Source organism: Poecile atricapillus, chromosome 36 (genome assembly GCF_030490865.1).
Source record: "Poecile atricapillus isolate bPoeAtr1 chromosome 36, bPoeAtr1.hap1, whole genome shotgun sequence".
Taxonomy (NCBI): Eukaryota; Metazoa; Chordata; class Aves; order Passeriformes; family Paridae; genus Poecile; species Poecile atricapillus.
This window is the reverse complement of record NC_081284.1, coordinates 245,370-384,903: the sequence shown is the minus strand read 5'-3', so window position 1 is coordinate 384,903 and position 139,534 is coordinate 245,370. Positions and strand designations below refer to the sequence as shown.

The following is a 139,534-nucleotide window of genomic DNA, read 5'->3' as shown; positions in this document are numbered from 1 at the left end:
GGCTTCCTCAGGGCCCGCCTCTGCTGCCCTGAGCCAGCCCTCAGAGGAAGAGAGGATCGGGTTCCAGCGCTGTTTTCAGCTCTGTTTTACTCACCCTGAGGTGACAGCAGGAGGCTCTTGGTGCCTTGGCCTTGGACATTGTAGATCTCGGCTGCTCTTGCCCCTCTTCTGCTTGCCACCTGAATTTTAGCAGTACAACTGCAATTGCCTCTTGCAATCAGTACTGGCCAGAGTCCTTTTGTGAGTGGGATCTCAGGATTTTTGTTTCAGGCATCATTATCCGTAGGATAAAGAAGCTCCCAAGTCCTTGAGCACTAAGTCGAGGGGAATGAAAGCCACACAGCGGACATTTGCAGTGCTCAAACACAGCCCTGTTGCTGCTGCTGCTGAAATAGAATCAACTGACAGAGGCCATCACACAAATTGCCTCTGCAGTGGCAAATAAAATGAAAAAATACACCAGGAGAAAGGAAAACCAGAACTTGTCGCTTCATTGCTTCTTCTCCTGAGCAGCAGCAGAAAGTGGAGATGCCCAGAGGTATTTCCAGCTGCTGCTGATCCCAGCTGGAGCCCAGCCTGCTGCCCAGTCCCAGTGGGAACCTGAGCCCAGCCCGGGCAGCTCCCGCAGTGTCGGGAGCTCAGCGCACGCGGGGCAGGCCCAGAGCCCCGGGCACGGCCGCCCATTGCGGGGCAGCGGCACAGATGGAATGTCCTGGGGCCCAAACCTCCTGCTCCTCACACACAGCTCCCATCGTCCTCCCCCTCCTCCTCTCCTGGCATGGCACAAATTCCAGCTCCGAGGAGGCTTCCCAAGAGAGGCCTCAGGCTCCTGTTTCAGCCTGAGTGTCCCTGCAGAGGAACAGGGCAGCTTTCAGGCACTTCCACAAGCTCCAGGTTCTCATTGCCTGGGGAATCTCTGATGCAAACAGGCTTGATAAAAAGGACAAAAGCAAAGATAATGAATTGGGAATTATTAGGAAAAAATGAGCCTTCTAAACAGACAAACTTCACCAAGTCATTCCCTGCATTTATCCTTTTCACATTCTTTCTCTCATCTACTGAGAGGTCCAGCTTATCATGATCTGGTGCTTATCAACAAATGATTGTGCTCTTGATTTCTCCCAGTGCAAGAGATGTAGAATCATCTCAACTGAACACACAAACAAACTCCCTCTGTCAGCCCATTTTCATGTTCCAGATCACTTTCAAGATGTCCATGGGGCTATTGGAATGATGAGCTCTCCACTGCTGGCTGCAGGCTCTGGAGATTCTTTCTCCACATTCAACCAGGCTTGTATTCCCTAACAATTCCTGGCAGCTCATCATGTTTCCTTAGGGTAGAAGAGTAACAATGAAAACCGTACCAATGGCACAACTCCCCAGTCCACAAAGAAAAGCAAGAACAAGTTGTCAAGTTCTTCAAATATTTGTCCTGCTTTGCTGCAAGAGTTGTGCTGCACACACAGTGTGGGAAGCCAAGAGAAGCTGCAGCTGGGGGCACATCTTGGGACAGGAGCTGCACGTCGTTCTCCAGGACAGGTTTTTGGAAAGAACAGACAGGACTGTGGAGAAGATTCTGGGAAAACTGAAACAGCTTTTTTAAGAAATGAAAATAAAACCAAAAGAAACGACCAGTATGTTTTTCTCTATTTTTCTCTATTCATTTATATGTTTCCCTTTTCCATCGTGCACTGTTTCTCCATCCCATTCATTCCAAATGGATCTCACCTCTAAGATCTGAGACTTGGCAAGATTTAGACACTGTAAAATACCATGAGCTACACCCAGTTTGCCTTCCCCTGTTCTTCTTGGAAAGCAATGCTGGAGACACAAGTGCAGTGCTTGGGTCAGGTACAAATTCTGCATTCAGGGAATGTGCTCAGACAGTGTTTGATGCTCAGCAGGGACAAGGCACAGCAGCAGCCAAGGGCATTGCTGTGCCCCTGTGCAGGAATCAAGACTCTGGCTCTTGGCTCAACACGGCAAAGTTCCCGTGTTTGGCCAAGCTCAGGGGCTGCCCGGGGAGCGCGGGGCTCGGGGCAGGGCCGAGCGGGCAACGGACAAACGGCCCCGGGGACAAACGGCCCCGGTGCTTCAGTTGCAGCGGCAGCAGCGGCAGCGGCAGCAGCAGCAGCGGCAGCAGCAGCGGCAGCAGCAGCAGCGGCAGCAGCAGCGGCAGCGGCAGCAGAGGCAGCAAGGAAAAAGACAAAGCAGCGAAAGAAGTCACGTTTCCGACCCTCCCTATCTTCTCTTCTCCCTCTCCCGCTGTTCCACCCTCTCTTCTTCGGTCCCTCACCCACTCCCGATCTCCCTTTCTCTGTGTTCCCCTCTTCTCCCAGTTCCCCTCTCCCCTTGCCCGCCCGGGACATGCCCCCAGCCCGCCCCTGGCCCCGGCCCCGGCCCCGGCCGCGGCGCCGGCGCCGGCGCCGGCCCCGGGCGTCCCGCCTCTCTCTCGCCTTAGCCCGGCTCCGGCCGAGCTGGCGCTGGCGCTTCTGGGCGGGCCTCAGTGCCTGGGGCTGGGGCGGTATCACCGCCCTTTGGCTCCGCCTGCTCCGAGCCCTGCCCCGGCCCTGGTCCCGGCCCTTGCCCCGGCTCCTCCCGGGGCCCGCGGAGGACACAGGCGGTGCAGCCGTTGCCGCCGCCTCCGCTGCGGCTTCCCCGGCCCGAGCTCCGCCGCTCGGCAGCGCGGCCGCTGGCCCCGAGCCGCCGCTGTCGCGTTGCAAGGAGCGGACACCTGCGGATGCTCGGCCCGGGGAGGTCGGGGAGCGCTCGGGGGCCGTTCCTGGCCCCGGGCCGAGCGCTGACGGCCGAGTCTCGCCCCCAGGGAATGCGCACAAGGGCCCGAAGGAGCGGTACCGAGTGGGTTCGTTGCTGGGGCGCGGCGGATTCGGCAGCGTCTTCGCAGCCACGAGGCTCTCGGACGGTGCCCCGGTGAGCAGCGGGGCCGGCGGCGGGCAGAGAAGGAGGAGGAGGAGGGGGCGGAGGAGAAGGCGGGGCCGCTGCGGGCGGGCATCGAGCTCAACCTTCTGCTGCCCCTTGCTCGCAGGTGGCCATCAAATGCGTGCCGCTGGAGCGCATCCGGCGCTGGGGCGAGCTGGTGAGTGAGCGGGGCCAGCGGCAGAAGCCGGGGCGTGCCGGGCAGGGATGAGCCGGGGCCCGGCAGGGTGGGAGCCGCCGGGAGCCCTGCGGGGAGAGCGGGCGTGGGGCCAGCGGGGCGTGCAGAGCATCCCGGGCTGGCTGAGGGGTCACAGAGCCCTGGCACGGGCTCAGCCCCACTGACGGCACCGTGCTTCTCCCCCAGCCCGACGGTACACGTGCGCCCCTGGAGATTGTGCTGATGGACAGGGTGTCCTCTGGGTGTGCTGCAGTGATTCAGCTCCTGGAGTGGCTTGAGCTGCCCGACAGCTTCTTGTTGGTGCTGGAGCGTCCGCAGCGGTGCCAGGACCTCTCGCATTTGCTGGCAGAGCGGAGGTTCCTGCAGGAGGAGGAGGCGCGGGGGCTGTTTTGCCAGGTGCTGGAGGCCGTGCAGCATTGCACCAGCTGCGGGGTCCTGCACAGGGACATCAAGCCCGAGAACATCCTGCTGGACCTGGCCATGGGGCAAGTGAAACTCATTGACTTTGGCTGTGGCACCTTCCTCCAAGACACAGCCTACACCCGATTTGCAGGTGAGCCCTTGCAGGGGATGCTCCTGGGCATCTCTTGGTCCAGCGTGGGTGTGGCACCGGGGCTTCCCCCTGTTGCTGCAGGGATGGGATTAATACTTGAGCCAAGTTGATTTGGGTAGGGGTTGTGAGAGGGGCCAGCTCCCAGCCCTGCTGACAGCCTTCAGCACCCACTATGCCCTGGGCTGGGGCTGGGGCAGGCAGCCTGACAAAAACCCCCATGGGGGTAGCAGAGATGGGAGTGTCTGACCCCGTTTGGCGTGCCAGTGAGGAAGGGCTTGAATTCCTCTGCTCCCCACATTTGCCCTGGCTTATTAACAATTTTTTGAAGGCCATGCAGGCAGGGAGGAGAGTGGGTTTTCTCTACCACTGGGTGGATTTTCCATTTGTGGGTCATGGTTGGGCCTCCCCAGTGCTTCTGCTGCCCTCTTCCAGCAGCAGTGGCTTCATTTGCAAGCCCAGGTTTGTACACAAGTGCCAGGTGCTGGTGAGAGGGCAGCAGGTCACCCCATGTGCCTCTGGGGCAGCCCCCACATGCCCAGGGATGCTGGGGTGAGTCTCTGGGAGCAGCAGCATCCCCCTGATGAGCTCTGTCTGTGTTCCACAGGAACCCTGTCCTACAGCCCACCAGAGTGGTTCTACCAGCGGTGCTACCACGGCCAGGCAGCAACCATCTGGTCCCTGGGGCTCCTGCTGTACCAGCTGGTGACAGGGAAGCACCCATTCAGGAAGGGCCAGCAGATCGTCTGGGGGCAGATCTTCTTCCCGCGACGGCTCTCCCAAGGTGGATCCTCATCTCTGGGCACGGGGGGAACACCAGTGTTGGGAGACAGCAGTGGGCTCATGAGCATCCCCCTCTGGCAACTGCTGAGGAGGTGGCACATGTCCTGCTCTCCTGCAAACAGGGAATCCATGGGGAAGTTTAGGCCCAGCTCTGGGCACACCCAGCATGGCCTGGGCACAGGAACGGGGGTCAACTTCTCCAAGTGACCGGTGATTCCTGGTTTCTCTCTTTAGAGTGCCAAGATGTAATTAAGAGATGTTTGTCCATGCAACCCTTGGACAGGCCATCCTTAGAAGATCTCTGCCAAGATCCTTGGATTCAGGGTGTTCATCTGCCCTAGAAGATGCGAGAGATCTATGTGCACAGTTGGATCCAGGGGCCTGGCAGGTAACAACTCCACCCATCTCTTGGCAATCAGTGGCAGAGCAAAGCAGACTGTTTTTGTCCTGCCTGTAGCTCTGAGCAGGGGTCATTAGAAGGGAACACGCAGCTCTTGGGCTGGAGCTGAGCTGGAGACCTGGTGTGGCAAGCACTGGTGGCCACCATCCCCCCTGGTTTTGCTTGTCTGGTTCACTGATGGCTGGGGCCCTGGGCAGAGCACTGACAGCCTGGTCTGGCCCCTAGGGAAGGAGAAGGAGCCCCTGGAGAAGCTGTACCAGGTGGGGCTGCTGCGGGAGGCACCAAAGACAACCGCAAGGATGACAATGTCTTTATCCACGTGGCCAGCTGAAGATGATCAACTTTGATTCTGGCACCTTCTTCAAAGACACACTCCATGCCCAATTTGCAGGTGAGTCCACAGCCAGGGGATGCTCCCAGATCTGGGTATGGCACAGCTTGGCCGGCTCCCCCCTTTGCTGAGGTTGATGCAACCAATTCTTCAGTCGGCTGCCAGTCTGCTTTGTGTCTCTGGGCAGCTGCTGAGGGGCTGGATCTGCCGTGGCTGGCTGCAGGCTGGGCACATGTCCTGCCCTCCTGCTCTGCTCCCAAAGGCAGCAGTGATGGGCAGCTTTGGGCCCAGCTCTGAGCACGGCCAGCATGGCCTGGGCACTGTGGGTGGCTGGGACAAGGGGACAGGAGCCTTGAGCTGACGGGCGGTTTCTGGTTTCTCTCCTTGCAGCCGGGCTCTGCGGATGCTGAGGCTGCTCTGGGCTCTGCCAGGGCTCTGCTGGGCTCAGCCCCAGGCACAGCTGGGCTCGCTCTGCCCTCACATTGCTCTGACAGCTTTGCATCAGACGAGCCCGTTCCCAGCACACCGCCTGAGCTTTCTGCTTTTGCAGGTGAGTGAGACTCTCGTGCAGGCCAAGAGATTGCAGTTAGGGACACACATCCAATTGGCAAGAAGCCAAACTCTCCCCAGTCCCAGCTGAATGCCTGGATCTGCACAGGATGTTTTCTGTGTCCCACTCTTCCTTTCTTTTTTGCTGGAATTGTGCAATTGTACTTTCATCCTCCTTTAGAATGCCACCGCTGTGTTCCTGAGGCAGTGCAGTCTGGAGCTGATGGATGAAGAATTGCCCTTCTGCAGTTCCAAACCAGGGCAAAAAGCTGTAAGTGGGACTTTGCATCTTTAAGAAACCTTGAAGGTTTGAAAGGGAATGTGCAGTTCATTCACAGGGTGAGAAGGAAGGGCATCTGGTAGAGAATTTGGGGTTTGACAGAGTTTACATTCCCAGTGCTGCTTGGAGCTGGCAAGGCGCAAAGCATTTTCGTATTCCTTCACACCAATTTCACCACAATTTAAAATAACAATAATGGAATCAAACCCCAAAAGCTTTTTAAGAATGCTTACTGAGGCCAGTAAGATGCATCATGCCAACAGCACATTTACAAAGTAAATAACTGAGTTTTATGTTTCAAAAGACCAATTACCACTTAATTCAAAGTTATAGAAGATTTTTCACTGCACACTTGGGTTCTGTTTTTATCTTTCATATTTTACAGTAGTTTTTTTTTCTATTTCCTCTCTTCTTTAAAACAGAAAACATGCTGTAAAAAAGGCATGCCCTTTGCTCTGGGTTCCCGTGTGGAGCAGCTCCCTTCCCGCTGGCTGAGCTGCTCAGGCAGAGCCCGGCAACTCCCCGCCCTGCAGGGCTGAGGCTTTTCCCCGTTGCTGGGCACAGACTGATGGAGCAGCAGTGCTGAACACGGGCACACGCAGAGGGACCAGAGCAGCTGCCTTTGTCCACCTGAAGCTCCAAGGCCAAAGTCTGAGCAGGCACGGCTGGAAGAGACTCGCAGGCTCCCTGTTGGTTCTGCTGCCCCACTTGTGCCCGGCCCAGCTCTGTGTGAGGCAGAGGGAGAACAAGGGGCAGCTCCCTCCCAGCCCCAGCCCCGGGACCCCTCCAGCCCCGGGCCTTGGGGCACTGTCAGCACCTGCTGCTCCAGCCACGGCTTCTGCTGGCACTGCCAGCAAGAACCAAACTGGGGCTGGTCCCGAGGGAGCAGCAGCAGTGCCTGGATCTGATCCCTCAGTCTGGGGCAGGGCTGGACAAATGATTGCAGCATCAGCACCAGGACCAGCAGCAACAGCACCAGCAGCACCGGAGCACCAGCACCAGCAGCAGAACCAGCAGAACCAGCAGTACCAGCACCACCACCACCGCCAGCAGCAGCAGCAGCAGCAGAACAGCAGCACCAGCAGCAGAACCACCAGTACCAGCACCACCACCAGCAGCGGCAGCACCAGCTGCATCAGCAGTACCAGCAGCAGCAGCAGCAGCAGCAGCAGCACCACCAGCATCACCACCAGCAGAACCAGCAATACCAGCACCAGCACCACCATTGCCAGCAGCAGCAGCAGTAGCAGCAGAAGCTGCACCAGCACCAGCACCAGCAGCAGAACCAGCAGTACCAGCAGCAGAACCAGCAGTACCAGCACCAGCACCGCCACTGCCAGCAGCAGCAGCAGAGCACCAGCACCAGCAGCAGAATCACCAGTACCAGCACCACCACCAGCAGCGGCAGCACCAGCTGCACCAGCAGCACCAGCAGCAGCAGCACCACCAGCAGAACCAGCAATACCAGCACCAGCACCACCACCGCCAGCAACAGCAGCAGCAGCAGTAGCAGCAGAAGCTGCACCAGCACCAGCAGCAGAACCAGCAGTACCAGCACCAGCACCACCACCAGCAGCACCAGCACTACAACCAGCAGTGGCAGCAGCAGCAGTACCAGCAGCAGCAGCACCAGCAGCACCAGCAGCAGCACCAGCAGCACCAGCACCACTACCAGCAGCACCAGCAGCACCAGCACCACTACCAGCAGCACCAGCACCACCAGCAGTACCAGCAGCAGCTGCATCACCAGCAGAGGCACCACCAGCACCAGCAACACCACCAGCACCAGCAGCACCAACAGCAGCACATGGAGCTGACTTTCAGCACAGCCCCTGACACTCTTCCCTCTCTGTGCAGCGGTGTCACAGCAGCCTGAGGCACCTGAGAGGCCTCAATGCCAGCAGGGACTTGAGATGGCAGCCCTGGACTCCTGCAAGTTGTGCCAAGAAGAGAGCTGGGGACTCCCTCTCCATGTGGAGCTTCCAGATGGAAGAGGCTGCTGTGACCAGGCAGCTCCAAGGGCACAGAAAGGAGGGGCTCGACCCCTTGATCTGTGCCAGTCCCACAGTCCGGGGCAGCAGCCACCGAGCCCCAGGGGAACAGAGAGCACAGCAAGAGGGACAAAACCAGGCAAGGTCAGAGACTGGGAAGAGGCAGAGCTGGGAGCAGGAGCAGCTGCTTCATTGCACTCTTGGAGAAAGCTCTTGTGTGGTTCAAAGCGCTGAAAGATGTGGAGGGCAGAGAGGAGGCCACACCAAACAATGCTCCTTTTTTTACACCTCCCCTCTCCTTGTTCCAGAAGGAATTGGATGAAATGTATTCTTCACTCTGAGTGGTCTCGTTCAGCATGAGCAGCTGAGCACCAGGAGCTGAAGGATCTGACGCCTCAAGCCACAAGAGCTGAGCAAGAGGGGACTTTTGGACCAAAGTAATGCTTCTAACGTGGACCTAGGTGAATGCAGCATATGGAATCCTGGAATTCCAGAATCCATTCTGCTGGAAAAGACTTCTGAGCTCATCCAGTCCAGCCAGTCACCCAGCAGTGTCAAACCCAGCACTAAACCTCGTCCCTGAAGTGCAAAGGTCTGAACAACAGGCCCTGAGTGAGGCCTGAACAACAGGCCCTGAGCCAAAGGTGACCTCTGGATGAACCTTCCAGACAAAGGTTATCTGTGTATTTGCTCATTACTGAACTGTGCATGGTCATTAGCAGTGGGATAGATGTATCCACTCATTAGTGAAGCATGGATTGAGGTTTCTATGTTTAGAAGTCAGACAAGGCCATGAAGTCCAACATCTGGCCTTGTTTGGGGCTGTATGGTCAGAGTCAACTCCCTTGGTTCCTCCTTGAGGCCTGGCCAGGCTTTGACGGGGACCCAAGAGGAGGATGAAACCAGATGTTCCCACACCAGAAGTGCTGTCAGTTTGTGTATTCAGCACTATCAGGGCTGGGCCCTCTCACAGCAGGGTTGGAGGCTCAGCTGTGGCTGGAGGCTCCTGCAGGAATTCCCAGTGTCCAGGAGTGGCTCTCCAGCCCTTGGCTGTGACAGCTTCTCCAGCTGATGTGTGGATGTGGTGATGGCAAAGTCTGAGGGGAACTGGTGCTGGGTCTTTGTTAATCACTGCAGGCAATCTTTGGCACTGATGATTGGGTGCATTGCTGAGCTGCTCCTTTTGTGATCCTTTGCTGCTTGGAGCTGCAGTAAATGACACTGATTCCTTCAGGTGGTGTTTGTGTTTTTGGGGCTGACCCTGCCACTGGTCGAAGTCTGACCAGAGCACAACAAAATGTCACTTTTTAAATGTGAATGTAAGGAATCAGTCCTGTCTGTAATTCTCAGATGGGAAGCCCTTCCCTAGAGTTCGCTGGCTCTGGAGTGGGCTGAGGTCAGAGCACCGTGCGAGCAGTGGGGCAGTCGGTTAAAAGAGGCTGAATTGCCGGATGTCTTAAAATGCATCCAAAAATTGCATATGGAAAAGGGCTTGTGGGTTTGGGAAGACGAGGATGGATTTTGTTAATGGCACATTGGAAACAGCACCAACAGAAGGAACAATTGTTTTTGGAATGCTCCCACATGAAGGTCCAGAAGAAGGTTTTAGTCTTGAGCTCAGGTTTGTTAGTTTAAGCGAAAAAATACTAATAATAGTAATAGTAATAATAAAATACAACATTATAATGTTATAATATAACACAATAATATGTATTTAAAAATATAACTAAAAATCAATAATGTGAAATAATACTGACAATACCAATTTGTTAGCTTTGGCTGCCCACTGTAACATTAAATACCCTACAAAAAAGAACTGGCCAAGACCCAAATGTCAGTGGTAAACTTTGTGAATTGTATACAAGGAATAAATGAGGAAGGGATGAAATTGGCTGTTTTTATAGGGTTTGGTGATACTATGATGTGGAATGCTTTGTCTGTTTCTGTGAAAAACACAGTGATTAAGACTGCTGGGTTTTTCATGTACCAGACTATCCAGGAGCTGCAGGATTGGTTGAATGGGTGAAGGGGCTGTGAAGAAAGAAGTTAAAAAAATGAGGAGATGGGAACTTGTCCTGGTGGAGAACCCATCTCCCAGATGTGCTCCATGCCCTTAACAATGGGCCCACTGGGAAATGGAAACCCCTGGGTGTGCATGGCTGCATCCAATTTGCAAACACAGCCATGGACAGTGAGACTTGGACTGCCTGGGAAATTGTTCTGGGTGTGATGGCCCCTGCCAGGGCCACCCCAGAGGCTGCAGGGCTGGACCTTCATGCACTGGAATTCATTAGGGTAAATCAGAAGCAAATGAGAGTTAACAATACTGAAACAGGAATTCAGATTCCTCCAGGACACTTTGGTTTGGTAACTGCTCACTGGAGCTTGGCCTTTCAAAGTGTTCATGTCATGGGAGGAGGAATTGATGCAGATTATCAAGGAGAAATTGAAGTAATTCTCTTAAAAAGTTACAAACAAGATTGGATTATTCAATCCCATGTCAGGGTGGCACAAATATTGGTATTGCAGTTTAAAAACAATTGAGAAGAAAAGAGATCCACCTCCAATCAGCACTGTTAGTGGAGATAAAAGGTTTGGATGCACCAGTCCTAATAATTGGGCCAGAGTGTGAGTCCAGAGGTCAAATGGCCCTCCTGAGCCAGCTGAAGGAACAGCTCAGGGCAAAGACAACACCTTTTGAATCCTGAAACCTGGGCAGGAACAATGGGGATATGTCCCTGCAGCCAAGTGTTCTCTGCCGGAACAAGTTGATGGGATGGGATATTGTTTTACGGATGCTGCCAGACCAAATCTCCCTGTTTGCCCCAATGGCCCTTTTGGTAAATGCTCAGATCCACGGGGCTCCATGTGAAGGCTGATGTGACACTGAGGGATTTCCACACCAATTCCAGCCAGGAGCCTGGGTGTCCCTCAGGGACTGGGACCTGACTCCTCTCCAGCCAAAGGGAAAAGGACCCCAGCAAGCCTTGTTAGCCACAGACAGCGCTGAAAAGCTGAACAGCAAAGGACCTTGGGGGCATTATTCTGGAATTCAAAAGGTGCCAGCTCCATGGACAACAGAATTATTGTTCCTAACATGAATGAGGTTGAGGAAAAGGAATGAGTAAGCTTGTGATGGTAAAGCACAGAAATCCTTTCACATTGTGGCCTCCAACTAGAACAGGGTTTGGTTTCTCCTGAAGGGAGATCTCAGTGAATCCTGTAAAAGTGGTAATTGCATTCCTGTGTTCCGCAGCACAGTTCTCTCTAAGTGTCCCTGCACTGGCTCCGTTCTGAGTCAGAGCCCATTGACAGAGTTCTGGCCACCCCACAGGGTGGGCCCTCCAAGGGAACCCCATTCCTCCCAACATTGGTTAACACATACCCAGCAATTTGTTACATTGAGTAGTTTGGCTACTTTGATCTTTAAATTTTCAAAATAATTTTGATGGCTAATGCCTTGATAAATCTCTAGAGGTGTTTCTGGTGAACAAAGATTCTGGCTGTCTCTCAAGATACAATTTACGGACATCAGTGGTGCTTTAGTGACAAGGTTACTTATTCTTGATAATCTGCATCAATTCCTCCTCCCATGACATGAACACTTTGCAAGGCCAAGCTCCAGTGAGCAGTTACCAAACCAAAGTGTCCTGGAGGAATCTGAATTCCTGTTTCAGTATTGTTAACTCTCATTTGCTTCTGATTTACCCTAATGAATTCCAGTGCATGAAGGTCCAGCCCTGCAGCCTCTGGGGTGGCCCTGGCAGGGGCCATCACACCCAGAACAATTTCCCAGGCAGTCCAAGTCTCACTGTCCATGGCTGTGTTTGCAAATTGGATGCAGCCATGCACACCCAGGGGTTTCCATTTCCCAGTGGGCCCATTGTTAAGGGCATGGAGCACATCTGGGAGATGGGTTCTCCACCAGGACATGTTCCCATCTCCTCTTTTTTTCAACTGCTCTTTTAACAGCCCCTTCACCCATTCAACCAATCCTGCAGCTCGTGGATAGTCTGGTACATGAAAAACCCAGCAGTCTTAATCACTGTGTTTTTCACAGGAACAGACAAAGCATTCCGCATCATAGTATCACCAAACCCTATAAAAACAGCCAATTTCATCCCTTCCTCATTTATTCCTTGTATACAATTCACAAAGTTTACCACTGACATTTGGGTCTTAGCCAGTTCTTTTTTGTAGGGTATTTAGTGTTACAGTGAGCAGACGAAGCTAACAACTTGGTATTGTCAGCATTATTTCACATTATAAATTTTTAATTATGGATCTTAATATGTATTATTGAGTTATATATTCATTATTATTATTGTTGTTGTTGTTCTTGTTTCCCTTGCACAAATAAACTTGAGCTCAAGACTAAAACCTTCTTCTGTACCTTCATGTGGGAGCATTCCAAAAACAATTGTTCCTTCTGTTGGTGCTGTTTCCAGTGGGCTGTTAACAAAATCCATCCTCATCTTCTCAAACCCACAAGTTCTTTTCCTTTCTCCACATGCAATTTTTGGATGCATTTTAAGATTGAGTTTCTAACATATGGATATGATCTAGTATCAATATCCAACAGAGACAGACAAAGACTCTTTAACTGGTTTAGGGTTAAAAAGTGTATGTTTATTAGCAGCGCTGGGCTGATGTGTCGGGTCACCATTTAATACACATGACCCCAACTAGAGGTGAATACAGGCTTTTTATTTACAGAAGTATTGAATAGAAATACAAATTCACCCATTTTTCACTTCCTATGCTACTTAGGAACAAAGCAATTAAGCATGCATAGGTTGATTCTTGAAATGGGTCACTGGTCTTTTTATGAGAAGGGGTCACAGAGGGGAGGAAGGGATATGGCTCTTCCTCGTTCTGACCTTTCTACCTTTTCCATGCAAAGTGACAAATGGACCCTTGGCTGGGCTCCTAGTTTCATATCTTCAATGAGTTTCTGATGTGCAACTGTCTTCTGTTCTTGAAGTTCTTTACCAGATACTCTGTTTCTCATTAGAAGCCCAGGTGAACAAGCATAAAGTTGACAGACAATTAGTTATTAGCCAATGATTAAGCTCTAATTTAAGCAAAGTTTCTCTATCTACCTTTAATTTTAGCAAGGCCCATCTATTTATTTTAATTAGATTTAGCAAGGCTTCTTTTTAATTAAGGCCTCAGCTTCTCTAAAATCTTAAATTCTTCAAAGTTTGTGTCTGACCACACCCCTCTGCTTTTTGTGTGCTTTGTTGTAAAAAGCCAGAATTTGCTGATTTCAGTCCTGAAGCCAATTCTGCAGCTCCTGCCTTGTGGGGAACCCCCCACCAGTCTGTGGTCTCTTGTGGAGAGCTGGAATTGGCAGGTTCTAATCCTGAGGCCAATTCTGGAGCTGCTGCTGCCTTGTGGGGCTGGTGTTGTCCCTATGCAGGCCTAGATATTTCTCATGCAGCTTTCTCTTTGGAGGCTATAGGAAAACTTTAGGGGAAAGTATTTTTTTATCTTTCCTTGGTTAATTTGTTAGTCACTTCCCTACACCTAAGATGGACTTGATGCAAAAAATAGGGACAGGGAGTAATTGGTTACTAGAAAAAAAAATGTGATTGGCTTTAGGCAGTGGCATTGCTTGCCACTGAACTGGATCATGTTTGAAAGGAAAATGACTGGAACAAAAGGAGGGAAAATAGTACAACAACAATTGACATGGACAGTCCTCCTGCAGGGATATACAGAGTCCCTGGTTTTGTTTGGGCAAGCTTTGCAGTAAATATTAAGTGTGTTTACTCCAGCCTCAGGAGTTAGGTTGTTGCAGGATGTGGATGATTTGCTTTTGTCAGGGGAACAGGAGAATGTGGTTGAAGAGGCTACTGCAAAGCTGCTTAATTTTTTTGCTAAAAGACGACTTAGAGCATCTGAATAGGCCAGTTGGTTGAAAACAAAGAAAAAAGTCAAATCTTGAGCACACATTCTAACTGGAGAGTTATGGTATATTGATTCAGAAGGAATGCAGGGGATTTTACAAGTACCATTACCCCAGACAAAAAAAGAATTACGCCAATTTTAGGATTGGTAAGGTACTGCAGAGTATGGATTGAAGATTTTTCTGTGGTGGCCAGACCTTTATATGACATTTTAAGTGAAGAGAATCCTAATGTCTATACTATATGTGGATGTTAAACAGGGTCATGCTAAAGGAATTTTGGTGCAAGAGCATGGGGGAACACGGAGGCCTGTTGCCTGTTTTTCTAAAATGTTAGAGCCGGTGGCCAGAGGCTGGCCCCATTGTCTGCAGAACTGTGCAGCCACAGCTCTGATGGTGGCTGAGGCCCGAAAGCTGACAAGGGGAAGGAATCTGATTGTTGAAGTTTCACATCAGATTAAAGCTTTGTTGACTGAGAGAGCCTCTAAGTGGATGCCCAGTGCTAGGTTATTCCAGTATGAATTTTGTTTAATGGAGCAAGAGGATGCAGAATTTAAAAGTGGGGGAAAATGGTTTACAAGAGATGGTAAACAGTGGATACCAAAAGCTCTGGCCTTACAGTTGCTAAAACAACTTCATGAAAGAAGTCATTGGGGCTCCCAGGGACTGGGAAGAACCTTCCTCAAAATATATGCTGCAGTGGGTCTTTTTTTACTCTGGCAAAGCGAGCTATTGAGGGTTGTTTGATTTGTGCTAAAACCAATAACAGAGTTACAAAGAAACTTGCCAGGGGAGGGAGGCCTTGGGCTGTATGTCCCTTCCAGAGATGCCAGGTAGATTTTAGTGAAATGCCTCAAGTGGCAAAATTTAAAATTTTCTGCTGATAGTGATAGTAAAAGATTTTAAAATCATAGAAATTCGGGGATATAGAAAGAAAGTTAGGCTTGGCAAACCCTGAGAAAAGTAGGCCCTGGGAAATGTTAGGCCTTGTGCTTGCTAAGACCAGGTGAAACTGCACCTGTGTAATCAGTATGTGATAAATGATACAATTGTTAGATGTGGTTAGATATAATTATTGATTAAGAACATGAGAAACAATGTTAGAGGGTTGAGAGGGGATCACGAAAAATCAATGCTTGAGTAAAAACAATACATACAATAGAACAATATAAGTTTCATAATTAATATGTAAGTTATATAACGATAGAGTATAAAAACATGTTCAGCTCAAAACCAAGGCAGGTCAGATTTGGGTATGTGTACCCCTGACCCCAAGAGCTCTTAATAAAGCACCTTCATATAATCATTCCATGATTAGGTGTGTTCCTGAACGCTAACAATAGTATATCAGTTAACAGGGTGGCCAGAAGCATTTCCATCCCTTTCAGCAACTACAGAGTCAGATATTAAAGTATTTTTGGAACTAATAATTCCAAGATATGAGATTATGGAAGCAATAGACTCAGATAGGGGAACTCATTTTACAGAAAACATTCTCAAAGGAGTCATGACTGTTTTAAGGGTCCAGTGGAACCTCCATACCCCCTGGCACCCCCAGAGTTCAGGCCGGATTGAAAGGATAAATGGAGAAATAAAGAAACACCTTATGAAGCTAGTAATAAAAACTAAGATGCTGTCAGTACGGCTCTTGCCACTGGCTTTAGCAAAAATAAGGGCCAGACCCAGGGAGGATACTCAATTATCTCCCTTTGAATTGATGTTTAGAATTCCTTATCCTTGTAATTCTCAGCCTTGTAGGCAGGTAGAGATAGGTGATATATATTGGAAACTCTTTGTAGCCCGGATACTATCTCTTGTGAAATCTCTTTGAGAAGAAGCTCAGCGAGCACAGACCTTCCCTTTAGACTTTGCTGTTCACAACATCCAGCCAGGAGATTGAATCCTAGTGAAGGAGTAGAAAGAAGCACCACCAGCAGCAAAGTAGCGCAGACCTGTGCAAGTGTTGCTGAGCACAGAAACAGCCATCAAGAGAGCTGAACACGGGCAGACCCATCACACTCGAGTCAAGGTCTCTAAGGCCCCAGAAATTCAGACATCTCAGCTAGAGGAGAAGCTCAGCAGGCTGCCACTGATGCTCCACAAGAGGGGACTGGAGCAGTAGCAAGGACATCAACACTGGGGGAAGCCCCGAGTGCCTCCCACCAACTGGCTGCTGAAATAGTTTGTGTGGGCATCACTTCTCCCAAATCTCCAGTCATTAGAGGCCAATCCTTGCTGTCATTGTTTTCTTCATGTTAGGATCTTTCTGTGCCTTCACTCACCACAGGTAGTGCAGAAGACAACGTGAAAGTAAAAATTAAGTTAGGAAATTAAATGTCACCATTAAAATGTTTGCCTTAATAATCTTACCTTTATATTGTCAGCCAGTTGAAGTTGAAGCCAAAAGTGAAAAAGTAATTTTTAACCTTAAGAGAAGAAGTAGGAAAAACCTTTAACCTTATAAATTGTGAAGTCTGTGGAAGGACAGGGAGATCTGAAAACTGGCCATGGGTGGCCAGCCCAGTCAAAGCTATACAGTGAGTTAGGTCCATAATAAACGAGATTTTGAGATGAAGAAGGAAATCCATGGTGGCTTCATTCTTCTGAAAAAAGCATTCATTGTCTAAATAGAACAAGAAGCATATACGTGGGAAAAAATGTTTGTGACTAGACTGTAGGTTTAGATTGTTAGACCCCCAAGTGCCCTCCTTATAATTGTTTCAGATATCACAGCAAATAGAATCAAACACATGTTAAGCTCACTAATAGTAGCTAAGCAAGGTGTTCCTTCCATAATTACCAAAAAGATTTTGAAGGCTGTGAAGCAGTGGGGAAAGAGAAGGCATTTTGGACACCTTATTTTTAAGCTGCCCTCAAAGCAATTCCACAAACAGGACACACATTTTCCATGACTATCAGTGGAAGTAGTAACACTGAAACGAAACTCGAACTCTTTGTAATAGGCTCTGGTCCAGATCTAACAAAACAGATCTAAAATGTAACTGCAGGTAGAAAGCTCATGAGACAGCTAAGAAATGCAAATGCTATCAGCAGAAAAAGGGAGAGTGTGTGGCAAATTAAATGATAGATAAAAGGTGGTGAAACAAATTTAAAAAGCAATAAGTAAGTTAATTCATGTGCCAGTCCAAACATGGAAAGAACGAGAATAAGATGTGTTTTGGTAGTTACCTAGTAAACTATGGGTTTAACAACTGCTTTTTCTTGTGCTGTAGCAACTCTAATCTTTTTAGCATGCATGATCCCTTGCTTAGTACAACTTATTCAACATGTGATGAAAAGGATGCCGGTAGTAGCCATCCCTACTAATGCAGGAATAGCTACAAAAGGGCAGAAATTGATGTCACTGCAAATAATTGCAAAACTAAAAAAAAACCCCAGGAACAGGAAATTAACTCAATGAGTTAATGACAACTAATGTTTGTAAAGACAATTATTAAAAAAATAAAAAAAGATTGAGAGGAACGAGAGATTTGTCTTTACAGACAAGCTGTGGGTCTGCTGATAGATAAAACTAGCACTGAGATATAAAAGAAAAAATGGGAAAGATTCCAATGATTGATGAATGGAAAAAAGATATTTGCCTATACATACAAACTGTAGGTTTGCTGATAAATGAAACTGGATACGGAAATACAAAAGAAACAATAAGGAAACAGCATAAGTTTCTGAGAATTAAAAATTAAGAGGGAGGCTTATACATTAGAGGTGAATGTTAGGTATCAGGCACTCTGGGAAGTCTGTACCTCTCAAGTACTTCAGCCAGTGGGGAAAGAGAGAGGGACATGCGGCCGGGAAATTAGGATAAAAAGGAGGCTGCGTCCTCCAAAAATTTGAGAGACCCCAGGGGAATGCCCCATGGCCTCTCCCTTTATTCAAATAAAGTGAAAGGACTCTTCTGTCTCTTTTTAGACATCAACCTCTGGTGTTTGTGGATTAATTTTCCTGACACCTTCATGTCCCCGGTGAGCAGGGGATGGCTCTGGGCAGGGTCCCTGGCCAGGAGCGGGCCCCAGAACGCCTCTGCCTTTCAAGGGCAATCTCGTCTCTGCTCTTTCTCCTGCCCACCTTGCTTTGCCTCTGCCCGCTGCTCCTGGGGCTGCTCTTGGCCAGGCAGCCTCAGTGGCAGCCAGCACTGGCTGCAGCCCCAGCGGGCTCCCCAGGACAAGGCCCAGCAATTAAGAGGCCAGTGAAAGCCCTGGGCAGCAGCAGAACTCTCAGCAGAGTGATTTGGGCAACCAAGGACTAGCCACAAGTGCACAGCAGCCTCACTGGGAATGTTTCCTGACTGTGAGCAGCCTTTCAAGAAGCTGTTTGAGGCCGAGATCAGCAAAACACTCACCCTTTTCTCTTCTAGCAATACCAGATTCCAGCATAGCACATCATCAGGAAAAGTGCTCCACCAGCCACAATGGCCATTAACTTAATCAAACACTGTGTTCCCCTGCAGAAAACTCTTCTCATGCTTCTCCAGATATTGTTAGCTTGTCTGGTGGTGCTGGCTGCATCTGTGGGAGCAATGGGCAGTGTGAGCCCGTGCTGTGCTCCACTGCTGAGCTGGCAGCACACTGGATACGGCCAGGATGTTCTCTGTTTCCCCCAGAGCTGGGGCCTGCAGGCACCTTGCCACCCCTTGGCACAGGCTGTGCCACCCAACAGAGCCCAGAAAGCTGAGAGCAGAGCCCAGGGTCAGCGCAGCTGCTTGGGCAGTGGCTCCTTCCAGGGACATGGGCCAAACCCATCCCTGAGCAGCCACTGCCACCCCCGACCCGACCTGCCCTGTGACAGCTCCCCCAGCCCAAGGAGAAAAAAAACTGTCAAAAAGTTCCTTGGTTTATTCCCACTACCTGGAGTGTCTTGTATATAGTAATGGTCTTGAGAATCTGATTCTTTTCAATTTTTTTTGTTTTGGTTTGTTTGTTTTTCTTTGAGACAGATGACACAGTGTTACTGGTTTTAGATTTGGTAGGTTTGTTTTTTCTCTTAGCATGTTTGTTTTCTTATAAATCCACATGTAAACTTATTTGTAGTTAGGTATTTTTGTTTCCCAAGCAGCTATTTGGACAATCTGTTGTTCACTTCTTAGTTAATTTTCCATTTATAAACAATTTTGACTCTGTTTTCATAGAAATACAATGACCTCAGATAGCTGTATTTTTAATTTTGTTGACATTCTCTCTCCCTGCTCCCAGCTTTTACTATGATACTTTTGGAAACATCCCTGAGGAGAGGTAGAGTTATTTGGGAATTGCTTGGCTTAACCTGGGAAATGGATTATTATTTTTGCTGCTCTAAACCTACATTGCTTCAAGCTTCTCAGCCACAGTCCTGATATGTTGCTCACTTCATGGATGCCTGTGTGAATTGAAACAACTTTTGTGAGGCAGCTGAAGAGTTCAGACTTCAGGGATTAAAATTCCTGGGAGGAAGAGGAGGAAGAAAGCATAAAATCCTGTTTCAAAGGTTGTTTTTTCGTTTCTAGTATGCCAGAAGTGTGGTAGGCTACACCTGTCTTCAAATGTCATTGAATTAGAAAAAACCTCTCTCTAGGGCAAATGATGCAACACTTTGCCTCACAATCCATCAGCCTTAATTACAGTGAGAGGTAGATGTTAATTACAATCGGATTAGAGCAAATCAACATTGTGTGAATGGCAAGGAGAATTTGCTTGTCAACAGATGAATATGTCCCACTGAAGAATGAACAAAATCTGCCTTTACTTGGAACAAAGTAGACATGGAGCAATGCAGTATTTGGGTTTTATCCAGTGATAAATGGGGCAAGAGGCTGTAACAACTCACCTGTTTTACAGAACACAAGTACTGATAGAGCCAAGAGTGCACCCACCTTGAAGAGATTTGCAGGACATTCCTTTATTTCTTAACAAGGAATGGGCAGCAAAATGCTGGCATTTATGTGAACTGGAAGCCATGTTCCTCTCCTGTTTCTCCATGAGCACACTGTTCTCTGCAGACTTCACTGTGCAGCCCATCAATCCTCTCTTGGCCAACAGCTAAATGGCATCACTACCAAAACACAGGTGCCAGCATCATCACCCCAGCATTATTCCAGCACTGCTCTGCTGGTGCACAGCAGCACAGAATGGCTTGGCTTGGAAGGGACATTTAAAGGCCATCGAGTCCAATACCCTGCAGAGAGCAGGGACACCTTTGGATCAGGTTGCTCAGAGCATGAGCTTGAATGTCAGCAGGGATGGATGGGCAACCTGTGCCAGGGTTTCAAAACCCACAGTGTAAAAAATGTCTTTCTTATGTCTAGTCTGAATCTCCCATCTTTTACATTGAAAACATTTCCACTCAGTCTTGCCACAACAGGCCCTACTAAAAATTCTGTCCCATCTTTTTTACAAGCCCCCTTAAAGTACTGAAAGGTAGCAATCAGGTCTGTGTGGAGCCTTCTCCCTTCCTGGCTGAACACCCCCAGCTATCCCAGCCTGTCTCCAAAGCAGAGGGGCTCCAGCCCTCAGAGCATTCTGTCCCTTCTCTGGACTAGCTCCAACAGGACCATGTCCTTCCTGGGTTGGGCACCCAGAGGTGGATGCAATACTCCAGGTGGGCTCCCACCAGAGCAGAGGGATGGTGGAATCACCTCCTTCAAGCTGCTGGGCACCTTCCTTTGGAGGCACATGGCTGGCTCATGTCCAGCCTCTCACCTTGCAGCAGTCACAAGTCCTTCTTGGCAGGGCTGCTCTCCATCCCTTCATCCCCCAGCCTGTGGGATCAGCTGGGCTGGGACCGTGTCACAGCCCTTGGACAGAGCTGCTGGGCAGGATGAACTCCCTAGTGAAGAAGGCAGATCCCACTCCCCACACAATTCCACGCTGGCCATGAGGTCACAGCAGGCTCTGAGGTCACAGAGGTCCCAGAGCCCCGTGGTTGCACAGCACCACAAGGACAGATCTGTCAGTCCTTGACCACGACTGTTGCAGCAGCGGTGGCGGCAGCAGCGGTGCTGACATTGGGACAGCGGTGTCAGGACAGTGGTGACAGCAAGAGATGTGGGACTGGCAGAGAGAAAGGCACCATGGCCCTTGCTCTGCACCTCCTCCTCCTGCTCCTCCTGGCAGTGGCCCTGCCTGACAGGGCTGCCCAGGCTGCTCCGTGGCGAGCAGGGCGAGCAGGTTAGCTGGTGGCCTGGCTCCCCTTCCTTGGGACAGTGCTCCCTTCTCCCTGGGAAGTGCTGGGGATGGTTTTCCCCAGGGCTTTAGGGAGGGTTTCCTCTGTGGGAGGGAGAGAGGCCCCAGGGACCATGGGCTGGTCCTGCCACCCCTCCAGGGATGTTGCACAGGGTCTACAAAGAGGATGGAGAATGATCAGAGCCAGCCCAGAGCTCTCCAGGCCCCTCTGCAGCTTCAGCCATGTCCATCGACATCTGGCTCCCATGGCCTTCCCCCAACCCCCTTGCAGTGCCCAGTCCCCTAAGGCAGAAGGGGATCCCAGCCCACCATGGAATGGTTCTGATCTGTGCTCCCTTCCAGATGAAGGTGGTAGGAAGGCTTCTCCAGCAGCTTGGCTTCATGAAGACTTTCAGCCTCTGGAGCCCCATGCAGCTGTGTTCTCACTGTCCCAACAAGGAATAATCATTGACAACCTGGCAGGAACCAGGTGACAGAAGCTGCTGTGGCTGTTGACTTACAGGTGTGTCTGCAGCGAGGACTTTCCCATCTCCTTTGCTGGTTGCTGCACACAAGCCCAGCTCCCATCACAGGGGTGAGTGGTGTGTCCCTGCTGATCCCACAGGCTGAGCCTTGGTTTTGTGGGATCCATTCATCTGAAATGGAAATACTTTGTGTTAAAGTCCTTCTAGAGGGAGGAACAAACCTACAGGAGACAAGATGATGAGTGGTCTGGAGAGACGCCATGGTGGGTCCATGTCCCTCAGCCTTCTCCTGAGACTCAGCAGCTGGGGGCTTTCTCTGCACATCTGGACACGCCATGCCCAGCACAGAGGGAAGGGATCCATGGCAGCCTCTCTGCCCCACTGCTGCTTTCAGGCCTTGCAGGGCTGTTTCCCAGTCTGGCCTGGCTGCAGCTTCTCCCCAGCCTCTGCAGGAAGGCATTTGGCATCAGCTGACAGGGATCCCAAACTGCAGCACGAGCCATGTACACCCTGAGATCCCCTGCAATTTCCCAGTCTTGGCGTAGATCTGGAATGGCAGCTCTTTGGAGGAGGGAAGGCCCTGTCCTGGCTCCAAAGTTTGGATGACTTCCTGAACCTGGAGGGCCTGGCTCTGTCCCCTTGGGCTGGGGGAGCTGTCCCAGCTGAAGGAGGGAGGACAGGAGGGAGGTTCAGATATCTATGGCACTACCTGCTGGAAAAAAATGGTTTTCCATGAGTGGAAAAGAATAACCTCTCACTTCCCCATCCCTTTCTATACAAAGTTATACAGGCAAGTGCATTCAAATATCTGTATCTGCTTTGTCTATCTATCTATCTATCTATCTATCTATCTATCTATCTATCTATCTATCTATCTATCTATCTATCTATTTACCTTACTAATCTATGAAATATGTCTATGAATGAGATTTTGTTTATTTTTAAATTATAATACATCTATTGAGAGCTGGAAAATAATACCATCCATCTTAGATAGAGCAAAGCTTGGGTTCGGGGTAGACATGAACTGTGATTTCTTTCTTGCTAGACATATGCTGGCTTGTTAGATTGACTTTGATCTGAAGTCCTGCAAAGCTGGAAAATGACTGGTGGCCATTGCTGTGATATCCTTAAAAATCCTTTTTTCATTTTAATTTTTTTCTTCTGTGCTGGTTGGTAAATACCTTTCTTCCTTAAACTGTGTGCTGGCAATATTAGAGGTAGAAAATAACATCATACTGCCTCTTTTAGATACTTGATAGTTTTCTTGTGAAATTTTATTGTAGTATCTTCTGTCTAAAACCCACTCAAAACTAAACCAGCAGGTCAGCTACTGAGCACAATTTACTGCACAGCTGCAGCTCATGTTTCCACAGTGGAAGTGACATTTTGTTGTTCTGCATGTGTATCAAACACACAGGAAGGGAGTTTGAGGACAAAGAGGTTTAGCAAGGAGATCCACGCATAGCAAAACTCTTTTTAGTCTAGCAAATGAAGTCTTAGGATGTAAACCCTCATCCATCCTCTGGTTTTACTCCTCCATTTAGCCAAATTCTTGGTCTAAATTCCTGTGTCAGCTGGAAAATATGACAAGGTAGTGGAGATCCTCCTTGGCTTCTTGAGCTGGCCAGCTTGTAACCTCACCTTCTCCCACAAACAGGAACAGACAAACTGGAATTTTGTTATGAAAGAGTACTTTGTGTTTGTTTTCACACAGAAGTAACAGAGATTCACTGGAATATTTGCAAGCCATAAATGATGGATTTATTGTGGTTGCTAGAATCTTTCTGATTTTACAACTTTTCTGCTGCGCAAGAACCAGCACTTGAAGAATTCTTGCCCCACGCACTTCTCTAGTGCTTCTTGCAGAGAAGTGCTTTGGGAATAATCAGGGTGAGTGCCACGTTCACATGTGGTTTATGGAGCCCACAGGACAGGGAATTGTCTTTGCTGTGGGCAATGGCTATTATTCAAACACATGCATCAGGTTTTTTCTACAGTAATCCTTGTGAGAAAGGTAGTTCTTTGCCATAGAGGTTTTTAGTCAATATTTTTTATCTCAAACAGCCAAAGGTTTCCCATCTCACAGGTTTCTGATGCTGATTTTTCCTTTCCAGTGTATTTTTGGCCCTGCCAGGAAAATATATCTACAAACACCAGAGATTTATATCTAAAAAGGAGACAGAAGAGTCCTTTCACTTTATTTAAATAAAGGGAGAGGCCATGGGCCATTCCCCTGGGGTCTCTCAAATTTTTGGAGGATACAGCCTCCTGTTTATCCTGATTTCCTGGATGCATGTCCCTCTCTCTTTCCCCACTGGCTGAGGTACTTGAGAGGTACAGACTTCCCAGAGTGCCTGATACCTAACATTCACCTCTAATGTATAACCCTCCCTCTTAATTTTTAATTCTCATGGAATTTATGGTGTTCCTCCAATGTCTCTCTCATCTTTCAATATCCAATTTCATTTCTCAGCAAACCTACAGTTTGTTTGGAAAGGCAAATACCTTTTTTCCATTCATCAATCAGTGGAATCCATCCCATTGTTTCTTTTATCTCTCAGTGCTAGTTTCATCTATCAGCAGACCCACAGCTTGTTTGTAAAGACTTCCTCCCAGTGCCCTTCCCCACAGCCTGTCTGCACAGAAACACTTCCAGGGCTCTCTGCATTTCCTTTCCCTCACTCTTGGCTCACTCACACACCTCCCAACAACCCACTTGGTGCTTTCAGCTGCCAGGAGTTCAAAGCTTGTCTGTCCTTCAGCAGCTGCTTTAATTCTGCCTTCAGCCAAATCTGGATTTGTGTTCATTGTAGAACTTCCTGTGTGTCTGAAACATTCCTTGCATGGTTCTGCCTTGGGGAAGGGGAAGCTCCTTGGTGGCACCTTGGGCTTGGCACACACTTGAGGAGGGTGTCTGTTTTCCATGGGGAAACTCAGGAGTTTTAGATTGCTAAAATCAAAGAAAGAAAACCTCTCATTGCCTGAGTGCAGCCAGTTGTGTGAGCAAAGCAGGTCCCAGGGGAGTGAGGAGAGACAGGATGGGGCTGGGGAATGTGGAACAAGGTTGTCCACACTGGGTCAGACCTCAAGACACAGCTTCTCTGACCTGGCCAGACCTTCTTAGGAGAGACCCTGGATCAATATCCATCACTGAATGCTACAATCCCCTCTGCTCCAAAGAGAACAGTAAAAAAAAGGACACCTTTTAAAATTGGAACACGTATTTCTTAGAAGCTCTTTGAACTATTTCTCCATAACTATTGTAGGAAACTTTCCTAAGAACTGCACCAGAGCAGAGGGAAATCAAGGCAGAGCCATGGTTTGTTAGGACTTGCTTGATCCTAATGAGCCCCATGGTGCATTTGGAGCTGAGCCCTTGAACCTCAGGGCCTGAGAGGAGATTGCACAAACCTTTCCAGGAGTCCAAATCAGAAGAAAAACCCAAAGTTTCTTGAGCCATTAATGGGTGCCACTGAGGTCCAACCCCAACAGAGGCTCCTCATGGACTCTTTGGAGGACAGAACTGGAGGCCAGGACTGCAGAAAAACCTCTCAGAGAGACTCAGTATGGAAAGGAAAATCCAAAGTAGTTGAAGAAACCCTGAGTATCTCAAAGTCTTCATGATCCCCACTGAGTGTCAATGCAAAGCTCCCAAGGGACTCATTAAAGAAGATAACTGGGGCCATGATTGCACAAACTTCTCAGAAAAAGTTTTCTCAGAAGTGGGAAGGAAAAAGGAAAGTGCCTTAAGAAGCTGAAGTACCTTAAAGCATTAATGAGCCCCACTGAGTGTTGTTACTGACAAAGCCTCTCAAGGGACTAATTACAGCAGATAATTGGAGGCCAGGATTGCACAAACCTCTCAGAGACTCCAAGGCAAAAGCCAAAGTGCTTTGAAAAAGCTGCAGTCCCTGGGAGCATGAAGGAGCCCCCCAGGGCCATTCCTGAGCAAGGCTCCCCAGGGACTCCTTCCAGCAGATCCCTGAGGCCACTGGCATGTGGGCTAGGGGGGATGCTGAGGGCAGGCCAAGGGGGTGACAGTGGCCAGCCTTGCTGGGGCTGTGCCAGGAGACCCCAGGGCCTCATGACAAGGTGTCTTCTCACAGCCCTTGGTGGCACAGAGGCTGCTGTGGCCCAGGGCACCAAGACTTGGCTTCTCTTTGTCCCCACCTGTCATCAGTGCCTCCTGTTCTCTGCCCTGCCTGGAGCCTGGGGACACTTTCTCAGTCACATCCCTCAGTGGGACCCATTAAAGGTAAAAGAAACTTTGGAGTTGGATTCTGACTTGGAGTTCTTGAGAAGTTTCTTCCCCTCCCTCCAAAGGACTGATGTTCAGGGCCTCAGCACAAAGCCCCAAGAGGGTCATTAAAGTCCTGCTGATGTGTCTGTGCTGCTGAGCTGGGCCAGGCTCCCGGCACAGAGGATGATCCTGAAAACTAGGAAAAGCTTCAAAACCACATTTCTCTTGCTGAGCAGCTCTTCTGCCAGCCCAGCAGGGCTGGGGCACTGCCTGCAGCCACCCTGGGCACAGCCCAGAGGCACAGAGAGCTTCAATCAGTCAGGGCTGGGAAGGTGCTGAGAAGTGCCTGGGGCACAATCCCTCCCAGCCCTTGACACAGGAAGCCTCTGGCTGCAGAACAATGCAGCTGCAGCTCCTGGAGCCATCTCCTAAAGCTGGAACATGCCAGTGCCTACAGACTCTGTGAGTACAATTCTGAGTATTTGTGGTGTAGGGGAGGTGAATGCTCATGAAGCTCTGACATGCTGAGGGCTTCTGATCAGTCATAGAATATTTCCAAGACAAGGATTTTGATAAAAATGAGGCCATTTCCTAAGACTTTGTATTCAAATTCCTAATATTGCAGAATGGCAGAGAGGAGGGGGGGATAAATATTAAAGATATGAATTTTGACAAGTTCTTGAGACATCCAAACTGTTACTTTTAGTGATCAGTAGGTTCACAGGAGATAGCTAATGTGCATTGAGCCACTCTGCCCATGGACAGCACCAGCATCACCTTTGCTGGACCCATCAGCCTTAGTCTGAGCTGTCCTTTCTCCAAGCTGCAAACAGAACCTGCCCCCAGCCAGAGCCCTGCAAAGAGGCAGGGTTCTGTCAGGCCAAGGAGAGTGCACAGAGATTTGGGATCTGTGGGTGCTGGCAGGGAGAGATCAGCCACAGGGAAACACCTGCAGGAGGAAAATCTCCAGGAAGCAGAGAGAAGATCAGGGAAGGAGAGAAAACAAAAGCTCAGAAATCCTGCGACAGAGAGAGTTTAGAGATGTCCATAGGAGCCCCTGCAGTGCAGCCCCTCCCTCTGAACAAGCCCCCTCTTTCCTGTCCCCCCAGTCCAGCCTCTGCCCTCAGGGCAGGGCTCCCAGGTTTGAAGCCCCTCCTGTGCAGGCAGAGCTGCAGCAGAGCCGTGGGGCAGCTCTGCAGCCCCGGGCCCAGTTCCCTCTGCAGAGCACAGGGCTGGGAGCAGCTGCCCAGCACTGGGGGCTCTGGTGGGGGGCACAGCTGGCTCAGGGGGACACTGTCCCCAGTGCCTGGCTGTGGGCAATGCTGGCAGTGCAGCCAGGGAAGGAGCTGGATCTCCCTTCATCCAGTGCCATCATAAGGACACTTGGAAGTCTCCCTGAGATTTCAGTCCCAGCTGGGAGCTTCAATGCAGAATGCAAACCTGTCCTAGAGCATGTTTGTGTTATCTGAACAATCCACGAGGAAAGGCAGATGTGTTCTGACACTGAAAATGCTGCTGATGAAATGAGCAATGTGAGTCTCTGGATACAAATGTGGGGCTGGGCTGTGGTGAATCCATCTGTTTTCAGCAGTACCTGGTGATCTTTAAGCAAAACACAGGAATGTGAACATCCCTCATTTGAGAAAAGCCAAAGCCCAGAGAAACTCCCAACAGAATGAAGTGACAGATGATTTCCCCTCAGTCTCCAGTCCTCAGCTTGCCTCAGGGAACTCACTCTGTTCTACCAGTTGGCAGCACAAATGCTGAGGGTTCCTGATATCCAAAAATACCATGAGACACATGGCAGGAGCTTAAAAAGAAAGCTCAAAACTCTCAAACACAAAAGTGTCCTCAGTTACAAAGGAAGTATGGGAAATGCCTCTGATTTCTCCTGTAAAACTTCACTGAATTTTTCCTCATGAACAGGTTCCCATGTGCAGCCACAGCAAATGTCCAACAGCAGCTCCATCAGCCACTTCCTCCTGCTGGCATTGGCAGACACACGGCAGCTGCAGCTCCTGCACTTCTGCCTCTTCCTGGGCATCTCCCTGGCTGCCCTCCTGGGCAACGGCCTCATCATCAGCGCCGTAGCCTGCAGCCACCACCTGCACAGCCCCATGTTCTTCTTCCTGCTCAACCTGGCCCTCACTGACCTGGGCTCCATCTGCACCACTGTGCCCAAAGCCATGCACAATTCCCTCTGGGACACCAGAGACATCTCCTATGCAGGATGTGCTGCACAAGTATTTATTCTTGTCTTTTTCATCTCAGCAGAGTATTCCCTGCTGACCATCATGTGCTATGACCGCTACGTGTCCATCTGCAAACCCCTGCACTACGGGACCCTCCTGGGCAGCAGAGCTTGTGCCCACATGGCAGCAGCTGCCTGGGCCAGTGGCTTTCTCTATTCACTGCTGCACACGGCCAATACATTTTCCCTGCCTCTGTGCCAGGGCAATGCCCTGGGCCAGTTCTTCTGTGAAATCCCACACATCCTCAAGCTCTCCTGCTCAAATTCCTACCTCAGGGAACTTGGGCTCATTGCAGTCAGTGTCTGTTTGCTGCTTGGCTGTTTTGTGTTCATTGTTTTCTCCTATGTGCAGATCTTCAGGGCTGTGCTGAGGATCCCCTCTGAGCAGGGATGGCACAAAGCCTTTTCCACCTGCCTCCCTCACCTGGCCATGGTCTCTCTGTTCATCAGCACAAGCACATTTGCTAACCTGAAGCCCCCCTCCATCTCCTCCCCATCCCTGGATCTGGCACTGTCGGTTCTGTACTCGATGGTGCCTCCAGCCCTGAACCCCCTCATCTACAGCCTGAGGAACCAGGAGCTCAAGGCTGCAGTGTGGAGACTGATGACTAGAGGGTTTATAAAAACATTAAACTGCTGGAAAATTTCTCCAAATAATTTGTAATTAAAGTAATCTTGGATACTTCTTGTTGGTTCGGTTGGGTTTTTTCCTCTGTTCTAGTTTTCTCATACTGTCTGCAAAGAAATGTCATTGTTTCTGCCCTTTCTCATTTTCTTTCTCTCCAGCTTCCATGTGGCCACAGACCGTGCCAATGAGTGGCTGTGCTCGTGGTGGCTTTAAATGAAATAAAGAATCTCCCAGCAAAGTTTTCTCCAGAGATCTCCCTTTTGTTCCCTTCTCTGGAGCTGCAGCAGCAGTGTCTGTGTGCAGAGCTGGGGCAGATCAGTGCTGGCACAGCAGCTGTGCCCAGGAGCAGCAGCACTTGGTGTTGCCAGTGCTGCTCCCGTGTCACTGCCCCACTGCCCTCCTGCCCCTGGTGTTGCTGCAGGGCCTGAGTGCTCTCGGGGCCGGGCACAGCCCTGGGGGTGGCAGTGCCAGGGCTGCAGCAGGGACAGGCCATGGGCACTGCTGGGGCAGCACTGACACCTTAGGGCAGGGCCTGGGGGCTCCAGGCTCCTTGTCCAAGCTCTCTCAGGAACATGCCCAGGCCAAAGCTCAGCACAGAAAACCCCTGTGAGCAGCCCCACGGTGGTTGTGAGCAGGCTGGGGGCAAACAGCATGGCTGGGGCTCTGCAAGGTCCCTGGGGGAGACAGGAAGGAGCAGCAGAGCAGGGGCTGATCCATCCCCACTGCTCTGGACACCCCAGCACAGCGTCCCAGAGAATCCTCATGGAGCTGCCAACAACATCCCCCCTGTGCAGCCCTGGCCTCTCCCCCAGCTCACAGAGGTGCCTCATCCTTGCAGGCACAGACACGGCAGCACTGGCTCAGGAGCCCCTGTTTGCACTGCCCAGAGCAGGCATCAGCACCCCCATGGTGCTGCTGTGGGGAGATGAACTTGAGGGAGCACAAATGCCATCAGCCCCTGGGGCCAGGAAGGGCAGGGCGATGGGAGGGAAACCACTCAGGTTTGTCGTGGCCTCTGAAGTCACACAGAAAGTTTGTACTCATGAGCTGTGAGTTTCCTGCGCCACTGCAGATGTTGTTGCTCAGAGCCAGGGCTGCCTGGCAGCCACCCCCAGACTGCCCTGAGCATTTCCTTTGCTTCACCTTTGCTTTCTTTACTCTTCCTGCTCCAGATTTCTTCCTATTACCCACCTCTGTTCCCTGCCCTGCAAACAGCCCATCCCTGTTTGCCCTTTCCTCTCTGGCTCCACTCCCCATTTCAGTTTCTGAGCTGGCACCATGAGAAGGTCCCTCGGGGAGCAGGATCATCCTACAGGTGCTTCAGGAATTGTCTGCAGGGTCCTGCAGTGCCTCGTGCTGCTCCCTTGCCAGAGGCAGCAGAGGCCAGGGGGGCACATCTGGGCTGCTGTGTCTGGCTGTGGGGCTCCCTGTTCTGGGCAATGAGGAGGAGCTGGAAAGGCTCTGCAGGACTGACAGGATGGGTTTTGGGGCCCGTGTGGAGAAGCTGAGGGACCTGGGCTGCTGGAAGTTGCGAAGAGGAGGCCCAGGGCTCATCCTGCACCTGCTCCAAGGGTGGTTTCAGAGAATTACAGAATCAGCAGTGTTGGAAAAGACCTTGGAGATCATCAAGTCCAACTTGTGCCCTGACACCACCTTCTCTCCCCTGAGCCTCCACTTATCCAGGAGGAACAACTCCAGCTCTTTCAGTCACTCCTCACAGAACAACTGCTCCAGAGCCTTCAGCAGCCTTTCTCTGGACATACTCCAGCCCTTCCATTTCCTTCCTAAATTGGGGGACCCAGAACAGGACACAGTACTTGAGGTGCTGCCCAAACAGTGCCAAGCACAGGGGAAGAATCCCTGCCCTGGTCCTGCTGGCCACACTGTTCCTGATCCATTGGCCTCCTTGGCCACTTGAGCACACTGCTGGCTCATGCCCAGCCTGCTGTCCATCAGTGTCCCAGGTCCCTTTCTGCCTGTCTGCTGTCCAGCCACTCTGTCCCCAGCCTGGAGCGCTGCAGGGGTTGTTGTGGCCAAAGTGCAGGACCCGGCACTTGAACTTGTTAAACCTCACCTTGTTGGGTTTGGCCCCTGGATCCAGCCTGTCCAGGTCCCTGTGCAGAGCCCTCCTACCCTGCAGCACATAAACACTCCCGGCAAACTTGATGTCACCACAGTTCCAGGGGGCCCTAGAGTGTCACAATGGTCTCCATGATTCCATGAGGCCTCCCAGGGTCACAATGTCCCTTTGGTTCCATGGTACCCCTTGGTGTCACAAAGTCCCTTTCATACTTGCCCCCTGCAGTGTCACAATGGCACCTTGGTCTCCCAAGACCCTGCTGTGTCATAGTGAATCCTTGGTTCCATGAGGTCTCACAGTGCAGCAATGCTCTCCTTGGTTCCAAAGTGTCACCATGGCCTCTTGGTCCCAAGGGGCACCACAATATCAAACATGTTTCCTTCATTCCATGAGTCCCTGAAGTGCAACACTTGCCCCTTGGTTCCATGGGGCCCTGCAGTGTCCTTGTGGGCCCATCATGACACTAGGTCTTGCTCTGTCACAATGCTCTGCATGGTTCCACCAGGCCCTGCAGTGTCACAGGGGCCTCCTGGTTCCATGAAGCCTCTGAGTGCCACAAGGAATCTCTTGGTGGTGCAGTGTTACAGTGGAGCCCTGGTTACACAAGATCCTGCAGTGTCACCAGGGACCCTTGGTTCCATGGGGCATTACAATGTCACAGTTGTTCCCTTAGTTCCAGGAGTCCCTGCAATGGAACAATGGCCCCGTGATCCCATTGGGGCCCAGGGTCTCACCAGGGTCTCCTTGGTTCTGCAGTGGCCCCTTGGTTCCACAAGGCCCAGCAGTGTCACAGTGGCCTCTGTGGTTCCACGAGGACTCCGACTGTCACCATGGACTCCTTGTTTCCATGTAGCCCCACGGCATCCCAATGGCTCCTTGGCTCTTTGGTGCCATGTGGGACACAGTGTCACTGTGGTCCTCTGAGTTCCACCAGGCCCCACAGTGTCACAGTGGCCCCTTGCTTCCCCAGGGCCCTGCAGGGTCACAATCATCAGAGAATCAACCAGGCTGGAAAAGGCCTTGGAGACCATCAAGTCCAACCTGTGACCCAACACCACCTTGTCACCCAGACCATGGCACCCAGTGCCACGTCCAGACTTTCCTTAAACACTTCCAGGGACGGTGACTCACCCAGCTCCCTGGGCAGCCCATTCCAATGCCCAATCATCCTTTCTGTGAAGAATATTTCCTCATGTTCCGTCTAAACGTCCCCTGGTGCAGCTTAAGGCTGTGTTCTCTTGTCCTGTGCCTGTTCCCTGGGTAAAGAGCCTGACCCCCACCTGGCTGCACCCTCCTGTCAGGGAGTTGTACAGAGTGATGAGGTCTCCCCTGAGCCTCCTTTTCTCCAGGATAAACAACCCCAGCTCCCTCAGCCACTCCTCAAAAGATGTGTGCTCCAGAACCCCTCAGCAGCCTTGTTGCCCTTCTTTGAAAGCGCTCCAGCCCCTCCATGTCCTTCCTTAATTGGGGGCTCAGAGCGGACACAGCACTCGAGATGAAGCTCAACCAGTGCCAAGCACAGGGGAGGAATCCCCTATCTGGTCCTGCTGGCCACACTGTTCCTGATCCAGGCCAGGAGCCATTGGCCTCCTTGGCCACCTGGGCTCACTGATGGCTCATGCCCAGCCTGCTGTCCATCAGTGCCCCAGGTCCCTTTCTGCCTGCCTGCTGTCCAGCCACTCTGTCCCCAGCCTGGAGCGCTGCAGGGGTTGTTGTGGCCAAAGTGCAGGACCCGGCACTTGAACTTGTTAAACCTCACCTTGTTGGGTTTGGCCCCTGGATCCAGCCTGTCCAGGTCCCTGTGCAGAGCCCTCCTACCCTGCAGCACATCAACACTCCCAGCCAACTTGGTGTCACCACGGTTCCATGGGGCCCTAGAGTGTCACAATGGTCTCCATGATTCCATGAGGCCTCCCATCCATCCATCTTTGGATCATACTGGGAGTGACTGGACTCCTACTGGGAGTATCTGAGAGTGACTGGCAACATACCTTGCACATCATCCCCCATTCTGGGGGTGACTGGGAGCAACAGGGAGCACACTGGGGGAAAATGGCACCATACTGGGACTGACTGGGTTGATCTAGCTAGAGGCAACTGGGACCATCATGGGACTGCTGGCATGTGACAAGGATCATACTGGAGTTTACAGGGCTCATATTGGTGTTGAAAGGCAGCAACTGGGATCTCTGAACAGCACAGGTTCCTTTCCCACTCACTGAAGAAGGAGCTTTGCAGTATCCATGTGTGAGATGACCTTCACCTGAACCAGACGCTGTTAGGAGAAAAAGCTGCCTGTGCTGGAAACTCCCACACAACAAGTCAATGCCAAGAGAGAGCATTTTCCTTTCACAACTTCCGTCCTGGAGCCACAGTCCTTTTGGATCACACAGCAGGCAGGAGAACAGCACAAAATATTAGGCTGTGTCCAGTGTTTGGCAGGACCAGCAAATGGAGGGAGTGCCAGGGTCCACTGCCACAGACTCTCCTCTTGGGGAAGACTCCATGCCAAATGCTGTGCACACCCTGCTGGCTAGAAACAAACCCTTTATTAAGATGTAACTTTTCTCTACAAAATCCTTTTTCTGCTTCTCTGTTTCTGCTCTATCTCTTCTGTATTTTTCTTTTTATTCTTGGATTTCTCAGCCTCCTTTGCACTGAATTCTTTTGGGATCCTCCCTTGTGGGGAGCCCTGCTTATCTCAGTTCTTATGATTCAAAGAAAACTCCCGAGTTTGTTAGAATCTTGTTTCTCGTGTTTATTAACAGGTGATCACAAAACTTAACAGGTCTCTCCAGGCTGGCTACACAAGGTTAATCTTTGCAATCTTGTACATTTCTTTCTTCTGATGGTACAAACAAGGCCTTGTGGCACGCTTCGTGCCTGATGCACAAAATAGCCCTGAAATACTCAGTTCTTCTGTCTTTATACCTATTTTTACCCAATTAACAATTGACACGTATATTATTTTTCTTAATGGCCCAATGACCCATCACCTCTGTGATGCACTGCGGCATTTTCTATCCAATCACTTACTATTATCCAATAACCTCTAGGAGAAGAACGTAAAGAAGAAAGAAGAAGGACAAGAGACAACACCCTAAATCCTCCAGCTCGTCTCCTGTTCTCTAAACTAACTTTTTCACCCAGTGATTTAAAAAAACTTTCTAATCTACACACTTACACTTTTAGATTTTTCTATCCAACTTCAACATTTGTTTTCAAGTATCACCATGAAAACATGCTCATGAATTTCATATTATATGAAATTCAGTGTGTTTCTAGATCTTATAACTAAGTATCAGAGACAAGGGCACACACTCTGTATTCCAGATTCCAACAGACTCTCCTCTTGAGGAACAGAACCCCCCCAGGCTCCATTCCAAATGCTATGCACACCCTGCTGGCTAGAAACAAACCCTTTTTTTAAGAAGCTGTTGGCAGGAGCTCTCCCAAACGAATGGAATCTAAATGGCAATTTTCTTTCAAAATCACCTCCATTCCAAAGGAAGAACAGAAAGCCCACAGCAATCCCAAAGGCACATATGGTGCACCTGGGGAAACCCTCGACTTAGGGGCCGAGTGGGTTACAAAATACCCATAAGAAGCCCCAGAGTCCAGAGTGCAAACTGCAGCAACCACTTGCTGGATCATTTGGCTGTGCTGCACATGTCTGCAGACTGTCTGTCCCCCTGCCAGGACAGAAGGACACCTGTCAGGGGCTGGGCTGGCTGCTGAGAATGCCTCAGGCAGGAGGATCCTCAGGCAATGAGCAGGCACCCAGAGCCGCTCTGACACTGAGGCCTCTGTGCCCCACAGCAACGGAAACACCACAAGGACACAGCAACGTTCCTGTGACATCACAGCAGCAGCTCACCCAAAAACCACCTGGAAGGTTCTCCTGGGTCACCAAGGAGCACAAAGGATCCTCAGAGGGCACAACCTATTGCCCTCCAAAGGATCCAAGAGGAACTCAGAAAATGCAGCAAATGAGGACACCCCACAACCCAGCCTGAACACTGAAAAGGAACAAAGATGCAACCAAAGAAAAGGAAACACAACTTTTGGTCACTGATGCTTCTGACTAAAACCATCAAGACTTGTTCCCTCTGGGATCTTTGTTCTAGTTCTGAAAACAAACAAGGTTCTCTGCTGTAAATGTACAGAAAGCAGGAACTTGAGGGAAAAGAAGGCTGAGAGTGCCAAAGCCTTGTGTGACTTCTTGGACATCCTGTGGCTGAGGGTGTCCAAGGCAATGGACTCACAAGCGGGGTCCCTGCCCTCCCGACTGACAGCTGCCATCTCTCCTTCAGCCCCACACGTGTCTCAACCAACCTCCTGTCAAGGGCCTCCATCCACACATTCCATCACCAGCCAGAGATGCTCATCAACGAGGTCACCCAGCATCCCTGAGGCCACAGCAGGGAGTGCTCCTGGCATCTGGTAGAGCACTGTGGCTTTCCTGGGATCCTTCTGGTGTCTGTGGCTGAGAGGAGTGGGGTGGATGGAACCAGGATGGGTCACAGATCAGCAGCCCCACTGCAAGCAGTGCTTTCTCCTGCTGTGTGGGGACCATGTGGTGACTGATATTGGGACTCCTCTGGCTTTGGCTCCTGCAGAGCACACAGTGGGTCAGACACTGGGCTGAGGGAAGGGGTGCCATGGAAACCCAGCACAGGCATTTCTCTTTGGAGAGGGGTTTCTGCAGGGAGAAAGGAGAAGAAGAGACTTTCCTGTCTCCTGAGATTCCCTCTCCTCCTTCAGCAGCCATACCACAATCCATCAGTATGAGAGTTGGTAGGATCACTTACATGCCAGGCAACACAAGGCACTCAGAACTGAACCCTGCCAGAGCCCAGCCCTGCCTGCCCATTTGGAGGGTGTGGGGGAATGGAATTTCAGTAGGAGCTGACCCACAATGATTCTTTGCCACTTGTGGGTTTCTCACAGCCTTAGAAGGGGTTTGAGATCTCTGTCCCCAACACCTGCTCACCCTTCAAGTGCACACACGTGCCTGGGGGCAATTCAGGTTTCCTGGAGTGGTGGCTGCTTCCCTTTGAAACAGGAGCTGTTGCCTTTTCTGACACGCTTAACTCCCTTCTAACTATTAGAAAGTGGGTGAGTAAAGGAAATGACCCTGGAGGAAGGGGACCACAACCTTGCAAAAGGGTGAAACATATCTGAATTAAAAATGAAATCTCATTTATTTCTTTACTACTAATCTATTACCACAAACAAAAACATGTTTCTGCGCTGAAGCTGCTCCCACACTGGGAAGATTTTTCGGTTGCTTTATTATGTGGAGGATGTCCACAGGCTGTGGAGCAGCCCGGCTCTCTGCCCCTCTGCCCACAGGGGTGCAGCACTCCAAGCTCCCCCAGGAGCCACAAGAGGACTGGGAGAAGGGCAGGCAACCTCAACACAAAAAGCTCTCCTCAGATGCTGCATCTCCTCTGCACTCACGAGTTCTCCCTCCTCCGTGACAGCTCTTGCTCCCCAGTTGCTCCTCGGCGGCCACGAGGAGCTGGACAAGACCCTGTGCAGGCCCCATGGACAGGCTTTAAATACGAACTTCAATTTATCTTCAACTAGTTCATTTGGTAGTAGAATTAACCTTTCCTCAAAAAATAACCCCTGCTTGCCCATTTTTAAAACAGTCACATAGTGTGAATTTGCCATATCTTGTGCATATTATGTTTACCTGAAAAACGTTTTGAAGAGAAAAACACATTTACTATTTATTATGTCTTTCAGTTTTCATAAGGAAATGTGTCTAGCTTTGATTTGTTCTGTTACTGCAGGCTTCAGCCCCATTGCACTCTAATTGAAGATGTGTTTCATGGCATAAAACAGAACAGAGAATGAAGGGTAACAGTTTCAAATTAATCCTCTTTGGATTATTCCTTGTGGTCCTTATAAAAACCCTTTCCAAGGGCTGGGTTTGAAGCTGGAGCATGAAGTACAGTGAGTTTCTCTGGATAATGCTGTAGCCCCATCTCACCAGATGCAGAAATGGGCCAGAATCCGGCATGCTGAGTGTCAATTTGGGGTCCTGGCCTTGCCTCAAAGGAGAGACAGGATGTTCCCTGCAATGTCTGCATGGGGCAGACAGAACAGATGAGCAAGTGTTTGCAGGGCCCCAGGAGGGAATACTGGGGTTCCTGTCAGCAGGATCCTTGTGTAGCTTCAGGCTGGGCTGGGCAGCACTTCCATCTGCAGCTTCCATGTGCTGCTCCAGCAGCTGCTGCTGGGGACCCTGAGGGAAGAGACCACGGGAGGGATGGAAATGCTGCATGGACAGCAGCAGCCAGGGCCAGCAATGAGCTTTGCTTTCCCAGCTGGTGAAATGAGGCTCCTTTAGTGCAAGAGGAGGCAAAGATAAGGTCAAGTTCAACAGTTCAAGGAAAAATGGAGAAAACTGGAAGCCTCTCAAAATGCCACACACACTCATCTGTTAGCTCTTCAGGATCAGTCCTTGTAAAAAGCCTTTCCAGTTTTCCCTTGGATTCCAGGGCCCACAGCTAGGTTTCAGAGTTCAACCGATTTTTATTTTCCAGGCTATTAAACAGAGCTCTGAATTGGGCATCTCTTGTCCTTTCATTCTGCTCTCCTCGCCTTGTAAAAGGTTCTGTGCTCCTGTGAGCCGCATTTTGAGGGGTGGTTGGCAACCATGGAATCCTCTGCAAAAGCACTTGAATGACTTCAGGGCCCGGCTGGAAAGCTCAGCCTGAGGACAAAACTGTTCCAGATGCCTCGGCCCCTGCCCAGCTCCTCACAGCTGAGTCCCTGAACACACAGGGTGGTTTCTAGGGATTTCTTTTCCCCTCCTGTTCACTTGGAGGTGATTTTGGGATCCTTTAGAGAAACATCTGACCAGCCTCTGCCCCCATTTCATTTCTTTCTCTCCAGTTTGGAGTTGGCCTGCTGGGTTTGACATGGAAATTGGGAGTGCCTCCCTGTTCTTCCCTCCAGCTCTTAGTTATAAGTTGTATTAAACACTACAAATGGCCTCATTTATCTGGTGGGGAAGATGTGAGGTGGAGAGAGTTAATGGGATTTGTTTTCATGAACATTCTGATAGTGAAGAAAAATTAGGTTTGTCATTTTGGTGCGGCGTTCAGTGTGGGGATGTGGCGCCTTATTTCTTGTTATTATTATGCCTCAGTATTATTTTTCATTGTTAAGACTTTTAAATCTTAAACATTAATAACAATGGCGGGATGTCACTCACTGGGGAAATTGCCTTGCTTTTCCCACCAGGATTAAACTGTACGCTTGACTCCTAGTTGCCAGTGGATTCTAAAGACAGAAAATCCTGTCAATAGTGGGTTTGGTGTGGTTTGGAGCTGGGGAAGGGTCTCATCCCCTCCCAGAGGTGTCCCAAGCCCGCTCTGCTGCCACGTCTGCACTCACAGCCCCTCACGGCTGCCCTGCCCTGGGGACATGGTGGGACCCCCTCCTGCCAGGGCTGAGGCTCCTCATGGGCCCTCACAGCCCCTCACGGCTCCATGGAACTTCTCATGGCCCTGTAGAACCTCTCATAGCCCCTCACAGCCCTTCATTTCCCCTCACAGCCCCTCACAGCCCCAGGCGCGGGGCTCCTCCCAAAGGCGAAGGGGTCGGGCCCTGCTTGTTCTCCTTTTATTTCCGTCCCTTCACAGCGCCGAGTAAAGAAAGGCTGAATGGAGCCTTTCGCCAGCGTTTCCCTCGGGGTTCATTGCGGGCTGAAGCTCTGTGCTGGCGCTGGCCCGAGCACCACCATCCCTGCAGCCCCCAAGGCCTTTGCTGTCCCCCCGTGTCCATTCCCTGTCCCCGAGTCCCGCCCGGCTCTGGCAGCAGCAGCAGCCGCAGCGCAGCGGGCGCCGGCCCGGCCCGGCCGGGGCTCCCGGCCAGGAGCAGCAGCAGCGCCGGCCCTTCCCACCTGCTCCTGCCTCGGCTTCCCAGCGCTTTTTCCAGGGCAATTCTGGACTACAGCAACAATCCCCCACAAACAGCCCTCAGGCTTCCTCAGGGCCCGCCTCTGCTGCCCTGAGCCAGCCCTCAGAGGAAGAAAGGATCGGGTTCCAGCGCTGTTTTCAGCTCTGTTTTACTCACCCTGAGGTGACAGCAGGAGGCTCTTGGTGCCTTGGCCTTGGACATTGTAGAACCCGTCTGCTCTTGTCCCTCTTCTGCTTGGCACCTGAATTTGAGTTGCAGGCATCATGAGTAGCAGATCTTCAAATGCTCCCAAGGCCCTGAGCACTAAGTCGAGGGGAATGAAAGCCACACAGCTGACATTTGCAGTGCTCAAGCACAGCCCTGTTGTTGCTGCTGCTGAAATAGAATCAACTGACAGAGGCCATCACACAAATTGCCTCTGCAGTGGCAAATAAAATGAAAAAATACACCAGGAGAAAGGAAAACCAGAACTTGTCACTTCATTGCTTCTTCTCCTGAGCAACAGCAGAAAGTGGAGATGCCCAGACGTATTTCCAGCTGCTGCTGATCCCAGCTGGAGCCCAGCCTGCTGCCCAGTCCCAGTGGGAACCTGAGCCCAGCCCGGGCAGCTCCCGCAGTGTCGGGAGCTCAGCGCACGCGGGGCAGGCCCAGAGCCCCGGGCACGGCCGCCCATTGCGGGGCAGCGGCACAGACGGAATGTCCTGCGGCCCAAACCTCCTGCTCCTCACACACAGCTCCCATCGTCCTCCCCCTCCTCCTCTCCTGGCATGGCACAAATTCCAGCTCCGAGGAGGCTTCCCAAGAGAGGCCTCAGGCTCCTGTTTCAGCCTGAGTGTCTCTGCAGAGGAACAGGGCAGCTTTCAGGCACTTCCACAAGCTCCAGGTTCTCATTTCCTGGGGAATCTGCCATGCAAACAGGCTTGCTAAAAAGGACAAAAGCAAAGGGAATGAATTGGGAATTATTAGGAAAAAATAACCTTTTTTACACACAAACTTCACCAAGTCATTCCCTGCATTTGTCCTTTTGTCCTTCTTTCATTTACTGAGAGGTCCAGCTTATCATGATCTGGTGCTTATCATCCACTGATTGTGCTCTTGATTTCTCCCAGTGTAAGAGACATAGAATCATCTCAACTGAACACACAAACAAACTCTCTCTGTCAGCCTATTTTCATGTTCCAGATCACTTTCAAGATGTCCATTGGGCTATTGGAATGATGAGGTCTCCACTGCTGGCTGCAGGCTCTGGAGATTCTTTCTCCACATTCAACCAGGCTTGTATTCCCTAACAATTCCTGGCAGCTCATCATGTTTTCTTTGGGTAGAAGAGTAACAATGAAAACCGTACCAATGGCACAACTCCCCAGTCCACAAAGAAAAGCCAGAACAAGTTGTCAAGTTCTTCAAATATTTGTCCTGCTTTGCTGCAAGAGTTGTGCTGCACACACAGTGTGGAAAGCCAAGAGAAGCTGCAGCTGGGGGCACATCTTGTGACAGGAGCTGCACCTCGTTCTCCAGGACAGGTTTTTGGAAAGAACAGACAGGACTGTGGAGAAGATTCTGGGAAAATTGAAACAGCTTTTTAAAGAAATGAAAATAAAACCAAAAGAAATGACCAGTATGTTTTTCTCAATTTTTCCCTATTTATTTTTATGTTTCCCTTTTCCATCGTGCACTGTTTCTCCATCCCATTCATTCCAAATGGATCTCACCTCTAAGATCTGAGACTTGACAAGTTTTAGACACTGTAAAATACCATGAGCTACACCCAGTTTGCCTTCCCTTGTTCTTCTTGGAAAGCAATGCTGGAGACACAAGTGCAGTGCTTGGGTCAGGTACAAATTCTGCATTCAGGGAATGTGCTCAGACAGTGTTTGACGCTCAGCAGGGACAAGGCACAGCAGCAGCCAAGGGCATTGCTGTGCCCCTGTGCAGGAATCAAGACTCTGGCTCTTGGCTCAACACGGCAAAGTTCCCGTGTTTGGCCAGGTTCAGGGGCTGCCCGGGGAGCGCGGGGCTCGGGGCAGGGCCGAGCGGGCAACGGACAAACGGCCCCGGGGACAAACGGCCCCGGTGCTTCAGTTGCAGCAGCGGCAGCAGCAGCAGCAGCAGCAGCAGCAGCAGCAGCAGCAGCAGCAGCAGCAGCAGCGGCAGCGGCAGCAGCAGCGGCAGCAGCAGCAGCGCAAAGAGAAAGCAGCGAAAGAAACTACTTTATCTCTCCTCTGTATCTTCTCCTCTCCCCATCCCTCTGTTCCACCCTCTCTCCCGCGGTCCCTCACCCACTCCCGATCTCCCTTTCTCTGTGTCCCCCTCCTCTCCCAGTTTCCCTCTCCCCTTGCCCGCCCGGGACATGCCCCCGGCCCGCTCCTGGCCACGGCCCCGGCGCCGGCCCCGGCCCCGGGCGTCCTGTCCTGCTCTCGCCACCGCCCGGCTCCAGCCGAGCTGGCGCTGGCGCTTCTGGGCGGGCCTCAGTGCCTGGGGCTGGGGCGGTATCACCGCCCTTTGGCTCCGCCTGCTCCGAGCCCTGCCCCGGCCCTGGCCCCGGCCCTTGCCCCGGCTCCTCCCGGGGCCCGCGGAGGACACAGGCGGTGCAGCCGTTGCCGCCGCCTCCGCTGCGGCTTCCCCGGCCCGAGCTCCGCCGCTCGGCAGCGCGGCCGCTGGCCCCGAGCCGCCGCTGTCGCGTTGCAAGGAGCAGACGCCTGCGGATGCTCGGCCCGGGGAGGTCGGGGAGCGCTCGGGGGCCGTTCCTGGCCCCGGGCCGAGCGCTGACCGCCGCGTCTCTTCCCCAGGGAAGGCGCAGGAGGCCCTGCAGCAGCGCTACAGGATCGGCTCGCTGCTGGGGCGCGGCGGATTCGGCAGGGTTTTCTCGGCCACTCGGCTCTCGGATGGCGCCCCGGTGAGCAGAGGAGCCAGCGGCGGGCGGAGGAGGAGGAGGGGGCGGAGAAGGCGAAGGGGGCGGAGGAGTAGGATGGGGCTGGACACGGTAGGCGGCGAGCTGAATCCGCTGCTCCCTTTGGCTTGCAGGTGGCCATCAAAAAGGTGCCACGGAACCGCATCCGGGACTGGGGCGAGCTGGTGAGTGAGCGGGGCCAGCGGCAGAAGCCGGGGCGTGCCGGGCGGGGATGAGCCGGGGCCCGGCAGGGTGGGAGCCGCCGGGAGCCCTGCGGGGAGAGCGGGCGTGGGGGGAGCGGGGCGTGCAGAGCATCCCGGGCTGGCTGAGGGCTCCCCGAGCCCTGGCACGGGCTCAGCCCCACTGACGGCACCGTGCTCCTCCCGCAGCCCGACGGCACCAGCGCACCACTGGAGATTGTGCTGCTGGACAAGGTGTCCACAGGCTTCTCCAGTGTGGTGCAACTGCTGGAATGGTTTGAGCTCCCCAAGCACATCGTAATGGTGCTGGAGCGCCCAGAGCGATGTGAGGACCTGCGGCGCTACATTCGGGCACGGAGGTTCCTCCCTGAGGAAGAGGCGCGGGAGCTTTTCCGGCAGGTTCTGGAGGCCGTGCGGCACTGCACCAGCTGCGGGGTCCTTCACAGAGACATCAAACCAGAGAACATCCTGGTTGATCTGGACACTGGTGAGGCAAAATTGATTGACTTTGGCTGTGGCACCTACCTGCAGGACACAGCTTACACACAATTTGCAGGTGAGCCCATCTAGAGGTAGGCTCCCGGTCCCAGCATCTCCTGGCCCAACATCTCATGGCCCACCCAGGGTGTGGCAGCAGGGATTCTCCCAGGACTGGGGCTGGGGCTGGGGCAGCCTGACAAAATCCCCTGTGGGTGGGGGTAGCAGAGAGGGGGAGCCAGGACCTGTGCACCAGCTGGTTTGGTGTGCAGGTGAGAATGGGCTTGGACTGCTCTTCTTCCCTGCTTTGCCTTGGTTCATAATATTTTTTGGGCAATGCCAGTAGGGAGGATGTGGGTATGGTTTTTCCCCAGCACTGTGAGTGGGTTTTTCCTTTGTGTGTCATGGTCAGGCCTTGCCAGGGTTTCTGCTGCCGTCTTCCAGCACCAGTGCCTTCTTTTCCAACCCTTGGTTTGTACACAAGTCCCAGGTGCTGGCGAGAGGGCAGCGGGTCACCCCGTGTGCCACTGGGGTAGCCCCACATGCCCAGGGATGCTGGGGTCAGGCTCTGGGAGCAGCAGCATCCCCCTGATGAGCTCCATCCATATTCCACAGGAACACGATCATACAGACCCCCGGAATGGACCAACTTCGGATGGTACCATGGCGAGGCAGCAACCGTCTGGACCCTGGGCATCCTGCTGCATGAGATGGTCTGCGGGAAGCACCCTTTCAGGAGGGGCTGGAACATCAGCTGGGGCCATCTCCTGCTGCCACAACAGCTCTCCCAAGGTGGATCCTCATCTCTGGGCACGGGGGGAACACCAGTGTTGGGAGACAGCAGCGGGCTGGTGAGCATCCCGCTCTGGCAGCTGCTGAGGAGGTGGCACATGTCCTGCTCTCCTGCTCTCCTCCAAAACAAAGAATTGATGGGAAAGTTTAGGCCCAGCTTTGGGCACATCCAGCATGGCCTGGGCAGGGGTATAGTGGGGCAAAGCAGACAGGAGCCTTCTCCAACTGACCAGTGATTTGTGGTTTCTCTCCCCAGATTGCCAAGATCTGATCAGGCGGTGTTTATCCCTGCACTACTTGGACAGGCCCTCATTAGAAGACCTGTTCTGTGATCCCTGGATGCAGGATATTCATCAGCCCTAGAAGAAGGGAGAGAGCCACAGGCACAGTGATGCAGGGACCTGGTAAGTTACAGCTCCACACATACCCTGGCAATCAGAAGCAAAGAAACCCAGACTTCTTTGTCCTGCCAGTGTCACTGCACAGGGCTCATCGAGTGGGAACACGCAGCCCTTGTGCTGGAGCTGAGCTGCTCTGCCCAGCACTGCTGGCCGCCATCTGAGCTGGTTTTGCTTGTCCTGGTTCAGTGGCAGCCGGGCCCTGGGCAGAACCCTGACAGCCTGGTGTCACCCCAGGGAAGAAGGAGCCCCTGGAGAAGCTGCACCAGGTGGGGCTGCTGCTGCTGCTGGGGACATGGAGGACAACAGCAAGGATGACAACCACTTCCTCCACTTGGCCAGCGGCAGCTGGCGATGATGGACTTTGATTCTGGCACCTTCTTCAAAGCCAGGCTCCACAGAGAATTTTCAGGTAAGTCCAGACCCAGGGGGATGCTCCCAGATTTGTGCATTGGCCGGGAACCAAAGGTTTCCCCTTTGCTGGGGTGGATGCAACTGATTCTTCAGTGACTGCCCAGCTGGTTTTTGGCAGGGCTGGGGGTGTGGGCTGGGGTGGTTACGAAATGGGAGTGGGCTCCTGGTCCTGCCAACAGCCCCCAGCACCCATCGTGCCCCAGGCTGGGGCTGGGGCAGCCAGCCCAACACAAACCCCCATGGCAGGAGCACAGGTGGGACTCCAGAACCTGAGCACGGCTGCTTTGCTGTGCAGGCAGGGAAGGGCTTGGGCTGCTCCACTCCCCTGCTTTGCATTGGGATCACCGTGATTTTGGGGGACAGTGCAGGGGGGAAGGGAGAAAGCATGGGCTTGCCTCACCCGTGGGTGGGTTTTTCCCTAGAATGTAGGGGTTGGGCCTTCCTCAAACTCCTGACAGACATAAGATTTCTTACCATTTTCTTCTTTCCCCTTTTGTCTGTAACCTATTTTCATTAATTTGTTGTTTGTTTTTCTAAAGGAAGCGTTCTTGGTCGGGTCTAGTCTGGATCAGGAAGTGCTTGGGACCAGCTGTGGTGTGGATGAGCTGTGCCCTTGGAGAAGGCTGAGGACATCGTTTGGGACCAGCTTTTCTTCTGGCAGCAGATGGCATGAGGTGGGTCCTCATCTCCTTGGCATGGGTGGGACAAGAGCTTTTGGGAGATGGCAGCGGGCACAGGAGCATCCCGCTCTGGGCAGCTGCTGAGGGGCTGGATCTGCCGTGGCTGGCTGCAGGCTGGGCACATGTCCTGCCCTCCTGCTCTGCTCCCAAAGGCAGCAGTGATGGGCAGCTTTGGGCCCAGCTCTGAGCACGGCCAGCATGGCCTGGGCACCGTGGGTGGCTGGGACAAGGGGACAGGAGCCTTGAGCTGACGGGCGGTTTCTGGTTTCTCTCCTTGCAGCCGGGCTCTGCGGATGCTGAGGCTGCTCTGGGCTCTGCCAGGGCTCTGCTGGGCTCAGCACCGGGCCGGGATCAGCCAAAGAAGAAATGGTGTGACCTGCAGCAGAGACTTGAGCATTTTGGCAATGCAGCTCAAGTCTGCAGAGTGTCCACCTCCAAGGGAAAACATGACACCCCCCAAAATTAAACTTGTTCCATAACTTCTGAAATGAAATCAATCTGGGATGACCCCAAATGTCATTTTTCGGCTTTCTCAAGGTGTAGCTCTGCCCTTCTCTGAACAGTTCTTTCCCCCATTTGCCTTTTACTTCACAACTGTTCCCTCCTTTCCCCTAGTGAGTTCCCAGCCCATCACAGTCTCCATCACACTGCAGCCTTCCTTGATGCCCCTCTCCACGAGGAAGGCCAAGCCCCAGGCTCAGGGACTCATCCTGTCACTGGCTGAAGAGCAGCAATGTCTGCCTGTGCCAGGGGCTCTTGGATGTCTTTGTATCCATGGACAGAAGGTCTGTCCTTGCAAAGGTTTCCATAATACCTTTGTACCCATGAGTATGGAATGAACACAGAGGGTGAAAGTGTCAGTCACGTTGTTTGCACACTCTTTCCTTTCCATACAAGACACATCCATGCACACCCCCACGTATAGATATATTAAAAGGATGGGGATGGATAGAGATTTCCCACAGAGCTCTAAATTTGGCATGACTCACCTTGTAAGCCATGGCCAGGGGATTTTTTCCCAGCTCTGTGTGAGTAGGTGTCCATGAACTGAAGGGAACAGCATTTAGAAGCAGTTTCAGGATTTCTAGGCAGGAAAGGGAGCTGACAACCATCCACATAACTCATCATATTTGCCGGGATGGGCTGCTGGCTCTTTAGGAATATGGCACAATGGAGACACGAGACTTAGGATAATCCCAGCTCTCTGTGGATCTGTGCAAAGATGGAGCAGCAGAAACACCTTGTGTCTTCTTTGGGGACACAAGGTCCAAGGAGCTGGGGTGGTGGCAGGGCGTGACCTGGGCTGGTGGCAGGTGAAGTCCCATTTCATGACATCCCAAAGTGGCACAGGACAAAGCTCCAAGCAGCCACAGCCCCACTGAGGGAGTCCTTGGAGTGCTGCACATCCAATAAGAAAAGCTGCATTCACTCAGTCCATTGGGATTTATCACTTCCATTTGCAACGCTTTAGGTCCAAGTTTCAAACTGCAAAATTTCTACACTCAAGATACAGTCATGAAGAACATGTATTTCAATTTCCTATTCCTTTAACTGCAGTCTAAAATATCTTAAGATTGGAAAACATCCATAAAATCTGTAAAGGAAGGCAGCTAATGGATCCTTTCCACTAGCACATGTACAAACTAAGTAACTAAAATCAAAGCCGAGTTCTCTTTTTCAAAGGATCAGTTACCTCTTTCTTACTCCAGAGTTATAGAAGATTTTTCACTACAAATTTGGGAGTAATTTTTATCTTTCATATTTTTTCATGTTTGTTTGTTTATTTGTTTGTTTTTCTACAGAAAACATGTCCTGGAAAAGGCATGTCCTTTGCTCTGGGTTCCTGTGTGGAGCAGTTCCCTTCCCGCTGGCTGAGCTGCTCAGGCAGAGCCCGGCAGCTCCCCGCCCTGCAGGGCTGAGGCTTTTCCCTGTTGCTGGGCACAGACTGATGGAGCAGCAGTGCTGAACACGGGCACACACAGAGGGACCAGAGCAGCTGCCTTTGTCCACCTGAAGCTCCAAGGCCAAAGTCTGAGCAGGCACGGCTGGAAGAGACTCGCAGGCTCCCTGTTGGCTCTGCTGCCCCACTTGTGCCTTGCCCAGCTCTGTGTGAGGCAGAGGGAGAACAAGGGGCAGCTCCCTCCCAGCCCCAGCCCAGGTGTTAGCATTCAGGAACACACATAACCATGAATGGTTATATGAAGGTGCTTTATTTAAAGAGCTCTGGGTGTCAGGGGTACACATACCCAAATCTGACCCCATTTGAGTTTTCGAGTTGAACATATTTTATACTCTATCATTATGCAACTTGCATATTAATTATTAAACTAACATTGTTCTATTGTATGCATTGTTTTTATCCAAGCATGACTTTCTCGTGATCCCCCCTTAGCCCCCTAACATGGTTCCCCATGTTCTCTAAACAATAATTATATCTAATCACATCTAACAATTGTATCATTTATCATATACTGACTACACAGGTGCAGCTTGACCTGGTCTTTAGCAAGCACAAGGCCTAACGTTTCCCAGGGCCTGCTTTTCCCAGGGCTTTCCAAACCTAAGTCCCCGAATTTTCTAAGATTTTAGAACCTTTTACTATCATTCTCCCCTTTGAAAGCATTTTCACTTCACTATAAGTGTAAATGTTTTAACTCAATACAGTCCTTTGTTTCTAAGTTGATACCTGGTATTCTTCGAATCCTTGATTGATGTAAATGCTGTCCTGGATGTTGTCAGGAACTGGAGAACCAGAAGATGGTGGGTGTGGATCTCGTGTCAGTGCCTTTATTATTTTCTGGTTCCAGGACGTTTTCTTCTGTATTTCTCCTTTTAAAATGCTGTAAACTAACCAAATTGCTAAGAATACAATTAGTAAGATTATCACACTCTCTATGACAGATTTAATCCATAAACTCACATTCCACCCTAACCCTTTGAAGATTTTGCCTAACCAATTTATAGTCAAATCCTTTTGCTCTTCCTGTGCTCCATGCTCTATTTGTTGCAACTAATTGATGTCATATTCTACATCTGCATTCACATTTGGGATGTGGATGCAGCAATGATCAATCCGTCCCCTTAAAAAAAACTCACACACTCCATGCTCTTTCAGGAGTAAGAAGTTGTAATTGTACATTTAGTTCTTTAAATCTTTCCCGGGTGACTCTTGCTAGTCTATCTACCTGACCTGTTTCTCTATTCTGATAGTTTGCTATCTTCTCTAGGGCCCACCCAAATCTCACTCTACTAGAAGGTTCTTGCTAAGTGTTATCTTGATTCTATTCCTATCAATCTTTCCTAGCTGTGCCTGTGTCTAGCCACTGGGTTGATTTTGCCATTGTTAGCATCTGTACCGAGATTAATTTTTGCTTTAGCAATTTACCAATGCCTCTGCACCCCAATGACATTTGTTCTGTTTAATTTGTAAAACTTCTCTCATTATCAAGGGGGTTAATACTATTTGTCTTTGTGCATTACATACCACTCTTCTGAATCCTTTTGTGCATTTAGCAAATGTCCCAGTTTCTCATCTTCTATTGAATATTTCAGTTTTGGAGGCAAATTAAATTGTGATACATTAGTCTTTAAAGGTATCAATGCCATTGTCATTTGCACTTCTCGAGCAATCTGTCGGGCTGTCCAGTCTGCTTTTTGATTTCCCTTTACTCAGTTCTAGTGTTCTGGTTAAGGCAACCAGTTCTGCCCTCTGGGCAGATGGATTTGGTGATAATGCTTTTGCCTCCACTACTGTACTGACTGTTGTTACCGCATATCCAGCGTATCTGGTCCCATTCTCTGCGAAGCTGCTTCCATCTGTGAATAGCTCCAACTCTGGTTGCTCTAGTGGGATGTCTTTCAGGTCTTCTCTTGCTGAACAGGTGTATTCTATTACTTCTTCACAGTCATGCTCTAATGGGCCTTCTTCAGTTGTGGTACCTAGGAACAAAGCTGGATTCAAGAGGTTAGTTGTCTTTAGTGTGACATCATCCTGCCCAGTCAGGATTACCTGGAATTTTATCATCTTGCTTGGAGATAGCCAATGGCCCCCCTTTTGTTCTAAAACAGTGGTTACCATATGTGGTACGTAGACATCTATGTGTCTACCCATCGTGAGTTTCCTGGCTTCTTGTATCAGCATCACGGTGGCTGCAGCTGCCCACAGGCATGAGGGCCATCCGGCACTCACGTTGTCAAGTTGTTTGGAAAAGCAGCCTACCGGCCTTTCCCAGCTTCCCAAACCTTGGGTCAGCACTCCCAGTGCTAGGTGTAGTCTTTCATGCATAAACAGGTGAACATCCTTGGATGAATCAGGCAGTCTTAACGCCGGAGCAGTTGTCAATCCTCCTTTAGTTTGAGGAGGTCTCCTTCTGTGGTTTGCTCCAGGTAAACAGCTGTGTCTTCTGGGCTTCATACATAGTCCATAGTCCATGATCTACGGCACCGCTCTGTCATCCCAAGGAAAACTTGTATCTCATGTAGGTTCTGGGGTTCTGGAATGGCACAAATAGCTTGAATACGATTAGTACCCAGCTTACGTTGCCCTTGTGAGATTTCACACCCCAGGTAAATCACAGTCTCTTGGGCAATTTGTACCTTTTCTTTAGACACCTTATATCCTCCCATTCCCAGTTGATTTAAAATTTCAATTGTTACCTTTATGCAGGTTGTTTTCTCTTCTGTAGCTGTCAGTATATCATCAACATACTGTAACAGCAGGTATTGTTCTCTTGGTACTTGTCCATTCTCGGTCCAAATCTCCAGCTCCTTAGCCAGCTGACTTCCAAATAGGGTTGGACTGTTCTTGTATCTTTGTAGGAGTCGTGTTCAGGTGAGCTGAGTTTTCCTTCCATTTTCTGGATTTTCCCATTTAAAGGCAAACAGTTTCCTACTTTCTTTGTCAAGGGGTATGCAGAAAAAAGGCATCTTTTAAATCAGTTACAGTAAACCATTTCTATTTCTCTTTTACGGATGTTAACAATGTGCAAGGATTAGCTACCACTGGGTAAATATCTTTAGTTATTCTATTATTGCTCTCAAATCCTGTACTAGTCTGTATTGGTCAGCACAGAAATTTGGGCTCTACTGTTAACTACAGAAGCAATAGGTGCACGTTTAGGACTTACTATTGCTGTAATCAGTATGTCTCCAGTTTTGTTATTTCTAGTGAGCATAAAACTAACTTCCCCCTCTCTGCTCACCCATGAGAGGCAGAGTTACCAGTTTCCCTGATTCTGAAGGTGTTTGGGCTCTACTCCCAGAAGCTGAGAAGGAGACTGCTTTGGCTCCCAGCCCAGAGCCTGTGGAGGTGTGCTGGGTTATACAGTGGGGTATTCGATACAATGAACTTGGGACAATGCCAATTAGAGACTACTTTACTCAACTTTTAAGTGATAAGCCATCCATTATGTTTTTGGAGACCCCTTTCTTTATCTCTAGTGACCACCAATACTGGCGATTAGAGATTTGTTTTCTCTTTTTTTTGGGCTTTCATAAAGAGAACCAATGTATCTAACACCCTTTGCTTTCTCTGATTTTTCCTTCTGGGATTTTTTACAGGTCCATAATTTCAGTTTTCAGAGTTAATAACATTGGTGATTCATAACCAACAATTAATTTTCTTTTGTGTATCATTTGTAAGCAGGCAGCTTTCTGAATATTTTTCAGTAGTTGGTTGGGGGTACAAACTATAGCAATAAAGTCCCCCCTTTCCAAGGGGTTAAGCCCCTCTGCCCAATAAGCTGCGTGCTGAGTTAGGGACCATGGGTTATGTATGTCTCTTGTTGTTAAAAATACTTCATGTCCCCAGTACCCACTGGATTCCCGTTCTCCCAATCGAATTGGATCACGTCCAGTGAGAGACACTCGGAATACGTATTCTGTCTCTGACTCGTGAGGGAGACGCCCGTACTCCTTTTTTTCTTTTTTCTTTTTTTTCTATTTTCTTCCTCTTTTTTCTTTCTTTTTTCTTTTTTTTTTTTCCTTTTTCTATTTTTAGTGGTTATGTGCAGATCAAGATCCTTATCAGTGATATTCTGTTTTAATTAAAAGTTTCAAACTAGGATAGCAGTGTTCCCCACAATTTTATCCAAGTTAGCTCTTTTTGAGGGGAAATTTGATTAATGAGAGGGGTTTTCCTCTCTTGCTTCTTTTAGCAAGTCAGCATTTTTTGAATTTTATTATGGAGGGCTGCTCGCAACAGATTGATCTTACTTCTTTCTTCATCCAATTGTCTTTGCAAAATTTTAACTAGGTTTTGGAGGTAGTTTTTTTCTTCACTTCTTTGCTTACAGCGAGTTTCTATAGCTGCTGTAAGACAAGCTCCCAAAACTGAGCAGAGTATAGTTTTATTTTTGCCCAGTTTAAATTTTGTTTCATGTTGTAATGAACATACTCTATCAATTACATTTTCCAAATTAAACCAATTATTGAGCACCAACTTTTCCCTCCTGGAGAAGGTCTGGCATTGTGTTTTGCTAACAGAGCATAACATGCATAAAATGCAGTATTAACTTTTGCACTGCTGTTTTCAGTCATTTTTTACAAAGGAAAAGCCACTAAAGGGAGGTATAAACTTAAATTATACGCACACACACACACACACACACACACACACAACTTTTTGCTTCCCTGTATGGGTAAAAAGACCAAATCTGCTTGGGAGGCACTCCTTCAGTTTAAAATTCTGATTGTCTCTTTGCTACAGCAAGCAGTCAAAATTCATACACACAACAACAACAACAAAAACAGTCCCGCCCTTTTGCACTAAGAGATCTTTTGTGAAATTCTGCAGACAGAGCCCTCAAGTGAGTGTGGGGTGCTTTTCACCTCGGCGTGTGCAGTTTGTGGGAAATTCGAGTCGCCCCCCTTGCTTTCTAGACACCGCTCACTCTTTTGGGAGTGTCGGGCTGGGTGCGGCTGGAGCAAAACGTCTTTCCCCTAATACAGACTGCACAACAAACCTGCAGCCCCTTCTGTCTGTCACAAATCCTGTCTGTGATTCCAATTTAGATGTCATGATTCACTAACGCGAGTGGGACTCATGAGAGGTTTGTTTGATCTCAGAGTGCAAAAAGGACACAAAGGGATTTCAGTTTAAATCATAACAACAATAATATACCTTTATTTTAGTGCCAACAACAAGGGTTATGCGATAGAGGAGAGAGAGAGAGAGAGATAAGGAAAACAAAGTAAAGAAAGACAAAAGAGGATATAGCTACCAACAGATGAGACGGGGTCGCTGGGGTCTTTTTCTGTGGGAGATCTCACCGAAATTAACTTAACCTTATGTAATTCTTTCCCAAAGTTACCTTGTTTCCAATGTGCTAATAAGCACCCCAAAGGAGAAGTACCCGGTATGGGAGCACTGCTGCCCAAAATCCCTTTAAGCTTCTCCATATTATAACTATAACTATAATATACCACAAATGCCGAACCTGCGACGCTTTCGCAGTCGTCTTACGGACGGCGCCTAGGCTTTACCAAGAGGAATTCCTTTAGCCCAACCACGCGCAGCTTTCGCCGCGTCTAACTGGCAGGCACCAAAACCAAATTAAAGCACCTTACCTTTTCTCCCGGGGACGTTGTGAGCAGCGGAGACGGTCGCGGCTGATGGGCTCCCCGAGAATCCCTCGGTGCCGGCTGGAGCGTGATCGGGTCGCGAGTTCGCTCAGCAGCACTCACAAGGTCCCATCTGGGTCACCAAAATGTCAGCGTTCAGGAACACAAATAACCACGAATGGTTATATGAAGGTGCTTTATTTAAAGAGCTCTGGGTGTCAGGGGTACACATACCCAAATCTGACCCCATTTGAGTTTTTGAGTTGGACATATTTTATACTCTATCGTTATGCAACTTGCATATTAATTATTAAACTAACATTGTTCTATTGTATGCATTGTTTTTATCCAAGCATGACTTTCTCGTGATCCCCCCTTAGCCCCCCAACATGGTTCCCCATGTTCTCTAAACAATAATTATATCTAATCACATCTAACAATTGTATCATTTATCATATACTGACTACACAGGTGCAGCTTGACCTGGTCTTTAGCAAGCACAAGGCCTAACGTTTCCCAGGGCCTGCTTTTCCCAGGGCTTTCCAAACCTAAGTCTCTGAATTTTCTAAGATTTTAGAACCTTTTACTATCACTTATACCTCAAAAATTTAACAAAGGAATAAAACTTAACATCATTTAACTTAACATATAACTTAAAATAAACTTACAGGCCTGACTTAGTTAGATATTTAAGGTACTTAAACATCTTAGCATCATTTCTCCCAGCTTTGCTGTGGCATATGCACATGAAAAAGTACACAGACATAAGGAGCCAGTGCAAGGTACTTGTAAAAAATTCCTCTCCAAGCTACTGAAATACTCCCTTCAGATGCCTTGGCATCTTCTCACCGAGCAAAGGCTGAGGTCTCCAGGAGTGGGGGCATCAGCAGCCGAGGAGCCATTGTCCTTCAGGGATCCCCTGGGTGCAGCAAACAGGAGAGTTCCCGGCTGGCACAGGCCCCACTCACAGGGACTTTGCTGCTCGTAGCTCCTGTGGCCCAGCACAGCTCCAAGGGGCTCCTTTGGCACTCCTGTTTAGTGGGCCCCAAGGGATGGCCTTTAGTCACAACAAGGTTTCATCCTGGCCCTACTTTGGGTGGGCAGATTTCTGCCAAAGAGTGAAAACAAGGATTTTGTCCAATTAAGGGAAGAAAAATAGTTTCCAAGGCTGTTCATAAAGAAACCAGGAGGTGTGACACAGCAGCATTGCCTAGAAGCACAATGTTTCTGATAAGCTCAAGAGGAGCTCGGCCCAGGTGAAGTTCATCAAGGCAGAGGTCTAATGAGTATTTCTCAGATCATGGTGTAGCATGGAAAAGGCAGGGGGAAAATCCACCACCACAGGGAATCCCTGGGGATTTACCTGGTCCTGCCTGGGAAACTCCCCAGGAATGCATGGGACTCCCCTGGATCTCCCTGGGACTCTTTCCATGATCCCCAGTTAGAGTGTACACACACTCCTTGTCTTCCATTTCCAGTGCCCGCTTTCCCAGTGTCTCCCATACTGCTATTCCCCATCCCTGATGTCTCTTATTCCCAGTGTTCTCCACTCCCAGAGCTCCCCATTCCTGGTGGACCCTGTTACCAATGTTCCTCATTCCTGGTGGACCCTGTTACCAATGTTCCTCATTCCTGGTGTCCCCCTGCTTGTGCTGCTCCTTCATTCCCAGTGTCCCCCACTCCTGCCACTCCCGACCAAGATCCTGTGGAATTCCTGGCAGTGGGTCTTCTCTCCAAGATCTCCTCATCTGCAGGGCTATGAGCTCAAACTTTGTTCTCTGTGTCCTCAGGAGCTTTCACTCCAGCAGCCCCTGGGTATGGCATCACACTGGGGCCACCTCAGGGACACTCCTCATAGTCTTGGTCATGGTGGCCTCTAGGTCTTGATCACCTCATGGTCATGGTCATCTCAAGGTCATGTGTTGGTCTCATGGTCCTGGTCCCGTCATGGTCATAGTCAGGGTCATCTCATGACCATGGTTGTCTCATGGTCAGGATCATGTCATGGTTGTGCTTATCTCATGGTCACAGTCATCTCAAGGTCTCATGTCAGTCAGCTGATTGACACCTCTGTTGATTTCCACTGCTGAGGCACCCCACGGCTGGTCCCAGATGCAGATGAAGCAGATCCCAAGGGTTGGTGCCGTATTTCCAGCAGATGAACGTTGGCTGGAGTTGGTCTGCAAGGATCTCAACACGGTGTTGTGATCTCATTATTAAAATTTTTAGAGAATGCCTCTCCCTGAATTCAGGTCCAAACAAGACCATATGCCAAAGTTAGTAGTATGGATTGTATTTAACAGTAAATGAGAGAGATAAAGGAAGAGAAAGAAATAGAAAAAGAGGTGGGTGGAAAGACAGAGTGACAGAAAAAATATCACCACTCCATGGATCTGAACAGCATCCTGTTGGGCCTGTTACAAATGAGAGGAGAGAGCTTAGACAAGTCTCTGCCTTTGCCCAGGCTTCTGGCAGTAGGCAGCAGCTTTATTGAGGCAGCCAGCATTCCAAAACCACTCTTGCTCTCAAGTTCTTAATAATGAGCTATCAAGCAATTACAATTTGAGTTATTTATCGAGTAGACACAAGGGAAGAAATAGACATGAGACTTTGACAGGCTTACTTACTACACAGGATAAACTAAAGAAACTCTATTAGTAGGTTCATAAGACATTGCATGATAATAGAAGTACCTATGTTACAGCTAGCAAAGAAATAGTATAGATTAGGAGCCAGTGTTACTTATCAACAAATGATAGTGGGGTGCAGAGGTCTCCTTCTTCTCAATCCTCAGTTGGGAAGTAGAACTCAGTGTCGAGGAGAACTCTCCCCGCACTCAGAGAGTGTATAAGAGATTTCTGATTTTATGAAAATTGCAGTGCTCTTGTGCAAGGCCTTAAAAAATATTCTCTGAGCGTGGCTTTCCTGGGGTGGGGGGTTTTACAGCTGAGCCATTTTGTGTAACAGAGGATGGTGTTCACTGCCTCTGGCCAGAGGTTACATCACAGCCCCAAAATTCCCCACCTCCCCCTTGGCTGGGGGAAGTGTGTGCAAGCCTGGCCTCAGTAGATGAGCCTGAGGCTATGGCCACCCCCTCCCCAAACTTAACCAAAGCTGATTTTCATGAAAGCTGCTGGGTTTGGCTCTCTGGGGGATATTTTCTTCTCCCTCAGCCTTGTTTACTTCTCTAGACCTGAGAAAATTGACCAGCGTCACCTTTATCTATCTCAGGTTCCCTTAGATGGCTTAACTCACAGTCCAAAGTTTCCCTCAGGAGGCATCCTCAGGGAGGGGTGGGCTTCAGTGGTCGCAGCTTCTTTATAAAAAATTGCCATAAAGGGCAAAACTTCCTCACAACGATGTTTAAGCCGTTAACCATAACATTTCACCCTCTGACACACCAACACTGTGGAGTTATCTCTAGCCCTGTCCCTGATCCCAACAAGACAGGTGGGAACAGGTTGCCTGGAGAGGTTGTGGCTGCCCCATCCTTGGAGTGGCTCCGGGCCAGGTGGGACGGAGTTTGGAACAATCCCGGGCCGTGCCTGCACTTGGCCACTGCTGCAGTCGCCACGGTTCGGACAGCGCGGGAGAGCCCGGCCTGGGCGGCCCCCACCTCCCCCCTGCCCACGTTCCCCTCCCGGGAGCGCCGGGGGCGCGGGGGGACGCGGGTGGGATCCAGGTGGGATCCAGGTGGGGAGCGCTGGGATCTGGGGGTCTGCCTGGCAACTGCTGAGTCAGCGGCACAACGCGCCCTGATTGGCTGATGGCTGTCGGGGGGCGCCGTAGCCGCGGGTCCGGGGCGTCCTGGGTGGGATCGTGGAGTGATGGGTCTGGGGGCACGGCTGGTGGGCGTACTCAGACCCATCAAGACTCAGATAACAGAAAGATTTCGACCGCCTCCACAGCCCTCTCAGGATCATCCCCAAGCTCCCTCAAAGCCTCCCAGTCACCCCGTTCTGCCCCGCCCGTGTCACCAGGGCTGCAGAGGAACGGATGACACAGATTTGGGGGTGTCAGGACCCCTATAAACTACTTTAATGCTACTCCAAAGCCCCCCCCCCCCCCCCCAAAGCCCTGGGAACCAAATCCCCGGGCTGGACATGTGTGGGAGGTTCAGGGGGCACTGGCAGGGTGAAGTGGGGGGCCACCAGGCCATATCGGGATTGGGGACGGAGGGGCTCTGGTCTGGGCCAGAGCCGAGAGGGGCTGAGGTTGCAGCAGGAGCACAGGAGCCCTGTGGGGAGAGAAAAGGGGGTGACATTGGGATACAGGGCACCCATCCCTGGGGAAGGGGCACATCCAACAGGGTCGTGGCCCCTCTGGCAGCAGCGGGGGGACCCCAACCTGCTCAGGGCAGGGGTGATGGCCACAGCCATTACCTGCAGCCTAGTATCCAGAGTTTCTGATTGAAGCGTTCCTTAATGAAGTATGAGGTGAATTGAACATGTCTTTGGTTAAATACGAACCCCAAAAGCTCCCTGTTTGGGTAGAATCCTACCACCGTAAGCTGTTCTCCAAGACTCTGTACGGATGTGAACAGAGCTGACCTCTCACAGACAGCTGCACCAGCTCAAGGCCCCTGAGCCCAGCCTTGGGCTCAGCTCCAAGCCCAGCTCTGCCTCCTGAGATGGCACTCCCATTGCAGGATGCTACTGAACAATGTTGTGGCTGTTCCTTATCACCAAGGGGATCTTTGCTCCCTTACAGTCCTTCAGTCTGATAAGAAAGATGGGTGCGTTTATAAATGGGTGAGGGGCTTTAGGAGGAGTGGGTGTTAATGTCTTCAAAATGTGTCTTAATGTCTCTACAAACATCAAGCTGCACAAGTTTGTTAAAGACCCCAAGCAGTTTGACCCAGACAGTTTGAACTCCTGAACTTTAGGGTAATAGACAAAGTCCATTGCAGAAGGGACAGCCTGAACTTCTAGACATTGGGGGACAATGGTGACACCTGTTCAAGGGGGAATATGTGGGAGGCAGTTTAGGAAAGCTGTACCTTCCTGGTACCTCAGCTGATGGAGAAAGGAAGAGGGCAACATGCAATTGGGAGTTCAGGATTAAAAGAGGCTGTATCCTCCAAAACCTCAAGAGAGACCCCACAGGTGTCTCTTTTGCCCCAGTGGACTCTTTTCTCTTATCTCTAAAACTATCTACCTGGTGAGTTTTTTTCTTCTTTTTCTTTTGTCTATTCAGCATTAAGCAACTAGTTAACTATATACTTGTTGGGAAGGTAGAATTAGAAAGAAATTATAAATATGACTCTTTAGCCAGAGAGGCTAAGGAAGAAATACAAATGAAAGCACGATTTGAATAATTCAAAAAAAACGGCCTGGCAAACCAGAACACATTCTATCCCCCAATAAAACTAAGCTGGGACCCCTCTCCCCAGCCTTATAAGGAAAGGTCTGAAGGACCCTGAGATAACTAAAAATATGCAAAAGCAGCGATTTCTATAGGTCGCACAAAAATGTCACTGTATATTAGTATGCTTATGAAGATTGGTTAGTAAAGGGATAGAATATTCAAAGGTATAGGGTATATAAGTAATTGTAAAGAAGAGCTCGGCCTCTTTTTTTTCCTGGCTCTCTCACTTCTGTTCTGTTACTCTCTTTCTTAGCAATCTTAAGTCTTGAACTCATGTATTCATATTTTACCCCCCTTTGTATTGTTCTCGCCGAACAATATTTTGTATTTTGTACTGTTCTCTCTCTCCCCCATGCCCTGAAATAAACTACTAACATCTATATAGATGTTAGTATAGAGGTCTCTGCCGTGTTTCGGACCGTCCAGCACCCAGAAAGCGTCTCTTACAATACTAGCCACTACATCGTATAAAAAGTTATTTGTATCAGGTTATATAGGTATAAAAAGTTATGATTCAGGTTATATAGGTATAAAAAGCTATGATTTGGGTTATGTAGGTATCAGATTATATATATATATATATATATATATATATATATATATATGTTGCAGTCAGCAACCTCAGGATCTCGTCCAGAGAAGCAGCAGAATTCTGGGGACCAGCATGAAACACCAACCGAGACGGGCTCCCGTTCATGAAACCATTTATTCAGCATGGGTACAAACTCAGGTCCAGAACAGAGAGCTCGGAACAGAGGCACAGCAGGGGTTTTTGAGGGACAGAACTCTTAAGGGTTTCCACCTTTGAGGGTGGAGTTCAGGGTCAGGGACCAGTAGAAACACACCAAGGGAGAACCCCCCAGAAACACAAACCCAATCAGAACCCCTGGGCCGCCCTTCACAAGGGGTTTGAGGTGGGACAGTGTAACCCTTTGTCATCCCTGAGGCACACTGCCATATATATACATATATATATATTATATATATATATATATATATATATATATATATATATAAAGTCATTCTTTAGGTTATATGGATATCAGGTTATTTAGATGTATTAGGTTATACTTGGTTATACTCAAGCTGTATAAGCACCTTGTAACTTTGATCTAAGTTATATAGGCATCAGCAGCCAGATCTTGTCCCCCAGCGCTGTGAGCAGCTCCCCGGTCCGGCTGAGCTCCTGGCAGGCAGCAGAGTCCCTGCCCTGGCACACAGAGCCCTGAAGCCCAGGGATCCTTCTCTGCGGGACAGTCCTGAGTGCTCCAGCTGCACCCCGAGCCCCCCGGCTGCACAGCTAATCCCAAGTGCCCCCCAAGAGCCCCCTCCTCACAGATCCCATCGCCTGGGGCTGTGCCAGCTTTAGGAGATGCCTCAAGGACCTGTCCCTGCATTGCACCCACAGACTCACCGCGGCCCGCACTGCAAAGGTTTGTCCTCCCTTGAGCTCTCCGGGCTTTGACTTTGTCTGCTTTGGCTCCTTCCAGAGCTCTCAACGTTCCAGTGCCCGACACACAACATTCCATCCACCGACGCTTCTGGGGGAGCGATTTACAGCACGAGGAGTCACAGGAGAACGGGACTCCCCCATTTATTCCCTGTACAGGCGGGACCCCCTCCCCCATTCCCACCCAGACCTCTCCCACGGCGACACCCCTAACCCGCCCGGCCCCCCGGGCTGCCCCGAAACCTCTTTGGTGCCCACACCAAAGCACAGCACATTTTGGTGACGAGGCAGCCGCGCCTCCCGCTCGCCTCTCGGCCGCCGCTCGGTCCGGCCTGGCCGCGCCTGAGGCGGGACAGCGCCCTGCAGCCGCGCAGCTCCGCTAGGCGGCGCCCCCGCCCGGCGCGAGCGGCGCTGAGGGGCCGCCTCAGCTTCCCGCCCTTCGCGCCCGCCCTCACGGCCGCCGAGAGGCGCCGGCGCTGGGGCCCGCCTGCCCGCCCCTTTATCAGGGCCATGGAGAAGGAAAACCGCTTTCACTTGTTCATACCGCAGCGCCGGAACGCTGGGCAGGTGTCTGCTGGCAGAGGCCAGGTGAGCGCGGGGCCGCTAAGGGCGGCTGTGCTGCCCTGAGGCCGTGGCTGAGGAGCGGGCGGGGGGGAAAGCGCAGGGGCCCTTCCCCGGGGACACGGGGACAGAGCTGTGCCCGGAGTGCCCCGGCGGAGACCCGAGCTGGAGCACACACACACCTGCACACACCCACACCCACACCCACATCCACACACACCCACACACACACCCACACACACACACCCACACACACCCACACACCCACACACACACCCACACACACCCACACACCCACACCCACACACACACACACACACACCCACACACACCCACACATACACCTACACACACCCACACACCCACGCACCCACACACACACCCACACCCACACACACCCACACCCACACACACCCACCCACACACACACCTACACACACCACACACCCACACACACCCACACACACCCACCCACACACCCACACCCACACACACACACCCACACACACCCACACACACACACACACACCCACACACCCACACCCACACACACCCACAAACACCCACACCCACACACACCCACACACCCACACACACACCCACACACACACACCCTCACACACACCCACACACACACACGGGCAGGACGGCTCCTGCGTTGGAATAATTTCTGTGCATATACCTAGACTGGTGATGGGGGAACACCTTGGGTTCCAATTCCAAAGACTTTTGCTGTTACTTCCCATCTGAACTGAAGGGAATCATCTTCTCGAGAATCTGCTCTGTGTTGTAACTACTTCACCGATGATAAGTCTGCATTTGATACGGGTAATTCAGCACAGAAAGCGAGCAGTGCCCCGCTCGGATGCGAGCAGTGGCGTTGACGTCTTGCTCTCACCAGATCAAGTGTGCAGTGAAAATGTTCTGTCCCCACACTGGGTTATGGGAATTAAGTTATTTTTTCATGTTGAAGCTCTTTAAGAAATGTGTTGAGATTCAAACGGGATATTCTGACAGCAGATGAGTCATGCTGTTTACAGGACAAACTTCTGTCACTTAAAAACCTTGTAAAAGAGTATTTTCATGCTGGAACATAATCAGATATGGCTTAAAACCGCCATTGGAAGTAAAGCAAAAAAGAAATACCAGCTACTGGTCTTCAAAAAAGTAATTTGGCTTCTTGAGTTCTTTACCATGCCCCAGTGCACAGACAGGCAGGAACTGCTGAGTTCCCTGCATTGAAAGCTTCCCTTTTGGCCACAGTCTATGAAGGAAACTGCAAAAGACCAACAATTTGATAAACCACTGTGAAGTAAGAAGCAAGCGAGTTCCAAAGCCATTGCCAGTACCTTGGGCTTTGAAAGTTGTAGGCAGCTGCTTTATTAATGAAAAATTCTATTTTCACATCATCTGTAGAGGGTTTTTTTTCCTAGATTTATAATCCTTCTTTACAAATCTACCCATAAGAAACTAATTTTTAAATTTGTGCAGGGTTCTAACAAATGCTCAGATGATGATTTTAAGTTGCCATCCAATATGTCGAACCGTGGTGAAATCACTGATTCAGGTAAGACTAAAATATTTGCCATGCACAATCTTTAATTTTTTAATTTTTTTTTTTAATATTATTGAGTTTTAATTTTCATGAGTAGTCTTACAGTTTCATATCTGTAACACTGTTTCAAGTCTGTTAACACTGTTAACAGTCTCACTGTTAACTTTTTTTAGCAATACATTGATCAATGTCTCTTCATGTTTCAGATACAATTTCACAGCAAGTAAAACTTTGCTCTGAAGTAGATGAAGAGGTCAGCTAAGTATCAACTCTGCATATCTAATTTATTTGGATTGTTTAAATTTGTTCCCAAACAGTGCCTGAAGCATTATTGAGTAGATATTTCAGTGCTAAAGGAGGTAGTCTAAAGGGGATAATGTTTCCTGTCTCCTGTTTAAAGCTGAATCACTTAGAGGAGATATTTGTGATTTAGTGAACATGCCTGCAGACAAATCTTTAAAAATTAAGGTGATTGCAATGTTGTTTGTTATTGTTGTTTTTTCATTTTCTTTAAGTGCCTGTTAAGTCTTTAGAGTAAGATTTAAACACTTAAGTATCCTGGTGGAACTGGTTCTGAATATTCCATTGAGGGGCAGAAGGGCTGAAATCAGAGTATTCTTTGGAAAACGGAAGTAGATTGTCCCAATTGCCTTGTCTGGCTTTATTTTATCTGTAAAACAATGAATTCAGTGTTTTCCTCAAGCACTGGATTCTTTTCATAGCTTCTTTACCAGCATATTTCTGTTTAGCACAATTCAGTAAAGCTCATTTTTTCACAATATCTTCTGTACTGCAGCTGCAAAACACTGTTTGCTACTGTCACCCTGAGAATTCAACCTTCTGATCTTGTTTTCATAGTTTCTAGCCACTTTTCCAGGAAAGTAACTATAAACATAGATGTTTATACATTCCATTAAAGAAATGTCTTTTGATGGACATTTCTCAGGACCAGTGTGGTTGGGAAGGTGGTAACCTAACCATCCAATCCCTGGTCGTTGTCTGGAATCTATAAATACTGAAACCACAGAATAAATCACTCTCTTTTTCCTATCACACATTGAGCTGTGTCTGTGTGAATCATTTTGTGTCCAACAGCGACATGCTACCACAAAATAAAACACATTTCTTCCGCTCCTCCTGCTGATTTTCATATCCCTGATGATTAGACTTCTTTTAATCCTAGCAGCTATTAAAGCACCATCAGGACTGTAAAGATATCGTGATGCAGCCAAGACAAGGATGGTGTTAGGGATGTCATACGTAAACCAAACTGCCCTGTGGGCTCGTGTGTTACTCTTACCTGCCTTGACCACTGGCCCAGCACTGCCTGTACAATGCTTTCAAAGTGTTCTAAGAGCACAAGGGTGGGTGTTTTTTCTTCCTGCTGCGTGCTGACATTAATGGCAGTATCACTGCTGCTCTTGGGCAAAGTCTCTGAAGCTGCTTTTACAGAACCTACTAGAAGGAATTTTGGCTTCGCTGATAATTCTAGCAAAGCTTTAATTGATTTTGGCGGACTGCAGTTATCCATGCCTTTAAGAGCATCTATTTGATGATGTCTGAAGGCAGTTTGGGATATTTCATTGTATTTGTTTATCCTATGTGCTCTGTAATGCCTTTTGATACATACATAGTGGGTGTACAAAGATTTAAACTTTGGCTTCTGATCCCATATAAGCTTATATCACCACCTGTGGAAAAATACTACTCTTGTGACATTTCTAAGAGATAAATATGTTATCTACAACAGTATTTGATAGTATTTGAGATTAAATTGTGGAACCTGTTTTAATAGAGTACAGAAACAATGAATGAATTGTTCTCCAAACTCTACAAAGAGGCTGAGAAGATCAAGCAGTGGGAACTGACTGTGGAATCAGAACTAAACCAGAAAGAAAGAAAACTCCAAGAAAATAGAAAGATTATTGAAGCACAGAATAAAGCCATTCAGGAACTGCAGGCCAGTATTGTATAGCATACATTGAATAGATGAAGTGCTTCCTGATTTAGTATGACATTATTATTGATGCAATTAAATATAAAAGAATGTTGCAGTTTGGTGTGTGCCTTGAGAAAATGATTATTTTGAGCAGGTGTGTGCACCTGTCCTGTGTGTGTTTGTATGAAGAATATACCTCTAAGTGCCTCAGTTGCTGGTAAATTATTGTTCATTAGTTATTATGACTTGCATACAAAAGATGACTCGGGATGTAATACAAGATAAAACAGACTTCTGTCTGCTGTGTGCTGTAATTTTGTCTGCCCAAAATTACTTTTTTGTGTGGGATTTGAGAAGTCAAAGTGTATTTCTTATATGTTTTTCAATAACAGTGTCTTTTTGCATTTGTTCTCTATGAAATTAGTTTGAAAATGAAAAACTCCGTTTGAAACTGGAAGATGAGATGTGTGAAAATAAAGATCTCTTGAAAGAGTAAGTAATACAACCAAATAGATATTTTTGTGGTGAAAATGATCAGTTTTCATGTGGTCAGTTTCATAGAGCTGTTAAATGGTGAAGGTCATTTACATTGTTACTCCTTAGGTACATAAAGTACTGTGCACTCCTATGAAAGCATATGCTATTTTTCCCTCCTTTAGAGCCACTGCTTTGAGGCATCTATGTAATCTGCTCAAGGAAACCTACTCTCACTTCACAGAGAAGACCAGCAAATGTAAATGCTTTTTTAATTTTCATTTATGAGAATCAGTGTACTGTCAGTGTACTGACACTGAGCAAGTGTCAGCTTGCTCTAAATTCACAAACAGAAAAAAGTTCTCGTGCTGTTCAGGTGCGTTCTCCAGTTGAGGTCGACTGGATGTGGCTCTTAAAATGAGAAGTGAATTCAAAGTAAATCACAAAATTAGGAGTGAAGCCATAGGTTTAACAGAGGTATGGTTTGTAATACTAAATCCAGAGGGCTTTTGAAGCCAGTGTCATTGTTTGCTGAAAGGTTGCAAGCCTGGGAGCTGTTTGGGTGCCTAAACACTGATACAGGTTTGAGGCAGTGTCAACACCCCTGATTAACCACTGACAGGTACTCCAGAGCCATGCAGGTCTCCTCAAGTCTGGTCAGCCCACTGAAGGTTTTCAATCCCATCCAGACACTGTGAATATATTAAGTTGTATGAAGTGGCACTTCATGCCTGTTTTCAGTCAGTCAAATCTACTCCAAATTCCCAGCACTCATTAAGAAATTTCCAGAGCTGGAATTTCCTGTTTGAAGCCATTCACACATTTGTGTGGAAAAAAGGTCTTAACCCCAAGGTATAATGAGTAAGTAGAATTCTTCTTGCAAAACTGAACAAGCCAAGACAGTGGGATAACTTAATGAAGTTTCATTCTTGAGGTTTTAAAACATGTTCTTGATTGGGAATGACTTTATATGCAATTTAGAATTGTTATTATAGTCATTAAAATTTTACTAACTTGTTCCTGGATACTTAGGAAGTGTCTATTTCTTTTTAGTCTTAATTCTAGAAACACTTGTGTATAGATGTACTTTTTTGATAGGTGTGTTCTTATTGTTCTCTCCTTAATTGTTTTCTTAGGGAAAAATAGTATCAATTAGAAAAGTGAAAGGAAAGAAGGAAAATATGGACATGGAGTGTTGTTGCAATTTTATAGTGATAGTTCTGTGGTCATAGGTATCTGCTGATAGGAAGAAATTCAGTGCTAAACCTTACATTACAGTTTATCAAATACTAACAGTTTTGAAACATTATTATTCAACAACATTAATACTATAATAATTAATATGGTTACATAAATTGATCCAGAATTACACTTTTCACAGAAAAAAATTATATTGGGAAGGAAATTTAAAAGCTGAGCTTGCTTGATGTTTCAATGAAATACATGTTTTCCCTAGATTCTATAACTTTTGGCACCATGTTTTATAATGACTTATTTAATAAGAAAGGAGCTGATAATTCCTTTTTTAACTCATTATGTTGATTAAGCATAATGACTTGGACAGCTTGCATTCTTTTTCAAAAGAAAAACCTTCCTGAATGTTCTTGCTTTGATAGATGAACAGGAAAAAAATGAAACAAGACAATTGTATGAGGAACTTCATAGCGACATAGAAGTAAGTGACACAGCTTGATAAAAAGGATGTGAGTTATGTGGACATGCTGAGCTGAGTTACATGTTTATGTTGAGATACTATTTGTTTCCATCATGTGTGCATATCATGTCATGTGTGATGCAGAAAGTCAGGTTTTCAGTCCCTTCTCAAGAATCATTTTTGTATTATATAAAGCGCATTCAATGGAGAAAATGCAGCAGCGTGTGGGATGTAGATCCATGTGATCTGTGTGATATGTGCTTAGTGCTGGGTGACTGCCAGAATGTCTTGTCTTCTTTTTGGACTCTGTTTTGCCTACCTGGTGATTTCTTGGAATGGCTGAGGATGGCAGCAGCCTCTAGAGAACTTCCAGGGTTTTCCAATATTGAACTTCAAACATTAAATTTTGTTTTTAGAGAATGACAGTGGCATTTGAAGAGCTTCATATGCAAGCAGAGAGGGACAGACTGGAAATGAGCATCAAATGTGAGAATTCTGTTTATTGTGTTTATGCTGCTGGCTCAACAGTTTTGTACTTGATAGCTTTTATTACACATGCAGGGTCAGGGCAGACAGACATGAAGTGCTTGGATGGTGAGCAGGTCACACTGAGACACCAGGACCCTCTTTTATTCATGCTGCCAGTATTCACTGCCTGGCCCCTTCTGTTGCTGTTCCACTGGGCCAAATTTGGAACTTTATTATTCAAACAGTCACTCAAAGTCCAAGTTTTGTCTGTGACATACAGACTAGAGATCAATACCTATTTCATGTAACTAGTTTATTTAAATAATAATGCTGGCTACAGAAACTTTAGCTCTATGCTCTCTATGTATAGGCTACTATGTTCCTGTTTCATTTTCACATGCTCTTTTCTGTTAGTTTCTTGTAACAAATGTAGTAGTGGACTAATTCTGTGGAAAGCTGGCAAAAAAAGATATTTTTATTATGAGATCAAACATTGCCTCAACAATTTTTCTTGGGAAACAAATTGTACCACTGTAAAATTACAAGCAATCTTAAACTGCAAGTTATATTGAATTTGGAGTATATTTCAGCTAGAATGTTAACTATGGATATTACTGTATCTCAAAAGTAAAAGAAGAAGCAGAAAAGGTGGACAAGTTTGAAAAGGAATGCAAACTGGAAGTCAGTCAGAAGGAAAAGCAGGTTTGCTCAGTTTTACCATCTAATATGTGCAGCTTTATTTGTGCCTAAAGGGGTAATGCAAGACCCAATAATTGTTTCTGAGTACTATTAAAAAAGACAAAAATAATAGCTGAAGCTGCATTTAATTCGGATTCTGCTAAGTTCAGTGATGTTTCAGTACCTTTAATCTACTGGAATTCATGATTTGATTTTGATCTGGAAAATCTTTTTGTTTAGACTAAGAATGTGACTTGATCAATATTTGAGTAAGATCAACAGTCTTATCTAACTTGAATGACAGCAGTATGTCTGCTTATCATACCTGGGGTACAAATGAAAATGAATATCTGTCCCTTCTCCAGACTTCATTATGATATTTAATTTTTCTAGATTTCAGCTCTTACCATACAGAGAGATGAAAAAGATGGTGTAATAGAAGACATCAAGGCTCAGCTGAAGGCATCAGAAAATAAGATTGCTGACTTAATAGAAGCAAAATGTAAGAGTTCTGTCTGCTGTGTTTAAATGTAATTGTTATAGAAGCATAGGAAACAGGGTCATGATAGTTTTATTCTGCTGCTGGGTCCTTGAAGGCCTTATTTTTGTTTGGAGCAGAAGCTGCTCATGTGGAATCAGGAATGGCAGGGTAGTTTTTAGGCGAGTCAAGCTGTGAGAGCTTTTGAAAATTGCAGGGGGAAAATATGTTGCTTCAGTTTTGCAAATTCATAGTCAGGCAGATGCCACTGAGGAAACTTACTTTTCAGAACTTGATTTTCAATATTTTTAAGCCATCTATATTCAAAGTATTTCTAGTATATGATGTCAATACCATTGGTCTTTGTTAAATTCTATAAGTGTATGTGCTTTTCCATTTTTAGCAGCATTTTTTAGTAAGTACCCTGTTTTTAGAAGTATAAACATACATCATTTTTGCTTAGTACGTGAAGAAGAAATGTTGAAGGAATCCCAGGCCAGTCAAGAACATTTGAGGGCAGAGCTGGAAGAGGCTAAAATTTCACTGCAAAAAGCAGAGGTACGCCTTGCCTATAGTTTTGCAGTGTAAATAGACTAGATGAGCATTTGCATAAATAATTATGGATACTTTAGATATGAAACAGCTGTAACTGTTTGTTGCAAACCATGTTTAGAAATTATATCATGTTTTGAAGGTTACTCAAAAGAACTTAGAAACAGAATGCCAGACTACCGTGAAAACATTAATTCAGGTCACTGGAGAAAAGGAAGCACAGGAGGAAGAATGTAAAAAAATGGAAGCTTTGCTTGCAGCCCTGACAGAGGAGTTTGAGACTTCTACTGCCAATTTGAAAAGCTTGCTGCAAAAGGAGCAAAAGAGGTAAATTAAAGAATTTAAATTTGGAGAGTCATCTTAGAGGTTGCAGTCTATGACAAAGAGCAGTTAAAAATGAAGCTGAAATTTGAGGGTTTTTTGACACAGTGGTCTAAATCAGAGAATTTAATGTTGTTTTTAATGAATTTGAATTTTAATGAATTTTAATGTTGTGATGGTTGATACTGGTCTATAAAAAGTAAATTTTTGTCCCCTCTGACTTTCATAATTCTTTTTTCAAGAAATACAGATTTCTGTATGTATATATTTGTTTACTTTTAATGTCTACTGTTCTGAAGTTGTAAAAGTAAAAATTTGATATGTGTTGCAGGCAGATATATCATCTGCCTGTTGAAAGGTAAATGTTATTAAAGTGCTTGTGGTAAGACTGTCTTATTGTCCTTTAAGTTTCAAATGCAGTGTTTTGTACTATACATTTGGGATTTTTAAATTTCAATTACTGTTTTCTTAGATTAAAGGAATATGAAGACAAGTCAAAGCTGCTTACCTTGGAGCTCCAAAATAAGTCTGCTGAGCTGGGTAAGGCTTGTAGAAAGGCAGAAAATGAGCTAGGCAGTAATAAAAATGTTTTCTGGAAATGGACTGTTTCTAGTACTTGGAGAAATGATTTTACAGTACCTGTACCTGTCAGGAATGCCTAAATTTCTTTTTACTCATCTGACTCCATTTTCTTTGGTGGTCCTTGGTACTGGAACAGCCAAAGGGCAGTGCTGTGCAGAACCCCAGTAGTAAGACCATCCATGCATGAATTCTCATGGAGGTAATTTTGGTTTCCAGCTAAGACTAGTAGCACTGCAGGTGCCAGGAGTGACTTCTGTGGCTTGTAGCAGAGATAAAACCCTCCCATTAACGTTTCTGTACTTGGCTGGATGTGCAGTGGTGCTGGCAGGGGTTATCTTTAAATACTGCTTTGATATCATGTGGTTTCTAGGGATGTGCTCCCTAGCCCCCAGAGTAAGAGATCTGCCTTCAGGACTGTTTTCCTGCTGTGCAGCACATGGCCCTGGGTTTCATCTGACAGATGAGAAATGTGCTTGGATGTTTCCGTCTACATTGAGGGCATCCATAGAGAAGTGTTGAAAAGTGAACTGCTAATACTTGTTTAGATCGAGGCAAGATGAGACCTGTGAGAATTCCACACCAAACGTGACCTTGGTGTTGAGCACTTGCAAAAAATACCAGTATTGTGAATTTGCACACAGGAAACATTTGGAAGTTAGTAATAACTGGTTTCCTTTTTCAGCATATCGGTGTGATACCTTTAGCAGTTCAGATTTTTTTTCTGGAACAATGCAGATGCATCAATACTTGGAGAATACTCTGGTCTTACAGTCCATGGTTTATTTGAAGCCATAAGTGTGGAAAACATAATGGGCTCTGAATTTTATTTCAGATAATTAGTTTCTCTTCAGATACAGATTTGCTAATGTCTTTCTTAATCATTTTTTCAAGTCTACATTTAGATTAAGTCATAAATTAGCTTTTCAGCTTCTGAACTTAATCCAGAAAGTTTTCAGAACTGGGTATTGCAAAAGGGTTAATGTTTTATACTGCCTGCGAAATATGAAAAATTATTTCTGTTCCATTAATTTTACATTACATGTGCTGAAGAGGAGATGACTAAAGTAAAATGTGACAAAGAAGTGCAACTTGAAGAGCTGTCAGAAACTCTGGTAAATGTTCATTTCATTAATCTTATAGCATTTACTCTTAATTGAAATTCCTCTTGCTTTGTAAATATCTTAAATGCCATAGATGAACACAGTCTAGTCAACTTTAACATTTCTACTAAACTTTCTCACACACAATTTCAGTGTTTTCTTTGAAGAACGTTATTGCCACTGTTTTTCTTGTCTCCCATGTTTTGGTTTTCATTGTCAAGATTTTTGGTTATTTCCTTCTTCGTTCATGCTTATTCAAATGCCACTCCCTCTGGATATAAAGTTTCCCAATGTTTTGCTTACTTATAGGAAGGTAATTGGCTCTGGCCTTTTTGAACCCTACTGTACTTTGACATAGGCCCATTTTCTGTCACAGAAGTCTAAGCTATATGAAATACACTCTTAATAGAGGTTTATTTTCATTATGATTTTCATTGTATATATATTTTTTTCATTATGATTTTATATTTACAAGTCTAACAAGAAACTGTATCAAGTCAAGTTAGTGTGAAATCAGGTGTACATTTTACCATGTCTGCTTATTGTTATAATCTGGGCATTGAGTGTTCTAAGTTAATTGAGTGTTCATTAATTTTCTAAAATGGGCAGGTTGGAGGACTTTTACTGAAGAAGGATCTTGAGGCTACTGTAGAAAATTTGCAGAGAGAGAAAAATGTGGAGAGAGAAATGAAAATGCTCTTCAAATCAGAGAGGCCTGAAATAGGGCAATAGTAACATGCTTTTATAAATAGTGAAGTAACACATCATAACTTGTATACAAGTACATAAGAAATAGCACACAGAGCAGTGTCCCACCCTGAACTGCTCTGCTCATAACAGGGACAGCAGGAGATCCTCTGTCCTCCTGTAGCCTCTTACACTCTGACAGTAGCTGTACCAAGGATGAAGACACAGCCCTGCTGATTGCCTTTCTGTTCTATCTTCTAGAACTGGAATTCTCTGATTTTTACTTAGATGCATGTAAAAGCTTATGAAGTCTGAAGTAAATGTCTTTATTTAAAATTATGTCCAAGGAATCTAATTTTAGTAGTTTTGCAGACTAGATAATTAAACTCACAGCAGGGGACATGTATAGCACTGGTGTCAGAGTTCACTCTCTCACACCACTTCCATATCCCACCAGAGATATGTGAAGATACAGTCTGGATAATCCATGACATGGATGTTGTTTGGTTCTACTGAAAACCTTGTGCTGTCAGCTCATGTCTGATAACCTCCATGAGTTGTAGTTTACACATGTATACTCAAAACTTTTCCTTTTCCTTTTGCAGAAAGAAATCCATGATTTGAAAGTACAGCTGACTAGTACAGCTGAAAAGGAACAAGATTATTTAAACCAGCTTTTGACCCTGAAAACAGATCTTGAACAAGAAGAGTATGACCATTTTGAAAATATAGTATTTAATTTTTTTTAGTGTTATATAGAAGTTATTTTAATACACAGTGAAATGTACTATTTCAAAAGGAAGTTTTGAACTAATTAGTATGACATTAATTATACACTTATATTTGTAAATTAGATTTTGTCTATTTGTATGTATTCTATGGAATACATGGTTCCATATCTGTTTGACTTAGTTAACAAGAAGAGAAGGTTTCTGAATTCCTATTTAATCCTGCTTTAAACTACATAATTTTCTCTAAGCATTTTATTTATATAAAAGTTGACTCTGGTTTTCTTTCCTTCTTGTGTCACCTTTTTATATCACTGTGACTTTGCTGCAAAGCTTATATTTGTAGATGAAGGCCTGGACTTTTTTCAGCATGGAGTAACACTTGATACTGGGTATATTTAATTTAAAAGGAGATTTCAAAATGCATGTTCTTATTCCTTTTGACCATTTGTTTTAAATTAGGTTGAAGAATGAACAACTAACAGTGTATCTCAATAAGCTTTCACTAGAGAAAGAACAAATAGCACAAGAGAAAAATGGTGTGGCTGCAGAACTCAAGAGGCTGCAAGAAAAACAAGAGGCAAGTTGTAAACTTCCAGCTTTTTTTAAAGGACAGTACTCAATTGTACAAATCAGATGATAAGCTGAAACATGACATGGTTCTGTAGAGTACCTGGACTGTTTTTTGTGTTTGAATTGGAAAGGAAGTGTATTTACATTTGTGAATAAGGCAGGTCAGTGTGCTTTGGATGTATTTGAATTTTTTAAGAAGTCACTTTGAATTTTCTTTCTTTGCTGACACGGGTCTTTGTATAGGATAGTAAGAAAAAAGAAGAAAATACAAAGCAGTTAGTTGAAAACCTAGAAGAGGCAAATGGCCAGCTAAGGCAAGTAAAAACAAATATTAATATCTGATGTTGTTAAAGGAAGTAGACTGAAATAGTTGTGTTCATATGCTGCTTTCTGGGACTTTTTTGATTAATGTTTTTCTAGATTATATAGCTAAACAGAAACTATTCAGTGTTGCTGTTGGCCAGGTAGAAATTTTCTCAGATTATAAGTACCTGTTGCTGCAGGAACAATGTTTGCCATAGTTTTGTATTACATGAAAGAGCTGTTCTGTTTTGTGTTAGACATCTTAGGTGGGAAGGAAATAAAAATGGAAGTTCAAGGTTATGGATTAAATGTGACAAGGCAAAACTGGATATGTGTTACTCTCTGCAGAAGTCTCTGTACCATCTGCTCAATACACAGGCAACCTCCCATGTTTCACAGCTGCATTAAAATATTCCAGGTTAGGATGTATTTTCCTTAGGTTAGGTGGAACATCTTTTCCTACTTAAAGAATGTATAGACTGTTCACATATTGACTTACTAGCCATGTCGCCTCATTTCACTGAGCAGCTTATGAAGTTCCCATCAACATTAGCAGCTCTTTTTAGAAAATAAAATACAGCATTATTATTAATTATGATGTACTATTACAAGTACACTATACTATTATACTAAAGAGAAGTTAAAGGTAATAAATAAATATTTACCAATGCTTGTTAATTTGGCCCTTAGAAGTGAACTGGAGTCTTTGAAGGAGAAAATGGCAAAGACAGGTGAAGAGATTAAAAGTAAACTGGATGAAAGAGAAGAAAACGTACGTCACGTCATGTGTCATGAAAATATGTTACATTACCTGTAGGACATAATCTAAATTAAAATGTGTGTTGGGATTTTTTTCTGCAAAGCTCTGCCTGGTGGATGTGATCTCTGCCAGAGGCTTTCTTCTTTCACAGCTGCTGCCAGTTGTGACATTGTGTGTCCACATGCTGAGCCCTATTATTTTAAAAGCCAAGCAAAATCACTGGGATGTTTACTCTTTGCTTGAAAGTCTAATATTAAAGATTTGCTTGATTTCAGGCAAACAGAGAATCTGCTTTTCTGTTTTTTCATATATCCACTGAGTGATGGATGGGCTCTGGATTAGCTTTTTATATGTAATGTGAGTTTTAGCTTAAATAGATTAAAATATTTTCACTTTCTTTCTATAGTTTCAAAGCAACCTGAGGTTTTTAGCATTAGAATGGATTTCAAAATTTCATTGTAAAAGTCAAAGATTTACAATTTTAATTTCAGGTTAAGGGTATTGAAAATGGAATTTCAATAAAAGAAAAGCATTTGCAGATTCTAGAAAATAATTGGGAAAATTCACTTTTCCATGGATTGTAGGGAACTTCATACAAGTATATTTTTAAAATTGTGAAGAGACTGGGTTTTTTTCCTTCTTTCTTAACCTTATAAACACTGGGTCACTGCTATTAATTAACATCTTGTAGTACTTTATGGCTAAAACTCAGATCATCCTAACATGTCAGCTTGTGTTTCAATCCTGTTGGAATAAACCAGACTGGTGCAAGTGCATGTTTGAGAATGCTGACAGGAATTGCTAACATGGAGTCATTTTTAGAACTTACTAATTAATATTTGAAATATCTCTTTCAGATGAATAGTTTAAAGAAACAGGTGGAAAATAAAACTAAGCACATTGAAGAGTTGCAGCAGGAGGTGTGTAGAGATCTTAAAAGTCACAAATATATAAAGACATGGTATTTTGGGGCGACTTTTCAGCAGTTTTTGTCTGCTGTGGTATCTTTAGATACACCTATGTAATTTAAACATTTTCCTTTCTTTTCCTAACTCTGAGCAAATTAAAGAGTCATCTTTGGAATCACTTGATTTCTTAAATTAGCTTTAATTTAAAAAGAACAATTACAAAAATAATACCTTGAATAAACTTGTACTTTTTTCATTTAGTACATAGTATTATTTATTTACTGGTCATCAGGACTATCTCAGTTACCACTAGTAGAAAAGAATTCTGCACTAGCACAAATTGTAGTAACTTCACTGTAAAAATAATTTGTATATTTTGTCATGACATCTTGACACTTTCTGTCAGCAGCACCTTAGTTTTAATTCCCATTTTGCACCTCATTTGTTTTTCCCAGTTGTTGCTCAGAAGGAGCTCTTTCTTAAGGTCATGAAGAAACAGTATTATCACAGTAATTAGCTGAGCATTCTTTTGTTTGGAGAATTGTTCTGGAACCTGAACTGCACAATGGAAAGTTATTTTCTTGATGAAAGCTGGAATTTTGAAGATTCTGACATTCCTGATGCAGTTAAACCATTACATAATTCTATTAACTTATTAAGGTACAGTGCTTGGTTTTTATTTCAACAGAATAAGGTGCTAAAAAAGAAAATTACTGCAGAAAGCAAGAAAAACAGTATTTATGAAGGGAAGGTAGGTTTAAATAACATCACGTAGAAGATGAGGTGAGTGTTTTTAAGCCCCAGTGTAACTAATGATAATACTTGTTAAATACATTCTGAACTGATTTATAGATCTGGGATACAGATTTTGTGGGAATGAGTCCATAGTTTTTAGAAGATGCTTCCATTTTTAATCATTGGGCACTGACTATTGGACATTTAAAAGAGATGGACTTCACATCACAATTAATTATGTTTTTAATCAGTTCCTTTCCTTTTTTTTGTTTTGTTGATAGTAGACTGAACAGGATTTTGTAACCCCATTGTGACAGAAAAGCATTTAAAAGATATATATATATTACTCACTTTAGGCTGTTCTTTAAATGTGTTCTGCAGTCACAATCCCTCCCATGGGAATATCGTGTCCAGCTTTGGGTACTGCACTTGAAGAAAGAAGTGGACTTTTGTGAGGATATCCATATGAGAAACTTAAAAGGAAAAACTGTAATCTGCAAAATGCTGTTGCCATGGTTTCTTTGAGTATTTTCTGTATTTTCTGAGTATTAACTGACTTCAGGCCAAAGTTCAATTCTTTATAAAAAAAAGCTGAAGTTTTAAATAGGAAACACTTTAATCGTATACCTGAAAAGTAACAGTGTGTTTCTACTCAAAAATAAGAGGTAAAAAAAAAAATCATTAACATATTAATTCCTAAATAAATAACAGCAGCAATTCTGCATTCTCAAAAGGTGAATAAATTGCAGTTAGAGATGGAAAACATGAACAAAGAACATAAGGAAACAGTTGACATCTATCAAAAAGACATAGAAACAAGAAAAATGAATGAAAATAAACTTCATGAAGAGGTGAGAGGTGTTAATTTTTTCTGCAATTTATTTTTTTTTTTAATTTAAAATGTTTTTATGAAGCTTTATTGGCCAGAGTCCTTGATCTCACATTTCAGTCTTATCAACATAAATGGAACTTTTTTTGTATGCCCATGAACAAAGCTTTAGTAAATTAGGTGCTTAAGTTAAAGTATTTGAATATATCTTTGAAAATAAAAACCCAGTTAAAAATTACTTCTTTCAAGATACAGTTCAAAGAAATTCTACCCTTGGTATAAAGTCAGCATAGCTAAATTAGATTATAACTTCTCCCATATTAGTATTTTTTTTCCCCACACATTTTTTGATGGTAATTCTAGGAAATGTTAGGGCAGAGAGCTTGAAATGGCCTTTTGGTTAGAAGTGAACTTGCCTGCCATGGATGTACCTTTGATCTTGCCCATTTTAACAATCTGCATAAAAGATGTCAGATTTGAAAAAGATCTTAAAAGCAAATGAAGTCCAAGTGGGATTTTGGCACCCACAGGGGGAAGATAAATTAAACTAAGATTTTAAAAAAATATATTGTTACATTTATGAATGAAGTGCAATTTATTACTAACAGGTAGAAAAGTTGAGGTTGCTTTATGATGAAGCAACAATGATACAAAGAGAAACTGATATCAGATGTCAGCATAAGATAACTGAAATGGTGGCACTTATGGAAAAGCACAAGGTGAGAGATTTTACTGATTGCTGTGATTTGTAATTTGTGATAACACGTTAATAACCTTTCAAAATCAGAAAAAGGCCTGAATCTCGGAAAAGGAAGCTGAACACATACTTGAGTTTTCATCATCTAAAATCAAATGAATTTGAAGATTTTGAAAACATGCCTATGGGCAGATAAACTCCATTTATCTAAACTTCTTGGATTTTTGATTTTTTTTTTTTTTTTAATTCAGGCTTGCTTTGATACCATCTAAATGCAGTATTTTTCAGTACCAGTTTGGCCTCTTATTCTGAGGCGATTACTTAGTGACTGTCAGCAGTTTAGCTTGACATATTTTAGGTTACCTTTCTATTACCCTCTTTTACCATATCTTTAGCAGATGTCATTAATAAAAATAGCACAGCTGGCTCATAAGTGCTGAACACATATTGCTGCACAGAAATACAGCACTCTCTGCCAGTCCACAAAATAATACTGTATCGAGCATTTTCTGTTTTACAGTCTCTGCAGAAGGATCAGTGTTTGTTCATGGTGCTTTCTGAATCTTCTGAAGAGCCTGGTTTGAAAGAATGATTGATGTTTTAAGAGTGGATAGATCTATAATTGTAAAATTTAGTCACGTTTTGAGTTTGTTGTTGATTTGATTTTTTTAACACAGAACGAATATGATAAAGTGATTGAAGAAAAAGATGAAGAGTTAAAAGTATATAAAATTAAACAGCAAAAGCAGTTTTCATCAGAAAGAGCACTGGTAAGGAGTACTTTCCAATGTTAAATAATTCAGTGAAGGGGCTGATGTCCTTGTCTCATGGTTTTACACTGGCTAAGAGCCCGGCATGCATGAAAAAAAACATTCACTCATTTTTCTGTGCTATAGTTGAGCAGAGGAGGGGAAAGAAAAATTGAAGGGCTTATGAACTAAGGATTAGGAGAAAAACACTTTAAGGGTGAAACAGGTTCAAACTTAAATAGTATCAAGACAATATATTATTAATAGTATTAAAAGTGGGTAACAGAATTAAAATAAACCTGTCGCCCTGAAAACTAAGTCTTCTGATCTTGTTTTCATAGTTTTAATTACTTTCCCAAGAAAGTAACTGTAAACATAAATATTTACACATTCCTTCGAAGAAACATCTTTGATGGATGTTTCACATGACCAGTGTGATTGGGAAGGTGATAATTTAGTTACCCAATCCCTGGTCATTGTCAAGAATCTATAAATACTGGAGTCAGAAAATAATGTTACTTCTTTTCCTGTCATACCATTGAGCTGTGTCCGTGTGAATCATTCCATGTCCTTTAGTGACATAAACCTTTAGAACACTTTTTTTTCCTAATCCCTCCTTCTTTTCCACTGACAGTACGGAGAGACAAAACATGTGATCTTTAATCAGTTTGTCATTTCTAAGAATATTTTTTTCAGTTTGCTTAGGGAGTTTCTTACTGTGCCGTGGGGTCTTTCCCACCAGAGACAGTTCTCTGTGAACCTTTCCAGTGTGATTTTAATTTTGACAAATAGCTGTCCCACACGACCTGCTGCCACGTGAGTCCCGCCCAAAGGCAAAGAGTCTTCGCACAACTGTTTTGCAGGGGTCATTGGTTTAGGGGCTGCAGTCTTTTCAGGAGGAGCTGTTCTAGTTTGGAAGCATGGATTCTCCAGCTTCTCTCTTTGTTTGAATTTCCCACTAGATTACAGCTTTTTAGCATCCACTTCCTCCAGCATGAGCAACTTTTCTCACGGGCTGTGATGGATCTCTGCATTCCCCCATGTGCTTTATAAATTACAGAGAAACAGTTTGTTGTAGTATAGTCCTCACTACAGCTTGCAGAAAAATCTCAGCTCTGATGTTTGGAGCACTTCTTTTCCTTCCTTCCCCTCACTGACTTTAGTGTTGTCACCATGTTGTTCTTTTCACATCTTCACTTTTTCCTTCTCTCTGATTCGGAGAAAATTGTTTGGAGGTTCGTTTGTTCTCCAGTTCTATCAATTGGAAAGTTCTTGCAGGGTTTTGCAGTGTTGAAAAGTTGATCTCACCTGGGCTCTGTATTGGGGGCGTTGCTCGTCATGCCCCCGCTGTCAGCCACGTGGTGCCCACCACGGCCACTGAGGCACCATCTCATGTTCAGCGCCTCTCTTCCTGCAAGGCACCGAGAAGGAGAAGCTGCTTCCACAGCTTCTGTCCTTCTGCAGGCAGCACGGCTGGCTAAAAGCGGCTGAGTGGGCAAAGTACACGAGGAGCTGTGCCGAGATGGTGGCAGCCACACGGCCCCAGGCACGTGGTTCTGGCCATGGGGCCTCGGCTGCGTGGCCCTGGTGGCCACTCGTGGTGCCAAGAGGGCCTCGGCTGCGGCGCCTCTCCACCCCTCAGAAGAAGAAGAAAAAGTGTGCGCAGTTTTTTTCTTCCCTTAATATATCACAGAGGCGTCACCGACTTTTTTAATTAGGTCAGCAACATGTCCGTGATCAGAGCCTTCAGAAGTTGGCTCTGCTGGACACAGTAGAAGCTTTGAACAGGTTTCTCTCTCAGAAGACACTTCTGTGGCTTCCTCCACCCCCACTGAGAGCCAAGCTGTGTTAAACCAACACCCCTTGAAGAGTAATATAATTATAAATGCCGTATTTTACTTCTTCCTATTGAGTACTTGGGGAAGGGTTAACTGTCTGCTTTAGTGGGATTGATTCAGCCCACTAATTTATTTGCTTTTATTTTCTTACAGATCTTATTCTGGGCACTAAAAACTCCAAATGTTTCTAAGAATAAATTGGAGTAGCAGTTTGTGTCTGCTCTTCGAGATTGTGTGTCATTTTCTGGCTTCACAGTTTGAATATGAAACTTTTGTTTTAAATAGTTAGATTCTGCTCTCTCACCATTCTTCTCCCAAGTGTTTTAAGGTCTTACCTTGAACACTTCTGATCAATTACCTTTTCTTAATGTACTTCAGGGTTTTTTAAACAAGCTAAAGCAAAGGTTCAAGTATAGGGTTGAAAAACAAATAGAATTATCTGTTGTATGTAATGAGTATCCCTATTAATTACTGTTTCATTTTGGACTTTTCTTTTTTCTGGGTTGTGCATAGTTAACCATATAATTTATTTAATTGTTTTTAGGAAAATGAGCTGTCATATTTGAAAAGTGAACTGTCATCCCTTAAGGAACAACTGAAAGCAGAAATTGAAGAGAAGGTGGAGTTTTTTACTAACTGAGCAGTGTGGGTGAGAGGTGTGGCTTGGCCTTGTGCTCTGGGAGAAGTTGTATAAGAAATCAAACTGAATAGAAAAAACATGATTTTGAATGCTGCAGTTGTACTAAATCTGGTCATTTATTTGTGTAAACTTTGTAACAATTGATGATTATAGACTGTGTTCTGTAATTACAACATGAAGATTCATAACAATTGAATTCAAATAAATATTTACTGCCTATCACATAATTCTTTTTTAGGAGAATCTTGTAAAAGAGCACTCTCAAAAGATGATTTCTGAAAGTGAAAAGAAACACAAGGTAACTTTAACTTTTTAATTGGTTTTAGAATTTGGTAGTGTGTATATGTGTAGAATCAACTGAAGTGCCATGATAATTTATTTGCATTCAACAAAAGACATTGGAATGCTTTTAACTTAAAATTTTTTAAAGTTATGTTCCTGGGACTCCTAAACCTTGTTTAGGTCCAGACAGTGAATCTATTAATGTAAAAAATAGAAAGTCTCCAAATTATATTCCTATGGAAGTCAACATGGTGGTAAAGAAAAAAGTGTCTCCTGTGGTACCTGCAGGAAGCCCCTTGGGCAGTTCAACATTGAAGTTTTGTAACTCCTAACAGTGAATTTTTCTTGTTGCATTTTTCTGCCTGTATTTCTTAATTCTCTGTAGATACTTATTTATTTTCTTCCTGGGATAAGCAGGGATTTTAAAGGGTGATACCATTCCATGGAGATATTAGACAGCAGTTTGTGGAAGGGTTCCCAATATGTCATTTTCTTGCTCAGTTGTTGCTTTATGTCTCTGGAATTGTTTTACTTAGTGTTCAAAAGTATCCATTTCAAAAGGCTTTTTTTTCCTCTATGGAAGAGAAAAAAAAACTTATCTAGCTGTAAAAATTGTCAAAGTATCAAAGTATTTCTGACTGCAAAACTTACTCTTCTTCCTTGTCAAGAGTTTGCTTGTGGTTTTCATATTGGAACAATAAAATCCACTCCCATTTGATGTTATCTTTGAAAAAAAGGGACTGCACTGGACCATTGCAATGCTTCTCAGATTAATTTCTAGTGAAAAAACTATTTTAAATAACACCAATGTTGATATTGCCATCAATCTTTCCCTGAAAAAAAAAAATCTTCCTGCAGTTTTGTTCATTTCCATTTTCTTAGATGTTTGATATAGTCCATATGCAGTGGCTACAGTTCAGAATAATCTGAATTTCTACAGAGAAGCGTGAAGAACTTAGTATGCCATGAAACTCAGTTCTTCCACAGCCTCCTGTTCATTCTCCTCATTTGGCAACCAGAAAAGGATATTTCCACCCCACCCCACTTTGTTTGGGTCTTTGCTTCATGTTTGGATGGAAAGATAATAGTTCCACCACATCTCCCAGGTGTCTTCTTGGACACTCAGACTGTAAACTGGGTCATGAGTTTAGGTTTATACTTACCCCATAAAATATAATCTAAAAATATAAAAAATTTATTTTCCAGACATATATTGTAAAGACTCCTCCAGTAGATAAACTGCAAAGTGGAAGAAGCACAAACCTACCTTCAGAGGAGAGCACAAGGAAAAAGCAAAAAGTGCTTCTCCAGTTGGATAGTCAGTCAGACAGCTCTGAGTACACTGACCTCCTGGTAAGAGTCAGAGAACAAATAATGTACTGAGCAGTTCTTTGTGCTCACTGCTGTGTCTAAGAATGAAAATAAAGAGTTTAGGCTTCCACATTCAAGCCAATATTTATGTATCTTTTTTACTTAATTGGTTCTTTCTGGAATTGTAGTTGTATGTACACAATTTACATTCTTTTCATTGAACTGTTATGCCTCATAATGACATCTTAACTTTTTTTTAAATAGTTTAATATCCATAGGGGGAAAGAAAAAGTATTTTTTAATATAGTGTGACTAAGTAACTTTTTAATTTATTAGACCATAGTCTCAGAAGAAGAAATGTTTGAAAATTTGTACAAAGATTATCCACAAGCTTCACAATTACATTCCACAGCACCAAAAAAGGTATGTTAGGCTTTCATATGATTAAACCAAACAGTTAATCTGATTGTCTACACAAGCTAATGGATGGCTTTATATTCCTTCCTAGACACCAACTTCATCCAATGTGAAATCTCCAGGCTCTTCACTGAGATTCAAAACAATGAGGAGAACGCGCCAGGCGGACTGGACTGCGGTTTCCAAAATGGACAGGAAAAGAAAAATTAAAGAAGCTGCAAAGTTCTTTACTTAAAATGCAGAAATCCCCAGTGCCTGGGCATTGCTTATGGGTGCCACCATAGGGGTGTTATTCTCTCAGAGTCAGTACTTTGTTGCATTTTTCTGTCATACCCAGTGCGTTGAATTCTATGTTCATTTCCTTTACACATATAAACTTTATAGCTCTATAAATACATCCCCCTGCAGAGTATTTTCCACCTTTCCTCCCTTCTGCTGGAAAATGTTGGGACACAAATTTGCCAATTTTAAATTTTGAAAGAAATATAACTACATAGAAAGTTGTTTCAAAGCTGTTTCTGGCATTAGAAATTCCGGTTTTAAAGAACTTCTGTTCTTTTAAATTTACTCTGTTTTTGTTAACACATAATACTTAGTGAAAGAAATGTAGCTTTTAAATGTATGCACTTTTACCTGAAATCCTCTTGCTTTTTCCTGCCTTTTAATGGCTGTTAGACCTGTCTGTTTACACTGTTCTAGATTGTATGTTAAAATGGTTTTGAAATTTCTAAAACTGAAGTTTTAATTGAATTATTTGCATTTAAAAAGATTTCAGCTACATAAGAAATAAAATATGCACGTTATAAAATTGTGAAAACAATGTTAAGATGCCATTAAATTATTTATCTGAAATACAAAGTGTGGGACTAAATGTTGTTGCTTTAAATGTTTGAACACAGACAGAAATTACCAGCCAGCCTTCCTAGGGACAGCAGCTTCTGCCACAAAAGTGTAAGGATAGATTAGAACATCTATTTCTGTATTAATCCTTGATTAATCTCGATTTCAACAATGACAAACTCTACTTCAGAGCTTAGAGATAACAAGAAAACTATGTCTTAAAAGATAATGAAAAATTAAAAATTCCAGATTCATCTGAAGTGGGAAGCAAAACATACCTGCTGCATTCTTTTTGTGTAGTCTTATGGACAGGCCAGTAGCTTGGGTTCTTTATGTTGAGCTGTTGAGCAGTGATGTAAATAAGATTTGTTATTGTATGTAACTAACAAATATTGTGCAAAGATCTGGAAGAATATACTGTGCTTTCCCCATGAGCACTTGAAAGTGAGAAATGGAAGTCTGTACTGCTCACTTCTAGACTCAGTGACTAATCAATTAGAGCCTTGGTATTTTCTAGGGACATGAATCCACGGTATATCACATAATTCTCCTGAGACCATGAGTGTGTCCTGTGAGGTGGTGTGCAAATCACCTGAAAAATTACAAAAATATTGCCAGCAACACTCCAGAAAGCTTGCAGGAAATGCAAACAGCGGGGAAGGGTGTAAAGTCACATCTGCCTGTTTCTGTGCCTGACTCTATACATGGGCTGGGGTTCCCCGTACTTGTTACCGTGGCAACAGTCCACAGCTACATCTCTCCCTGTCTCTTTTCTCTGGCACTTGCCCCTTGCACAGCAGCACCCGATGGGGGAGAATCCAGAGAGTGAAAGAGACCAAACTCCTGGGCTCAGACACAGTCAGGTCCATGGGGAAAGGAAAATTTGTGCAAGGAAGCAAAACCAGGAATTCATTCCCTGCTTTCCCCAGGCAGGTGGCTGTTCATCCATCCCCAGCTGAGCAGGGCTCCATCCCAGGCAATGGTGACTTGGGAACACAAATGCCATCACTTCCAGCATCCCCCCTTCCTGCTCCTCCCCTCACTTCCCAATCTGATTCTTCTTCCACAGGGTCTGGGGCCAAGTCAAGGTCATCTGTCTATGTTGGGGAGGATTAAACAGGGAAACCTTATGAACATGATTGTTTAGCAAAAGATTCTGAAAATATGAAGCCTAGAATAGAAATAGAAATGAGAGCTGGCTTTGAGTCATGGGATACTGAGTGCTATCCAAAGAACAGTAGCCTAGCCAGCTAAAGGAGAATCCCTGATGATGAAACATTGTCCTTCTGCAGATAGAGAATCCAAAGGTCAAGCAGCGAGAGAAGAATTTGTAAAGCTTTTAGAGTTTGAAATGTAACACTGTATGGTATGGTAGTAGTTCCTATAAGCTATATGTAAATTCTTTAGTGGGTGTATCTCTGATTGGTTACTGGGAATTAGAATATTCACTATAGAAAAGGATATATTGGATTGTAACAGGAACTTCACTCTCTTGTGTTCTTCCCCCCCTGCCTTGTTCTCTCCATTCTCTTAACTCCTTTGTCTTCCCTCTTACTCCCCTCTTGTTTTCCTAAGCCTCCCTTGTTCTCCTCACTCTCCCTCTCTCTCTTGTTTTCCCCCCACTCTCTTTTTAACCTCTCTTCTCCTGCTCTCCCTGCTCCACTCTCTCTCCCTCCCTGGCCACGTGTTCGCTGAGGATGGTGGTGGACACGGGTCTCTTTGTCTCTTTACCCATATAATAAACAGCAGTTTATACCTGAGCCGCTCGACCCTGGAGAAGTCTCTCACCTTGAGTGAGTGTTTTGTACATCAACATGTCTCAGCTGTGTCTCTCCTGCTTTCTGCTGCTCCCCCAACACCCTCACTAGCGGGGCAGGATGAGGAACAGGAAAGGCCTTGGCTCTGGGCAGGAATAAAAACCTACCCGAATTTCCCCCCCCACCCCCGTTTCCAGCCCAAATCCAAGCCCCACCCCGGAGCAGCCCCTGGGAAGGAAATTAACTCCCCCCAGCACAAACCAGTCCCCAGTGCCCATCCCCCAGCACCAGGGGCCAACACTGTCAGTGCTGTGCACCCAGCCCTGGCAATGGGGCAGCAGGATGGTTACCATGGCAACCAACTGTAGCAGTGGAATTTTATTATGGTTGCCATGACACTGACCTTTCAATTGTATTGTGGGATAGTTTCCATGGCAAATGATTCCTGCGTCTTACAAAGTCCCTTGCAATTGGTTTATTGATGGTTGCCACGGAAATTGCAGCAATGAGAGGGGTCTCTGTGTAGGTTGTCATGGCAACTGCCATAGCAACTGCCCCAATGCTTGTCATGGCAACCAGCCCTGGCAACAGCACTTGAAATGGTTGTGGTGACAGCCAACCACAGCAAAAGGTCTCACTGAAATGTCTGTGGCAACAGTTCCTGGCAATGTATCCATGATGGTTGCCATGACAGCCATCCCAAGTGCTGGTTACCATGGAAATAGTCCCTGGCATAGCATTTCCATGGCTGGTTGCCATGGCATTGGGCATCAGCAGTGTGTTTGGCTGACTCTGTGTCGTGGTTTTAAGCTAGTAACAAAAAAACTTACTTATTTCTTGTTAGAGATATGGATTAAAATAAGAGCAAAACAGGCTTAAAACTTAAAAGGAATAAAGACAGTTTATTAACAAACTACTAGAATAAGAATACCAAAATAAACTTTCAGAGAACTCTTTTACTTTTCACTACTTGATCATTTCTTTGTACACATAACAACATAGAGACAAAAAAAATTTAGAATCTTGGTGGTCAAAAACAGTCTCAATTTTTAGAGTCTTTTCATCAGTCTCTGCAGAGAAACAGAAGTCTCTTTCTGCTAATCCATGGAGTTTTTAGAGTCTACTCCTCCCAGTGTACACTCTTCTGAGGTGTGCATGGGTCATTTTAAGTCCTGGGATGCTATTTTAAGGATAAGTAATTAAAAGGTAGAAATCTTCTTCATTTCTCTCTGTGAGCCCTCCTGGAAAACAGCCATCCCTTTGGCTCCTTTAAGGCTTTAAAATCTTCACTTCACTCCTAAGTTCCAGCAACTCACAGTTATCACAACCACTTTTCTCTAAAGTCCACACTTTGAATACTCTATTCCTCCCATACTTTAGTCATGAATTAAAGGAGTCTTTAAACTACTGTCCATCTCCATAGCTGTAACAGAAAGACTTTTCAGCAACAAGCATCTCCTTTTCTCTCTTTCTTATTTAAACTTAACTCTTTTCTTCACTGTTTTTGGTGGTTTTATGATGTCTTACATGTTAATTGTCTCTCTCTGTCTTTTCTAAGAAAAAGGAGTCATCTGTTTGTTTATTCAGGTAGTAAAAGAATTAAAAGTTTTAAGAAAGCTGCAAAAGTTCATAGTGTCAAGTTTCAGTCTAACAGCAGACCTTGAAAACTAAACAAAAGTGTTAAGCTCGGCTCTTCTCTCCTCCTCCCCCCCCATCCCTGCGGCCTTGTCCCGGGCCTGGGAGGGGGGGGGGAACCAACACAAAGCTTGTTAACTCTCAAACGCCGGAAACCAGAAAGAGAATGAGATAGCTCAGCATGTACTTCTTAAGGGGGTGTTTACAAGTTGAATTCACTTTTTAATGGTCAGATCTGCTGTCAATTCTTGGAAATGGCTGGTAATTGGTCAGGAAGAAAAACTCCCATCAGTCACCAGTAGCTTCAACTTCCTCTTTTTTTTCACTCGGTCTTAAAGGTGAAGCTAACCCATGACATTCCACCCCTTCAACTTGTAAACACTTACTCTAAAATTATTAATTATATTTAATATACAACTTAAAACAATAAAGCTAATAAATTGACAGAAAAGAAGAAACAAATATCTACTACTTTCCACCCCTAGATTTTTTTATTACTGCTATATAAACTTAAGACAATCTTGCTTTGCTCTTAATTAATCTTTTATCTCACAGTAACACTATTAGTGGTCTAGATTTGCTAATTTTCGTTTCCCGGCCAACGCACCAATTAAATGTCGTGGTTTTAAGCTAGTAACAAAAAAAACTTACTTATTTCTTGTTAGAGATATGGATTAAAATAAGAGCAAAACAGGCTTAAAACTTAAAAGGAATAAAGACAGTTTATTAACAAACTACTAGAATAAGAATACCAAAATAAACTTTCAGAGAACTCTTTTACTTTTCACTACTTGATCATTTCTTTGTACACATAACAACATAGAGACAAAAAAAATTTAGAATCTTGGTGGTCAAAAACAGTCTCAATTTTTAGAGTCTTTTCATCAGTCTCTGCAGAGAAACAGAAGTCTCTTTCTGCTAATCCATGGAGTTTTTAGAGTCTACTCCTCCCAGTGTACACTCTTCTGAGGTGTGCATGGGTCATTTTAAGTCCTGGGATGCTATTTTAAGGATAAGTAATTAAAAGGTAGAAATCTTCTTCATTTCTCTCTGTGAGCCCTCCTGGAAAACAGCCATCCCTTTGGCTCCTTTAAGGCTTTAAAATCTTCACTTCACTCCTAAGTTCCAGCAACTCACAGTTATCACAACCACTTTTCTCTAAAGTCCACACTTTGAATACTCTATTCCTCCCATACTTTAGTCATGAATTAAAGGAGTCTTTAAACTACTGTCCATCTCCATAGCTGTAACAGAAAGACTTTTCAGCAACAAGCATCTCCTTTTCTCTCTTTCTTATTTAAACTTAACTCTTTTCTTCACTGTTTTTGGTGGTTTTATGATGTCTTACATGTTAATTGTCTCTCTCTGTCTTTTCTAAGAAAAAGGAGTCATCTGTTTGTTTATTCAGGTAGTAAAAGAATTAAAAGTTTTAAGAAAGCTGCAAAAGTTCATAGTGTCAAGTTTCAGTCTAACAGCAGACCTTGAAAACTAAACAAAAGTGTTAAGCTCGGCTCTTCTCTCCTCCTCCCCCCCCATCCCTGCGGCCTTGTCCCGGGCCTGGGAGGGGGGGGGGAACCAACACAAAGCTTGTTACCTCTCAAACGCCGGAAACCAGAAAGAGAATGAGATAGCTCAGCATGTACTTCTTAAGGGGGTGTTTACAAGTTGAATTCACTTTTTAATGGTCAGATCTGCTGTCAATTCTTGGAAATGGCTGGTAATTGGTCAGGAAGAAAAACTCCCATCAGTCACCAGTAGCTTCAACTTCCTCTTTTTTTTCACTCGGTCTTAAAGGTGAAGCTAACCCATGACACTCTGTAACATCACAGCTCCAGAATTCCATGGCACAAGCCCATAGCAATGGGGTCCTAGTGCTGGTTTCCATGGCAACTGAGCATCACAACTGGTTCATGTGATGCTCAGTTGCCGTGGAAACCAGCACTAGGTTGCTTGCTGTGTACCACACTTAGGAAGGAGTCCTAAGTTGAGAGTTGCTGTGGTAACAAGTGTGATTGATAATTGCTGTGTTAACAAGTTCTTGGGGTGGTAGTGGATGCCCCATTCCCATAAACAAGGAAGGTCAGATGGGACAGGGCTCTGAACAACCCGATCTGGTGAAAGATGTGCCTGCTCATTCCAGGGGTGGGTCAGATGAGAGCAGAGCTCTTCCAATCCAAATCCAACTGTGTGGTGAAAAGGGGCTGCTCAGTGGACCTTGCTGGCTGATCCTGGTACCTGATCACCAGAGTCTGCCCTGTCCTATTCAGTCTTCTTCAATGTTTGCTCTCTGTGTATTCCCAGTTTCACTCTGTGTGTGTGTGTGTTTGTGTGCTGTAAGGACCAAGTGCCTGCTGCTGGTGAGACCTTCTGGTGGGAGTGAGAATTGGGCCCAGGTGCTGGGGTCAGACTGGGGCCATGGGAGTCCTGCCCAGTGGTGTCAGCTGTCAGATTAATTGGCATCCCTCAAAGGATGGAGGTGCCCTGGAGAGCAGAGGGAACACACGGCACCGCTGTCAGCAGGGACATGCTCATACGAAGATGGGCGCATTTGGGACCAACAGGCTTAGGCACTCCTGGTTTTCCTCCCTGTAGATGCTCACAACTATCACAAGAGATTGCTAATGATGAGGGCCCACAGTGTCACCGTGTCCACTTGGTTCCATGAGGCCCTGCAGTGTCACAGGGGCTCCTCAGCCCCATGTTTGCAATGGCCATCTGCTTCAACATGGCCCTGCAGTGTCACAATGGCTCCTGGGCACCAAGAGGCTGCACAGATCCCCTTTGTTCCATGACATCCTGCAGTGTCACAATTGTCCCTTGGTTCCATATGCCCCCACAGAGTCGCAACTGCCCTTGTGTATGAGGCCTCTTTTACAAGGATTACTTGTTTCCATAAGGGCCTGCTGAGAGTCCCCTTGGTTCCACGAGCACCCAGAGTGTCACAATTGCCCTTTGTTTCCATAAGACCCCACAGTGTCCCACTGGCCTTTTGGTTCCATGGGCCCAACAGGCCACAATGATTCCCTTGGTTCCACAACTTCCCACAGTGTCACACTGGCCCCTTGGTTCCATAAGAATCTGGAGTGTCACACAGGTTTATGGACTTTGTCCTTGCTGCCCCTCATATCCCACTGTCCCACAAAGAGCCCCGAGCCACCTGTGAGGGACAGGCCCTGCTGTGCCAGGCCTGTGCTCAGGGCTTGGCCTTTCTGCTGCCTCCAACCCACCCAGGGCTTGCTCAGCATTGCAGTTCCCTGCTCAGAGCCTTTGGCTCCTGACAATCCTGGCCTCCAGGATCTGCTCTCACCAGTCCCTGGTGAGCCTTTGGCAGTCCCTGCCCTCAGTGGGGCCCATTGATGCTCCAATGCACTTGGAGTTTTGCTTCTGACTCTTTGAGCAGCTTCTTCAACCTTCTCTCAGTGCCTGAGGGTCCTGGACTCAGCCCCAAAATCATTGTGGGACTCATTAAAATACAGGAAACTCTCAGAAGCTCCTTGTATTCTTCCAATTGTCTTCAAGGAGACTTCTGCAGCCCATTGGAGTCAGTTTGGAGTTCTATTAAGAAGGAAGATTTCAAAGTGAACCTCATGACTTCTTTAATCAAGAGAATTTTTCTTTTTCTTTTTAATTTCAGAGAAGAGCTGATAGAAGCATTCCCCAGGTGATCCTGATGCTGAGTGTCTCCTTAGGAGGTCTGGGCACATAGAACAATGAGCCCCTTGAGGGCTAACCCTGTTCTGCCAACATGCTCCTCACCCCCAACCTCACCATGTCTGACATGGCTCACCTGGGACTGACATCCCTGTGCCCTGAAGCAGAACCTTTTCCCCTGAGCTCTGCACCTCCATGTCCCATTCCACCATGTCCCACCTGCTCTCCTCAGGGCTCTGCCTGCACTTTTTGTACACTGGGGTCCAATGGAACCAAGAGGCTGTGGTGACACATCAGGGTCATGTGGATGCAGTGGTCCATTGTGACACTGTGGACCCAAGGAGACCATGGCGACAGCACCAGAACCTCATGGAACCAAGGAGTCCCTGGTGACACAGCAGGGCTGTGTGAAGCCAGTGGTCCACTGTGACACTGCACATCCAAGGAGTTCATTGTGACACTATGGAAGCTCATGGAATGAGGCAGGCCATTGTGACACTGCAGAACTTCATGGAACCAAATATCCAGTGTGACCCAGCAGGAGAGTGTACAGGGAATTGCCCAAGTTTGGCTCAAAGCAGCGTCTCCTGACTTGTCACTGTCCTTTGTCCATGAACAGGTCCCCATGTGCAGCCACAGCCAATGTCCAACAGCAGCTCCATCAGCCACTTCCTCCTGCTGGCATTGGCAGACACGCGGCAGCTGCAGCTCCTGCACTTCTGCCTCTTCCTGGGCATCTCCCTGGCTGCCCTCCTGGGCAACGGCCTCATCATCAGCGCCGTAGCCTGCAGCCACCACCTGCACAGCCCCATGTTCTTCTTCCTGCTCAACCTGGCCCTCACTGACCTGGGCTCCATCTGCACCACTGTGCCCAAAGCCATGCACAATTCCCTCTGGGACACCAGAGACATCTCCTACACAGGATGTGCTGCACAAGTATTTATTCTTGTCTTTTTCATCTCAGCAGAGTATTCCCTGCTGACCATCATGTGCTATGACCGCTACGTGTCCATCTGCAAACCCCTGCACTATGGGACCCTCCTGGGCAGCAGAGCTTGTGCCCACATGGCAGCAGCTGCCTGGGCCAGTGGCTTTCTCTATTCACTGCTGCACACGGCTAATACATTTTCCCTGCCCCTGTGCCAGGGCAATGCCCTGGGCCAGTTCTTCTGTGAAATCCCACACATCCTCAAGCTCTCCTGCTCAAATTCCTACCTCAGGGAACTTGGGCTCATTGCAGTCAGTGCCTGTTTGCTGCTTGGCTGTTTTGTGTTCATTGTTTTCTCCTATGTGCAGATCTTCAGGGCTGTGCTGAGGATCCTCTCTGAACAGGGACGGCACAAAGCCTTTTCCACCTGCCTCCCTCACCTGGCTGTGCTCTCCCTGTTCCTCAGCACTCTCATGTTTGCTCACCTGAAGCCTCCCTCTGTCTCCTCCCCATTTCTGGATCTGGCCCTGTCAGTTCTGTACTCGGTGGTGCCTCCAGCCCTGAACCCCCTCATCTACAGCCTGAGGAACCAGGAGCTCAAGGCTGCAATGTGGAGACTGATGACTGGATGGTTTCAGAAACATTAAACTGCTGGCCAGTTTCTGCAAATCACTTGTAATAAAAGTCATTCTTGATTCTTCTTGTTGGTTTCATTTTGGATGTTTTCTTTGTTTTAATTTTTAGATCTTGTCCACAATAAAATATCATCGTTTGTGCCATTTCTCATTTTCTTTCTCTCTTCATCTTCCCCTTGGCCACAGACTGTGCCAATGAGTGGCTGCGCTCTTGGTGGCTTTAAAGGAACTAAAGGGTCTCCCAGCAAAGTTTTCTCCAGAGATCTCCCTTTTGTTCCCTTCTCTGGAGCTGCAGCAGCAGTGTCTGTGTGCAGAGCTGGGGCAGATCAGTGCTGGCACAGCAGCTGTGCCCAGGAGCAGCAGCACTTGGTGTTGCCAGTGCTGCTCCCGTGTCACTGCCCCACTGCCCTCCTGCCCCTGGTGTTGCTGCAGGGCCTGAGTGCTCTCGGGGCCAGGCACAGCCCTGGGGGTGGCAGTGCCGGGGCTGCAGCAGGGACAGGCCATGGGCACTGCTGGGGCAGCGCTGACACCTCAGGGCAGGACCTGGGGGCTCCAGGCTCCTTGTCCAAGCTCTCTCAGGAACACGCCCAGGCCAAAGCTCAGCACAGAAAATCCCTGTGAGCAGCCCCAGGGTGGTCGTAGGCAGGCTGGGGACAAACAGCATGGCTGGGGCTCTGCAAGGTCCCTGGGGAAGACGGGAAGGAACAGCAGAGCAGGGGCTGATCCATCCCCACTGCTCTGGACACCCCAGGGTCCCAGAGAATCCTCATGGAGCTGCCAACAACATCATCCCTGTGCAGCCCTGGCCTCTCCCCCAGCTCACAGAGGTGCCTCATCCTTGCAGGCACAGACACGGCAGCACTGGCTCAGGAGCCCCTGTTTGCACTGCCCAGAGCAGGCGTCAGCACCCCCATGGTGCTGCTGTGGGGAGATGAACCTGAAGGAGCACAAATGCCATCAGCCCCTGGGGCCAGGAAGGGCTGGGGGATGGGAGGGAAACCACTCAGGTTTGTCGTGGCCTCTGAAGTCACACAGAAAGTTTGTACTCATGAGCTGTGAGTTTCCTGCGCCAGTGCAGATGTTGTTGCTCAGAGCCAGGGCTGCCTGGCAGCCACCCCCAGACCGCCCTGAGCATTTCCTTTGCTTCACCTTTGCTTTCTTTACTCTTCCTGCTCCAGATTTCTTCCTATTTCCCACCTCTGTTCCCTGCCCTGCAAACAGCCCATCCCTGTTTGCCCTTTCCTCTCTGGCCCCACTCCCCATTTCAGTTCCTGAGCTGGCACCATGAGAAGGTCCCTCAGGGAGCAGGATCATCCTACAGGTGCTTCAGGAATTGTCTGCAGGGTCCTGCAGTGCCTCGTGCTGCTCCCTTGCCAGAGGCAGCAGAGGCCAGGGGGGCACATATGGGCTGCTGTGTCTGGCTGTGGGGCTCCCTGTTCTGGGCAATGAGGAGGAGCTGGAAAGGCTCTGCAGGACTGACAGGATGGGTTTTGGGGCCCGTGTGGAGAAGCTGAGGGACCTGGGCTGCTGGAAGTTGCGAAGAGGAGGCCCAGGGCTCATCCTGCACCTGCTCCAAGGGTGGTTTCAGAGAATTACAGAATCAACAGTGTTGGAAAAGACTTTGGAGATCATCAAGTCCAACTTGTGCCCTGACACCACCTTGTCTCCCCTGAGCCTCCACTTCTCCAGGATGAACAACTCCAGCTCTTTCAGCCACTCCTCACAGAGCAACTGCTCCAGAGCCTTCAGCAGCCTTTCTCAGGACATACTCCAGCCCTTCCATTTCCTTCCTAAATTGGGGGGCCCAGAACAGGACACAGTACTTGAGGTGCTGCCCAAACATTGCCAAGCACAGGGGAAGAATCCCTGCCCTGGTCCTGCTGGCCACACTGTTCCTGATCCATTGGCCTCCTTGGCCACCTGGGCACACTGCTGGCTCATGCCCAGCCTGCTGTCCATCAGTGTCCCAGGTCCCTTTCTGCCTGCCTGCTGTCCAGCCACTCTGTCCCCAGCCTGGAGCACTGCAGGGGTTGTTGTGGCCAAAGTGCAGGACCCAGCACTTGAACTTGTTAAACCTCACCTTGTTGGGTTTGGCCCCTGGATCCAGCCTGTCCAGGTCCCTGTGCAGAGCCCTCCTACCCTGCAGCACATCAACACTCCCAGCCAACCTGGTGTCACCACGGTTCCATGGGGCCCTAGAGTGTCACAATGGTCTCCATGATTCCATGAGGCCTCCCAGGGTCACAATGTCCCTTTGGTTCCATGGGACCCCTTGGTGTCACAACGTCCCTTCCATACTTGTGCCCTGCAGTGTAACAATGGCACCTTGGTCTCCCAAGACCCTGCCGTGTCATAGTGAATCCTTGGTTCCATGAGGTCTCACAGTGCAGCAATGCTCTCCTTGTTTCCAAAGTGTCACCATGGCCTCTTGGTCCCAAGGGGCACCACAATATCAAACATGTTTCCTTCATTCCATGAGTCCCTGAGGTGCAACACTTGCCCCTTGCTTCCATGGGGCCCTGCAGTGTCCTTGTGGGCCCATCATGACACTAGGTCTTGCTCTGTCACAATGCTCTGCATGGTTCCACCAGGCCCTGCAGTGTCACAGGGGCCTCTTGGTTCCATGAAGCCTCCGAGTGCCACAAGGAACCCCTTGGTGGTGCAGTGCCACAGTGGAGCCCTGGTTACACAAGATCCTGCAGTGTCACTCTTGGTTCCATGGGGCATTACAATGTCACAGTTGCTCCCTTAGTTCCAGGAGTCCCTGCAATGGAACAATGGCCCCGTGATCCCATTGGGGCCCAGGGTCTCACCAGGGTCTCCTTGGTTCCGCAGTGGCCCCTTGGTTCCACAAGGCCCAGCAGTGTCACAGTGGCCTCTGTGGTTCCACGAGGACTCCGACTGTCACCATGGACTCCTTGTTTCCATGTAGCCCCACGGCATCCCAATGGCTCCTTGGCTCTTTGGTGCCATGTGGGACACAGTGTCACTGTGGTCCTCTGAGTTCCACCAGGCCCCACAGTGTCACAGTGGCCCCTTGCTTCCCCAGGGCCCTGCAGGGTCACAATCATCAGAGAATCAACCAGGCTGGAAAAGGCCTTGGAGAGCATCAAGTCCAACCTGCGACCCAACACCACCTTGTCACCCAGACCATGGCACCCAGTGCCACGTCCAGACTTTCCTTAAACACTTCCAGGGACGGTGACTCACCCACAACCCTGGGCAGCCCATTCCAATGCCCAATCATCCTTTCTTTGAAGAATATTTCCTCATGTCCAGTCTAAACGTCCCCTGGTGCAGCTTAAGGCTGTGTCCTCTTGTCCTGTGCCTGTTCCCTGGGAAAGAGCCTGACCCCCACCTGGCTGCACCCTCCTGTCAGGGAGTTGTACAGAGTGATGAGGTCTCCCCTGAGCCTCCTCTTCTCCAGGATAAACAACCCCAGCTCCCTCAGCCACTCCTCAAAAGATGTGTGCTCCAGAACCCCTCAGCAGCCTTGTTGCCCTTCTCTGGACACGCTCCAGCCCCTCCATGTCCTTCCTTAATTGGGGGCTCAGAGCTGGACACAGCACTCGAGATGAAGCTCAACCAGTGCCAAGCATAGGGGAAGAATCCCTGCCCTGGTCCTGCTGGCCACACTGTTCCTGATCCAGGCCAGGAGCCATTGGCCTCCTTGGCCACCTGGGCACACTGATGGCTCATGCCCAGCCTGCTGTCCATCAGTGCCCCAGGTCCCTTTCTGCCTGCCTGCTGTCCAGCCACTCTGTCCCCAGCCTGGAGCACTGCAGGGGTTGTTGTGGCCAAAGTGCAGGACCCAGCACTTGAACTTGTTAAACCTCACCTTGTTGGGTTTGGCCCCTGGATCCAGCCTGTCCAGGTCCCTGTGCAGAGCCCTCCTACCCTGCAGCACATCAACACTCCCAGCCAACTTGGTGTCACCACGGTTCCATGGGGCCCTAGAGTGTCACAATGGTCTCCATGATTCCATGAGGCCTCCCATCCATCCATCTTTGGATTATACTGGGAGTGACTGGACTCCTACTGGGAGTATCTGAGGGTGACTGACAACATACCTTGCACATCATCGCCCATACTGGGGGTGACTGGGAGCAACTGGGATCATGCTGGGGGAAAATAGCATCATACTGGGACTGACTGGGTTGATCTAGCCAGAGGCAACTGGGACCATCCTGGGACTGCTGGCATGTGACAAGGATCATCCTGGAGCTTATTGGGCTCATATTGGTGTTGAAAGGGAGCAACTGGGATCTCTGAACACCACAGGTTCCTTTCCCACTCACTGAAGAAGGAGCTTTGCAGTATCCATGTGTGAGGTGACCTTCACCTGAACCAGACGCTGTTAGGAGAAAAAGCTGCCTGTGCTGGAAGCTCCCACACAACAAGTCAATGCCAAGAGAGAGCATTTTCCTTTCACAACTTCCCTCCTGGAGCCACAGTCCTTTTGGATCACACTGCAGGCAGGAGAACAACACAAAATATTAGGCTGTGTCCAGTTTTTGGCTGGACCAGCAAATGGAGGGAGTGCCAGGGTCCACTGCCACAGACTCTCCTCTTAGGGAACAGAACCCCCCCAGGCTCCATTCCAAATGCTGTGCACACCCTGCTGGCTAGAGACAAACCGTTCTTTAGGAAGCAGTTGACAGGAGCTCTCCCAAATGAATGGAATCCAAATGGCAATTTTCTTTCAAAATCACCTCCATTCCAAAGGAAGAACAGCAAGCCCACAGCAATCCCAAAGGCACATATGGTGCACCTGGGGAAATCCTTGACTTAGGGGCCGAGTGGGTTAAAAAATACACATAAGAAGCCACAGAGTCCAGAGTGCAAACTGCAGCAACCACTTGCTGGATCATTTTGGCTGTGCTTCACATGTCTGCAGACTGTCTGTCCCCCTGCCAGGACAGAAGGACACCCGTCAGGGGCTGGGCTGGCTGCTGAGAATGCCTCAGGCAGGAGGATCCTCAGGCAATGAGCAGGCACCCAGAGCCGCTCTGACACTGAGGCCTCTGTGCCCCACAGCAACGGGAACACCACAAGGACACGGCAACGTTCCTGTGACATCACAGCAGCAGCTCACCCAAAAACCACCTGGAAGGTTCTCCTGGGTCACCAAGGAGCACAAAGGATCCTCAGAGGGCACAACCTATTGCCCTCCAAAGGATCCAAGAGGAACTCAGAAAATGCAGCAAATGAGGACACCCCACAATGAAATACAAGTTTTGGCCACTGATGCTCCTGACTAAAACCAGCAAGGCTTGTTCCCTCTGGGATCTTTGTTCTAGTTCTAACAACAAAAAAGATTCTCTACTGCAAATGTACAGAAAGCAGGAACTTGGGGAAAAGAAGGCTGAAAGTGCCAAAGCCTTGTGTGACTTCTTGGACGTCCTGGGGCTGAGAGTGTCCAAGGCAATGGACTCACAAGCGGGGTCCCTGCCCTCCCAACTGACAGCTGCCATCTCTCCTTCAGCCCCACACGTGTCTCAACCAACCTCCTGTCAAGGGCCTCCATCCACACATTCCATCACCAGCCAGAGATGCTCATCAACGAGGTCACCCAGCATCCCTGAGGCCACAGCAGGGAGTGCTCCTGGCATCTGGTAGAGCACTGTGGCTTTCCTGGGATCCTTCTGGTGTCTGTGGCTGAGAGGAGTGGGGTGGATGGAACCAGGATGGGTCACAGATCAGCAGCCCCACTGCAAGCAGTGCTTTCTCCTGCTGCGTGGGGACCATGTGGTGACTGATATTGGGACTGCTCTGGCTTTGGCTCCTGCAGAGCACACAGTGGGTCAGACACTGGGCTGAGGGAAGGGGTGCCATGGAAACCCAGCACAGGCATTTCTCTTTGGGGAGGGGGTTCTGCAGGGAGAAAGGAGAAGAAGAGACTTTCCTGTCTCCTGAGATTCCCTCTCTTCCTTCAGCAGCCATATCACAATCCATCAGTACAAGAGTAGATAGGATCACTTCCATGCCATAGAACACAAGGCACTCAAAACTGAACCCTGCCAGAGCCCAGCCCTGCCTGCCCATTTGGAGGGTGTCGGGGAATGGAATCCAGCTGGAGTTGACCCTCAATGATACTTTGCCACTTGTGGGTTTCTCACAGCCTTAGAATGGGTTTGAGATCTCCGTCCCCAACACCTGCTCACCCTTCAAGTGCACACACGTGCCTGGGGGCAATTCAGGTTTCCTGGAGTGGTGGCTGCTTCCCTTTGAAACAGGAGCTGTTGCCTTTTCTGGTATGCTTAACTCCCTTCTAACTATTAGAAAGTGGGTGAGTAAAGGAAATATCCCTGGAGGAAAGGGACCAGAACGTTGGGAAAAAAATGAAAGAAGTCTGAATTATAAATGAAATCTCTTTCATTTATTTGTATATTACTAATCTGTTACTACAGACAAGAGCATATTACTGAGCAGGGTGCTGGGATTTGGGGCTCTATTTCTTGTTATTGTATTTCTTAATATTTAATAGTATACCTATTCATTTTTAGACTTTTAAATCTTCGACATTAATAAGAATGGCAAGATGTCACTCACTGGGAAAATTCCCTTGCTCTTCCCACCGGGATTAAACTGTACACTTGACTCCCAGTTGCCAGTGGATTCTCAAGATGGAAAATCCTGTCAATGCTGGGTTTGGTGTGGTTTGGAGCTGGGGAAGGGTCTCATCCCCTCCCAGAGGTGCCCCAAGCCCGCTCTGCTGCCACGTCTGCACTCACAGCCCCTCACGGCTGCCCTGCCCTGGGGACATGGTGGGACCCCCTCCTGCCAGGGCTGAGGCTCCTCATGGCCCCTCACAGCCCCTCACAGCTCCATGGAACTTCTCATGGCCCTGTAGAACCTCTCATAGCCCCTCACAGCCCTTCATTTCCCCTCACAGCTCCTCACAGCCCCAGGCGCGGGGCTCCTCCCAAAGGAGAAGGGGTCGGGCCCTGCTTGTTCTCCTTTTATTTCCGTCCCTTCACAGCGCCGAGTAAAGAAAGGCTGGATGGAGCCTTTCCCCAGCGTTTCCCTCGGGGTTCATTGCGGGCTGAAGCTCTGTGCTGGCGCTGGCCCGAGCACCACCATCCCTGCAGCCCCCAAGGCCTTTGCTGTCCCCCCGTGTCCATTCCCTGTCCCCGAGTCCCGCCCGGCTCTGGCAGCAGCAGCAGCCGCAGCGCAGCGGGCGCCGGCCCGGCCCGGCCGGGGCTCCCGGCCAGGAGCAGCAGCAGCGCCGGCCCTTCCCACCTGCTCCTGCCTCGGCTTCCCAGGGCTTTTTCCAGGGCAATTCTGGACTACAGCAACAATCCCCCACAAACAGCCCTCAGGCTTCCTCAGGGCCCGCCTCTGCTGCCCTGAGCCAGCCCTCAGAGGAAGAAAGGATCGGGTTCCAGCGCTGTTTTCAGCTCTCTTTTACTCACGCTGAGGTGACAGCAGGAGGCTCTTGGTGCCTTGGCCTTGGACATTGTAGATCTCGTCTGCTCTTGTCCGTCTTCTGCTTGCCACCTGAATTTTAGCAGTACAACTGCAATTGCCTCTTTCAATCAGTACTGCCCAGAGTCCTTTTGTGATGGGGATCTCAGGATTTTAGTTTCAGGCATCATGATCCGTAGGATAAAAATGCTCCCAACTCCTTGAGCACTAAGTCGAGGGGAATGAAAGCCACACAGCTGACATTTGCAGTGCTCAAGCACAGCGCTGTTGCTTCTGCTGCTGCTGAAATAGAATCAACTGACAGAGGCCATCACACAAATTGCCTCTGCAGTGACAAATAAAATGAAAAAATCCACCAGGAGAAAGGAAAACCAGAACTTGTCACTTCATTGTTTCTTCTCGTGAGCAGCAGCAGAGAGTGGAGATGCCCAGAGGTATTTCCAGCTACTGCTGATCCCAGCTGGAGCCCAGCCTGCTGCCCAGTCTCAGTGGGAACCTGAGCCCAGCCTGGGCAGCTCCCCCTCCTTCTGTCCTGGCATGGCACAAATTCCAGCTCCGAGGAGGCTTCCCAAGAGAGGCCTCAGGCTCCTGTTTCAGCCTGAGTGTCCCTGCAGAGGAACAGGGCAGCTTTCAGGCACTTCCACAAGCTCCAGGTTCTCATTGCCTGGGGAATCTCTGATGCAAACAGGCTTGATAAAAAGGACAAAAGCAAAGGGAATGAATTGGGAATTATTAGGAAAAAATGACCCTTCTTAACAGACAGACTTCACCAAGTCATTCCCTGCATTTGTCCTTTTCACATTCTTTCTCTCATCTACTGAGAGGTCCAGCTTATCATGATCTGGTGCTTGTCAACAACTGATGGTGCTCTTGATTTCTCCCAGTGCAAGAGATGTAGAATCATCTCAACTGAACACACAAACAAACTCCCTCTGTCAGCCCATTTTCATGTTCCAGATCACTTTCAAGATGTCCATGGGGCTATTGGAATGATGAGCTCTCCACTGCTGGCTGCAGGCTCTGGAGATTCTTTCTCCACATTCAACCAGGCTTGTATTCCCTAACAATTCCTGGCAGCTCATCATGTTTCCTTAGGGTAGAAGAGTAACAATGAAAACCGTATCAATGGCACAACTCCCCAGTCCACAAGGAAAAGCAAGAACAAGTTGTCAAGTTCTTCAAATATTTGTCCTGCTTTGCTGCAAGAGTTGTGCTGCACACACAGTGTGGGAAGCCAAGAGAAGCTGCAGCTGGGGGCACATCTTGTGATAGGAGCTGCATGTCGTTCTCCAGGACAGGTTTTTGGAAAGAACAGACAGGACTGTGGAGAAGATTTTGGGAAAATTGAAACAGCTTTTTTAAGAAATGAAAATAAAACCAAAAGAAATGACCAGTATGTTTTTCTCTATTTATTTTTATGTTTCCCTTTTCCATCTTGCACTAGCTCTCCATCCCATTCATTCCAAATGGATCTCACCTCTAAGATCTGAGACTTGGCAAGTTTTAGACACTGTAAAATACCATGAGCTACACCCAGTTTGCCTTCCCCTGTTCTTCTTGGAAAGCAATGCTGGAGACACAAGTGCAGTGCTTGGGTCAGGTACAAATTCTGCATTCAGGGAATGTGCTCAGACAGTGTTTGACGCTCAGCAGGGACAAGGCACAGCAGCAGCCAAGGGCATTGCTGTGCCCCTGTGCAGGAATCAAGACTCTGGCTCTTGGCTCAACACGGCAAAGTTCCCGTGTTTGGCCAGGTTCAGGGGCTGCCCGGGGAGCGCGGGGCTCGGGGCGGGGCCGAGCGGGCAACGGACAAACGGCCCCGGGGACAAACGGCCCCGGTGCTTCAGTTGCAGCAGCAGCAGCAGCAGCGGCAGCAGCGGAAAAAGAGAAAGCAGCGAAAGAAGTCACGTTTTCGACCCTATCTTCTCTTCTCCCTCTCCCGCTGTTCCACCCTCTCTCCCTCAGTCCCTCACCCACTCCCGATCTCCCTTTCTCTGTGTTCCCCTCTTCTCCCAGTTTCCCTCTCCCCTTGCCCGCCCGGGACATGCCCCCAGCCCGCCCCTGGCCACGGCCCCGGCCCCGGCCGCGGCGCCGGCGCCGGCCCCGGGCGTCCCGCCTCTCTCTCGCCTTAGCCCGGCTCCAGCCGAGCTGGCACTGGCGCTTCTGGGCGGGCCTCAGTGCCTGGGGCTGGGGCGGTATCACCGCCCTTTGGCTCCGCCTGCTCCGAGCCCTGCCCTGGCCCTGGCCCCGGCCCTTGCCCCGGCTCCTCCCGGGGCCCGCGGAGGACACAGGCGGTGCAGCCGTTGCCGCCGCCTCCGCTGCGGCTTCCCCGGCCCGAGCTCCGCCGCTCGGCAGCGCGGCCGCTGGCCCCAAGCCGCCGCTGTCGCGTTGCAAGGAGCGGACACCTGCGGATGCTCGGCCCGGGGAGGTCGGGGAGCGCTCGGGGGCCGTTCCTGGCCCCGGGCCGAGCGCTGACGGCCGAGTCTCGCCCCCAGGGAATGCGCACAAGGGCCCGAAGGAGCGGTACCAAGTGGGTTCGTTGCTGGGGCGCGGCGGATTCGGCAGCGTCTTCGCAGCCACGAGGCTCTCGGACGGTGCCCCGGTGAGCAGCAGGGCCCGCGGCGGGCAGAGGAGGAGGAGGAGGAGGGGGCGGAGGAGAAGGCGGGGCCGCTGCGGGCGGGCATCGAGCTCAACCTTCTGCTGCCCCTTGCTCGCAGGTGGCCATCAAAAAGGTGCCGCGGGAGCGCATCCGGCGCTGGGGCGAGCTGGTGAGTGAGCGGGGCCAGCGGCAGAAGCCGGGGCGTGCCGGGCAGGGATGAGCCGGGGCCCGGCAGGGTGGGAGCTGCCGGGAGCCCTGCGGGGAGAGCGGGCGTGGGGCCAGCGGGGCGTGCAGAGCATCCCGGGCTGGCTGAGGGCTCCCCGAGCCCTGGCACGGGCTCAGCCCCACTGACGGCACCGTGCTTCTCCCCCAGCCTGATGGTACACCTGCGCCCCTGGAGATTGTGCTGATGGACAGGGTGTCCTCTGGGTGTGCTGCAGTGATTCAGCTCCTGGAGTGGCTTGAGCTGCCCGACAGCTTCTTGCTGGTGCTGGAGCGTCCGCAGCGGTGCCAGGACCTCTCGCATTTGCTGGCAGAGCGGAGGTTCCTGCCGGAGGAGGAGGCGCGGGGGCTGTTTTGCCAGGTGCTGGAGGCCGTGCAGCACTGCACCAGCTGCGGGGTCCTGCACAGGGACATCAAGCCCGAAAACATCCTGCTGGACCTGGCCACGGGGCAAGTGAAACTCATTGACTTTGGCTGTGGCACCTTCCTCCAAGACACAGCCTACACCCGATTTGCAGGTGAGCCCTTGCAGGGGATGCTCCTGGGCATCTCTTGGTCCAGCGTGGGTGTGGCACCGGGGCTTCCCCCTGTTGCTGCAGGGATGGGATTAATACTTGAGCCAAGTTGATTTGGGTAGGGGTTGTGAGAGGGGCCAGCTCCCAGCCCTGCCGACAGCCTTCAGCACCCACTATGCCCTGGGCTGGGGCTGGGGCAGGCAGCCTGACAAAAACCCCCATGGGGGTAGCAGAGATGGGAGTGTCTGACCCCGTTTGGTGTGCCAGCAAGGAAGGGCTTGAACTCCTCTGCTCCCCAAATTTGCCCTGGCTTATTAATAATTTTTTGAAGGCCATGCAGGCAGGGAGGAGAGTGGGTTTTCTCTACCACTGGGTGGATTTTCCATTTGTGGGTCATGGTTGGGCCTCCCCAGTGCTTCTGCTGCCCTCTTCCAGCAGCAGTGGCTTCATTTGCAAGCCCAGGTTTGTACACAAGTGCCAGGTGCTGGTGAGAGGGCAGCAGGTCACCCCATGTGCCTCTTGGGCAGCCCCCACATGCCCAGGGATGCTGGGGTGAGTCTCTGGGAGCAGCAGCATCCCCCTGATGAGCTCTGTCTGTGTTCCACAGGAACCCTGTCCTACAGCCCACCAGAGTGGATTCTACCAGCGATGCTACCATGGCCAGGCAGCAACCATCTGGTCCCTGGGGCTCCTGCTGTACCAGCTGGTGACAGGGAAGCACCCATTCAGGAAGGGCCAGCAGATCGTCTGGGGGCGGATCTTCTTCCCGCGACGGCTCTCCCAAGGTGGATCCTCATCTCTGGGCACAGGGGGAACACCAGTGTTGGGAGACAGCAGTGGGCTCATGAGCATCCCCCTCTGGCAACTGCTGAGGAGGTGGCACATGTCCTGCTCTCCTGCAAACAGGGAATCCATGGGGAAGTTTAGGCCCAGCTCTGGGCACACCCAGCATGGCCTGGGCACAGGAACGGGGGTCAACTTCTCCAAGTGACCGGTGATTCCTGGTTTCTCTCTTCAGAGTGCCAAGATGTAATTAAGAGATGTTTGTCCATGCAACCCTTGGACAGGCCATCCTTAGAAGATCTCTGCCAAGATCCTTGGATTCAGGGTGTTCATCTGCCCTAGACGATGCGAGAGATCCATGTGCACAGTTGGATCCAGGGGCCTGGCAGGTAACAACTCCACCCATCTCTTGGCAATCAGTGGCAGAGCAAAGCAGACTGTTTTTGTCCTGCCTGTAGCTCTGAGCAGGGGTCATTAGAAGGGAACATGCAGCTCTTGGGCTGGAGCTGAGCTGGAGACCTGGTGTGGCAAGCACTGGTGGCCACCATCCTCCCTGGTTTTGCTTGTCTCGTTTACTGATGGCTGGGTCCCTGGGCAGAGCACTGACAGCCTGGTCTGGCCCCTAGGGAAGGAGAAGGAGCCCCTGGAGTACCAGGTGGGGCTGCTGCGGGAGACACCAAAGACAACCGCAAGGATGACAATGTCTTCATCCACGTGGCCAGCTGAAGATGATCAACTTTGATTCTGGCACCTTCTTCAAAGACTTGCTCCACGCCCAATTTGCAGGTGAGTCCACAGCCAGGGGATGCTCCCAGATCTGGGTATGGCACAGCTTGGCCAGCTCCCCCCTTTGCTGAGGTTGATGCAACCAATTCTTCAGTCGGCTGCCAGTCTGCTTTGTGTCTCTGGGCAGCTGCTGAGGGGCTGGATCTGCCGGGGCTGGCTGCAGGCTGGGCACATGTCCTGCCGTCCTGCTCTGCTCCCAAAGGCAGCAGTGATGGGCAGCTTTGGGCCCAGCTCTGAGCACAGCCAGCATGGCCTGGGCACCGTGGGTGGCTGGGACAAGGGGACAGGAGCCTTGAGCTGACGGGCAGTTTCTGGTTTCTCTCCTTGCAGCCGGGCTCTGCGGATGCTGAGGCTGCTCTGGGCTCTGCCAGGGCTCTGCTGGGCTCAGCCCCAGGCACAGCTGGGCTCGCTCTGCCCTCACATTGCTCTGACAGCTTTGCATCAGACGAGCCCGTTCCCAGCACACCGCCTGAGCTTTCTGCTTTTGCAGGTGAGTGAGACTCTCGTGCAGGCCAAGAGATTGCAGTTAGGGACACACATCCAATTGGCAAGAAGCCAAACTCTCCCCAGTCCCAGCTGAATGCCTGGATCTGCACAGGATGTTTTCTGTGTCCCACTCTTCCTTTCTTTTTGGCTGGAATTGTGCAATTGCACTTTCTTCCTCCTTTAGAATGCCACTGCTGTGTTCCTGAGGCAGTGCAGTCTGGAGCTGATGGATGAAGAATTGCCCTTCTGCAGTTCCAAACCAGGGCAAAAAGCTGTAAGTGGGACTTTGCATCTTTAAGAAACCTTGAAGGTTTGAAAGGGAATGTGCAGTTCATTCACAGGGTGAGAAGGAAGGGCATCTTGTAGAGAATTTGGGGTTTGACAGAGTTTAGATTCCCAGTGCTGCTTGGAGCTGGCAAGGCGCAAAGCATTTTCGTATTCCTTCACACCAATTTCACCACAATTTAAAATAACAATAATGGAATCAAACCCCAAAAGCTTTTTAAGAATGGTTACTGAGGCCAGTAAGATGCATCATGCCAACAGCACATTTACAAAGTAAATAACTGAGTTTTATGTTTCAAAAGACCAATTACCACTTAATTCAAAGTTATAGAAGATTTTTCACTGCACACTTGGGTTCTGTTTTTATCTTTCATATTTTACAGTCGTTTTTTTTTCTATTTCCTCTCTTTTCTTCTTTAAAACAGAAAACATGCTGTAAAAAAGGCATGCCCTTTGCTCTGGGTTCCCCTGTGGAGCAGCTCCCTTCCCGCTGGCTGAGCTGCTCAGGCAGAGCCCGGCAGCTCCCCGCCCTGCAGGGCTGAGGCTTTTCCCCATTGCTGGGCACAGACTGATGGAGCAGCAGTGCTGAACACGGGCACACACAGAGGGACCAGAGCAGCTGCCTTTGTCCACCTGAAGCTCCAAGGCCAAACTCTGAGCAGGCACAGCTGGAAGAGACTCACAGGCTCCCTGTTGGCTCTGCTGCCCCACTTGTGCCCGGCCCAGCTCTGTGTGAGGCAGAGGGAGAACAAGGGGCAGCTCCCTCACAACCCCAGCCCAGGGACCCCTCCAGCCCCGGGCCTTGGGGCACTGTCAGCACCTGCTGCTCCAGCCACGGCTTCTGCTGGCACTGCCAGCAACAACCAAACTGGGGCTGGTCCCGAGGGAGCAGCAGCAGTGCCTGGATCTGATTCCTGAGTCTGGGGCAGGGCTGGACAAATGATTGCAGCATCAGCACCAGGACCAGCAGCAACAGCACCAGCAGCACCGGAGCACCAGCACCAGCAGCAGAACCAGCAGAACCAGCAGTACCAGCACCAGCACCACCACCACCGCCAGCAGCAGCAGCAGCAGCAGAACAGCAGCACCAGCAGCAGAATCACCAGTACCAGCACCTCCAGCAGCGGCAGCACCAGCTGCACCAGCAGTACCAGCAGCAGCACCAGCAGCAGCAGCACCACCAGCATCACCACCAGCAGAACCAGCAATACCAGCACCAGCACCACCACCGCCAGCAGCAGCAGCAGTAGCAGCAGCAGCAGAACCAGCAATACCAGCACCAGCACCACCACTGCCAGCAGCAGTAGCAGCAGCAGCAGAACCAGCAATACCAGCACCAGCACCACCACTGCCAGCAGCAGCAGCAGTAGCAGCAGAAGCTGCACCAGCACCAGCACCAGCAGCAGAACCAGCAGTAGCAGCACCAGCACCGCCACCGCCAGCAGCAGCAGCAGAGCACCAGCACCAGCAGCAGAACCAGCAGATCCAGCAGTACCAGCACCAGCACCACCACCACCGCCAGCAGCCGCAGCAGCAGCAGAGTACCAGCACCAGCAGCAGAATCACCAGTGCCAGCACCACCACCAGCAGCGGCAGCACCAGCTGCACCAGCAGTACCAGAAGCAGCAGCACACCAGCATCGCCACCAGGAGAACCAGCAATACCAGCACCAGCACCACCACTGCCAGCAACAGCAGCAGCAGCAGTAGCAGCAGAAGCTGCACCAGCACCAGCACCAGCAGCAGAACCAGCAGTACCAGCACCAGCACCACCACCAGCAGCACCAGCACTACGACCAGCAGTGGCAGCAGCAGCAGTACCAGCAGCAGCACCACCACCACCACCAGCAGCAGTACCAGCAGCATCAGCACCAGCAGCACCAGCACCACTACCAGCAGCACCAGCACCACCAGCAGTACCAGCAGCAGCAGCATCACCAGCAGCAGCACCAGCAGAGGCACCACCAGCACCAGCAACACCACCAGCACCAGCAGCACCAACAGCAGATGGAGCTGACTTTCAGCACAGCCCCTGCCACTCTTCCCTCCCTGTGCCGTGGTGTCACAGCAGCCTGAGGCACCTGAGAGCCCTCAATGCCAGCAGGGACTTGAGATGGCAGCCCTGGACTCCTGCAAGTTGTGCCAAGAACAGAGCTGGGGACTCCCTCTCCATGTGGAGCTTCCAGATGGAAAAGGCTGCTGCGAACAGGCAGCTCCAAGGGCACAGAAAGGAGGGGCTCGACCCCTTGATCTGTGCCAGTCCCACAGTCCTGGGCAGCAGCCCCCGAGCCCCAGGGGAACAGAGAGCACAGCAAGAGGGACAAAACCAGGCAAGGTCAGAGACTGGGAAGAGCCACAGCTGGGAGCAGGAGCAGCTGCTGCATTGCACTCTTGGAGAAAGCTCTTGTGTGGTTCAAAGCGCTGAAAGATGTGGAGGGCAGAGAGGAGGCCACACCAAACAATGCTCCTTTTTTTTTACACCTCCCCTCTCCTTGTTCCAGAAGGAATTGGATGAAATGTATTCTTCACTCTGAGTGGTCTCGTTCAGCATGAGCAGCTGAGCACCAGGAGCTGAAGGATCAAGCCACAAGAGCTGAGCAAGAGGGGACTTTTGGACCAAAGTAATGCTTCTAACGTGGACCTAGGTGAATGCAGCATATGGAATCCTGGAATTCCAGAATCCATTCTGCTGGAAAAGACCTCTGAGCTGATCCAGTCCAGCCAGTCACCCAGCAGTGTCAAACCCAGCACTAAACCTCGTCCCTGAAGTGCAAAGGTCTGAACAACAGGCCCTGAGTGAGGCCAAGCTCCAGTGAGCAGTTACCAAACCAAAGTGTCCTGGAGGAATCTGAATTCCTGTTTCAGTATTGTTAACTCTCATTTGCTTCTGATTTACCCTAATGAATTCCAGTGCATGAAGGTCCAGCCCTGCAGCCTCTGGGGTGGCCCTGGCAGGGGCCATCACACCCAGAACAATTTCCCAGGCAGTCCAAGTCTCACTGTCCATGGCTGTGTTTGCAAATTGGATGCAGCCGTGCACACCCAGGGGTTTCCATTTCCCAGTGGGCCCATTGTTAAGGGCATGGAGCACATCTGGGAGATGGGTTTTCCACTGGGACATGTTCCCAACTCTCCTAATTTTTTCAACTTCTTTCTTCACAGCCCCTTCACCTGTTCAACCAATCCTGCAGCTCGTGGATAGTCTGCTACATGAAAAACCCAGCAGTCTTAATCACTGTGTTTTTCACAGGAACAGACAAAGCATTCCACATCATAGTATCACCAAACCCTATAAAAACAGCCAATTTCATCCCTTCCTCCTTTATTCCTTGTATACAATTCACAAAGTTTACCACTGACATTTGGGTCTTGGCCAGTTCTTTTCTGTTCGATATTTAGTGTTACAATGAGCAGACGAAGCTAACAAATTGATATTGTCAGCATTATTTCACATTATGAATTTTTAATTTTGGATCTAAATATATATTATATATATAAATATATATTATTGTGTTATATATTCATTATTATTGTTGTTGTTGTTCTTGTTTCCCTTGCACAAAGAAATCTGAGCTCAAGACTAAAACCTTCTTCTGTACCTTCATGTGGGAGCATTCCAAAAACAATTGTTCCTTCTGTTGGTCCTGTTTCCAGTGGGCTGTTAACAAAATCCATCCTCATCTTCTCAAACCCACAAATTCTTTTCCTTTCTCCACATGCAATTTTTGGATGCATTTTAAGATTGAGTTTCTAACATATGGATATGATCTAGTATCAGTATCCAACAGAGACAGACAAAGACTCTTTAACTGGTTTAGGGTTAAAAAGTGTATGTTTATTAGCAGCGCTGGGCTGATGTGTCGGGTCACCACTTAATGCACATGACCCCAACTAGAGGTGAATACAGGCTTTTTATTTACAGAAGTATTGAATACAAATACATATTCATAACCCAGTTACCACCCACTTTTCGCTTCCTATGCTACTTAGGAAAAAAGCAATTAAGCATGCATAGGTTGATTCTTGAAATGGGTCACTGGTCTTTTTATGAGAAGGGGTCACAGAGGGGAGGAAGGGATATGGCTCTTCCTCGTTCTGACCTTTCTATCTTTTCAATGCAAAGTGACAAATGGACCCTTGGCTGGGCTCCTAGTTTCATATCTTCAATGAGTTTCTGATGTGCGACTGTCTTCTGCTCTTGAAGTTCTTTACCAGATACTCTGTTTCTCATTGTAAACCCAGGTGAACAAGCATGAAGTTGTCATAGAATTAGTTATTAGCAAATGATTAAGCTCTAATTTAAGCAAAGACTCTATATCTACGTTTAATTTTAGCAAGGCCCATCTATTTATTTTAATTAGATTTAGCAAGGCTTCTTTTTAATTAAGGCCTCATCTTCTCTAAAATCTTAAATTCTTCAAAGTTTGTGTCTGACCACACCCCTCTGCTTTTTGTGTTTTGTTATAAAAAGCCAGAATTTTCTGATTTCAGTCCTGAAGCCAATTCTGCAGCTCCTACCTTGTGGGGAACCCTCCACCAGTCTGTGGTCTCTTGTGGAGAGCTGGAATTGGCAGGTTCTAATCCTGAGGCCAATTCTGGAGCTGCTGCTGCCTTGTGGGGCTGGTGTTGTCCCTATGCAGGCCTAGGTATTTCTCATGCAGCTTTCTCTTTGGAGGCTATAGGAAAACTTTAGGGGAAAGTATTTTTTTATCTTTCCTTTGTTAATTTGTTAGTCACTTCCCTACACCTAAGATGGACTTGATGCGAAAAATTGGGACAGGGGGTAATTGGTTACTAGAAAAAAAAATGTGATTGGCTTTAGGCAGTGGCATTGCTTGCCACTGAACTGGATCATGTTTGAAAGGAAAATAACTGGAACAAAAGGAGGGAAAATTGTACAACAACAATTGTCATGGACAGTCCTCCCACAGGGATATTCAGAGTCCCTGGTTTTGTTTGGGCAAGCTTTGCAGTAAATATTAAGTGTGTTTACTCCAGCCTCAGGAGTTAGGTTGTTGCAGGATGTGGATGATTTGCTTTTGTCAGGGGAACAGGAGAAGGTGGTTGAAGAGGCTACTGCAGAGCTGCTTAATTTTTTTGCTAAAAGACGACTTAGAGCATCTGAATAGGCCAGTTGGTTGAAAACAAAGAAAAAAGTCAAATCTTGAGCACACATTCTAACTGGAGAGTTACGGTATATTGATTCAGAAGGAATGCAGGGGATTTTACAAGTACCATTACCCCAGACAAAAAAAGAGTTACGGCAATTTTAGGATTGGTAAGGTACTGCAGAGTATGGATTGAAGATTTTTCTGTGGTGGCCAGACCTTTATATGACATTTTAAGCGAAGAGAATCCTAATGTCTATACTATATGTGGATGTTAAACAGGGTCATGCTAAAGGAGTTTTGGTGCAAGAGCATGGGGGAACACGGAGGCCTGTTGCCAGTTTTTCTAAAATGTTAGAGCCGGTGGCCAGAGGCTGGCCCCATTGTCTGCAGAACTGTGCAGCCACAGCTCTGATGGTGGCTGAGGCTCGAAAGCTGACAAGGGGAAGGAATCTGATTGTTGAAGTTTCACATCAGATTAAAGCTTTGTTGACTGAGAGAGCCTCTAAGTGGATGCCCAGTGCTAGGTTATTCCAGTATGAATTTTGTTTAATGGAACAAGAGGATGCAGAATTTAAAAGTGGGGGAAAATGCTTTACAAGAGATGGTAAACAGTGGATACCAAAAGCTCTGGCCTAACAGTTGCTAAAACAACTTCATGAAAGAAGTCATTGGGGCTCCCAGGGACTGCCAAGAGCCTTCCTGAAAATATATGCTGCAGTGGGTCTTTTTTTACTCTGGCAAAGCGAGCTATTGAGGGTTGTTTGATTTGTGCTAAAACCAATAACAGAGTTACAAAGAAACTTGCCAGGGGAGGGAGGCCTTGGGCTGTATGTCCCTTCCAGAGATGCCAGGTAGATTTTAGTGAAATGCCTCAAGTGGCAAAATTTAAAATTTTCTGCTGATAGTGATAGTAAAAGATTTTAAAATCATAGAAATTCGGGGATATAGAAAGAAAGTTAGGCTTGGCAAACCCTGAGAAAAGTAGGCCCTGGGAAATGTTAGGCCTTGTGCTTGCTAAGACCATGTGAAACTGCACCTGTGTAATCAGTATGTGATAAATGATACAATTGTTAGATGTGGTTAGATATAATTATTGCTTAAGAACATGAGAAACAATGTTAGAGGGTTGAGAGGGGATCACGAAAAATCAATGCTTGAGTAAAAACAATACATACAATAGAACAATATAAGTTTAATAATTAATATGTAAGTTATATAACGATAGAGTATAAAAACATGTTCAGCTCAAAACCAAGGCAGGTCAGATTTGGGTATGTGTACTCCTGACCCCCAGAGCTCTTAATAAAGCACCTTCATATAATCATTCTGTGATAATGTGTTCCTGAACGCTAACAATAGTATATCAGTTAACAGGGTGGCCAGAAGCATTTCCATCCCTTTCAGCAACTACAGAGGCAGATATTAAAGTATTTTTGGAACTAATAATTCCAAGATATGAGATTATGGAAGCAATAGACTCAGATAGGGGAACTCATTTTACAGAAAACATTCTCAAAGGAGTCATGACTGTTTTAAGGGTCCAGTGGAACCTCCATACCCCCTAACACCCCCAGAGTTCAGGCCGGATTGAAAGGATAAATGGAGAAATAAAGAAACACCTTCTGAAGCTAGTAATAAAAACTAAGATGCTGTCAGTACGGCTCTTGCCACTGGCTTTAGCAATAAGAAGGGCCAGACCCAGGGAGGATACTCAGTTATCTCCCTTTGAATTGATGTTTAGAATTCCTTATCCTTGTAATTCTCAGCCTTGTAGGCAGGTAGAGATAAGTGATATATATTGGAAACTCTTTGTAGCCCGGATACTATCTCTTGTGAAATCTCTTTGAGAAGAAGCTCAGCAAGCACAGACCTTGCCTTTAGACTTTGCTGTTCACAACATCCAGCCAGGAGATTGAATCCTAGTGAAGGAGTAGAAAGAAGCACCACCAGCAGCAAAGTAGCGCAGACCTGTGCAAGTGTTGCTGAGCACAGAAACAGCCGTCAAGAGAGCTGAACACGGGCAGACCCATCACACTCGAGTCAAGGTCTCTAAGGCCCCAGAAATTCAGACATCTCAGCTAGAGGAGAAACTCAGCAGGCTGCCACTGATGCTCCACAAGAGGGGACTGGAGCAGTAGCCAGGACGTCAACATTGGGGGAAGCCCCGTGTGCCTCCCACAAACTGGCTGCTGAAATGGTTTGTGTGGGCACCACTTCTCCCAAATCTCCAGTCATTAGAGGCCAATCCTTGCTGTCATTGTTTTCTTAATGTTAGGATCTTTCTGTGCCTTCACTCACCACAGGTAGTGCAGAAGACAACGTGAAAGTAAAAATTAAGTTAGGAAATTAAATGTCACCATTAAAATGTTTGCCTTAATAATCTTACCTTTATATTGTCAGCCAGTTGAAGTTGAAGCCAAAAGTGAAAAAGTAATTTTTAACCTTAAGAGAAGAAGTAGCAAATCCTTTAACCTTATAAATTGTGAAGTCTGTGGAAGGCCAGGAAGATCTGAAAACCGGCTGTGGGTGGCCAGCCCAGTCAAAGCTAAACAGTGAGTTAGGTCCATAATAAACAAGATTTTGAGATGAAGAAGGAAATCCATGGTGGCTTCATTCTTCTGAAACAAGCATTTATTGTCTAAATAGAACAAGAAGCATATACGTGGGAAAAAATGTTTGTGACTAGACTGTAGGTTTAGATTGTTAGACCCCCAAGTGCCCTCCTTATAATTGTTTCAGATATCACAGCAAATAGAATCAAACACATGTTAAGCTCGCTAATAGTAGCTAAGCAAGGTGTTCCTTCCATAATTACCAAAAAGATTTTGAAGGCTGTGAAGCAGTGGGGAAAGAGAAGGCATTTTGGACCCCTTATTTTTAAGCTGCCCTCAAAACAATTCCACAAACAGGACACACATTTTTCCATGACTATCAGTGGAAGTAGTAACACTGAAACGAAACTCGAACTCTTTGTAATAGGCTCTGGTCCAGATCTAACAAAACAGATCTAAAATGTAACTGCAGGTAGAAAGCTCATGAGACAGCTAAGAAATGCAAATGCTATCATCAGAAGAAGGGAGAGTGTGTGGCAAATTAAATGATAGATAAAAGGTGGTGAAACAAATTTAAAAAGCAATAAGTAAGTTAATTCATGTGCCAGTCCAAACATGGAAAGAACGAGAATAAGATGTGTTTTGGTGGTTACCTAGTAAACTATGGGTTTAACAACTGCTTTTTCTTGTGCTGTAGCAACTCTAATCTTTTTAGCATGCATGATCCCTTGCTTAGTACAACTTATTCAACATGTGATGAAAAGGATGCCGGTAGTAGCCATCCCTACTAATGCAGGAATAGCTACAAAAGGGCAGAAATTGATGTCACTGCAAATAATTGCAAAACTAAAAAAAAACCCCAGGAACAGGAAATTAACTCAATGAGTTAATGACAACTAATGTTTGTAAAGACAATTATTAAAAAAATAAAAAAAGATTGAGAGGAACGAGAGATTTGTCTTTACAGACAAGCTGTGGGTCTGCTGATAGATAAAACTAGCACTGAGATATAAAAGAAAAAATGGGAAAGATTCCAATGATTGATGAATGGAAAAAAGATATTTGCCTATACATACAAACTGTAGGTTTGCTGATAAATGAAACTGGATACGGAAATACAAAAGAAACAATAAGGAAACAGCATAAGTTTCTGAGAATTAAAAATTAAGAGGGAGGCTTATACATTAGAGGTGAATGTTAGGTATCAGGCACTCTGGGAAGTCTGTACCTCTCAAGTACTTCAGCCAGTGGGGAAAGAGAGAGGGACATGCGGCCGGGAAATTAGGATAAAAAGGAGGCTGCGTCCTCCAAAAATTTGAGAGACCCCAGGGGAATGCCCCATGGCCTCTCCCTTTATTCAAATAAAGTGAAAGGACTCTTCTGTCTCTTTTTAGACATCAACCTCTGGTGTTTGTGGATTAATTTTCCTGACACCTTCATGTCCCCGGCGAGCAGGGGATGGCTCTGGGCAGGGTCCCTGGCCAGGAGCGGGCCCCAGAACGCCTCTGCCTTTCAAGGGCAATCTCGTCTCTGCTCTTTCTCCTGCCCTCCTTGCTTTGCCTCTGCCCGCTGCTCCTGGGGCTGCTCTTGGCCAGGCAGCCTCAGTGGGAGCCAGCACTGGCTGCAGCCCCAGCGGGCTCCCCAGGACAAGGCCCAGCAATTAAGAGGCCAGTGAAAGCCATGGGCAGCAGCAGAACTCTCAGCAGAGTGATTTGGGCAACCAAGGACTAGCCACAAGTGCACAGCAGCCTCACTGGGAATGTTTCCTGACTATGAGCAGCCTTTCAAGAAGCTGTTTGAGGCCGAGATCAGCAAAACACTCACCCTTTTCTCTTCCAGCAATACCAGATTCCAGCATAGCACATCAGCAGGAAAAGTGCTCCACCAGCCACAATGGCCATTAACTTAATCAAACACTGTGCTCCCCTGCAGAAAACTCTTCTCATGCTTCTCCAGATATTGTTAGCTTGTCTGGTGGTGCTGGCTGCATCTGTGGGAGCAATGGGCAGCGTGAGCCAGTGCTGTGCTCCACTGCTGAGCTGGCAGCACACTGGATACGGCCAGGATGGTCTCTGTTTCCCCCAGAGCTGGGGCCTGCAGGCACCTTGCCACCCCTTGGCACAGGCTGTGCCACCCAACAGAGCCCAGAAGGCTGAGAGCAGAGCCCAGGGTCAGCGCAGCTGCTTGGGCAGTGGCTCCTTCCAGGGACCTGGGCCAAACCCATCCCTGAGCAGCCACTGCCACCCCCGACCCGACCTGCCCTGTGACAGCTCCCACAGCCCAAGGAGAAAAAAAAACTGTCAAAAAGTTCCTTGGTTTATTCCCACTACCTGGAGTGTCTTGTATATAGTAATGGTCTTGAGAATCTGATTATTTTCAATTTTTTTTGTTTTGGTTTGTTTGTTTTTCTTTGAAACAGATGAGACAGTGTTACTGGTTTTAGATTTCATGGGTCTGTTTTTTCTCTTAGTATGTTTGTTTTCTTATAAATCTACATGTAAACTTATTTGTAGGTAGGTATTTTTGTTTCCCAAGCAGTTATTTTGGACAATCTGGTGTTCACTTCTTAGTTAATTTTCCATATATAAACAGTTTTGACTCTGTTTTCATAGGAATAAAAAGATCTCAGATAGCTGTATTTTTAATTTTGTTGACATTCTCTCCCTGCTCCCAGCTTTTACTATGATACTTTTGGAAATATCCCTGAGGATAGGTAGAGTTATTTGGGAATTGCCTGGCTTAACCTGGGAAATGGATTATTATTTTTGCTGCTCTAAACCTACATTGCTTCCAGTTTCTCAGCCATAGTCCTGATATGTTGCTCACTTAATGGATGCCTGTGTGAATTGAAACAATGTTTGTGAGGCAGTTGAAGAGTTCAGACTTCAGGGATTAAAATTCCTGGGAGGAAGAGGAGGAAGAAAGCATAAAATCCTGTTTCAAAGGTTGTTTTTTCGTTCCTAGTATGCCAGAAGTGTGGTAGGCTACAGCTGTCTTCAAGTGTCATTGAATTAGAAAAAAAACTCTCTCCAGGGAAATGATGCAACACTTTGCCTCACAATCCATCAGCCTTAATTACACAGAGAGGTAGATGTTAATTACAATCGGATTAGAGCAAATCAACATTGTGTGAATGGCAAGGAGAATTTGCTTGTCAACAGATGAATATGTCCCACTGAAGAATGAACAAAATCTGCCTTTACTTGGAACAAAGTAGACATGGAGCAATGCAGTATTTGGGTTTTATCCAGTGATAAATGGGGCAAAAAGCTGTAACAACTTAGCTGTTTTACAGAACACAAGTACTGATAGAGCCAAGAGTGCACCCACCTTGAAGGGATCTGCAGGACATTCTTTTATTTCTTAACAAGGAATGGGCAGCAAAATGCTGGCATTTATGTGAACTGGAAACCATGTTCCTCTCCTGTTTCTCCTTGAGCATACTGTTCTCTGCAGACTTCACTGTGCAGCCCATCAATCCTCTCTTGGCCAACAGCTAAATGGCATCACTACCAAAACACAGGTGCCAGCATCATCACCCCAGCATTATTCCAGCACTGCTCTGCTGGTGCACAGCAGCACAGAATGGCTTGGCTTGGAAGGGACATTTAAAGGCCATCAAGTCCAATGCCCTGCAGAGAGCAGGGACACCTTTGGATCAGGTTGCTCAGAGCATGAGCTTGAATGTCAGCAGGGATGGATGCCCACCTCTCTGGGCAACCTGTGCCAGGGTTTCAAAACCCACAGTGTAAAAAATGTCTTTCTTCTGTCTAGTCTGAATCTCCCATCTTTTAGATTGCAAACATTCCCCCTCAGTCTTGTCACAACAGGCCCTACTAAAAATTCTGTCCCATCTTTTTTACAAGCCCCCTTAAAGTACTGAAAGGTAGCAATCAGGTCTGCATGGAGCCTTCTCGCTTCCAGGCTGAACACCCCCAGCTATCCCAGCCTGTCTCCAAAGCAGAGGGGCTCCAGCCCTCAGAGCATTCTGTCCCTCCTCTGGACCAGCTCCAACAGGACCATGTCCTTCCTGGGTTGGGCACCCAGAGGTGGATGCAATACTCCAGGTGGGCTCGCACCAGAGCAGAGGCGTGGTGGAATCACCTCCTTCAAGCTGCTGGGCACCCTCCTTTGGAGGCACATGGCTGGCTCATGTCCAGCCTCTCACCTTGCAGCAGCCACAAGTCCTTCTTGGCAGGGCTGCTCTCCATCCCTTCATCCCCCAGCCTGTGGGATCAGCTGGGCTGGGACCGTGTCACAGCCCTTGGACAGAGCTGCTGGGCAGGATGAACTCCCTAGTGAACAAGGCAGATCCCACCCCCCCCACAATTCCACGCTGGCCATGAGGTCACAGCAGGCTCTGAGGTCACAGAGGTCCCAGAGCCCCGTGGTTGCACAGCACCACAAGGACAGATCTGTCAGTCCTTGACCACGACTGTTGCAGCAGCGGTGGCGGTGGCAGCGGTGCTGACATTGGGACAGCGGTGTCAGGACAGTGGTGACAGCAAGTGCTGTGGGACTGGCAGAGGGCAAGGCACCATGGCCCTTGCTCTGCACCTCCTCCTCCTGCTCCTCCTGGCAGTGGCCCTGCCTGACAGGGCTGCCCAGGCTGCTCCGTGGCGAGCATGGTGAGCAGGTTAGCCGGTGGCCTGGCTCCCCTTCCTTGGGACAGTGCTCCCTTCTCCCTGGGAAGTGCTGGGGATGGTTTTCCCCAGGGCTTTAGGGAGGGTTTCCTCTGTGGGAGGGAGAGAGGCCCCAGGGACCCTGGGCTGGTCCTGCCACCCCTCCAGGGATGTTGCACAGGGTCTGCAAAGAGGATGGAGAATGACCAGAGCCAGCCCAGAGCTCTGCAGGCCCCTCTGCAGCTTTGGCCATGTCCATTGACATCTGGCTCCCATGGCCTTCCCCCAACCCCCTTGCAGTGCCCAGTCCCCTAAGGCAGAAGGGGATCCCAGCCCACCATGGAATGGGTCTGATCTGTGCTCCCTTCCAGACGAGAGTGGTAGGAAGGCTTCTCCAGCAGCTTGGCTTCATGAAGATTTTCAGCCTCTGGAGCCCCATGCGGGTGTGTTCTCACTGTCCCAACAAGGAATAATCATTGACAACCTGGCAGGAACCAGGTGACAGAAGCTGCTGTGGCTGTTGACTTACAGGTGTGTCTGCAGCGAGGACTTTCCCAGCTCCTTTGCTGGTTGCTGCACACAAGCCCAGCTCCCATCACAGGGGTGAGTGGTGTGTCCCTGCTGATCCCACAGGCTGAGCCCTGGTTTTGTGGGATCCATTCATCTGAAATGGAAACACTTTGTGTTAAGGTCCTCCTAGGGGGAGGAACAAACCTACAGGAGACAAGATGATGAGTGGTCTGGAGAGATGCCGTGGTGGGTCCATGTCCCTCAGCCTTCTCCTGAGACTCAGCAGCCGGGGGCTTTCTCTGCACATCTGGACACGCCATGCCCGGCACAGAGGGAAGGGATCCATGGCAGCCTCTCTGCCCCACTGCTGCTTTCAGGGCCTGCAGGGCTGTTTCCCAGTCTGGCCTGGCTGCAGCTTCTCCCCAGCCTCTGCAGGAAGGCATTTGGCATCAGCTGACAGGGATCCCAAACTGCAGCACGGGCCATTCCCACCCTGAGATCCCCTGCAATTTCCCAGTCTTGGCGTAGATCTGGAATGGCAGCTCTTTGGAGGAGGGAAGGCCCTGTCCTGGCTCCAAAGTTTGGATGACTTCTGAACCTCATCCATGACTTTGACAAGTATTGCCTCCTGAAGATGCCACCTTCCTGTTGGGGAACAGCCCCACCTGATCCATGTGTCCCTCTTCCTTTCTCCAGAGATGGAAGGAGAGGCTGTGCTGAAGGTGGCATTTCCCAGAGGAAGCAGTGGCTCATGGGCAGCCTCTGCTGCAGGAAGGGAGGCCATGCCTGGCACAGTCCCAGGAAGTAAGTTTGCAGAGGGAAATCAAGGCAGAGCCATGGTTTGTTAGGACTTGCTTGATCCTAATGAGCCCCATGGTGCATTTGGAGCAGAGCCCTTGAACCTCAGCGCCTGAGAGGAGATTGCACAAACCTTTCCAGGAGTCTAAGTCAGAAAAAAAACCCAAAGTATCTCATTTCATTAATGGGTCCCACTGAGGTCCATCCCTAACACAGGCTCCCCATGGACTTCTTGGAGGAGAAAATTAGAGGTCAAGATTGCATAAAAACCTCTCAGACACAGTGTGGAAAGGAAAATCCAAAGTAGGTGAAAAAAACCTGAGTATCTCAAAGTATTGATGAGCCCCACTGAGTGTCAATGCAAAGCTCCCAAGGGACTCCTTAGAGCAGATAATTGGGGCCATGATTGCACAAACTTCTCAGAGACTCAGTGTGGGAAGGAAAAAGGAAAGTGCCTTAAGAACCTGAAGTACTTTGAAGCATTAATGAGCCCCACTGAGTGTTGTTACTGACAAAGCCTCTCAATGGACTAATTACAGCAGATAATTGGAGATCATGATTGCACAAACCTCTCAGAGACTCCAAGGCAAAAGCAAAAGCCAAGTGCTTTGAAAAAGCTGCAGTCCCTGGGAGCATGAAGGAGCCCCCAGGGCCATTCCTGAGCAAGGCTCCCCAGGGACTCCTTCCAGCAGATCCCTGAGGCCACTGGCATGTGGGCTAGGGGGGATGCTGAGGGCAGGCCAAGGGGGTGACAGTGGCCAGCCTTGCTGGGGCTGTGCCAGGAGGCCCCAGGGCTTCAGGACAAGGTGTCTCCTCACAGCTCTTGGTGGCACAGAGGCTGCTGTGGCCCAGGGCACCAAGACTTGGCTTCTCTTTGTCCCCACCTGTCATCAGTGCCTCCTGTTCTCTGCCCTGCCTGGAGCCTGGGGACACTTTCTCAGTCACATCCCTCAGTGGGACCCATTAAAAGGAAAAGTAACTTTGGAGTTGGATTCTAACTCGGAGTTCTTGAGAGGTTTCTTCCCCTCCCTCTCAGGGACTGATGTTCAGGGCCTCAGCACAAAGCCCCAAGAGGGTCATTAAAGTCCTGCTGCTGTGTCTGTGCTGCTGAGCTGGGCCAGACTCCTGGCACAGAGGATGATCCTGAAATCTAGGAAAAGCTTCAAAACCACATTTCTCTTGCTCAGCAGCTCTTCTCCCAGCCCAGCAGGGCTGGGGCACTGCCTGCAGCCATCCCAGGCACAGCCCAGAGGCACAGAGAGCTTCAATCAGTCTGAGCTGGGAAGGTGCTGAGAAGTGCCTGGGGCACAATCCCTCCCAGCCCTTGACACAGGAAGCCTCTGGCTGCAGAACAATGCAGCTGCAGCTCCTGGAGCCATCTCCTAAAGCTGGAACATGCCAGTGCCTACAGACCCTGTGAGTACAACTCTGAGTATTTGTGGTGTAGGGGAGGTGAATGCTCCTGAAGCTCTGACATGCTGAAGGTTTGTGATCAGTCATAGAATATTTCCAAGACAAGGATTTTGATAAAAATGAGGACATTTCCTAAGACTTTGTATTCAGTTTCCTACCATCGGAGAAAGGCAGGGAGGTGGGGGACAAATACTAAAGGTATTATGAATTTTGACAAGTGCCTGAGACATCCAAACTGTTACTTTTAGTGATCAATAGGCTCATGGGAGATTTGTAATGTGCATTCAGCCACTCTGCCCATGGACTGCACCAGCATCACCTTTGCTGGACCCATCAGGCTTAATCTGAGCTGTCCTTTCTCCAAGCTGCAAACAGAACCTGTCCCCAGCCAGAGCCCTGCAAACAGGCAAGGTTCTGTCAGGCCAAGGAGAGTGCACAAAGATTTGGGATCTGTGGGTGCTAGCAGGGAGAGATCCGCCACAGGGAAACACCTGCAGGAGGAAAATCTCCAGGAAGCAGAGAGAAGATCAGGGAAGGAGAGTAAACAAAAGCTCAGAAATCCTGTGGCAGAGAGAGTTTAGAGATGTCCATAGGAGCCCCTGCAGTGCAGTCCCTCCCTCTGAAAAAGGCTCCTCCTTCCTCTTCCCCCACCACAGCTTCTGCCCTCAGGGCCGGGCTCCCAGGTTTTAAGCCCCTCCTCTGCAGGCAGAGTTGCAGCCCCTCCATGGCCTTTCCTAAATTGGGGGCCCAGAGCTGGACACAGCACTCGAGATGAAGCTCAACCAGTACCAAGCATTGCGGGGGAATCCCTGGCCTGGTCCTGCTGGCCACACTGTTCCTGATCCAGGCCAGGAGCCATTGGCCTCCTTGGCCACCTGGGCTCACTGCTGGCTCATGCCCAGCCTGCTGTCCATCAGTGCCCCAGGTCCCTTTCTGCCTGCCTGCTGTCCAGCCACTCTGTCCCCAGCCTGGAGCGCTGCAGGGGTTGTTGTGGCCAAAGTGCAGGACCCAGCACTTGAACTTGTTAAACCTCACCTTGTTGGGTTTGGCCCCTGGATCCAGCCTGTCCAGGTCCTTGTGCAGAGCCCTCCTACCCTGCAGCACATCAACACTCCCAGCCAACCTGGTGTCACCACGGTTCCATGGGGCCCTAGAGTGTCACAATGGTCTCCATGATTCCATGAGGCCTCCCAGGGTCACAACGTTCCTTTGGTTCCATGGGACCCCTTGGTGTCACAAAGTCCTTTGGTTCCATGGAGCCCTAGAGAGTCTCCATGATTCCATCAGGCTTCCCATCCATCCATCTTTGGATCATACTGGGAGTGACTGGACTCATACTGGGAGTATCTGAGAGTGATTGGCAACATACCTTGCACATCATCTTCCATACTGGGGGTGACTGGGAGCAACTGGGAGCACACTGGGGGCAAATGGCATCATACTGGGACTGACTGGGCTGATCTAGCCAGAGGCAACTGGGACCATCCTGGGAGTGCTGGCATGTGACAAGGATCATCCTGGAGCTTACAGGGCTCATATTGGTGTTGAAAGGGAGCAACTGGGATCTCTGAACACCACAGGTTCCTTTCCCACTCACTGAAGAAGGAGCTTCGCAGTATCCATGTGTGAGGTGACCTTCACCTGAACCAGATGCTGTTAGGAGAAAAAGCTGCCTGTGCTGGAAACTCCCACACAACAAGTCAATGCCAAGAGAGCATTTTGCTTTCACAACTTCCCTCCTGGAGCCCCAGTCCTTTTGGATCACACAGAAGGCAAGAGAACAACACAAAATACTTGGCTGTGTCCAGTTTTTGGGGGGATCAGCAAATGGAGGGAGTGCCAGGGTCCACTGCCACAGACTCTCCTCTTGGGGAACAGAACCCCCCCAGGCTCCATTCCAAATGCTGTGCACACCCTGCTGGCTAGAAACAAACCCTTTTTTTAAGAAGGTGTTGACAGGAGCTGTCCCAAACGAATGGCATCTTAATGGCAATTTTCATTCAAAATCACCTCCATTCCAAAGGAAGAACAGAAAGCCCACAGCAATCCCAAAGGCACATATGGTGCACCTGGGGAAATCCTCGACTTAGGGGCCGAGTGGGTTACAAAATACCCATAAGAAGCCCCAGTGTCCAGAGTGCAAACTGCAGCAACCACTTGCTGGATCATTTTGACACGTCTGCAGACTGTCTGTCCCCCTGCCAGGACAGAAAGACACCCGTCAGGGGCTGGGCTGGCTGCTGAGAATGCCTCAGGCAGGAGGATCCTCAGGCAATGAGCAGGCACCCAGAGCCGCTCTGACACTGAGGCCTCTGTGCCCCACAGCAACGGGAACACCACAAGGACACGGCAACGTTCCTGTGACATCACAGCAGCAGCTCACCCAAAAACCACCTGGAAGGTTCTCCTGGGTCACCAAGGAGCACAAAGGATCCTCAGAGGGCACAACCTATTGCTTAAAGGATCCAAGAGGAACTCAGAAAATGCAGCAAATGAGGACACCCCACAACCCAGCCTGAACACTGAGAAGGAACAAAGATGTGACCAAAGAAAAGGAAACACAAATTTTGGTCACTGATGCTTCTGACTAAAACCAGCAAGGCTTGTTCCCTCTGAGATCTTTGTTCTAGTTCTAAAAGCAAACAAGGTTCTCTGCTGTAAATGTACAGAAAGAAGGAACTTGGGGAAAAGAAGGCTGAGTGCCAAAGCCTTGTGTGACTTCTTGGACATCCTGTGGCTGAGGGTGTCCAAGGCAATGGACTCACAACTGGGGTCCCTGCCCTCCCAACTGACAGCTGCCATCTCTCCTTCAGCCCCACACGTGTCTCAAACAACCTCCTGTCAAGGGCCTCCATCCACACATTCCATCACCAGCCAGAGATGCTCATCAACGAGGTCACCCAGCATCCCTGAGGCCACAGCAGGGAGTGCTCCTGGCATCTGGTAGAGCACTGTGGCTTTCCTGGGATCCTTCTGGTGTCTGTGGCTGAGAGGAGTGGGGTGGATGGAACCAGGATGGGTCACAGATCAGCAGCCCCACAGCAAGCAGTGCTTTCTCCTGCTGTGTGGGGACCATGTGGTGACTGATATTGGGACTGCTCTGGCTTTGGCTCCTGCAGAGCACACAGTGGGTCAGACACTGGGCTGAGGGAAGGGGTGCCATGGAAACCCAGCACAGGCATTTCTCTTTGGGGAGGGGGTTCTGCAGGGAGAAAGGAGAAGAAGAGACTTTCCTGTCTCCTGAGATTCCCTCTCTTCCTTCAGCAGCTATATCACAATCCATCAGTACAAGAGTAGATAGGATCACTTCCATGCCATAGAACACAAGGCACTCAAAACTGAACCCTGCCAGAGCCCAGCCCTGCCTGCCCATTTGGAGGGTGTCGAGGAATGGAATCCAGCTGGAGTTGACCCTCAATGATACTTTGCCACTTGTGGGTTTCTCACAGCCTTAGAAGGGGTTTGAGATCTCTGTCCCCAACACCTGCTCACCCTTCAAGTGCACACACGTGCCTGGGGGCAATTCAGGTTTCCTGGAGTGGTGGCTGCTTCCCTTTGAAAGAGGAGCTGTTTCCTTTTCTGGTATGCTTAACTCCCTTCTAACTATTAGAAAGTGGGTGAGTAAAGGAAATGTCCCTGGAGGAAAGGGACCAGAACGTTGGGAAAAAAATGAAAGAAGTCTGAATTATAAATGAAATCTCTTTCATTTATTTGTATATTACTGATCTGTTACTACAGACAAGAGCATATTACTGAGCAGGGTGCTGGGATTTGGGGCTTTATTTCTTGTTATTGTATTTCTTTATATTTAATAGTATACCTATTCATTTTTAGACTTTTAAATCTTCAACATTAATAAGAATGGCAGGATGTCACTCACTGGGAAAATTCCCTTCCTCTTCACACCAGGATTAAACTGTACGCTTGACTCCAAGTTGCCAGTGGATTCTCAAGATGGAAAATCCTGTTAATGCTGGGTTTGGTGTGGTTTGGAGCTGGGGAAGGGTCTCATCCCCTCCCAGAGGTGCCCCAAGCCCGCTCTGCTGCCACGTCTGCACTCACAGCCCCTCACGGCTGCCCTGCCCTGGGGACATGGTGGGACCCCCTCCTGCCAGGGCTGAGGCTCCTCATGGCCCCTCACAGCCCCTCATGGCTCCATGGAACTTCTCATGGCCCTGTAGAACCTCTCATAGCCCCTCACAGCCCTTCATTTCCCCTCACAGCCCCTCACAGCCCCAGGCGCGGGGCTCCTCCCAAAGGAGAAGGGGTCGGGCCCTGCTTGTTCTCCTTTTATTTCCGTCCCTTCACAGCGCCGAGTAAAGAAAGGCTGAATGGAGCCTTTCCCCAGCGTTTCCCTCGGGGTTCATTGCGGGCTGAAGCTCTGTGCTGGCGCTGGCCCGAGCACCACCATCCCTGCAGCCCCCAAGGCCTTTGCTGTCCCCCCGTGTCCATTCCCTGTCCCCGAGTCCCGCCCGGCTCTGGCAGCAGCAGCAGCCGCAGCGCAGCGGGCGCCGGCCCGGCCCGGCCGGGGCTCCCGGCCAGGAGCAGCAGCAGCGCCGGCCCTTCCCACCTGCTCCTGCCTCGGCTTCCCAGGGCTTTTTCCAGGGCAATTCTGGACTACAGCAACAATCCCCCACAAACAGCCCTCAGGCTTCCTCAGGGCCCGCCTCTGCTGCCCTGAGCCAGCCCTCAGAGGAAGAAAGGATCGGGTTCCAGCGCTGTTTTCAGCTCTGTTTTACTCACCCTGAGGTGACAGCAGGAGGCTCTTGGTGCCTTGGCCTTGGACATTGTAGATCTCGTCTGCTCTTGTCCCTCTTCTGCTTGCCACCTGAATTTGAGTTGCAGGCATCAGGAGTAGCAGATCTTGAAATGCTCTCAAGTCCCTGAGCACTAAGTCGAAGGGAATGAAAGCCATACAGGTCACATTTGCAGTGCTCAAGCACAGCCCTGTTGCTGCTGCTGCTGAAATAGAATCAACTGACAGAGGCCATCACACAAATTGCCTCTGCAGTGGCAAATAAAATGGAAAAATACACCAGGAGAAAGGAAAACAGAACTTGTCGCTTCATTGCTTCTTCTGAACAGCAGCAGAAAGTGGAGTTGCCCAGAGGTATTTCCATCTGCTGCTGATCCCAGCTGGAGCCCAGCCTGCTGCCCAGTCCCAGTGGGAACCTGAGCCCAGCCCGGGCAGCTCCCGCAGTGTCGGGAGCTCAGCGCACGCGGGGCAGGCCCAGAGCCCCGGGCACGGCCGCCCATTGCGGGGCAGAGGCACAGACGGAATGTCCTGTGGCCCAAACCTCCTGCTCCTCACACACAGCTCCCATCGTCCTCCCCCTCCTCCTCTCCTGGCATGGCACAAATTCCAGCTCCGAGGAGGCTTCCCAAGAGAGGCCTCAGGCTCCTGTTTCAGCCTGAGGAACAGGGCACCTTTCAGGCACTTCCACAAGCTCCAGGTTCTCATTTCCTGGGGATTCTGCCATGCAAATAGCCTTGCTAAAAAGGACAAAAGCAAAGGGAATGAATTGGGAATTATTAGGAAAAAATGAGCCTTCTAAACAGACAAACTTCACCAAGTCATTCCCTGCATTTGTCCTTTTCACATTCTTTCTCTCATCTACTGAGAGGTCCAGCTTATCATGATCGGGTGCTTATCATCCACTGATTGTGCTCTTGATTTCTCCCAGTGCAAGAGATGTAGAATCATCTCAACTGAACACACAAACAAACTCCCTCTGTCAGCCCATTGTCATGTTCCAGATCACTTTCAAGATGTCCATGGCGCTATTGGAATGATGAGCTCTCCACTGCTGGCTGCAGGCTCTGGAGATTCTTTCTCCACATTCAACCAGGCTTGTATTCCCTAACAATTCCTGGCAGCTCATCATGTTTCCTTAGGGTAGAAGAGTAACAATGAAAACCGTACCAATGGCACAACTCCCCAGTCCACAAAGAAAAGCAAGAACAAGTTGTCAAGTTCTTCAAATATTTGTCCTGCTTTGCTGCAAGAGTTGTGCTGCACACACAGTGTGGAAAGCCAAGAGAAGCTGCAGCTGGGGGCACATCTTGTGACAGGAGCTGCACCTCATTCTCCAGGACAGGTTTTTGGAAAGAACAGACAGGACTGTGGAGAAGATTCTGGGAAAATTGAAACAGCTTTTTTAAGAAATGAAAATAAAACCAAAAGAAACGACCAGTATGTTTTTCTCTATTTTTCTCTATTTAGTTTTATGTTTCCCTTTTCCATCGTGCACTGTTTCTCCATCCCATTCATTCCAAATGGATCTTACCTCTAAGATCTGAGACTTGACAAGTTTTAGACACTGTAAAATACCATGAGCTACACCCAGTTTGCCTTCCCCTGTTCTTCTTGGAAAGCAATGCTGGAGACACAAGTGAATTGCTTGGGTCAGGTACAAATTCTGCATTCAGGGAATGTGCTCAGACAGTGTTTGATGCTCAGCAGGGACAAGGCACAGCAGCAGCCAAGGGCATTGCTGTGCCCCTGTGCAGGAATCAAGACTCTGGCTCTTGGCTCAACACGGCAAAGTTCCCGTGTTTGGCCAGGCTCAGGGGCTGCCCGGGGAGCGTGGGGCTCGGGGCAGGGCCGAGCGGGCAACGGACAAACGGCCCCGGGGAGAAACAGCCCCGGTGCTTCAGTTGCAGCGGCAGCAGTTGCAGCAGCAAAGGCGGCAGCAGCAGCGGCAGCGGCAGCAGCAGCGATAGCGGCAGCAGCACATGCAGCAGCGGAAAAAGAGAAAGAAGCAAAAGAAGCCACCTTTTCGACCCTCCCTATCTTCTCTTCTCCCTCTCCCGCTGTTCTACCCTCTCCCCCGCGGTCCCTCACCCACTCCCGATCTCCCTTTCTCTGTGTTCCACTCTTCTCCCAGTTTCTCTCTCTACTTGCCCACTCGGGACATGCCCCCGGCCCGCTCCTGGCCACGGCCCCGGCCCCGGCCCCGGCCTCGGCCCCGGCCCCAGCCGCGGCCCCGGGCGTCCTGTCCCACTCTCGCCACCACCCGGCTCCGGCCGAGCTGGCGCTGGCGCTTCTGAGCGGGCCTCAGTGCCTGGGGCTGGGACGGTATCATCGCCCTTTGGCTCCGCCTGCTCCGAGCCCTGCCCCGGCCCTGGCCCCAGCCCTTGCCCCGGCTCCTCCCGGGGCCCGCGGAGGACACAGGCGGTGCAGCCGTTGCCGCCGCCTCCGCTGCGGCTTCCCCGGCCCGAGCTCCGCCGCTTGGCAGCGCGGCCGCTGGCCCCGAGCCGCCGCTGTCGCGTTGCAAGGAGCGGACACCTGCGGATGCTCGGCCCGGGGAGGTCGGGGAGCGCTCGGGGGCCGTTCCTGGCCCCGGGCCGAGCGCTGACCGCTGCGTCTCTTCCCCAGGGAAGGCGCAGGAGGCCCTGCAGCAGCGCTACAGGATCGGCTCCCTGCTGGGGCGCGGCGGATTTGGCAGGGTTTTCTCGGCCACTCGGCTCTCGGATGGCGCCCCGGTGAGCAGAGGGGCCAGCGGCGGGCGGAGGAGGAGGAGGGGGCATAGAAGGAGAAGTGGGCAGAGGAGTGGGATGGGGCTGGACACGGTAGGCGGCGAGCTGAATCCGCTGCTCCCTCTGGTTGCAGGTGGCCATCAAAAAGGTGCCACGGAACCGCATCCAGGACTGGGGTGAGCTGGTGAGTGAGCGGGGCCAGCGGCAGAAGCCGGGGCGTGACGGGCAGGGATGAGCCGGGGCCCGGCAGGGTGGGAGCTGCCGGGAGTCCTGCGCGGAGAGCGGGCGTGGGGCCAGCGGGGCGTGCAGAGCATCCCGGGCTGGCTGAGGGCTGCCCGAGCCCTGGCACGGGCTCAGCCCCACTGACGGCACCGTGCTTCTCCCCCAGCCCGACGGCACCAGCGCACCATTGGAGATAGTGCTGCTGGACAAGGTGTCCACAGGCTTATCCGGTGTGGTGCAACTGCTGGAGTGGTTTGAGCTCCCCATGCACATCGTAATGGTGCTGGAGCGCCCAGAGCGATGTGAGGACCTGCGGCGCTACATTCGGGCACGGATATTCCTGTCTGAGGAAGAGGCGCGGGAGTTTTTCCGGCAGGTTCTGGAGGCCGTGCGGCACTGCACCAGCTGCGGGGTCCTTCACAGAGACATCAAACCAGAGAACATCCTGGTTGATCTGGACACCGAGCAGGCAAAGTTGATCGACTACGGCTGTGGCACTTACCTGCAGGACACAGCCTACACTCAATTTGCAGGTGAGCCCATCTAGAGGTAGGCTCCTGGTCCCATCATCTCCTGGCCCAACAACTCATGGCCCCACCAGGGTGTGGCAGCAGGGATTCTCCCAGGACTGGGGCTGGGGCAGCCAGCCTGACAAAGTCCCCCATGGGGGTAGCAGAGATGGGGGGTCTGACCCCACGCCCTGGATGCTTTGGTGTGCAGGTGAGGAAGGGCTTAAACTGCTCTACTCCCCACGTTTGCCTTGGCTTCATAATGTTTTAGGGGCCATGCAGACAGGGTGGATGAGGACATGGTTATTCCCCAGCACCGACTGGGTTTTTTGTGGATCGTGGCTGGGCCTCCCCAGTGCTTCTGCTTCCCTCTTCCAGCAGCACTGACTTCATTTGCAAGCCCGAGTTTGTACAAAAGTCTCAGGTGCTGGCGAGAGGGCAGCAGGTGCCCATGTGCTGCAAAGGTAGCCCCCACATGCCCAGGGATGCTGGGGCGAGGCTCTGGGAGCAGCAGCATCCCCTTGATGAGCTCTTTCTGTGTTCCACAGGAACCCTGTCCTACAGCCCACCAGAGTGGATTCTCCAAAAACGCTACCACAGCCAGGCAGCAACAAACTGGTCCCTGGGCCTCCTGCTGTACCAGCTGGTCATAGGGAAGCACCTGTTCAGGAAGGGCCAGCAGATCATCTGGGGGTGGATCTTCTTATCACAACGACTCTCCCAAGGTGGATCCTCATCTCTGGGCACGGGGGGAGCACCAGGGTTGGGAGACAGCAGTGCCGCTCCTTGCTCGCAGGTGGCCATCAAATGCAGGCCGTGGGATCGCATCCGGCACTGGGGTGAGCTGGTGAGTGAGCGGGGCCAGCGGCAGAAGCCAGGGCGTGCCGGGCAGGGATGAGCCGGGGATAGGCAGGGTGGGAGCCGCCGGAAGTCCTGCACGGAGAGTGGGCATGGGGGGAGCGGGGCGTGCAGAGAAGCCTGGGCTGGCTGACGGCTCCCCGAGCCCTGGCACGGGCTCAGCTCCACTGACGGCACCGTGCTCCTCCCGCAGCCCGACGGCACCAGCGCACCATTGGAGATAGTGCTGCTGGACAAGGTGTCCACAGGCTTCCCCAGTGTGGTGCAATTGCTGGAGTGGTTTGAGCTCCCCATGCACATCGTAATGGTGCTGGAGCGCCCAGAGCGATGTGAGGACCTGCAGCGTTTCATTCGGGCATGGAGGTTCCTGTCCGAGGAAGAGGTGCGGGAGCTTTTCCGGCAAGTTCTGGAGGCCGTGCGGCACTGCACCAGCTGCGGGGTCCTGCACAGAGATATCAAACCAGAGAACATCCTGGTTGACCTGGACACCGGGCAGGCAAAGTTGATCGACTTCGGCTGTGGCACGTACCTGCAGGAAACAGCCTACACTCAATTTGCAGGTGAGCCCATCTAGAGGTAGGCTCCTGATCCCATCATCTCCTGGCCCAACATCTCATGGCCCAACCAGGGTGTGGCAGCAGGGATTCTCCCAGGACTGGGGCTGGGGCAGCCAGCCTGACAAAGTCCCCCATGGGGGTAGCAGAGATGGGGGGTCTGACCCCACGCCCTGGATGCTTTGGTGTGCAGGGGAGGAAGGGCTTGGACTGCTCTACTCCCCACGTTTGCCTTGGCTTCATAATGTTTTAGGGGCCATGCAGGCAGGGTGGATGAGGACATGGTTATTCCCCAGCACCGAGTGGGTTTTTTGTGGATCATGGCTGGGCCTCCCCAGTGCTTCTGCTTCCCTCTTCCAGCAGCACTGACTTCATTTGCAAGCCCGAGTTTGTACACAAGTCCCAAGTGCTGGCGAGAGGGCAGCAGGTCACCCCATGTGCTGCAGGGGCAGCCCCCACATGCCCAGGGATGCTGGGGCGAGGCTCTGAGAGCAGCAGCTCCCCCTGATGAGCTCTGTCTGTGTTCCACAGGAACCCTGTCCTACAGCCCACCAGAGTGGATTCTCCAACAACGCTACCACGGCCAGGCAGCAACAAACTGGTCCCTGGGCCTCCTGCTGTACCAGCTGGTCATAGGGAAGCACCTGTTCAGGAAGGGCCAGCAGATCATCTGGGGGCGGATCTTCTTCCCACAACGACTCTCCCAAGGTGGATCCTCATCTCTGGGCACGGGGGGAGCACCAGGGTTGGGAGACAGCAGTGCCGCTCCTTGCTCGCAGGTGGCCATCAAATGCGTGCCGCGGGATCGCATCCGGCGCTGGGGCAAGCTGGTGAGTGAGCGGGGCCAGCGCCAGAAGCCGGGGCGTGCCGGGCAGGGATGAGCCGGGGCTAGGCAGGGTGGGAGCTGCCGGAAGTCCTGCACGGAGAGTGGGCATGGGGGGAGCGGGGCGTGCAGAGAATCCTGGACTGGCTGACGGCTCCCCGAGCCCTGGCACGGGCTCAGCTCCACTGACGGCACCGTGCTCCTCCCGCAGCCCGACAGCACCAGCGCACCATTGGAGATAGTGCTGCTAGACAAGGTGTCCACAGGCTTCCCCAGTGTGGTGCAACTGCTAAAGTGGTTTGAGCTCCCCATGCACATCGTGATGGTGCTGGAGCGCCCAGAACGGTGTGAGGCCCTGCAGCGTTCCATTCGGGCACGGAGGTTCCTGTCCGAGGAAGAGGCGCGGGAGCTTTTCCGGCAGGTGCTGGAGGCCGTGCGGCACTGCACCAGCTGCGGGGTCCTGCACAGAGATATCAAACCAGAGAACATCCTGGTTGACCTGGACACCGGGCAGGCAAAGTTGATCGACTTCGGCTGTGGCACGTACCTGCAGGACACAGCCTACACTCAATTTGCAGGTGAGCCCATCTAGAGGTAGGCTCCTGGTCCCATCATCTCCTGGCCCAACATCTCATGGCCCAACCAGGGTGTGGCAGCAGGGATTCTCCCAGGACTGGGGCTGGGGCAGCCAGCCTGACAAAGTCCCCCATGGGGGTAGCAGAGATGGGGGGTCTGACCCCACGCCCTGGATGCTTTGGTGTGCAGGGGAGGAAGGGCTTGGACTGCTCTACTCCCCACGTTTGCCTTGGCTTCATAATGTTTTAGGGGCCATGCAGGCAGGGTGGATGAGGACATGGTTATTCCCCAGCACCGAGTGGGTATTTTGTGGATCATGGCTGGGCCTCCCCAGTGCTTCTGCTTCCCTCTTCCAGCAGCACTGACTTCATTTGCAAGCCCGAGTTTGTACACAAGTCCCAAGTGCTGGCGAGAGGGCAGCAGGTCACCCCATGTGCTGCAGGGGCAGCCCCCACATGCCCAGGGATGCTGGGGCGAGGCTCTGAGAGCAGCAGCATCCCCCTGATGAGCTCTGTCTGTGTTCCACAGGAACCCTGTCCTACAGCCCACCAGAGTGGATTCTCCAACAACGCTACCACGGCCAGGCAGCAACAAACTGGTCCCTGGGCCTCCTGCTGTACCAGCTGGTCATAGGGAAGCACCTGTTCAGGAAGGGCCAGCAGATCATCTGGGGGCGGATCTTCTTCCCACAACGACTCTCCCAAGGTGGATCCTCATCTCTGGGCACGGGGGGAGCACCAGGGTTGGGAGACAGCAGTGCCGCTCCTTGCTCGCAGGTGGCCATCAAATACGTGCCGCGGGATCGCATCCGGCGCTGGGGCGAGCTGGTGAGTGAGCGGGGCCAGCGCCAGAAGCCGGGGCGTGCCGGGCAGGGATGAGCCAAGGCTAGGCAGGGTGGGAGCTGCCGGAAGTCCTGCACGGAGAGTGGGCATGGGGGGAGCGGGGCGTGCAGAGAATCCTGGGCTGGCTGAGGGCTCCCCGAGCCCTGGCACGGGCTCAGCTCCACTGACGGCACCGTGCTCCTCCCGCAGCCCGACGGCACCAGCGCACCATTGGAGATAGTGCTGCTGGACAAGGTGTCCACAGGCTTCTCCGGTGTGGTGCGACTGCTGGAATGGTTTGAGCTCCCCAAGCACATCGTAATGGTGCTGGAGCGCCCAGAGCGATGTGAGGACCTGCAGCGTTTCATTCGGGCACGGAGGTTCCTGTCCGAGGAAGAGGCGCGGGAGCTTTTCCAGCAGGTGCTGGAGGCCGTGCGGCACTGCACCAGCTGCGGGGTCCTGCACAGAGATATCAAACCAGAGAACATCCTGGTTGACCTGGACATTGGGCAGGCAAAGATGATCGACTTCGGCTGTGGCACGTACCTGCAGGAAACAGCCTACACTCAATTTGCAGGTGAGCCCATCTAGGGGTAGGCTCCTGGTCCCATCATCTCCTGGCCCAACATCTCATGGCCCATCCAGGGTGTGGCAGCAGGGATTCTCCCAGGACTGGGGCTGGGGCTGGGGCAGCCAGCCTGACAAAATCCCCCATGGGGGTAGCAGAGATGGGGGGTCTGACCCCACGCCCTGGATGCTTTGGTGTGCAGGGGAGGAAGGGCTTGGACTGCTCTACTCCCCACGTTTGCCTTGGCTTCATAATGTTTTAGGGGCCATGCAGACAGGGTGGATGAGGACATGGTTATTCCCCAGCACCGAGTGGGTTTTTTGTGGATCATGGCTGGGCCTCCCCAGTGCTTCTGCTTCCCTCTTCCAGCAGCACTGACTTCATTTGCAAGCCCGAGTTTGTACACAAGTCTCAGGTGCTGGCGAGAGGGCAGCAGGTGCCCATGTGCTGCAAAGGCAGCCCCCACATGCCCAGGGATGCTGGGGCGAGGCTCTGGGAGCAGCAGCATCCCCTTGATGAGCTCTGTCTGTGTTCCACAGGAACCCTGTCCTACAGCCCACCAGAGTGGATTCTCCAACAACGCTACCACGGCCAGGCAGCAACAAACTGGTCCCTGGGCCTCCTGCTGTACCAGCTGGTCATAGGGAAGCACCTGTTCAGGAAGGGCCAGCAGATCATCTGGGGGCGGATCTTCTTCCCACGACGACTCTCCCAAGGTGGATCCTCATCTCTGGGCACGGGGGGAGCACCAGGGTTGGGAGACAACAGTGCTGCTCCTTGCTCGCGGGTGGCCATGAAATGCGTGCCGCGGGATCGCATTCGGTGGTGGGGCGAGCTGGTGAGTGAGCGGGGCCAGCGGCAGAAGCCGGGGCGTTCCGGGCATGGATGAGCCGGGGCTAGGCAGGGTGGGAGCTGCCTGAAGTCCTGCACGGAGAGTGGGCATGGGGGGAGCGGGGCGTTCAGAGAATCCTGGGCTGGCTGAGGGCTCCCCGAGCCCTGGCACGGGCTCAGCTCCACTGACGGCACCGTGCTCCTCCCGCAGCCCGACGGCACCAGCGCACCATTGGAGATAGTGCTGCTGGACAAGGTGTCCACAGGCTTCCCCAGTGTGGTGCAATTGCTGGAGTGGTTTGAGCTCCCCATGCACATCGTAATGGTGCTGGAGCGCCCAGAGCGATGTGAGGACCTGCAGCGTTTCATTCGGGCATGGAGGTTCCTGTCCGAGGAAGAGGCGCGGGAGCTTTTCCGGCAGGTGCTGGAGGCCGTGCGGCACTGCACCAGCTGCGGGGTCCTGCACCGTGACATCAAACCAGAGAACATCCAGGTTGATCTGGACACCGGACAGGCAAAGTTGATCGACTTCGGCTGTGGCACCTACCTGCAGGACACAGCCTACACTCAATTTGCAGGTGAGCCCATCTAGAGGTAGGCTCCTGGTCCCATCATCTCCTGGCCCAACATCTCATGGCCCACCCAGGGTGTGGCAGCAGGGATTCTCCCAGGACTGGGGCTGGGGCAGCCAGCCTGACAAAGTCCCCCATGGGAGTAGCAGAGATGGGGGGTCTGACCCCACGCCCTGGATGCTTTGGTGTGCAGGTGAGGAAGGGCTTGGACTGCTCTACTCCCCATGTTTGCCTTGGCTTCATAATGTTTTAGGGGCCATGCAGGCAGGGTGGATGAGGACATGGTTATTCCCCAGCACCGAGTGGGTATTTTGTGGATCATGGCTGGGCCTCCCCAGTGCTTCTGCTTCCCTCTTCCAGCAGCACTGACTTCATTTGCAAGCCCGAGTTTGTACACAAGTCCCAAGTGCTGGCGAGAGGGCAGCAGGTCACCCCATGTGCTGCAGGGGCAGCCCCCACATGCCCAGGGATGCTGGGGCGAGGCTCTGAGAGCAGCAGCATCCCCCTGATGAGCTCTGTCTGTGTTCCACAGGAACCCTGTCCTACAGCCCACCAGAGTGGATTCTCCAACAACGCTACCACGGCCAGGCAGCAACAAACTGGTCCCTGGGCCTCCTGCTGTACCAGCTGGTCGTAGGGAAGCATCTGTTCAGGAAGGGCCAGCAGATCATCTGGGGGCGGATCTTCTTCCCACGACGACTCTCCCAAGGTGGATCCTCATCTCTGGGCACGGGGGGAGCACCAGGGTTGGGAGACAGCAGTGCTGCTCCTTGCTCGCAGGTGGCCATCAAATGCGTGCCGCGGGATCGCATCCGGCGCTGGGGCGAGCTGGTGAGTGAGCGGGGCCAGCGCCAGAAGCCGGGGCGTGCCGGGCAGGGATGAGCCGGGGCTAGGCAGGGTGGGAGCTGCCGGAAGTCCTGCACGGAGAGTGGGCATGGGGGGAGCAGGGCGTGCAGAGAATCCTGGGCTAACTGAGGGCTCCCCGAGCCCTGGCACGGGCTCAGCTCCACTGACGGCACCGTGCTCCTCCCGCAGCCCGACGGCACCAGCGCACCATTGGAGATAGTGCTGCTAGACAAGGTGTCCACAGGCTTCCCCAGTGTGGTGCAACCGCTGGAGTGGTTTGAGCTCCCCATGCACATCGTGATGGTGCTGGAGCGCCCAGAGCGGTGTGAGGACCTGCAGCGTTTCATTCGGGCACGGAGGTTCCTGTCCGAGGAAGAGGCGCGGGAGCTTTTCCGGCAAGTTCTGGAGGCCGTGCGGCACTGCACCAGCTGCGGGGTCCTTCACAGAGACATCAAACCAGAGAACATCCTGGTTGATCTGGACACCGGACAGGCAAAGTTGATCGACTTCGGCTGTGGCACGTACCTGCAGGAAACAGCCTACACACAATTTGCAGGTGAGCCCATCTAGAGGTAGGCTCCTGGTCCCATCATCTCCTGGCCCAACATCTCATGGCCCAACCAGGGTGTGGCAGCAGGGATTCTCCCAGGACTGGGGCTGGGGCTGGGGCAGCCAGCCTGACAAAATCCCCCATGGGGGTAACAGAGATGGGGGGTCTGACCCCACGCCCTGGATGCTTTGGTGTGCAGGGGAGGAAGGGCTTGGACTGCTCTACTCCCCACGTTTCCCTTGGCTTCATAATGTTTTAGGGGCCATGCAGGCAGGGTGGATGAGGACATGGTTATTCCCCAGCACCGAGTGGGTTTTTTGTGGATCATGGCTGGGCCTCCCCAGTGCTTCTGCTTCCCTCTTCCAGCAGCACTGACTTCATTTGCAAGCCCGAGTTTGTACACAAGTCCCAAGTGCTGGCGAGAGGGCAGCAGGTCACCCCATGTGCTACAGGGGCAGCCCCCACATGCCCAGGGATGCTGGGGCGAGGCTCTGAGAGCAGCAGCATCCCCCTGATGAGCTCTGTCTGTGTTCCACAGGAACCCTGTCCTACAGCCCACCAGAGTGGATTCTCCAACAACGCTACCACGGCCAGGCAGCAACAAACTGGTCCCTGGGCCTCCTGCTGTACCAGCTGGTCATAGGGAAGCACCTGTTCAGGAAGGGCCAGCAGATCATCTGGGGGCGGATCTTCTTCCCACAACGACTCTCCCAAGGTGGATCCTCATCTCTGGGCACGGGGGGAGCACCAGTGTTGGGAGACAGCAGTGCCGCTCCGTGCTCGCAGGTGGCCATCAAATGCGTGCCGCGGGATCGCATCCGGCGCTGGGGCGAGCTGGTGAGTGAGCGGGGCCAGCGGCAGAAGCCGGGACGTGCCGGGCAGGGATGAGCCGGGGCCCGGCAGGGTGGAAGCTGCCGGAAGTCCTGCACGGAGAGTGGGCATGGGGGGAGCGGGGCGTGCAGAGAATCCTCGGCTGGCTGAGGGCTCCCCGAGCCCTGGCACGGGCTCAGCTCCACTGACAGCACCGTGCTCCTCCCGCAGCCCGACAGCACCAGCGCACCATTGGAGATAGTGCTGCTAGACAAGGTGTCCACAGGCTTCCCCAGTGTGGTGCAACTGCTGGAGTGGTTTGAGCTCCCCATGCACATCGTGATGGTGCTGGAGCGCCCAGAACGGTGTGAGGACCTGCAGCGTTCCATTCGGGCACGGAGGTTCCTGTCCGAGGAAGAGGCGCGGGAGCTTTTCCGGCAGGTGCTGGAGGCCGTGCGGCACTGCACCAGCTGCGGGGTCCTGCACAGAGATATCAAACCAGAGAACATCCTGGTTGACCTGGACACCGGGCAGGCAAAGTTGATCGACTTCGGCTGTGGCACCTACCTGCAGGACACAGCCTACACTCAATTTGCAGATGAGCCCATCTAGAGGTAGGCTCCTGGTCCCATCATCTCCTGGCCCAACATCTCATGGCCCAACCAGGGTGTGGCAGCAGGGATTCTCCCAGGACTGGGGCTGGGGCTGGGGCAGCCAGCCTGACAAAATCCCCCATGGGGGTAGCAGAGATGGGGGGTCTGACCCCACGCCCTGGATGCTTTGGTGTGCAGGTGAGGAAGGGCTTGGACTGCTCTACTCCCCACGTTTGCCTTGGCTTCATAATGTTTTAGGGGCCATGCAGGCAGGGTGGATGAGGACATGGTTATTCCCCAGCACCGAGTGGGTATTTCGTGGATCATGGCTGGGCCTCCCCAGTGCTTCTGCTTCCCTCTTCCAGCAGCACTGACTTCATTTGCAAGCCCGAGTTTGTACACAAGTCTCAGGTGCTGGCGAGAGGGCAGCAGGTTCCCATGTGCTGCAAAGGCAGCCCCCACATGCCCAGGGATGCTGGGGCGAGGCTCTGGGAGCAGCAGCATCCCCCTGATGAGCTCTGTCTGTGTTCCACAGGAACCCTGTCCTACAGCCCACCAGAGTGGATTCTCCAACAACGCTACCACGGCCAGGCAGCAACAAACTGGTCCCTGGGCCTCCTGCTGTACCAGCTGGTCATAGGGAAGCACCTGTTCAGGAAGGGCCAGCAGATCATCTGGGGGCGGATCTTCTTCCCACAAGGACTCTCCCAAGGTGGATCCTCATCTCTGGGCATGGGGGGAGCACCAGGGTTGGGAGACAGCAGTGCCGCTCCTTGCTCGCAGGTGGCCATCAAATGCGTGCCGCGGGATCGCATCCGGCGCTGGGGCGAGCTGGTGAGTGAGCGGGGCCAGCGGCAGAAGCCGGGGCGTTCCGGGCAGGGATGAGCCGGGGCCCGGCAGGGTGGGAGCTGCCGGAAGTCCTGCACGGAGAGCGGGCGTGGGGGGAGCGGGGCGTGCAGAGAATCCTGGGCTGGCTGAGGGCTCCCCGAGCCCTGGCACGGGCTCAGCCCCACTGACGGCACCGTGCTCCTCCCGCAGCCCGACGGCACCAGCGCACCATTGGAGATAGTGCTGCTGGACAAGGTGTCCACAGGCTTCCCCAGTGTGGTGCAACTGCTGGAGTGGTTTGAGCTCCCCAAGCACATCGTGATGGTGCTGGAGCGCCCAGAGCGGTGTGAGGACCTGCAGCATTTCATTCGGGCACGGAGGTTCCTGTCCGAGGAAGAGGCGCGGGAGCTTTTCCGGCAGGTGCTGGAGGCCGTGCGGCACTGCACCAGCTGCGAGGTCCTGCACCTTGACATCAAACCAGAAAACATCTTGGGCACGGTACACGTGCTCCCCTGGAGATAGTGTTGATGGACAGGTTGTCCTCTGGCTGTGCTGGAACGATTCAGCTCCTGGAGTTGCTTGTGCTCCCCATCAGCTTCTTGTTAATGCTGGAGAGTTTACAGCGGTGTCAGGACATCCTATCTAGCTGGTCCTAGGGTATGACCTGTTCAGGAAGGGCCAGCAGATCATCTGGGGGCGGATCTTCTTCCCACAATGGCTCTCCCAAGGTGGATCCTCATCTCTGCGCACGGGGGGAACACCAGTGTTGGGAGACAGCAGTGGGCTCATGAGCATCCCCCTCTGGCAACTGCTGAGGAGGTGGCACATGTCCTGCTCTCCTGCAAACAGGGAATCCATGGGGAAGTTTAGGCCCAGCTCTGGGCACACCCACCATGACCTGGGCACAGGAACGGGGGTCAACTTCTCCAAGTGACCGGTGATTCCTGGTTTCTCTCTTCAGAGTGCCAAGATGTAATTAAGAGATGTTTGTCCATGCAACCCTTGGAAAGGCCATCCTTAGAAGATCTCTGCCAAGATCCTTGGATTCAGGGTGTTCATCTGCCCTAGACGATGCGAGAGATCTATGTGCACAGTTGGATCCAGGGGCCTGGCAGGTAACAACTCCACCCATCTCTTGGCAATCAGTGGCAGAGCAAAGCAGACTGTTTTTGTCCTGCCTGTAGCTCTGAGCAGGGGTCATCAGAAGGGAACACGCAGCTCTTGCGCTGGAGCTGAGCTGGAGACCTGGTGTGGCAAGCACTGGTGGCCACATTCCCCCTGGTTTTGCTTGTCTGCTTCACTGATGGCTGGGTCCCTGGGCAGAGCACTGACAGCCTGGTCTGGCCCCTAGGGAAGGAGAAGGAGCCCCTGGAGAAGCTATACCAGGTGGGGCTCCTGCGGGAGACACCAAGGGCAGCCTCAAGGATGACAATGTCTTCCTCCACATGGCCAGCTGAAGATGATTAACTTTGATTCTGGCATGTCTTCTTTAAAGACACTCCATGCCCAATTTGCAGGTGAGTCCACAGCCAGGGGGATGCTCCCAGATCTGGTTATGGCACAGCCTGGTCATGGCACAGCCTGGCCGGCTCCCCCCTTGGCTGAGGTTGATGCAACCAATTCTTCAGTCAGCTGCCAGTCTGCTTTGTGTCTCTGGGCAGCTGCTGAGGGGCTGGATCTGCCGTGGCTGGCTGCAGGCTGGGCACATGTCCTGCCGTCCTGCTCTGCTCCCAAAGGCAGCAGTGATGGGCAGCTTTGGGCCCAGCTCTGAGCACGGCCAGCATGGCCTGGGCACTGTGGGTGGCTGGGACAAAGGGACAGGAACCTTGAGCTGACGGGCGGTTTCTGGTTTCTCTCCTTGCAGCCGGGCTCTGTGGATGTTGAGGCTGCTCTGGGCTCTGCCAGGGCTCTGTTGGGCTCAGCCCCAGGCACAGCTGGGCTCGCTCTGCCCTCACAGTGTTCTGACAGCTTTGCATCAGACAAGCCCGTTCCCAGCACACCGCCTGAGCTTTCTGCTTTTGCAGGTGAGTGAGACTCTCGTGCAGGCCAAGAGATTGCAGTTAGGGACACACATCCAGTTGTCAAGAACCCAGTCTCTTCCCAGTCCCAGCTGAATGCCTGGATCTGCACAGGATGTTTTCTATGTCCCACTCTTCCTTTCTTTTTGGCTGGAATTGTGCGATTGCACTTTCTTCCTCCTTTAGAATGCCACTGCTGTGTTCCTGAGGCGGTGCAGTCTGGAGCTGATGGATGAAGAATTGCCCTTCTGCAGTTCCAAACCAGGGCAAAAAGCTGTAAGTGGGAGTTTGCATCTTTAAGAAAGCCCTGAATGTTTGAAAGGGAATGTGCAGCTCATTCACAGGGTGAGAAGGAAGGGCATCATCTAAAGGATTTGGGGTTTGACAGAGTTTAGATTCCCAGTGCTGCTTGGAGCTGTCAGGGCGCAAAGCAGTTTCTTCTTGCTTCATACCAATTTCAGCACAATTTAAAATAACAATCATGGAATCAAACCCCAAGAACTTTTTCAAAAATATTACTGAGCCCAGTAAGACACATTATACTATCAGCACATTTACAAAGTAAATAACTGAGTTTTATGTTTCAAAAGACCAATTACCGCTTAATTCAAAGTTATAGAAGATTTTTTGGTGCACACTTGGGTTCTGTTTTTATCTTTCACATTTTATAGAAGTTTTTTTTTCTATTTCCTCTTTATTCCTCTTAAAACAGAAATCATGCTGTGAAAAAGAAGTGTCCTTTGCTCTGGGTCCCCCTGTGGAGCAGCTTTCTTCCTGCTGGCTGAGCTGCTCAGGCAGAGCCCAGCAGTTCCCCGCCCTGCAGGGCTGAGGCTTTTCCCCGTTGCTGGGCACAGACTGATGGAGCAGCAGTGCTGAACACGGGCACACGCAGAGGGACCAGAGCAGCTGCCTTTGCCCACCTGAAGCTCCAAGGCCAAAGCCTGAGCAGGCAGGGCTGGAAGAGACTCGCAGGCTCCCTGTTGGCTCTGCTGCCCCACTTGTGCCCGGCCCAGCTCTGTGTGAGGCAGAGGGAGAACAAGGGGCAGCTCCCTCCCAGCCCCAGCCCCGGGACCCCTCCAGCCCCGGGCCTTGGGGCACTGTCAGCACCTGCTGCTCCAGCCACGGCTTCTGCTGGCACTGACAGCAACAACCAAACTGGGGCTGGTCCCAAGGGAGCAGCAGCAGTGCCTGGATCTGATCCCTCAGTCTGGGGCAGGGCTGGACAAATGCCCCCCCACCCCAGCAGCAGCAGCACCAGCACATGGAGCTGACTTTCAGCACAGCCCCTGCCACTCTTCCCTCCCTGTGCAGCGGTGTCACAGCAGCCTGAGGCACCTGAGAGGCCTCAATGCCAGCAGGGACTTGAGATGGCAGCCCTGGACTCCTGCAAGTTGTGCCAAGAACAGAGCTGGGGACTCCCTCTCCATGTGGAGCTTCCAGATGGAAAAGGCTGCTGTGACCAGGCAGCTCCAAGGGCACAGAAAGGAGGGGCTCGACCCCTTGGTCTGTGCCAGTCCCACAGTCCTGGGCAGCAGCCACCGAGCCCTGGGGGAACAGAGAGCACAGCAAGAGGGACAAAACCAGGCAAGGTCAGAGACTGGGAAGAGCCAGAGCTGGGAGCAGGAGCAGCTGCTTCATTGCACTCTTGGAGAAAGCTCTTGTGTGGTTCAAAATGCTGAAAGGCTTTAAGAGCAGAGAGAAGGCCACACCAAACAATGTTCCTGCTTTTACACCTCCCCTCTCCGTGTTCCTGAAGGAATTGGATGAAATGTATTCTTCTCTCCG

The 139,534-nt window shown here is 49.5% G+C and overlaps 8 protein-coding genes and 1 pseudogene across 8 annotated transcripts; all 9 read left to right on the top strand.

Annotated features, from left to right (window-relative positions):
* The first annotated feature begins 2,367 nt into the window (after positions 1 to 2,367).
* Positions 2,368 to 4,789, top strand: LOC131590969 (serine/threonine-protein kinase pim-1-like). Its single transcript, XM_058861387.1, has 6 exons — positions 2,368 to 2,623; positions 2,825 to 2,931; positions 3,047 to 3,097; positions 3,302 to 3,668; positions 4,273 to 4,449; positions 4,683 to 4,789. Exons 1-6 carry the CDS (start codon positions 2,368 to 2,370, stop codon positions 4,787 to 4,789), a joined length of 1,065 nt encoding a protein of 354 aa, XP_058717370.1.
* A 22,952-nt stretch (positions 4,790 to 27,741) lies between these two features.
* Positions 27,742 to 28,707, top strand: LOC131590968 (olfactory receptor 14C36-like). The gene has a single exon (XM_058861386.1). The coding sequence runs from the start codon at positions 27,742 to 27,744 to the stop codon at positions 28,705 to 28,707; it is 966 nt and encodes a 321-aa protein (XP_058717369.1).
* A 12,332-nt stretch (positions 28,708 to 41,039) lies between these two features.
* Positions 41,040 to 55,867, top strand: LOC131590967 (serine/threonine-protein kinase pim-1-like). The gene is made up of 6 exons (XM_058861385.1): positions 41,040 to 41,178; positions 41,479 to 41,585; positions 41,714 to 41,764; positions 41,969 to 42,335; positions 42,872 to 43,048; positions 55,668 to 55,867. The coding sequence occupies exons 1-6, from the start codon at positions 41,040 to 41,042 to the stop codon at positions 55,865 to 55,867; spliced, it is 1,041 nt and encodes a 346-aa protein (XP_058717368.1).
* Positions 55,868 to 59,391: 3,524 nt separating this feature from the next.
* LOC131591017 (synaptonemal complex protein 1-like) lies at positions 59,392 to 81,375 on the top strand. The gene is made up of 32 exons (XM_058861448.1): positions 59,392 to 59,505; positions 60,970 to 61,045; positions 61,240 to 61,286; positions 62,829 to 62,993; positions 63,397 to 63,464; positions 63,632 to 63,705; positions 65,063 to 65,121; positions 65,517 to 65,586; positions 66,197 to 66,270; positions 66,640 to 66,748; positions 67,188 to 67,282; positions 67,419 to 67,603; positions 68,070 to 68,137; positions 69,230 to 69,297; positions 69,889 to 69,966; positions 70,545 to 70,675; positions 71,157 to 71,274; positions 71,511 to 71,581; positions 72,261 to 72,342; positions 72,822 to 72,882; positions 73,186 to 73,250; positions 73,927 to 73,989; positions 74,708 to 74,824; positions 75,411 to 75,521; positions 76,177 to 76,269; positions 78,631 to 78,705; positions 78,965 to 79,040; positions 79,162 to 79,324; position 79,437; positions 80,215 to 80,361; positions 80,656 to 80,742; positions 80,828 to 81,375. The coding sequence occupies exons 1-32, from the start codon at positions 59,428 to 59,430 to the stop codon at positions 80,969 to 80,971; spliced, it is 2,919 nt and encodes a 972-aa protein (XP_058717431.1). The 5' UTR covers positions 59,392 to 59,427; the 3' UTR covers positions 80,972 to 81,375.
* Positions 81,376 to 89,261: 7,886 nt separating this feature from the next.
* LOC131590966 (olfactory receptor 14I1-like) lies at positions 89,262 to 90,194 on the top strand. The gene has a single exon (XM_058861384.1). The coding sequence runs from the start codon at positions 89,262 to 89,264 to the stop codon at positions 90,192 to 90,194; it is 933 nt and encodes a 310-aa protein (XP_058717367.1).
* Positions 90,195 to 99,654: 9,460 nt separating this feature from the next.
* LOC131590965 (serine/threonine-protein kinase pim-1-like) lies at positions 99,655 to 102,455 on the top strand (annotated as a pseudogene).
* Positions 102,456 to 126,269: 23,814 nt separating this feature from the next.
* Positions 126,270 to 131,590, top strand: LOC131590964 (uncharacterized). Its single transcript, XM_058861382.1, has 8 exons — positions 126,270 to 126,525; positions 127,050 to 127,340; positions 127,608 to 127,919; positions 128,445 to 128,743; positions 128,948 to 129,314; positions 129,841 to 130,139; positions 130,368 to 130,710; positions 131,241 to 131,590. Exons 1-8 carry the CDS (start codon positions 126,270 to 126,272, stop codon positions 131,588 to 131,590), a joined length of 2,517 nt encoding a protein of 838 aa, XP_058717365.1.
* Positions 131,591 to 131,642: 52 nt separating this feature from the next.
* Positions 131,643 to 132,199, top strand: LOC131590963 (serine/threonine-protein kinase pim-1-like). Its single transcript, XM_058861381.1, has 2 exons — positions 131,643 to 131,728; positions 131,809 to 132,199. The coding sequence occupies exons 1-2, from the start codon at positions 131,643 to 131,645 to the stop codon at positions 132,122 to 132,124; spliced, it is 402 nt and encodes a 133-aa protein (XP_058717364.1). The 3' UTR covers positions 132,125 to 132,199.
* Positions 132,200 to 134,384: 2,185 nt separating this feature from the next.
* LOC131590962 (serine/threonine-protein kinase pim-1-like) lies at positions 134,385 to 134,997 on the top strand. Its single transcript, XM_058861380.1, has 2 exons — positions 134,385 to 134,438; positions 134,542 to 134,997. Exons 1-2 carry the CDS (start codon positions 134,385 to 134,387, stop codon positions 134,920 to 134,922), a joined length of 435 nt encoding a protein of 144 aa, XP_058717363.1. The 3' UTR covers positions 134,923 to 134,997.
* Positions 134,998 to 139,534: the final 4,537 nt, after the last annotated feature.

Excerpts from the sequence above, each read along its gene's own strand:
- LOC131590969 (XM_058861387.1), top strand. The coding sequence starts at position 2,368 with ATGCCCCCAGCCCGCCCCTGGCCCCGGCCCCGGCCCCGGCCGCGGCGC. Across the intron at positions 3,098-3,301 it reads TCCGGCGCTGGGGCGAGCTG|CCCGACGGTACACGTGCGCC; the intron begins GTGAGTGAGCGG and ends CTTCTCCCCCAG. Across the intron at positions 4,450-4,682 it reads CCCGCGACGGCTCTCCCAAG|AGTGCCAAGATGTAATTAAG; the intron begins GTGGATCCTCAT and ends TTCTCTCTTTAG.
- LOC131590968 (XM_058861386.1), top strand. The coding sequence starts at position 27,742 with ATGTCCAACAGCAGCTCCATCAGCCACTTCCTCCTGCTGGCATTGGCA.
- LOC131590967 (XM_058861385.1), top strand. The coding sequence starts at position 41,040 with ATGCCCCCGGCCCGCTCCTGGCCACGGCCCCGGCGCCGGCCCCGGCCC. Across the intron at positions 41,179-41,478 it reads CAGTGCCTGGGGCTGGGGCG|GGAAGGCGCAGGAGGCCCTG; the intron begins GTATCACCGCCC and ends TCTCTTCCCCAG. Across the intron at positions 43,049-55,667 it reads GCCACAACAGCTCTCCCAAG|TCGCCACGGTTCGGACAGCG; the intron begins GTGGATCCTCAT and ends CCACTGCTGCAG.
- LOC131591017 (XM_058861448.1), top strand. The coding sequence starts at position 59,428 with ATGGAGAAGGAAAACCGCTTTCACTTGTTCATACCGCAGCGCCGGAAC. Across the intron at positions 67,604-68,069 it reads CTGCAAAAGGAGCAAAAGAG|ATTAAAGGAATATGAAGACA; the intron begins GTAAATTAAAGA and ends CTGTTTTCTTAG. Across the intron at positions 71,275-71,510 it reads GGCTGCAAGAAAAACAAGAG|GATAGTAAGAAAAAAGAAGA; the intron begins GCAAGTTGTAAA and ends GTCTTTGTATAG.
- LOC131590966 (XM_058861384.1), top strand. The coding sequence starts at position 89,262 with ATGTCCAACAGCAGCTCCATCAGCCACTTCCTCCTGCTGGCATTGGCA.
- LOC131590964 (XM_058861382.1), top strand. The coding sequence starts at position 126,270 with ATGGTGCTGGAGCGCCCAGAGCGATGTGAGGACCTGCGGCGCTACATT. Across the intron at positions 128,744-128,947 it reads TCCGGCGCTGGGGCAAGCTG|CCCGACAGCACCAGCGCACC; the intron begins GTGAGTGAGCGG and ends CTCCTCCCGCAG. Across the intron at positions 130,711-131,240 it reads AGCCTACACTCAATTTGCAG|GAACCCTGTCCTACAGCCCA; the intron begins GTGAGCCCATCT and ends TGTGTTCCACAG.
- LOC131590963 (XM_058861381.1), top strand. The coding sequence starts at position 131,643 with ATGGGGGGAGCGGGGCGTTCAGAGAATCCTGGGCTGGCTGAGGGCTCC. Across the intron at positions 131,729-131,808 it reads TCAGCTCCACTGACGGCACC|TGTGGTGCAATTGCTGGAGT; the intron begins GTGCTCCTCCCG and ends AGGCTTCCCCAG.
- LOC131590962 (XM_058861380.1), top strand. The coding sequence starts at position 134,385 with ATGAGCCGGGGCCCGGCAGGGTGGAAGCTGCCGGAAGTCCTGCACGGA. Across the intron at positions 134,439-134,541 it reads AAGTCCTGCACGGAGAGTGG|CCCGACAGCACCAGCGCACC; the intron begins GCATGGGGGGAG and ends CTCCTCCCGCAG.